The 144,179-nt window shown below is 34.4% G+C and overlaps 4 protein-coding genes and 8 pseudogenes across 7 annotated transcripts; 6 read left to right on the plus strand and 6 right to left on the minus strand.

Moving 5' to 3' along the window:
- The first annotated feature begins 5,425 nt into the window (after positions 1-5,425).
- On the plus strand, positions 5,426-9,915 carry LOC148190675 (putative glucan endo-1,3-beta-glucosidase A6; annotated as a pseudogene). Its single transcript, XR_015782990.1, has 4 exons — positions 5,426-5,497; positions 5,637-5,956; positions 7,518-8,488; positions 9,798-9,915. The product of XR_015782990.1 is annotated as a putative glucan endo-1,3-beta-glucosidase A6 (transcript).
- Positions 9,916-20,614: 10,699 nt separating this feature from the next.
- On the plus strand, positions 20,615-25,154 carry LOC124830443 (phosphoserine aminotransferase, putative (DUF760)). The gene is made up of 2 exons (XM_047304146.2): positions 20,615-21,098; positions 24,115-25,154. Exons 1-2 carry the CDS (start codon positions 20,710-20,712, stop codon positions 24,896-24,898), a joined length of 1,173 nt encoding a protein of 390 aa, XP_047160102.1. The 5' UTR covers positions 20,615-20,709; the 3' UTR covers positions 24,899-25,154.
- Positions 25,155-34,842: 9,688 nt separating this feature from the next.
- Positions 34,843-42,702, plus strand: LOC148190676 (serine/threonine-protein kinase MHK-like). The gene is made up of 18 exons (XM_088102444.1): positions 34,843-35,048; positions 36,129-36,461; positions 36,561-36,639; positions 37,175-37,243; positions 37,374-37,463; positions 37,615-37,753; positions 37,879-37,981; positions 38,158-38,210; positions 38,815-38,881; positions 39,607-39,718; positions 39,815-39,880; positions 39,988-40,056; positions 40,124-40,184; positions 40,315-40,419; positions 41,235-41,269; positions 41,381-41,426; positions 42,003-42,078; positions 42,266-42,702. The coding sequence occupies exons 2-18, from the start codon at positions 36,454-36,456 to the stop codon at positions 42,393-42,395; spliced, it is 1,308 nt and encodes a 435-aa protein (XP_087958570.1). The 5' UTR covers positions 34,843-35,048; positions 36,129-36,453; the 3' UTR covers positions 42,396-42,702.
- A 4,721-nt stretch (positions 42,703-47,423) lies between these two features.
- On the minus strand, positions 47,424-72,056 carry LOC148190677 (disease resistance protein RPV1-like). 2 transcript variants are annotated; one of them, XM_088101648.1, is made up of 5 exons: positions 71,572-72,056; positions 70,456-71,480; positions 70,119-70,321; positions 69,276-70,001; positions 47,424-47,873 (listed from the first exon to the last, which is right to left on the minus strand). In XM_088101648.1, exons 1-5 carry the CDS (start codon positions 72,054-72,056, stop codon positions 47,424-47,426), a joined length of 2,889 nt encoding a protein of 962 aa, XP_087957774.1. The 2 variants fall into 2 exon arrangements, with proteins under 2 accessions (XP_087957774.1, XP_087957775.1); XM_088101649.1 differs by having other exon boundaries at positions 70,119-70,349; positions 70,445-71,480.
- On the plus strand, positions 61,804-65,720 carry LOC148190678 (uncharacterized; annotated as a pseudogene).
- An 8,050-nt stretch (positions 72,057-80,106) lies between the features above and the next one.
- Positions 80,107-81,044, minus strand: LOC148190679 (uncharacterized; annotated as a pseudogene).
- A 5,508-nt stretch (positions 81,045-86,552) lies between these two features.
- LOC148190680 (farnesyl pyrophosphate synthase 1-like) lies at positions 86,553-88,776 on the minus strand (annotated as a pseudogene).
- Positions 88,777-88,778: 2 nt separating this feature from the next.
- On the minus strand, positions 88,779-89,205 carry LOC148190681 (uncharacterized; annotated as a pseudogene).
- Positions 89,206-92,215: 3,010 nt separating this feature from the next.
- LOC148190682 (disease resistance protein RPV1-like) lies at positions 92,216-96,454 on the minus strand (annotated as a pseudogene). The gene is made up of 5 exons (XR_015782887.1): positions 95,935-96,454; positions 94,784-95,843; positions 94,480-94,686; positions 93,632-94,357; positions 92,216-92,679 (listed from the first exon to the last, which is right to left on the minus strand). The product of XR_015782887.1 is annotated as a disease resistance protein RPV1-like (transcript).
- Positions 96,455-112,932: 16,478 nt separating this feature from the next.
- Positions 112,933-116,403, minus strand: LOC148190683 (uncharacterized; annotated as a pseudogene).
- A 14,819-nt stretch (positions 116,404-131,222) lies between these two features.
- LOC148190684 (uncharacterized) lies at positions 131,223-133,624 on the plus strand (annotated as a pseudogene).
- A 4,562-nt stretch (positions 133,625-138,186) lies between these two features.
- On the plus strand, positions 138,187-139,438 carry LOC148190685 (uncharacterized). The gene has a single exon (XM_088101888.1). The coding sequence runs from the start codon at positions 138,200-138,202 to the stop codon at positions 139,436-139,438; it is 1,239 nt and encodes a 412-aa protein (XP_087958014.1). The 5' UTR covers positions 138,187-138,199.
- The last annotated feature ends 4,741 nt before the right edge of the window (positions 139,439-144,179 follow it).

A 144,179-nucleotide genomic window follows, 5' to 3' on the forward strand; every position in this document is an offset into this window, starting at 1 on the left:
AAAATAATAAGATTAAGTTTAACATTGAAAATTTGGTTTATATTTATTTTTGGTGAGTATATTATCTAGAAGTCTATATTAATGCCCCCATTTACTTCTCCACCAAGCTGCAAGTAGACCAAGTTGACGCATTGCCATTATCTTTATTCAAACGTCTGCTTCAACTTTACTTTATGCATCAGTATCATTTCTTTCTAAGGAACAATCTTCCACAACCCACCGACACTTCGTGTTTCGTGTTTTCGTGTCATGTTCGCACTGATGGGAAAATTCACAATTTTGCATTTTTATTTTTAGATGTTTTAGCTTCAAGTTTGTTAGAGTATTATTGTTTGTGTTTATCATCTATACAAGTTGTCCACTTATATTTCTCACAATTTCTTTTACCAGCATCTTAAAGGATCAAAGAAGTACAAATATATATTTATATTGCACTTGATTTCGGTTTTTAGATTATGTGAAACTATTAAATATATTAAATTATATTTCTCACTAAAATTTTACTTTGTTCGATTGTATTTTTGTCAGGAGTCTTTTCTTTTTAAAATATATTTCAAAAGATTATAAGAGTATTGAAGATGTATTTCGGTTTTTAAATTATGTGAAACTATTAAATATATTAAATTATATTTCTCACTGAAATTGTACTTTGTTCAATTGTATTTTGGTCAGGAGTCTTTTCTTTTTAAAATATATTTCAAAAGATTACAAGAGGATTGAAGATGTATTTAACTTCAACTTTTAACATATGACACTATTAAACATCTTATACCTAAGTAAGTTAGGTGGACTATTAAACATATTAGTGAGACTATTAAACTTATAAGATTATGTTTCTCTCTAAAATTAATTTCTCGAATTTGAAAAAATTATCCATATTTTACTCTTTTATTTCCATCAATTAGCTATTAAATTTATAGATATGGAGAAAAGTTATAGAATAAAATATACATATGTTATTTGTAAAACCCTTAAAAATTAAGTAGTAGATGTAATAGAGTATCAAGGAGTTTCATTATCTAAAAAGTTTTATTTCTCTAAAATTCTTTCTTAAGTTTTTTTTTTACTTTCTCTCTAAAAATTTTAATCCCTTACTCATTTATCTAAAGATGAGAGATCATTGAAAGGAGATCTTCAATTTTAGCCGATAAATTTCAGCTAAAAAGTAAGTTGATTTCTATTATTTTCATTAAATCTGGGGGCATGTTATCAAATTTGCGAGTTAACTCGTTAACTCGGTCGAGTTTACAACTTCACTCAATGCTTCCGAGCTCGGAAGCAAACTCAAAAATGGTGTAGAATCAATAAGCTCGCTGGTGGACTAGGTAGACTCGCTTGAAATTGCGATCTTGCTTCCGATTTGGTGAGTTTGTAAAGAAATTTTTAAAATGTAAAACGAAGTCGTTTTTTGCACACCAGATTAGGTTTTCTGATCTAGGGTCAGTGACGAAGCTCATCTTCTTCGTTCCTCTCTTGCGATTCAACAGACACTGCTCTCGTTCTTTCGATTCATCTTCTTCGTTCCTTCTTGCGGTCTCACTTGCACCCTAACTGGAGTTGTCGTGAGCACGCTTATTCGCCATCGTGAGTGCCTCGCTTGCCATCGCCCACCATGTCCTTATCAGTAGTGGTCGCACACCTCCTTCGTGTGCCTCTGTTTCGCACTCAGTGGTGCTTATCATCTCACAATTCTTATGTTTTTAAGCTCAACTCTACACTGTTTTCAAAGTGGTTTATGCACTGTTTGGTTGTTCGTGTGCCTCTGTTAAGTATAATGTTGTTGTGTTTAAGTTCTAAAGAAAGCCATCTACCACACCGCATGGTTTTTATGTCTAGTAGTGAAAAAACATATTTTATGTTTGGAAGAACATCAAATTCATTATTAGAGGATCACATGATTACACTTTTTTTTACATTTCAATTTATATTTCAATTTATGTTTTAATCTATGTTTTATAATATTTATATGAACAATATTTTTATGATTTTATTTATTTGAAATTATATAATTGTGTGGATTTATTTGAATTAGAATAATATTTATATAATTTTTTTCATGTAAAGTAAGCTCTTACGAGTTTACAAATCGAGTTTACGTAAACTCTCGAGTTTAACAACCTTGTTTGGTGGTTTGCATGTGGGTGGTTTCTTTGTTAATATGAGGTTTGAGTATTCTCTAAAACTTTTTGTTGATAAGTTGTACTGTCCTGATCAAATTGTTGTGGTTTGTGGGAACAAATAGAGACTTAGAAGCTGTGAGAGATGTTTTAGAGCCGGTAGTATCTTTCGAACGTCAAACAAGTAAGGGAAGCTAGTTTATTTAATTTTAATTGATAGACATGTTATATTTGATGTTGGTATGATGATATGGTGGTTGATTGGTGAAATATAATTGAATTGTGAGATTTAGTATGTTGAGTTACTTGTAAAAGTGGTGTGTTGAACTGAAAACTTATGAATACTTTTGTGTAGTTGGTTTGACGATGTGAAAGTTGTTTCTTAATGAATTGTTGTAGAACTTTGATTGGGAATAAGTTAGAAGAATTGTGAGCTTTGGGTATAAAATGGAGGTTTTGACAGGTCAAATTCTAGGTTTTGGAAAAATTCTGCAGTTTTAGAAACTATCTTTAGGCCATTTAGGACTTAGTTGGCCTCTTATTTTGAAAAAAAAAACTAATTTTTATGCATTGAATTCATATCTAATTGAGTAAATTTGTATCTAATCTAAGTTCTAAACATGTTTACTGATAAAATATAGTGTTAAGAATACTAATCTGGTATTGTGAATGGGTTTAGAGTGCATTTAAATCAAGTTTAGGAGTTGATGTCATCTGTGAGCAATCCTAGAAGGCATTGAGCATTATAAAACCCAAAAACTACTAAGTTCCAGTACGCTTTTAGACACTTAGCTATAAAATAAAACATACAATACTTATATTTTTAATAATTTATATCAGTTAAAAGACATAATGTTTCTATATACTATTATTATAAATAAGATAAAAGTAGAAAATTTTAATATTATTTTTAAATAATAAATAATATGTATTAATTACGCTGGTATTTTGAAAATTATAATTAAATTATTTTAGTTTATTTCAAGTTAGTTTAAATATAAAAGTTAAAAAAATTGAACATCCATCTAACACCAACAAAATAATATTTATAAAATAATTTAAAATGAATGAACTTACAAACTAGAAAAAGATATTTTTTTATTAGATATGAAACAGGGGTATGAAGATTAAAAGGATTACAAGAAACTTTTTCCTTCTCCAAAATATTCATAAAGAAATCTTTATGGTATTTAAGAACTACTCTAAATCCACCTTGATTTATGTCTCTAACCCTACCAAGAAATCTTCAATATATTTTCAATTATCTCGTAATTGGTATGCACATTTAATCGATTATACAGTGTAAGGATTAATGAAGTGCTTTCAATTGTGTTTCTAAATATAACGAACCCGATTATCATTTTCAAAATTATTTTCTATATTTTTTTCAGTATTCTCTTATATAAAATAATTGCAGTTGATATTACACGTGTTACATACTCAAAAAAAAGTTCCAAAACGTAACTTAGAAGCATTGGTTTTTGCATCTTTTGATATCATTTTTTTGCTTGTTAAAGCATTTGGTTACTTTGACTACTTTATTCTTTGATCTTAATTTGTTGTGTATTTGTCAATTTAAGATATCTTAATTGTAAATATGCGGAAGGCTGCTTATATTAAATGCAAATACAACAACTAACTCATTACACATGTTACATAATTAATATGACATTAAATATCGATAAATATATTTAATTTAGGTATGATTGACATTTGGTGATTATTTGTTTGATGAACAATATTTTCGTGTGGTTTTGTTGCTTCAATATAAAGTTTACTGTCATAAAAAATATAAGACATATAGGTATGTTTTAATTACAAAAAAATCTTTTTTTGTATTAATCCAAATTGTGGTTAATTACTGATGACTTTCTTTTTATTAGTGTTATTAATGTGTCAATGTTTTATATGGTAAATTCACTTAGCTATTATCACACACACTCTATATTTGATTTATCCTAAGGTTAATTATTTTTTGAAATGATCACAATCATGCTCATTAGTTTACAATGGGTTAATAACTTAGATAAAATTCATATATACCAATAAACAATAAGGAAGGTGTATTCAAAATTCTTAGAAATAGCTAATATGACATTTATAAATATTCTACAAATAATAAAAATAATATAATTATATAATATTTGTCACGACACGCCAAAATGTATTAAAAAAACATTTACCACAATTTAACTTGTTAAAAATAAATAATAAATATAACAACTTGAAAATGTATCTAGATAACTATTGTATGGTCTAAAAACTTGCTAATCTCTTTATAGAATTTTACCCAAAAAAAGAACTCTAACTGGTACTCTATGAACCTTTTTGTCAAATATTAATCCATTAAAGTATGAAATATATTCCACAATATTACACCATCATGAGTTTTAGGGAATCATATATATATATATATATATATATATATATATATATAGGTTATCAACTAAACAATTCACAATTTTCCAAAGTAGCATTAAATTCACCAATTAAAATACACAATTTATTTGAACAATCATGTAAAATAAACCTTATCAACTAATTTAGCCCAATGAACATCCCTTTAATGAGCATTATAGAAAAAATCGATTCATATTTAAGCTAAAAATAGTTTTAATTTATATTTTTTTAGTACGTGAAAATCAATATTTCCGTAATACTTAAATACTAAAAGGTTGAACTTACATTATTAAACTATAATGAGTAATTTAAAAAAATAATAATTGATAGGGTAAAATGTCTTTGTTTTCAAAAGCAGATAGAACAGTATCTCAAGGTCTAGTCAACTACTCTGATTATTCCCTTACAGAAGAAGGTCCATAATAACTCTAATCTGGCACGAAGGGACCTTCGTAAGTCCTTTTCATTCACAATATTCCAAACCCACCAATATACTATTCTCAATCTCTCAATAAACATTCATTTTTTAGTAATATATATTTTTCCCTACAACAAGGCAACGACAAATTAAATCACAAATTTTATTCATAATCAACAAATTTTTTATTTAAAAGAAATACATTGTAGCACAATATTATTTTATCACATCAACACATTTAAATTTATATTATCCTGTCAATATTATTATTGGATATATTCAACATGGAATTATGAAAAATATTAAAATTATTCCTTAAAAAGTTTAAAAAAAATCACAAAAACGTTAACTAGAATTTAAAATTAACTAAAAAAATCTCTAAACTTAAAAAAATAAAAATTAAACCTACTGTACAAAAAGAACTATTGAACTCTAATTAAAATATAAACAATTCAAAATCCAATAATCTTAAAGCTGAAAAAATAAAGATATCTTGAACTTCATGCAATGGCCGTAGCAGTGATTTCTCTGTTCATCTTGTTTTTCTCATTCTCCATATCCAGTAAGTCATTTTCCTACCAAAACTTACAAATATATTTGAATCAAGTATGTGTTTGGTTTTGCATTTTGAATCTATAATCGCGTTTCACATGGGAAAAAAAAGAAGGTTATGGATTCTGAAATTTTGGATCGTGAAACAGGAGGTGATATTTCAGGGGAAGTGGGAGTGAACTATGGGCGATTGGGGACAAACCTTCCTCCGCCGAGAATCTCGGTGCGTCTGATACAGTCGCTTCTGAAAGCCAAGCGCGTGAAAATCTACGACGCAAACGCGGAAATTCTGGAAGCGCTTCGGAACACGGAATTCAGGTGTCGATCATGCTACCGAACGAGCTTGTGGTGAACGCCTCCACCAACCAGACATTCTCGAACCAATGGGTTAGATCCAACATCTTACCCTTCTACCCAGAAACGCTCATCCGCTACCTCCTCGTCGGCAACGAACTCATTAGCAGCACAGGTGCGTTTCGAACCAGCTTTTTGCCACTTTTAAGCAGATTCCGTTAGTTCTTCAAATTAACTTCTTATAATTTTTCAATCATTAAAATGATAGTATTCAACGCTCAAACTATTATAATATCAGACAATGCAAGGTAAATTGTCTTGATGAGTTAATTGTTCTTAATTAATTAATCTATTTCTTTGTAATTGGATTATATCCTTATTTATTTTTTTATAATATTTATTTCAATTAAAAAATATATTAAAATAATCTTATAAGACTAATATTTAATTAATATTTTGTTCAATTATTGAATTTTATAAAGTTTACATTCTAATTAATTTTTAAAATGGAAAATAATTTTTCTTTTATATAGGATCTTATTTAAACTTCGGAATTTTATATTATATTAATATAGTAAAAAAAGGTTTTATAGGTTTAAACTGATGTTTTGGAGTATGTGAGGCGGATATTGTTGATAATATATTTTTGGTGGTAAAATATGTTTCTTACTTAATACCCTTTTATTCTTTTAAGAAGCAAATTAATTTTATCCACTTACACAATAGGTATTTAAAAAAAAATCATTTAAAAACACTTATTTTAAGTTCAGAAAAACCAATCCAAAATACACATACGAACATCTTATATATAATTTTTCAAATCTGGTCTTTAAACTAAATAATATATATATATATGTATATAATTAAATTATATATAATCGAGTATTTGATTTATACTTGTTAACGGAATTTTGTTAAATAGATTTATTATTTTAGATGTGTTATTATAAATAGAGTCAAGCTAAATTTTACATAGATAATTCACTTACAAACTTAGTCTTACGGGTCTTAGACTTTGAAAACAACGAGTTTAACCAAGTTCTTTAATTCTGTGTAAAATATAGAATTAAATGTTTTTAAATGTTTTTTTTTGTAACTTAAGACTAATGGTGTAATATGTTTCAATCTTTGACTTTTCAAAACATATGTCTTTTTTCTATTTTGCAGAATAGTGTAAAATATCCGCCATCTTAATTTTCAATTCTATCTATAACGTAGACGAAAAGGAACAAATAGTTTTTGGTAATATTTTATTTTGTAGTTTAGATTTAAAGATTAAAATAATTAAGTCACAGATTTTCAGGATTTGGGTGCAGATTTATATATTTATTTGTTTCAACTTGCATACGTCAATCTAAGCAAATACAAGAGCTTTTAATTGATGTACACACATTTTGACTTTTTTTTTTTCCTCAATAAACTCCTTTCGAAAAGTAATTATGTCAACACTCTTTACTACATACTAAAGTTACTTTTTCATGTTGACAATTGGATATTTGAAAAGTCGATTTTACAATATGAGATAACTCATTAATGCTAGAAAACTATTTAGAATTTGATCTTGGTGAGAGGATTTTGGTCCCTTCTTTCTCTAAATTCTTTATCTTATCCATGATTTTTTGAAAAATAAAAATTAAAAAATTTCATTAAAATTGACGTTCCTAAATTATAAGTATATAGATAAATTTGATTAATTCATTTAATTTTGGTATTGACTCTCTCTCATCACATCACAGGCAACGAAACATGGGCCCACATTGTTCCCGCGATGCACCGAATCTCACACTCTCTGAAAGTTTTCCGTTTGCATAAGGTAAAAATCGGAACTCCACACGCCATGGACGTTTTGCAATCGTCGTTTCCACCCTCAAACGGCACTTTCAGAAACGACATAGCACTTCCCATAATCAAGCCAATGTTACACTTCCTCCACAAAACACGCTCCTTCTTCTTCCTAGACGTGTACCCGTTTTTCGCGTGGGCCTCCGACCCGACCAACATTAACCTCCCTTACACTATCTTCGAGTCCAGAAACATCACGGTAACGGACTCGTTAACTGGGTTAATCTACACTAACCTGTTCGACCAGATGGTTGACGCCGTTTATTTCGCCATGAAACGTCTCGGGTACCCGGGTATTCGGATCTTCATCGCCGAAACGGGTTGGCCCAATGGGGGAGACTTGGACCAAGTTGGCGCCAACGTCCACAATGCTGCCACGTATAACAGAAACGTAGTGAAGAGGCTTACCCAAAAACCGGTTTTGGGAACCCCGGCTCGACCGGGTTTGGTTCTTCCGGCTTTCATATTTTCGCTTATAATGAGAACTTAAAGCCGGGTTTAGGTTCGGAGCGTCATTTTGGGTTGTTGTACCCGAACGAGTCGAGGGTTTACGACATTGATCTCTCCGGCAGGACTCCGGAGTCGGAGCTTGCGCCAGTACCGCCGGCGATGGATTATAAAGGGAAGGCGTGGTGTGTAGTGGCAGAGGGGGCGAATGTGACGGAGGTGGCGGCGGCGTTATCTTATGCTTGCTCGCAGGGAAATGGAACGTGTGACCCGATTCAACCTGGGAACCCGTGTTATAAACCCGATTCGGTGACGGGTCATGCCGATTACGCGTTCAGTGCTTATTGGGCGCAGTTTAGGCGCGTGGGAGGAACGTGCTTTTTCAATGGGCTTGCAACCCAAACAGCAAAGGATCCAAGTAAGTTTTGTTTTGCAGAATTAGTAAATTTGCAAAGTGGTTTCGTAATAGGCCTATTTCTTATAATTTCTTTAAAATAAGTCACTTTTAAGTTTTCAAATTATTCGTATATTTTAAACCAACTAAAAGAATATAAAATATATTCTAAAAAGTGAACTTTATGACTAATCAGAAATAAATTAGCTTTTTTCTTTTAAAAAAAATTCTAAAATAGTTATTAGATTATTTATATCATAATCAGTTTTTATTCATTAAAAACTGATACAATATATGCACAGATTGTCCAAATATTTTTTTTATACTATCATCTAATCACAAACTTTCATATGTTATAATTTATTTATTTTACAGTAAATATTTAAAATATGATATCAAGAATGATTTTAATTAGTTGATAGTAAAAATTTGTGAAATCCTTTGCGGAAAAGAAATAAAAAAACTTTATTTTTTAAATAAAAAATTAACTGGTTTTGTTTTAAAGCTACAAACATGAAAACAAGGACTAAGTTAAGCACAATTAATGTTTTTTGAAGACTAACTATATCATGAAAACACAAATAATGTTATAAGACAAAAAATATCCACGTTCATGATATTGACGGACAAAATAGTCATTTCCTTAGGGATTAATTTTTTAGTACTACAGTTTTTAAAATTTCTTAGTTTATGGATTGCATATTAGGTTTATAATTAGAGATTTTTTTCTGTAATATTTTATGTATCCATATACTTCTTTTTCTGATAGAAATTCTTTTAGATTTCAACATTTTTTTTGGAAACTAATAAAGTAGGTTTAATTAGTATTTAAACATTATATTTATTTTAAAACCAATTAATTCAAGAAGAGTAAACTGGAGCTTCGTATTAAATTAAATTCAAAATCCAAATTTAAAAATAGAAGATAGAAGATTGGTTTGTACTGATTTGAAGAGAAACCAATCAAAAAGAGAAATAGTTAATTCAGTGGAAAATAATGAATTTGAATAAAAAGTTTATTAGTACATATCATAGATTTAATTGAATCAATGAAAGTTGGCAAGTTAGTTTTTAGTATAATGTTAAAATTCTTCTTAGATATATATATTTTAAATATAAATATTTTTTGTTATTAAAAAGTTAATGGAGAAAATAAAAAAAATTATTTTTTAAAATAATAGTTATTTGAAAATATTAATAAATAAATTACTCCTACTAAACAAAGTTCTCAAACATGTTTCGAATTGGTGAATCCATTTAGTATTACTTATTATCCATCATTTCTATATTTTATTTTATCTAATATAATTTCTTTTTTTTGGTCATTTTATAGGTTATGCTTCTTGCAAGTTCCCGAGTGTGACGCTTTGAATACCTGTCTGTAAATCAAACGAACTGTCGCCAAAAGTTGTCCTGTCATATTTATTAATCTATTTATAATTGCATTTCTTTCCTAGCATGTTTCACACAAATAAAAGAAATGGAATACATAAAAATAAGTTGGTAGAATAAAATTAATTAAAAATTATTTGGTTAAAATAAATAAAAATTGTAAAAATAAATAAATAAGGATAGGTAAAACATAAATAAATAAAATACTTAAAAATTAATATAGTCAACTTTATATATATATTTTTATTTTATCTAACAAACATCTCATTTTATTTCTATTCATACTTATCCTGTAAGTCAAATTGTTGTTTATATATGATATTATAAATAATATTTAAACAACGGGATAACTAAAATAACATAAGTAAAATTGTTGGAATTAAATTTTACAAGTTTAATTTCTAATGTATTACTTTAAATAGTTTATATATATATATATATAATATATATATATATATATATATATATATATATATATATATATATATATATATATAAACTATTTATTTATTTTATTACTCACAAAAACACGTTAACTTATGAAATGGAGATATTTAAACAGAGTTTTAAAATCATTTTGGAAAATCTTTTCATCGAACAACCTATCAAACCTTATATATAAGGTTCATCTAATGCTTTTATAAACCACCGTCGTAAAACTATGTTAAAAGCTTTATGGAAAGATAGCCAAAAGGTAATGCAAACATATCAGAAGATAACGACAATAACATTGATTTTATATTATATTGTTCATCCTAAACAACGTCTTAATATCTCATTTAATAATATAAAGTTATTAAATAAAATATTATAAAATATAAATTAAAACAGATAACTAGAAATATATATAATATTAATACAATTATACAAAAATAATATAATAAAAAAATATACAAACTAATTATAGAGTATGTGAGTTTATTTAAAAGGAAAGAACTCATATATAAAACAATTAAAAAAACAACATTTTCGTTTTCCATTAGAGACATATCATTACTTAACTTTCTGTAAAACATAAAGAATATAAAACATAAGCTAGTGCACACAAAAGAATTATCATAAATTATATTAATTATAAATTAAACAAGCATAAAGTATAATAACTCATAATAAATTGCACAAACAATTAACATCGGACACAATCCGGTTACATGCTTTTGACATTGGACTTCACTGTAAGTGTGCATTTTAAGTATTTATACTCTACACATTCATGGACAAAGGAATTATCACCCTACTACTCACAAGGTTCACTAGTGCAACAAAGAGAAACAACAACAGTTGTTTTTGACAATACGCTTCGATTTTCGAACTGAGGCCTATACTGGTGAGGTAAAAAGGTGGGGACTTTTGGCCTCGGTTCCAACCGAGGTAATATGCCTAAGGTTTCTGCTTCAATTCTTCTACACCCAGGTAATAACATGGGTCTATGGCACCGGTTGAGGCTAGAACCGATGCCAAAACCCTTTATTTTTTTAAATCACGTGCTCTTATATAGAATTTTTTTTTTTAAAAAAAACCCAACTCGAACAGAAATTTCCAAAACCAGAACAATTAAAACCCTAATTACAAATATCAAATTGCAAGAAAATTTTGCAAGCACAGACCCTAGCCCCAAAAGGCATGAATCATATTAAAAAATAAATAAAATCCCAAATCGGTACAAGGTTAGAAACCCTAAACTTCATGCCATCAATTTGTATAAAAGAAACAAAGGAAACCACCCAAAGCTCGAGTTAGACGCGACGTCCCTTCGCCGCCAAGACACCAGAACACGAACCCTCGCGGAGGCGCCACTGCTACCACATCGCGACAAAGAAAGATGCGCCTAAGCTGTCAAAGTCGCCTACATTCCAGCAAAAACGAACCAACACCGAGAAGCGAAAGGGAGGGAATGTGAAACATGAACTAGTGTTGGAGAAGAGGAAAAGGAGGTTCGCACCTCCCTCACTACGAGGCGAAACGAAACAAGAAGAAAAGAAAAAGATGAAGATTGGTGCTTCCCGCTTCTTGTGAAGTCATGACAAAGGAGTGAAGAAGAGAACAAAACATTGGTGGAGAGACCCCAAGGGCGAGAGCAACGTCGCAATTTAAACCTAAAAGAAGGTCTTCTGTCTAAAAATGTCTCTGTTCGTGAAATTTAAACCTTTATTGCCTCAGTTATTTTTTTAATCGAGGCAGTAAGCTTCTACTGCCTCGGTTCTATAAAGAATCACTGTCTAAAGTCTATAAAAAAAATTCAGTTATGTTATTACCTCGATTTTTTTTTACCCGAGGTAATAAGTATCTACCGCCTCGGTTTTACAAAGAACCGCTAAATCAATTATTTTATGCCTCGGTTCTCTAAGCCAAGGCATATATTTGTGATAATTACAAAAATGTCACCACGTCATTTTATGCTTCGGTTGTGATGAAACCGATGTCAACTGGGTGAGTTAAAATCCTTATTTTTTACTAGTGGTTGTCCCCTTCACGTTTATGACCAAATAGTCCAATGCTTAGGACCTTTTGCGATTCTCACCACATAACTCATTCTACTCTAGTTGAGTGTAAGAAAGTTGTTAGAGTTCATGATACCTCTTTACTATACTTCCATATGTCATGCATACACCATAGATCATCACCACAAACAATTTCTCTTTGAAATTCTTTCAACTATCATAATAGTCCACAACCATATAACTCACTTTTAATCAAACACAATATTAGTCATAAACATATATAAAATCTATTATAAAATATATCTTAAATAGTCAAGATGAAAACATATCCAACATACAAAGTGACGCTCAACGTAGCGCTTACGCTAAACATTTTGCAAAAAGTTTGTGCTCAACGATAACTATGCGTTTAGTATCATTTTCTCACAAAATGTTGTGCTTAACGACACTTCTAGCGTTCAGCATCTTGAAACTAAATTACTTCAAACTATAGTGCAAAGATGACACTCAACAGTTTTGTCGCTCAACGTCCTAGAGCTAAAGGATCCTAGAACTGTAATATAAATTGGCGCTCAAATGCCACTCTAACGTTGTATCAATTGACAAACAATTGATAATTCTGTGATTGTAAGTGAACTTTGACTTGATCAATTACTCAAGTTGGTACTCTTTCTTGATGCATTGGTTCAAAAAAATTTTAATCATGAAAACTCATACCAATTTTTTCAATTGCTCAGATTCTAAATTCTCTCAGTCACACAAAATCAAGCACAAATAAGCAAAATTTCATGAATCAAACATTCAAACCATACAAGTGAAATAAATCATGCTCACAATGAATCCAATTCATCAAATAACTAAAGTTCATTTCCAACATGAAGTTAATCACCAACATGCATTTATCAATTTAATAGTAATACTTCAAAAGAATCAAAGACTAGCTTCCCTGACTTGGACAAAGTTGTTCAACAACTCAAAAAGATAAATGTCTCCTAACTCGCAAGGTACCCCCTTTCTACACCTAGAGGCAACATCAAAATGATATGACCATGCCAATAAGGACATTGATCAACAGAGATTGAAGAAACACAACACAATGACACATGTGAGCAAGAACGCATGCAACCAAATGAAACAAAGAAGATGATGAAAAAGAGTTGAAAACTAACTTACCTCTAAAGAAGAAATTGATATGTTGATCTTAACAAACTTGCTGCAAGAGAAATCCTACAATCTTCGATCTTCAAAAGAATGAATAGATTGTAAAATACCTTAGAGAGAAAGAAGAAAGCTCTTAGAGAAGATTTATAGAGAGTAAAGTGTTTTTAAGTAATGAAACTCTTTTATGAGTTCTCTAATATATAAAAGTGTTTTATCATTAAAATAATCGAGTGTTAGTATCTTAAAACACTATCACTCCTAAAATACACTTTTCTATGTTCTCACATTCTCCCTGTTCAATATAGTAAAAACTATGTAGGATTAATCTCCCTTGTGTTGAATATAGATAGAGGGTACTATATTTATACTAGAAGAAATATGTGTTAAACCTAAAATATAAATAAGGAATAATAACAAATTAACTAAAGATAAAATATAAAAATAAGATATCTAATAATCTAATATATTTAACACTCCCCCTCAAGCTATACATAAAAATAATATGTATCAAGCTTGTTACAAATATAATTAATTCTCTCCCTCGTTTCCCCCTCAAGCTATGCATACAAATAATATGTACCAAAGTTGTTACAAATATAATTAATTATCTCCCCCATAAAGACTTAGTCAAAATATCTGCTAACTAATCATTTGAATTAATGAACTCAGTCTTGATATCTCCCGATATAATATTCTCTCGAATGAAATGATAGTCAATCTCAATGTGTTTCATCCTCCCATAAGAAACATTATAAGAACTAATATGAAGAGCAACCTGATTTTCACATATAAGTTTCATTTGAGTGACATCTTCAAATTATAACTCTTTAAGTAATTGCTTAAGCCAAACAAGCTCATAAGTGACTAAGGTCATAGCTCTATATTATGCTTCTACACTATATCTTAACACTTCTCTTCTTGCTTTCTTAAGAGATCAAGTTACCACCGATGGAGACACAATATCCGGATGTAGACCTTTTATAAGTAGGAGATCCTACTCAATCAACATCTGAATAGCAAACCACTCTTGTATGGTTATTTGAACCATATAACAACCCTTTCTAGGAGATCCTTTAATGTACTTTAATATACAGATAACTGCATGCCAATGATCTTCACACTGTGAATTAAGAAATTGACTTACCACACTAATTGCAAAGGAAATGTCAAGATGGGTAACTATATTGCTCGAGGTTTGACATAAGCTCTCCCTGTTTTGATAGAAGTTTAGTATTATGATCGATGGCTGTGTCAACAAATTTTGAATTCATCAACCTAGTTTTCTCTAAAATATCCAATGCATACCTAAGAAATGGGACAACATATTTTGAATTCATCAACCTAGTTTCCACCTGTAACTAACAACAATTTTTTTAGACAGTAATGGGACAAGCTCCCAAGTTCCATTATTCTAAAGATCACTTAGTTCATCTAGCATGGCTTGAAGAAAATAAGGATGGGTTAAGGCATCACTGATCGATTTTGGGATGGTGACAAAAGAAATAGACATAAGGCAAGTATAAAAAGGTGATGACAATCTATGATAACTTAAAGCAATATAATGTGAAAAATATTAGGGTAGAACATATACCTTTTCGGAGGATAATTGGAAGTGTAAACTCGGTTGTCAAAGCCAGAGGAGACAAAGTAATTGAAACTTGAATTAAGTCACTTGGTGGTTGTTAAGAAACACCTGGTGGATTAGGCACAATTGAAGGAGGATAAATAATAGGAATACTAACTATATTAGAGTAAGGCATATCAAAATAAGATTGATAGTTAAAATAAAAGGAAGACTCATTGAAAGTGACATCTGCAGAAACAAAAGAAAAACACTTGTATCCTTTTTGTGATCTAGTAAAGCCTATAAAAATAAAGTTATGTGATCGAAGAGATAATTTATCAAAACCAAGACTAAAGTTAGAAACAAAACAAATAGACCCAAAAGCTTTTGGAGGTAAGGGATGAAAGGGTTCATGAGAAAATAAAATAGAATTAGGTATTTTATTATCTAAAATCAAAGAGAACATGTGATTAAATAGATAACATAAAGTAAGAATAACATCATCCCAAAAATATTGAGGAATGTTACCATGAATTTAAAGAGTGCAAGTTGTTTCAATAAGATGACTATTTTTGCGCTCAGTCACCCAATTTTTTTGTGGTGTATAAGCATATGAAGTTTGATGGAGAATATCATGAGAAGCCATAAAGTATTTGAAAAATTGGCAAAGATATTCACAGCTATTATCACTTCGCAAAGTTTGAATAGAAACATCAAACTGAGTTTTAATTTATTATAAAAGGTTAGGTTTGGAAGATATAAAATAAATTAGAACGATTTTTTCATTAAAAATAACCAATTACATATGGAATAATCATCAATAAAAGTAACAAAATATTGAAAACCTAAATTAGATTTAACACGACTAGGGTCCCCAAATGTTAGAATGAACTAAGGCAAAAAGAGACGAATCACATTGTGAGACATTATGAGGAAATGAACTACAAATATGTTTTCCTAATTGACACGACTCATAGACCAAATTAGACAACTTAGATAAGCTAGAAACAAACTGATACAATTTGGCAAGACTAAGATGATCTAACTAAGCATGAAGAAGAGACGGAGACTCCATAACCATACCAACATGTGTAGAAGGGCAGAGAGGATAAAGACCATGAGACTCACATATGGTGTCAATCACTTGTCTCTAGCTCCGACCCTATAAATAAAAAAATATTTGTTAAAAGAAATAACACAATCAAGAAAATAACTAAGATGACTAATGGATAATAAGTTACAAGGAGATCCAGAGACATAAATAACATTATAAATGGATAAAAAAGGAAAAAGATTAATAGTCCCAACCTTCTAGATCCATCTGCAATGGTAATAAAAGGTAAAGGATCCGAAGAGGATAAAAAGGAAAACAAATGTTTGTTACTAGTAATGTGATCTACGACTCCTAAATCAAGAACCCAAGGGCCAAGAGAAGAAGATGGAGTCAGAACAAAAAAAGATGTACTTGTGCATGTTATAGATGCAATGGAACTATAAGGTTGTTGATTCTTATACCATTTGAGAAATTTGTTAAAAATAACAGAGTTGTTGGTACTATCCGATGAAGGAGGATCCCTAAGTGATTATGAGGGAGGAGCAATTTGAACAACAATAACAGAGCTAGGACAATGATCATGTAATGCATAACACTTGTCAATCTTGTGACCTAGTGATATGGAATCACCTACCTAGATGGAAAGGAAACTAAGAACTAAACAAGCACAAACATAAATGGAATTAAAAGGCAAAAAATGAAGAGAGAAAAGGAAAGGAAACTTTAAATTTGAAAAGTAACATCCAAAACAGGTTTTAGGTCCCACATCTCTTAATTCTACATCATCCTAAAAGTATATAAGCTACCTAACTAACTTAAAGATCAAAACTAAAGTTATGCAAGAGATAACTTGCGTTACAAGCAACTAAGTGAAGAATTATCAAATCTTTTTTTCCTTTTAAATATAAACTATGTGAAATCCCACATTGCTTGCTCTTTAAAGGGAAGAATGATGTATAATCTTCTTAAAAAAGATAAAACAAAAATAAAGAAACAACGTATACTACTAAAGGCCAAAATATAAGCCATGAAACCTATTCTACTTTTTTGTATCTCTTCATGTTTTCTTTAGGTCTTGACCCATCTATGATCACATCGCCTAGCCCACCATAGTGGTTACACTTGTGATGTCCTTTTCTTGGCTTGCAAGAGTGATTCTGACCATCACCATGAGATGCCTATGTAGAGGAATCTTCAATCAAAACATGTTTATCATTGATGGGTTTACTAGGTACATGTAAAAGAGTGAAAGAAGTAGAAGTCAAAATGGGTACAACAGGTGAACTCAAAATCTGATAACAGAAATGAGAATATTTATTAGCAAGGCCATGTAATGCCAATATCATGAAGAACTTTTATCGTTGCTATATTTCTTAGGCATGAGTAGAGGCAAGGGGTAACAACTCATTAAATTCATGATAAAGAGCATGAGTTTTACCCATATATCTAACACTCTCCAATAACAAAAAAATTTGAGCTTGAAAATTTGACTTACTTGATAACAAATATGGGTACGATGGCTTCATATCCTCCTAACTCCCAAGTAGAGTCACTTGTTTTCATATCCTAGACTATTTTAGTTGAACTGATGGACTTTCCTCTAAGCTGCTTTGTTTGACGATCCTCTAAGGAGACAAACTACACCTCCATTGAGAGATCCTCTCTTACTTGCATGTCTTTTACCTCCAATATATGATAATGATCAACACATATTTCTTCAATTAAGGACGTCGAAAATAACGAATGAAGGTTTACTAATTAAAGAGACAAAACGATCTTATGAACTACTAGTCCAACTCTTCTCAAGATGACCAATGAACTTAAGAAAAAATTTTCTCAGATAAATAATCCTTCCTACACAAGTGCATTTCAAATTGTTACAAGTATTATTATTTCTTTTCTTAAGAATAAAAGAATCTTAGTATTTCTTTAAGAGTTTTCTTACTAAAGAAAAAAGAAGCATGAAACAACACATGGACAAAATATTTTATTTATAAGTATTTAACTCATAAGGCGATTCAATTTGTTATGAAAAAAAATCTCATTCAATAATATATGATAACATTAAGTACAAAGATAAAATTACTAACAAATTAGAAGTGAATTATACTTATATTAACAAAATATAGTGAATTATAATTAGATTAACAAATATAATACATGGAATTTAAACAACTATATGTAATCTAAAAAAAAAGAAGAGAAGAAGAAGAGAGTTTAGATACAGAGTGATATAGAAACAAATTGACAGAAACTCCATTAGATGTATCTTAGTAAAGCTTTCCTTTTTTTTTCCCGTTAATTCTTCCCCAAATCTAATACTAAAAATATTTGATAAATAAGAACTTCACTTTCTACTCTTAAAAGTCTATTTATTTCCTCTAACCTATTACAAAAAAAATTATTAATATGTAACATATTCAACGTATAAAATCAATAATAAAATAATATTTTATACAATAATTTTTGAGTCATTTTTTAATGTGTAAAATGATGTATTATTTTCCCGAAAATGTACCAAATTTCCATTCCTCCATCATGAATCATATCCCATTGTTACAACTATGGTATAAATTATTCTTACTTGCACATATATTTATTTACTAATATATTTGATGTCAACTATACAAACATTTTCTTTATCATTTTCATTTTTTGCTAAATAATTAATAAAATCACCCATTCCTTTCCTTTGTTTTTTATTCTCTTTCTTTGGGACCCGAACATAAAAAAAGGTTTGATGACAGAAATTAGGTTTAAAGCACCTCTTTCCAAAATCTGTTTGTACTTATTTTTTATTCAGAAATTGACTCTTTCTTTGCCCTAGTTATGGACAATGGTCGTATATTCCACTCACACTCTGTAGTCATATTGGAGTCACTCATATGACTTTGTTTTTGTGGACAAAATAGAGAACCATCACTTAACATCGATAGGGCAAAAAAAAAAAAAAAAAAAAATAAATAAAATATCACTAAAACTTTTTTCCATATTCTTTTCCAAAATATGTCAGTCAAAATTTATATAATTGCAACATACTTGAAAATTTTAAATTATATAAGTGTATAATATGTGTTTTTCAAAGTGTATTGTGTTATACAAGTATAATTAAATTATATCAAATGAGATTAGTGTATGTTTTGACTTCAAACATGTTAAAATAGTATCATTTAAAAAAATAAAATGTTTATAATTTTTTAGTATACAAAAAAATATCCATTTGATTGATTTATTTTCAAATATATTACCACATTTGAGGCTGTTCTTAGTTTATGGAGTGACGAACAAAGAAATAGATTTTTTGCATCAATATTTTATATGTAATGAATATCTTTTATGTTTAGATTTGGTTTTTGTATAATTACCTTTTTAAAAAGATACTTGTAATAGTTGAGATAGAATTAAAAAATATGTATCGTAATAAAATTTCAAATTAATAGACAGTTTATATCTAACTAATTAAAAATATAAAAACATTTATAGTAAAAATTAATGAAAATTAACAAATACTGCAAAACATATCCTATTAGTTACCTTTCGTCCCTTTCATAGAGACACCACTTATTGGTTGCAGTGTTATCTTCTTTAGAATCGGCGTGGTATTATTTTATTTTCTTTAATGTATTTTCTTTATAAATTTGTATACGAAAACATATATTTTTTGTTTGCTTTTTTTTTTTAAATTGCTATCAATTTTTCTATATTGTTTTAATTCTAGATTTCATGGTGTAGAATAAGAATTAAGAGATGCATGTATTATTTTGATTTTATGTCATAGTTTCCTAATATTTGATTAGGAAGGGAAAATCCATTTGAAAAGGAAAAAGAATCTGACAATAACTTTTTATGGAAAAAATACAAAACCAAAAGGGACCAAAATTAAATTATATATTTATTACTTTTTATTTACACAATGAATAAATAAGTAGTAGTTGTTGTATTATTTTACAAGCAATGATCAGCACCTTGTTTTGGGACCACATCCATGACAAAACAACTGTCCACTAGAAAACGCACTTATCACTTATCAACAACAAACTCTGACCCTTCCTTACCTCAAAAGTCTCATAACCCTATCCGTTGCATAAACTATAAGATATTTTAATACAATGAACACATATAGTTGCTACTCAACTTTCTCAAATACTACACAATTTTATCTTTTAAATATTATAAAAATTTAATCTCAAATCATACTTTAGAAAAATTCATTGTGAAACAATAAAAAGTCCTTAAATATTAAAGTTTTATCAATTTGAGTCATGGTCATTTTTTTTCTTAAATTAAAATTACCTCATAAGTTGAAAAAAATAATCAAATTGGCATTTTAACAAAAAAAGAAGAAAAAGATATCTAAGATATTTTATCAGAAAAAGAAAAAGAAAAAGAAAAAGAAAAAGAAAAAAGAAACCTAAGATATTTTAGTTTACTTCTCTTCTGTTGTGAATTGAAGAATCCTATCTCAACCTGATATTACAGTACACACACAGACAATACATAACCAAACCAACTTTGTTTTAACACAGTGACACCAACCACTCTCTTTCTCTCTCTCGCTCTCTCACGCACAAACACAAATTCTCTCTAATCTTGTTGATTCATTCATCAATTCAACTCCTTTCTTGTTTGTTTGATGGAAAACTGTCTCATCCACCACCACCATCACACACTCCTCACTCTACCATCATCGTCTCATAAACCCCACTTCAGATTCTTCACAAGGCCTGATTTTGGTGGCGGTGGTGGTGCTTTTTCTGTTTCTTCCTCGTGTTTGTTACACCACAGGCGTAGACCCTTCATCAGAGCAAGTGCTGGAGCCAGCCCATGTGAGTTTAGCAGCCTCAACTCTCCTCTGGAGCCTCGTTCCATGGTGGGGAAGTTCCTCAGTGGCGTCCTTCAAAACCACCCTCAGATGTTCCATGTTGCTGTTGGGGAAGAGCTCAAGCTCTTGGCTGAGGATCGTGATGCGGCACATGCTCGCATGGTGCTTGGTTCTGTCACTGATGAGGCCTTGCTGCACAGGTTGGTTGGCGGATTATGAGTTTTTTTTTATACCCTTTATTTTTTTTTCTTTTTGAAGTTGTTTTGTTGTGATTTATGAGGTTTGAATTTCATGTAGCTTTTTGGGACGATTTTGGCGTGTTGAAATATTTGTCAAACTGTATTTAAGGATTCTATTCTATCATGAGTTTACTTGAAAATCTGATCTGTGCTAAGGTTTTAAATTGTGGTTGCGGCGGTTTCATCCTTGATTTTGTGAGAAAGTGCTGATAAAAGTGGCTGATGTGGGGCTCAAAAACCTTGACGCCATACTTGAGATATTGGGAGAAATTGTTGATAAATGTGGCCGATGTGGCGGAAACTGCAAAAATCCTTGTTTTGCCTCCATAATTGCTGTTCTGGACCACTCTTTACAACCTTAACATGTTACTTTATGATATGTGTGACTTCAATGCGGAAATTTTGGTGATTCAATGTGTAAACCTTGCATCTGGGTTTTGTTAATAGATGTATGTATATGCGGAAGTGCGATAAACATATTGTGGTTTTCCTGATTTATTAGGGTGGGTTAATCTTTTTTTTTTTTTATCGTAAAGGGAAAGAACTTTGAACTCAATTTTCTAGACTTGCAGAGGTCAGAGGTTTGTTTGTGTGTTTGTACAGTGAGTGTAAGGAGCGAGACCTTACCATGCTGTGTACCTTAACAAGCTTCATTTGGTTTTTTTGTGGTTTACAAGTTTTACTTTTGTAGATAAGATACTTTTTTTGGAGCGTAAGGGAAACTGTAACTGAAGGGGATATAAGATGTTTTAAGAAACAGAGAAAACAGGAAAGATTGGTTGGAAAAGAAAGAATCAGGAAGGAGCTTACTTGAGAAGCAAAATCTTAAAACATTCATAAATAGAATACTAAAGAAGCCTCCAAAAATGAAGACCTTATCCTGTTAAAATATTCCATGACCAAGTGATGCCCTTGAAGATGCTAGCATGACACTCCAAATCTCCGATCATATAGGTCTTAGCTTGTACTGCAGTTTCGTAACAAAGTTTTGGCTTGCAGATTTTACCTTTGTATCTGAGCATTTGAGCCAGTTCAAGATAACAAGAATGCATTTATTAGTCTTCAAGAACTACTAAAAATTGTTCTATGGGAAACTAAAAGGTTTAGACATAAGTGTCTTGCTGCTACTGAGCTAGCATGGTAAATGATACTTACCAGGGAATGCTATGCTAGAGACAGAATCACTGGAATGGGTCTAATATGGATCAAGAGTTTATGTTTATAGGAAAATTCAGATAGCATTCACTGTTTTTATGATTCTAATAATTCCTAAAGCATTGGTAATCATTCAATCGTGAATAGCTTTTGGGTCCAGGGTAGAGTCAGAGGAACAATAATAAGAACTGTCATTTCAGGTAACCTAAGTTTGGCATAAAATTGTCTCTTCACGAGGTTCATAGAGAGGCCTGTATCAGGTCTTTTCTTTTGCAAGATAACACAGGAGATTGTCGGAAAAATACAATCACAATGTTTTGTAGCTGTCTTAACTCCGTAGCCATTATCAATTCAGGGACAAGTATAATAGTGTTATCTACTTTTATTGAATCAGAGATTGTGTTTTTGCAGCTTATATAGGACGTGGAAGGTACTGCAAATAGTTCAATGAACATGTGATTGTCTTCTTTTAACTTAGCATTTCTTCTCCTTCCACCAAATGAAGTATGTATTTTGCAAAACAAGCTTTTACGGAACCATGGAACATTTGTATTATAGAACTGTCACATTTTACGTGGGTTGTCAACAGGTTATTTTGGTTAACATTTTCTAAGCGCATGTAAACATATCGGAAGAGTTTGCCAACTATATATTGATATCTGCCATGCATGTTTACCTGCCATATTATTTTCTTATGTATTAATATAAAATATTAAAAACTTCAGAGATTATTCACTCTATTGGAAATTGGGCTGCATCCACCATTTGTTTGATATTGTGTTGGTAGCATAATTGGACATTTCCTTTCTCACTTTCTTTTATTGTCTTATGATTGTCTTCAAATCCCCGAATTGTGACCAGCATTCTGTTTGTCAATCTTATAATCCGAGCATAGTTTTGCGGCAAGGATTAATTTTAGGTCCATATCTCAACGCCTTGGCTCTGGACATTCTTAAACGGAACATCCAAGAATAGAGAGCCGTTGTGTCATTGCGTTAATTTTACAAATGATATAATGATAGTTGATGAATCAAGCAAAGTACTAAATTTGAACTTCATTCTAGAGTGGACAAGCTTTGGTATCAAGTTTCTTTTGATCAAGTAGGAGTAAGACAAAGCCTAAGGAATGTAAGATCAGTAAGATGTGGATTCATGATCGTTTGGAGAGGTGAAAACTATGGAGTGTATCATACCACAACTTGCACGGTTTGGTCATCATTCCTGGTCTAAAGCTAAACCAAACTTTCTCGGATCCTTCTTGATTGTTTTGCAGTCCCTAAAATTAGTGGCCATTTTCCTGGTACACGTAGGCTGACAAATCAATGGTTACATGATTTTAAGGTGGAGAATTTAAATCTTCTTCTCTGGATTGTACCTTAAAACTTAGAGCATGAACAATCACCATTTGTTGTTGTCTCTTCTTATATGTTGACAATAAAACTTCTCACTTCTTAATGGGAGCAGAGGATAGCTGACAACTTTTGGTTCCCTCTGAAACCTTCTAATACAATGTACTAGCTTTTGTGAGATTTGAGATACTTGAACTTTTGCTGACGGCCATTTCCTTTCACCACTTTGACCTGAATTGTCCTGTAATGTCTTTTACATTGTTTTAATTGGAGTTAAATATTGATGGTCTTTTCAGATATGAAGCAGTATCTGCATGATTAAATGAATCCAGGAATTGCCTGGCATCAAGTCATGCCCTGGAATGAAATAAACAGAACAGTTAAACCTAAGTCTTAAATTCCTCAGTAATTGCATAACAAACTTGTAGATATCCATTGAAAAGATGTTGACTTGAACCTTTTCTGAATGCCAGGAGGATTGCACAACTAAAAGAGAATCAATGTCAAGTTGCTGTAGAAGATGTTATGTACTTGCTGATTTTTTACAAGTTTTCTGAGATCAGGGTCCCTTTGGTACCAAAACTTTCTAGTTGCCTTTACAATGGCAGGCTAGAGATATTGCCTTCTAAGGACTGGGAACTAGAGTCTATTCATAGCTTGGAAGTTTTGGATATGATAAGGGAACACGTAACTACTGTAACTGGCTTGAAAGCAAAATCTAGTGTAACTGAGTGTTGGGCGACAACCAAAGTTAGACAATTCTTACTTGCCCGGGTTTATGTTGCCTCCATATTATATGGTTACTTTTTGAAGTCAGTTTCATTGAGGTACCACCTAGAACGAAATCTATCGTTGGCTGACCATGATATTCACCTTGGTCATAGGACTTCCCTTATGTGTTCTTACGGATTCAAAGAGGCCATCTTTGGCCACTTGAGTAACATGCCATCCTTAGGGCAAGGGTTAATCAGGCCAGAAGAGGAAGTTGAGGACTTAAAATGTTATGTTATGAGCTTTCATCCTGGATCATTGCAAAGATGTGCCAGATTGAGATCTAAGGAGGCTGTGAATTTGGTGGGTAGTTATAGTTGTGCACTCTTTAACAACAAGGATTCGGGTTCGTTTGAGAATGATGATGTTATTTTGACTTCATTTTCTAGCTTGAAGAGACTAGTATTGGAAGCTGTTGCTTTTGGATCTTTCCTGTGGGAGACAGAAGATTACATTGACAATGTCTATAAGCTTAAGGAAGACTAAATAGTGTAAGGGCACTAGTAGCCAAAAAAATTGAGTTGTGAAGCGAATTCTCCTTGTATATAGAGTGAGTTTTGGTTTTAGATTTTAAATGTTGGGGTTAAGTGTTGGAGTTATGTTTATATTGTATATATAGTACACCTTTACTCTATATAATGTAAAGCTCTAGTACTTGGACTTTCTAAGTTGATAGATATTTTGAACAGTACAAAGTTGTTTGGATCAATATCTTTTGAATATTTACCAGGTTTTTACATTATCACAGTAGAGAAAAGAATTTTGCAATTCCTCGTTTGCACAGAATTGGAATTAGTTTCCTTAAGTTCTTTTTGTATTATTCTTCAATCAAATTGGAATTTCATTCGATGCAAATGTTTATTATGCAGATTGCTGAGGTGAAACTTCAGTTTTGATTAGATAATGATACCAAAAACACTTCAGGAAATGAGTACCAGTTTTTTCAGGATGGAAACCAAAAATTTACATGAATGACACAGGTTGCATATAATACTGGCTAAGTTATGCATCTTCATGTTTAGAATTGTTTATGTTTGCATTCCTCTAATGTGTACCTCAAGAGATGAGTTACAGAAGCTTAAGAGTTCAACAATCCTTATATTGTCCTTAAAAATATAGTGTCGACATCTTCCCTTTATCCTTTCCTTTTGCATGTCATGGTGAAACTTATCGTATTTCCATCACTTCAAATAATATGGACTTGTTTGATGAGAAGATGATTCAATTTTTTCTTTTACTTCTATTAATAATCACATATATTTCACTCTATTTTTACCATGGTTTTCCTTGTTTACAGATTTTTCTGTTAAAAAATTGATTGAGGACTAACTGAAGGTCTATTACAGTCTCAAACTCAAGGTCTAAACTGAACAGAATTAGTGAGTAAACACTGATTTTCACAGGAATTACATGTAAGGTGGAATTGCTTCAAAATCTTTACTATAGAGTGATTAATCAAAAGTTTAGTATGTATTTGATTTTTCATTGTTTTCCTTTTTAATTATTCCTTGCAAATATTCCAAGAAGATGTACTTAACAACTAATCCATGAACTTCTTGTTGGTAACATATTTTGTAACCAAATGGCCAAAGCAGTAGTGTATTTCTCATATTAATAGAATTGTAACTTCTACATTCTTGAAAAATCCAATATTATGTTATAGTAAACCTTTTAGATGCTTTTGTTTTTCTTGGTCAAATCTTCGCCATCAGGCTTTTGATGCAGTGTTGGTTTCTCTAAGGGCCTTATTGTTGAAGATGATAATGGAAGTAATAAATTTGGTAGGCCTTGTAGTGTTTGGATCTTCTTAAAGATGGCATCACAGGATCAATATTTGTTACTGGATATGTGGTTGGTGTTCTTGCAGGAATTAAAGATCTCACTTGAAGATGGTTTGAAAGATCAATTTGACAGAGCATTTGAGAGAGTTCACCAAATTTTGTAATATATGTAATATATAACGCATTCTAAATCAAAAGAATATTTTTCAATATTGATTTTATTAAGATTGTAGAATTAACGTAATATGATCTCATTAAAATCATAAGATGTTTGCTGTATATATATGTTGTAACTTTATTTTATTTTTAATCGATATTAAATCTTCAATATTTTTATTAAAATTAGTTTTGAAAAATCGATATTAACAAAATCTTTTACTAAATTTGTTTAAAAAACTCATAAATTAGAGAGAAGTATAATTATAATTTTGATTACTAACTTCTCCGACTATAAAATAGACATGGAGTAAGGGATGTCTCCATTTCTTCTATATTTGTTGTGTTTCTTTCGTTGGTGGAGGATCTTTTAAACATTCTTCCCACAAAAATATTTGTGAATGTTCACTCAGAGTCCCGTGGACATGTGAATAATTTTAGGGTTTTGTTTTGAATAAATGATTTTATTTAGAGTTTTATTTTGTAATTAATTGAAATTATGTTTTTTTTAATTATAAAGACTTGTTGAATTTGAATTTTTGTAAGGATATTATCCTTTAAAATTTTAAATTTTTACTTGTACCGTAACATCAAATTGTTGTACTAATGCAAAATGTATTTATTAATACTAAAACTATCAAAACTAAAACTAGTAAGAGAAAACTCAAACTTTCATAATATAAGCCTACTCCTAGATAATTTTCAAATAAAGTAACTAATGTTATAGTGGATCCTAATTCCATGGTTCCAATAGATATACTATTCACTCTTGTTTTATCATCCTTATTGCATTATATGTTATGGGTGATAGATTTTTGAACCATTGAAAAGATAACACAACTTCATTATCTATGAATACTAATGTTTAAATTTTGATGTGATTTATAATATGTTAAAGTTATATAATATTACCTAAGTTCAATTTTTTAATTCTGTTCGAATGACAATTTTTATCTAAGACATGACATAATAGGCAAGCACCACACCATCTTAGGTGGACCGTATTTGTCTTCATCCAACTATTTTCATTGATTTTCTTTTTAAACTACGAAACAATATGTTGGACACGCCTTCAGTGAAGTAAAATTGTCTCCGTACAATACACAATCACTGAGACATGCATGCATCTTTTTGTATTTCAATCTCGTTGGACATATAATTTTTTTCGCCTTGTAATTATCGATAGGTAACACATTATTTTCTGAAAGCATCTTCTTCAACAACTTCAACAATTTTGTGAAACTTTTATTAGTTCATCAATTCCTTGATTTTAAATTAAACAATTTCAAAATTGTCAACAGTCGTGTAAAGTTAGCACATTCTAGGTGTAACTCTTCCTCTGAATCATACATAAGAGAATCATATAATTGAGTTTTACCAAATGTTTTTCACCAACATCACATATCATGCCCTCTAAATGACCACTCATCCATTTGTCTACATAATTTGTTCCTCATGCGTTGTAGGCTTGTGTAATACTTCTTCATGTCAAGGTCCAAACTGTATAAATCCTCATTATACCGAATATGAATATATGATCACACATTGTGCCTAAGTGTCGACGTATTTAATTAAGACAACGAACACAAGAAAAAAATGTCTCTTCACAAAGATTGCGTGTTCTTAAGCATATTGTAAGAACTCAAAATTCGTCGTTTCATAATTTTCACTGATGCGACATCCATTCATTCAACTTCGATCCATACTATGTCTGAAGAAAACTCCATCAATATCAAATTTTTAACTTTCACATGGTGAGACCCTACCCATGCAAATAAAATATTTTTTAATAATTTGTTAACACATATACAAAGAAGTTTAACATCATAAATTTGGTAAAATTTTGGCAGCATTTTACATTAGTTCCGAAGTACATGAAATGAAAGTTATCACTCATAACCACAATCAAGTCTGCATCCTGAGAACAACAAAAAATGGTCTCAACCAAAATTTTATCAAACTTATGCATAAACTTCATTATATATGTTGTAATAAATTATTAAAAAAAGAATCAATCTGTTTGATAAGAAAATTCAAGATTATACAAATGATTAAAAGTTTAATTATTTATGCCAAATGGTTCTCTCAATGGTTAACTAAAATTATAATAAATCTTAATATAAATAAAAATATACCAAATAATAATAAAAAATCTAATAAATCTAAAATTATATAAACATACAACATCCAATCAGACATCTAAAATTGTCAAAAAAAACAACATAATAATAAATGTAAAATTACTTAAACAAACAATAATAAATCTAAATTTGATATTAAAAATACTCTAAATATTTAAATAAAACAAAACATGCCTTAAAAAACCTAAAAAAAGTTGTCTAAGATAAAAAAGAAGGAAAGATTAACCTTATAATGAAATCAAAGCTCAAAATGAAGTTGGATGGAGGGAGTGATCCTCATCATCTTGTTAAGGTTTGCTTTTAATCCTTGAAAATGCAAAGTAATGAGCACGAAATTGGTAAAACAAAAGGAATTTCCATAAACAAAAGCAAAAAAAGGTTGAAAGTGAGTGAAACGAGGAAAACTTACCTTAGAACTTCTTCGTCACCATTGTTGATGAACGCTAAGTAGCTTAAGAAGAAAGCATGAAGCAATAATGCAACAAAATAAGGTTTGCGCTGCTTCTTAAATTTTTTAAGAAACCTATGACATCAGACATGCTAGAGGTTGACATCATTTAGGCCTTTGACGTCGAAAACTGTTTGGGGTTGACATCAATTAATGACGTATCTAAGGTAGGCCGACGTCATTTAGGCATTTGACATCATAGGAACAAGGTGTCATCATCAATTTTATTCCAAAAATTCAAAAATGTCACCGATCATTTTGACATTGACATTTTGCTTGCGTGACGTCAAATGATTGACATGGAAAGTGTTCTTTTGTGTGTTAGTATATAGTTAGAGGATTTGTTGGGGGAAGATAGTTTGAGTTATGTAAGGAAAATAAATTTTTATAGCAAAAACTTGATGAGTTTACTACCATATTGTTTTCTCCCATCCATCACATTTACAGATGAAGGAATATTTTCAAATATTTTTTTGTATTATTGTATTGGTTACATTCCCATCTTAATCTACAATTAGTATTTTCAAGCCTTGTTTAGTTTTCACTCTAAACACTACTACATAGAGTTGTCCATGTGTGAACACCGGTCGGGGAAGATAAAGTCCAACATTTGACAAAGTTTGTCCTTGACTTTTGTTCATTCTTTGAAACTCGAAAGGAATGCTTGAATCAAAAGGAGTTTATATGCGAAAAAAAGAGAGTAGAATTTCTGGTGGGCTGAGCTTAAGTTGTATATAGGCCAAGCTTATCTCTATGTTTGTCTTGCCAAAGTTGTCTCGTGCCAAGCTTGCTAAAGTTGTCTTCTATCGAGCTTGTCAAGCTTGCTGAGACTGTCTCCTGCCAAGCTTGTTGATATTGTCTCATGCTAAGCTTGTGTCCATATTTCTCCCTTCGAACTTGTTGTTGTCTTCTGTCGAACTTATATGGATGTTTTCTTCTCAAGCTAGTATCTATTGCTAGCATTTGGGTTAAACTGAAAAACTTAATCGAACAGGAACCAATACCTCATTTACATTGTTGGCCACGTGTCCAAGTTATACTCTTCTTTAGTTAAGTTTTAACATTTTAGTTATTTGTTTTTGGTTGACTTGTAGATTTTCTTTAAGATTCTAATTATATTATATATATATATATATATATATATTTATATATATTATAGATTATTTAGTACACTAAATTAAAAACTGAGAATTGGATTTTGTTTATCTTAAAAAGTAATTGAAAATATGTATAATATATTTTAACACAATTTAATGAAATCCAAAATCTAATTATATATATATATATACGTATGTACTTTTATACAATATTCTTTTATATTTTAAATTTTCAAAAATGTTTTTATACGTATTATTCTTATGTTTTTATACAATAACCTATGAACAAGAACGAACAGGAGAGAACTCCCAATATGAGAATATGACCAAATGGTCATTTTGAGAATAAGACTTAAGTAGGAGTCGAACATTTGAACTTATATCAAGCACTTATGATTTGGAACGAATAATATCGGCTTAGATCGAACATAGTTAACTTAGTACAATTTACGATATTGAGCACTAGTACAGGACCGAGCGTTATCACTAGCCTAACAGCTAGTTCAAGACCGAGCGCTATCACTAGCCTAAGAGCTAGTACAAGACTGAGCGTTATCACTAGCCTAACTGCAAATACAAGACCGAGCGCTATTACTAGCCTAACGACTAATACTATATCGAGCGCTCTTTAAGAAACCGAGTATCAGACTAAGACCGAACACTCTTTATCTTAGACTAATCATTATAGGCTTAGGTCGAACACTTAGGGCTCATGTCGAACACTAAGAGCTTCGACCGGAAATCAATACCAACAAAGTACCAATACAAGACCAATCGCTACTGAGACCGAGCGGTAGTACAAAATAAGCACTACCGAGACCGAGCGCTACTAAGGATGAACGGTCATGAACTGAGAGGACTTCAAACACACCAAACCCAATTAATAACCGAACACAGGAGAAGGCCGAACGGCCAAATCAGAGCATGACCGAGCGGTCGACCCTGAACCCTTAGTGAACTACATAATTATGCAGAATAATGATCGACACCAAACATTACCAATTTCACTATACTCGTCCAACCTCTAATCCTCCAAACATATATCAAACACTTCTTTATACTGGACTAAGATTGCTTAAACTTTTCTAACATTGCTAAGAGAGTTTCATCACAGATTTAAGAATCAATTCTGCAGAATCATAAACTCAATGACCGGGAATCAGATTTCTTATACAGACTAAACTCAAACAATTTCCCCATTTCAATACCACACTACCTTTCAATTTCACTCGGCCACTGAACCATAATCATGCAGATACAAAATTATCATAATCACATCATCAACATTCCACACCAACAGCACCGAACATCCAATCCATCCAATTTTATACTCATACAGCTTTATCCAGATCAGTTTCATACACATGCATAATTATCAAACAACATTTTCATACATAAAAATCAAGTAATTAAATTATCTAGCTTCCCTTACCTCTTGACCGGACCGAACAATGATTATTCTTTTCCAGACTTTGCTTCCTTCCCAGGATTATACCAAGAACACCTATACTTCACTGAACGGTGAAGAAATACCAACCCAAATTACCAGAAAAATAGTCAGAACTAAGAAGAAGGAGCTGATGAACACATGCAACCAGGAACTTGGTTTGCATGTGCTAGGAAGTAGAATTTCTAAGAAGAGAATGAACTTACTTGACTCTAAACTTGATTTTGATCGGTGTAGATTGAAGATCTTGACTCCCAAATTGCTTAGACGGTGGCTGTTTGAGGAAAAAGTGAAAGGAGATGGAGTATTTCTAGAGAGAAGGAGGAGAAAAGGTAGAGGTTTGAGTTTTAGAGAGATGTAAATTCTAAGAAATGGGATGAGTTGTGTTTTGGGAAAGCCATATAAAATACTCAAGCTCATCTTTTTGAGACATCTGCCCCTTTCTTTCGCATGTCATTTTCAGGGATTTGACATATAAAATGTTTTTTTATTATTAATTAAAAAATATTTATAAGTTTTAAAAGAAATTTTATAAAAATAATTATTAAATAAATAATTCTATAATTTTTTTATGTAAATGAAATTTTATTATGAATAATTATTTGAATTAAAAAGGATAGTTATTAAAAGATTAATATTGAAAAAGATCTCTTTATTATGATTAATTATTTTAATTTTAAAAAACAGTTACTAAAAAGATAAAATTGAAAAATTATGTATTATTAAATAATATAACATAATGAAAGAAACTTCTACCTTAAAATAATAGAAATTGGAAAAAAATCCTTAAAATATTGTGATTCAGATTTGACCACTAACTCAAACTATTATATCCGTCTAATTGTTTATAAAAAAATAAATTTATAAAAAATAAATTTAATTCTAATTTAGAGAAGATCAACACTACTTCATTTAAAAAATTGATATTAAATTGAATAAAAAATAATAATATTTGATGTTTTTATTGACACGTGAGATTCTAACACATTGACAAAACACTTAAAACAAACTAAAATTAAAATCTAAAAGAAAATACTACAAATTAACACATCACTTAGTTTTAACACAGTTTATAACACATTAAATAAATTCAACAGAAAATATTTTAGCTTAAAAAATGATAGAGCGATATATTTGCAACACGTTATGATAACATAGAGTCAATTGAACTTTGCCAGAATAAGTTATAAAAGTAAAAAGAAAAGTAAATTTATAAAATTATTAAAAATGGAAAATAAAAATCGTAAAAGAAAAGTAATTTATATACCTTGTTTTATTTATTTTTCACATTTAAGGTTACCAGCTGAGTGTATAAAAGAAAATGTTCGAACAATAAGGTTCTCTGCTGTTTGATTGTGTTTTATTTTTTTATAAATTATCCTAAAAAATAATTTGAAATTTAAAAATAGCTACAAAGGTTTTTAATTAAATTTGTTTATATTATAAAAATAATTTATACTATCATCTAAACATAATAAATAATCACATATGACAAATTTAATAATTTCACATTATTTACTTTAAAGTCACGCATAATTTAATCATTTATTAACTGAAAATATGAAATTTATACTGATAATATGTAGCTTTCAAAATTATTCAAAATTTATTGTGAAAATGTGTTTCTCTTTTTCCTTTCCAAATGTTACCTGTTTTCTTTAATTGCAAAATTAAGATAGCAAAGGGAAAACAAAACAATCTATAATTGTTTTTATTTTTCAGTTTTAAAACTAATTATTCAAATCACTACCACTTTTTAAATATCAGAGAAAAGAATAAAAACTCAAAAATGCTTTCAAAAGAGTTTTCAAAAATAGTTCTAGCAAAAACTGCAGATATGCTTTGCCAACAGCAGTGAGCGAAATCAGCATATAATTCGTTAATTTAAAAAAAAAATTGTAACAGAAGAAACTATAAATACTATTGTTTCGCGAAAGAGAAAAGTTGAAATTTCTATTATATTTCCTTATATTCCGAAAAGATATTAGTATCTATAAATAAATATTAAAATACAAAATTTCATTAATTGAAAATGTAAATACTTTATAATTTCAATTAATAAAAAAATAATTTATAAGATGTCATCAACATTCTAGAAAGAAACTATTCTTCGCCCAAATCCAGCCCTCGGATCTGAAACAGCATATGCTAAGGAATAATTCTATGAAATGACGATAAAACCAGAAAACTATTGCTAATGACTTTGTCATCCCTTATCCTTATCCATCCAACACAACAAGGGGTAAAACTGTCTCATGATTGGATATTAAGGGTATACTCGTCTTTTCGTGGCTAAAGTGAGGGGTAAAATCGACAACGAGGTTTTTCTGTAATAATGGAAGTCGTTGGAGGGTAAAAGCGTAATATCAAAGAAACATTTTCATATCAATGTGGGGACCACAGCCCCCACCCCACTAACAGCCAAGCAATCTCTATTTAAATCTTTTAAAGGAATAAAATAATGAAATAAATGCTTAGAATATTTCTTCCCTCCCATATTTTAATTACGCTTTAATGTATTTTTTTTCGGAACTATATTTTTCCTCTATTTATCATGGTTATTTTGTAAATTTAACTTTCTATTTTTCATCAATTTTAATATATATTATTATATTATTTTGATCATTTGATTAATAGAAATATTTATAATTATTATTATAGTCTAAGTTTATTCTATCTTGTAATTTAAGATTTAATTTTTTTCTCATAATCATGTTATTAACTTTTTTATAAATAATAAATGGAGTATTGACAGTATTTTAATTGAGATTTTATCTTTCAATTACTTATTTGGATAAATTTAAAAATCTCTTTGTAAAAAGAAGTTATAATTTATTTTTTGAAAATATTGAAATAAAATGAAAAGGACCATCAACCTTTTTCACTCTATAATTTTATCCATTAATTAGTTTTTTTTAATTAAGATAAATGATTGTATAGGTTTGTCAAATTCGATTCTAAAATAATGAAAATTAATTTAATATTTGAGTATGTAAAAAGTAAAATAAATAGGTGGTTTGAAAAGTTTCATCGTATTATTCTATTATTAAATTTAATTTAAAAAATAAATTTGCATTAACATACCATTTTAGGATTAATTCGATATTAAATTATAAAATGTGTGGACCAAGTCCGATTACTTTATATCTATTTATTTTGGGAGACTAAATCAAATTATATTTCAAAAAACTTAAATTATTTTTATTTTTCAAACACTTTCGCGACCTACTTTACATTTATGTCCAATATTTTACAAATGTTATTTGTCAACTTACAATTAAATTTATATTTTTAAATTTTAACAAAAGTAAAAAATATTATATTTATTTATTTCTTTGGTTTCTTCTCCTTCCTTTTTCATCTATGGAATCCTTCCCCTCTCTCTCATATGGCTTCTTCTCAAATCCGATTTTTCTCTCTCTAAAACTTTTCTCTCTCCTCTTCTCTCTCTTTCTCCCTACGAATTCATATTTCTCGTTTCTTTTCCGAGAAAGTTCATTCGCATTGCCGATCTGTGCTTGCGTATCTCTTGATTCCACACTTATTCTTTCGAATTCTCACAAGCGGTGAGTTCTTCGTCTTTTCATTTTTTTTTTCAAATTTTCTTCGTGCGTTACGTCAATTTTCGATTCTTTGTGTTGCTTTCGTTTCCTCTGGTTTGTAGCTGCCACGTAAACTCAAATGCAGCTTGAATTGTAGTCTCTTTTTCCTTTGCGATCGGTTTATTTCATAAGAGAATGAGGAATGAAAAAGAAAGCCGAGTTCTTTTTCACTTGCTCTGAGTTCAAACAATACTTTATGGATTCATCACAATGGAAAATACCCGAAATTGTGTTTTCTGAATTGTTTCGGACCAGGTTGTATGAGCGCGCGTATTCTTTGTGCAAAACTGTTATAATTTTGAGAAATACTTTTTATGGTTAGATTGTGAAGAAAACTTCTTCTTCGTCTTTTTTACATATGCATACATATCTTGTGTTTATGTTCATAGCCCTTGTTTGGATTCGCTTATTTGGGTACATAAATATATTTATATTTTTTTCTTTGGCTTCTTTATATAACTTTTGAAAACAATCGTTTTCCATGCTTTAAGCTAAACAAAGCACGTTAAATTTACATTTTCTTTCTTTCTTTTTTTGTTTAATTTCTTTGTTGTCTGATATGGATTCTTTGGTCTGATTTACTTGCTGATTGTGGCTCTGGATTGTCGACCAATAGATTTTGGTTTTTGTGCGTAGATTAAAGAGAGTGATATGAGTTGAATTGTTGGTTATAATATTGTACCGACGTAGAGGGTAGGCATCCGTTAGAATTCTTATACAACAAGGCATGGTTGCTGTTGTGTTGCTAGGATCCGACTGTTCGTGGGAAGCTTTGTTTTCTGGTCAATGTTATATTTTATTGCTGGGTAGATTAGTGGAGTAAATTCCACGAATTCTTTGGGCTTAGGCCCCCCCTTCCCCCTTCAGAGGATTGAAAGACAAACCTGTCATTTGTCTGACTATTGAGCGATATTATCACTGTTGAGTTTGCACAGTGAAATAATATAATACTGCATTTTCCTATTAATTCACTATTTAGGTGCACATATTGTTCGGTAATTTGTGTAGTTTTCAAACCACTGACATTTATATTTTGTACTGCAGGTTATCACTTGTTCTCCAATGTATGGGATCAGTTTGAAGTCGGTTTAGTCAAACTGAACATGGATATTCATCTAAAATGATAAAGACATCACCCGAACACTGGGTTTTCTGAAGGTTGCAACATGTTGATGGACCTCTCCGTTTTTGTAGATAACTTCTACAATGAAAAGTGGATTGTTGATGATACTAAATGCTTCATGCTATATTTTAACTCTAACCCATGTCTGCAAACTAAGTGCCGACACTGTGTTGACAGTTAGCCAGCTCTTCATGGAATCTGTTCCAGTCTCTCTAAAGTTTTATTTATAGTGTTGTAATTCTAACAATGGAAAGGTTAGTTTCTTCTTATCCACTGACTTGTGCATTGTTTCTGGTCCTTCAATTCCCTCATTAAATTAAATTTTTTCTTGTCTGCTATTTTCTTCCTTTCAGATATAAAATTTTGAGAGAGCTCGGGGATGGTTCTTGCGGTCATGTATATAAAGCCCATGATATGCGAACATATGAGATTGTAAGAAAATCTTGCTAGCTAGAACAATTCTTTTCAACTTCAGCGTATTTATATACTCATATTCTTTTAATATTCTTGTGCAGTTATCCTTTATTGTTGTTAGATTCGTCCTATATAGTAAACGGCCTTTTCAAGTTCCTTGTCCATTTAATATTCTTTTCGAGTATTAACTTTGTTGTGGATGTTTTTCCCTCCAAGCTTTCATGCTTTTATCTCTTTGATTCTCTGATAAAATTAAAAAAAAAGGTGATCTACAATTTCTATTTTTTGTAAGACATTCTTTTAAGGATAACAACTTTTTCTGTAAGACTAATGTGATAACAATGTTAACATTCATCATGTTTACATTGTATATTGAAATGGATACACTTCTTTTTTGCTTTAATTATAAACGTTCCTTTTGTTTTCTGGGATGCTCCTTTGAGAGGTACACTTACCGCACTGATTTAGGCAGTGGCTTCTTTCATTGTTGTTTAAACTGCACTTTCTACTTTTTAGTATCTTCTGATGTTATGCTCGTGATTTTGTCTATCAGGTTGCTGTCAAAAAGTTGAAAAGAAAGTTTTGTTTCTGGGAAGAATACACAAATTTAAGAGAAGTTAAGGTATATTCTACAGTACTTATTTCTTTATGGAGTTATAGATGGCTTTGCCCTTGCTTGAACTGTAATAAGATTTTGTTTAAATTATAGATGGCTTTTCCCTTCATTAATGTGTATTGTGCTCCTTGTGCAGGCCCTCCGTAAAATGAATCACCCAAATATCATAAAGTTGAAAGAGGTTGTTAGAGAAAATAATGAACTATTTTTCATTTTTGAATACATGGTAAAGAAACTCATCGTCTTATTTTTTTATTGGTCGGTTATGTTTTATCACTACCATGCAGTTTATCCAAAACTCTTTAATCTCTATAATTAAGGTTGAATGTTCTGTGTTGACACTTGCTTGGCAGTGACACTAGATTTCATCTGTTCAGGATTGTAATCTTTATCAATTAATAAAGGAGAGAGAAAAACCCTTTTCAGAGGAAGAGATACGGTGCTTTGTGAGGCAAATGTTGGAAGGACTTAGTCATATGCACAAGAAAGGATTCTTTCATCGGGATTTAAAACCTGGTAAGGCATATGATTTCGTTTAACAAATTTTGGACAGCATAATTTTTTGTTTTAACTTTTCAGTTCAATCTTTCTAAAAGGTGATATGGCTCTTTATCTAATGAAAAATGATTTCTGCTATGCAGAGAATTTGTTGGTAACAAATGATATTTTGAAAATTGCTGATTTTGGACTGGCTAGAGAAGTATCATCAATGCCTCCATATACTCAATATGTTTCCACACGGTGGTAAGTCGTATTCTTTTGTGGCACATTTATAATGTCAGTATACATTTTTCAATGTACAATTTCAGATGTCACCTCAAAAGTCTTTATCCACTGTCTGTGTACATTTTATCTCGAGGTTTCTTTTTTATTCTCATCATCATTATTAAATTTATTCTATTTTTATCTTTGTAATTAAGGTATCGAGCTCCAGAAGTTTTGATGCAAGCCCCTTCTTATACTCCTGCTGTTGGTAGGCATAAATCTCCTTTTAACTTCAATTTTTCTGTTTGTATTTGTTATATAGTGGGCTGGTGCTTGGTTTTGGGAACTATGATGGAATGGCTTTGGAGGAAACATTTTAGATTTGTAGTTTCTTCTGCCTCAATCTGTTTTTCCATGGGATCTCCCAAAAGCAAATCCAGACATTTAACCTGGGATGATTAGTTTGTCTGTAGAGTATTGTCAAAGATGGCTTATTTGTGGATAAATTACCTTGTTCCCGTACTTTATTGTACTGTTTATTGAAGTTTAAGCTAATGCTCACTAGACATTTATTCCTTCAGTTAAATTGATTTGTGGTGTCTCATGGGGGTAGGGAGACAATTCTAGTTGGGGATTAGCTATTGTAGGATTACCATTCTCTTTTGTTTAGTCTTGTCTGAATTTATCATCCGAACATACTGATAAACATATATTTGCATCAATACTGATTTAACATGGAACTTGAACAATAAAATTTAATGAGAAAGGGATTTTACATGAATGTGAACATTCTCTGTGGCCAAACTTGTTTACCATTATTTATTCTGTAACTCTAAGATGATGATATGCTTGCTTTCTTAAATTATTTGCAGACATGTGGGCAGTTGGTGCTATATTAGCTGAGCTTTTTACTTTGACCCCTTTATTTCCTGGTGAAAGGTATATTTTTATCCTGTATTTTATGCTTTTGGTATTTAATTGTAAAAATACTAATAATTGTCTTTTGTTAGTTATACATTTAGCTTTCATCCGTTGAATGTATTTTTTTGAGCCCTTTGTGCATTTACTGACCAATTTTCCATCAACAAAATGTCAATTTGCTATGCTCTCTGCATTTGCATGTGGATGGCATTAAAATTTTTTGCTACCAAAGGTAAAACCTGAGATATTATAATAAAGGGCAGTCATGTTCAAAGGAAATTGAAAGTAACCACTAGATCAAGATGCATTGGCATGTTTTCACTTTCTGTAATTTGAAACATTTTGTCGGTTCATAATGATGAAATGTTTAATGATTTTGATTTCAATGACTAATATACTTGTGGAACAGATTGTTTTTAAGGCTTCATTATACATATCTAAGTTTTGAAGTCATATTTGAAATGTACAAAAAATTTATTCTATGGATCAAGGCATTTGTGTACTGATGTTTTTCTTCATATGAAATAATTTTTTTTTGTTTGCTAAAAGCAAAATGTTTATACCTCTCTTAAATACACTTCATTTTGGTGTGTTTGATATTTTCCTTTTTCTTTACATATCACACATGTATAAAACTTTTGTCCAATGTAAATTGTATTTGGTATTGATTCAGATGGTATATGTATATTCATAAGATTGGATTATTGTGCTTTTCATTGCATCTTATAAAATTACTTTGACAGTGAAATAGATCAACTGTACAAAATATATGGCATTCTTGGGATGCCAGATTCCTCTGCTTTCACCATCAGGGAAAACAACTCTCAATTATTGGATTTGGTTTCTCATGAAATTGTAAGTGTTCATGTAGCTGGAGTTCAGTCATGTACCAGTCGTTTTGTTGTCCTTTTTTTTTTCTTTATTCTATTTAATCCCCTGATTCTTGTGCAGGTTCCACCTGTGAAACTTTCTAACATCATTCCAAATGCTAGTTCGGAAGCTGTAGACTTGATGACAGTATGTTTTAGTTAATTGAATCTCTTTTTTTCTCTGTGCATGCATGCACACACTGACCTTGTAAATACTACTATCCTCTAATATTCACTGCATTATAAAATCCGTAGCAACTGCTACATTGGGACCCATCAAGAAGGCCAGATGCTGATCAGTCATTACAACATCCATTTTTCCATGTAAGTTTCTCATGAAGCTTATTCTTCTTCACTTAATTTCTTCAACTTACTAATATATTCTATATAGGTGAATGCATGGGTTCCTTATCCACTCAGTGATCCACTTGAGCTGAAGCTGAGTAGCAAGAGTAGGGAATTTTGTCTTTTATCGTCGTATTATACTTACACATTTCATTTTGTCTCATCTTAAAATGCTAATTGCATTGTGATAGGTATTTGACTCTATTGTTTATTGTTTTCTTCTTTCACTACTTACAGGGGCAAAGCCAAATCTCGAGCTGAAACTGCAGGATTTTGGCCCCGATCCCGATGATTGTTTTCTTGGCTTGACCTTAGCTGTAAAGCCCAGTGTTTCAAACATAGGTAAATACAACCTTAACTAATTATTTAACCATAGTAAAAGTAACATTGAATAAAGGCTGATAAGGAGGAAAAAGAGAATAAAGACTTTGAATTATATGATATTGTCTACATTGATCTGTTTTTCTTTTTGAATGTCATTGATGTGTCATGATGTGATGCAAAGGTATTAAATAGCAAACGAAATACTGTAATATAAATATGGACCTATTTCCAATGTATCATTTATTATAATCTAAATTATTATGGGATATAATAATGTCTTCTAAACATTGTATAATGGATAAAATTAAAAAAGGGTAATGCTTCCTTACAAAGATGTTTAATAGTGTATGATGAGAAAATAGTGGTCATCAGTAATTTGAATGTTTATTTATGCAAATATATGTTAGATTGTTTATTTATCCAAATGTATGTCCGTTAAAGCTGTCATATGCGGCAATATTCATTAGTAAAGTAGTTGTTACTTTGATTGTTTGAATTGATATGGCCCTAATTTCTTTTTTTTTCGGGAGTTTTGAAATTCACAAGTTTTGTATTCTCTCCGGAGAAAATATTCTGATTTCCTGGAAACCCTTGGCCTGCATCTGTTGTTAGTTACAATTTGATGAAAATGGTTTTCAATTTGATATGTTGAGTAAGTTTTTTCTCCTGAATGATGTTGGTAGTTCTTTGAGTTGTTTAAACCTTTACAGTTATTATTTTTCACTTAGTAATTGTGCAACCCTTTGGCCTTTTACATTTTAAAACTTTTTTTATTTTCCTTGTTTTATTAATAATGCTCTTTGCTGACCATTTAATTTGTCTTTTTGCTGCAGATGTGGTCCAAAATGTATCGCAGGGTGTAAGAGAGGTTGGTGTATGGTGCTGTTAATCCTGTAGCTTGTTATATTTAATGTTTTGTAATCATAATACAACCGTTGTTTACCTCTATTTTGACTTAATCGACCATATGAACATGCAGAACATGCTATTTTGCTCAGATTTTAATGATCATTCGGACCAGTCAGGTGATAATTAGTATCTTACCTTCTAGTTGCATTATAATCTTTTACTAAGTTTTTGTTTTTGTTTACAAAGAAGATAATTAAAAAGGTTATATTCAGGCCTGATTTATTTTTTGGGAAATATTCATTCTACTTTCTCTGCTTTGTTCCAATATATGAACTATGGTAATGGTGAAAGAATAATCTTCTAGTATAAAGAAGAAATCATTCTATTTTCACAAGCAAGTTTACATGGGGATGAGAATAACTCCTAACCATGCTTTGGTTCACTAATGAGAACTCAAACTTGTAGGATTTATGATGGGAAAACAAAGCGTAGGTGTGTAACATAAAGATGATACATTTAAACAATTGAAACCTCTTATTTGAAAATAGAAAAGAAAAGGACTGCATGACCATATATATTTGAACACCGTTCACAGAATCTTTAGCGAGGACCAAATTAACTGATAATAATTATGACGCCTAAGTAAGACAATCCGATGCCACATATGAAATGGTTTATTAATCTTTTGATGACATGAGTTTCTTGTTTAAAACTCGACGATGTTGACGAGTTATATTTATTTGGTGATATAGTATTCTGGACATTATTATCTCCTGATCGAAATGGTGTTGCTAACTCAGCAGAGACTTCACTGTCACTGTCATTCAGGTAAAATGCCTTTTGCCTTTTCTCATATTGTTCATTGTCCATTGATATTTTGTTCTTTTCTTATCTCTTATTTTAGCACCAAGTTAAATTTAGGAAAAAGGAAAATGCTGTATTAGATTAAATTTGAATTATAATTTGTTTTCTAACCTGAATATAGATACATGACGTATTTTTTTACTCTTTCCAGTTCAATGCAACATCAGCCAATTGGAGTTCCACAGTCTACGGGATTTTCTTTTCAGCCTTTGCAGCCTAACATCTTAACTACACCATTTTTGGCACTGTCTTCTCCCTTCCAGCGCGGCCACTGCCTTTGAATGACTCAACTTTGAACTGCAGCAGTACGATATGGAATCTTGATCATATGCATATAATACTTTTTATTTATTGAAAATTAATATTTTGTACAGTTCTGTTTTCACTCAAAATAGTTTCTTCACTCCTCGCCATGAAATATAATGTAATTACCGAGCAAATTCTATAATGATACTTGATTCCATTCCTTAACTGTAACATCGAAATTGAGACCGTGTATTTCCAGAACTGAAATAGAGAGCATGAAAGAAACATGTCAAAGTCCTTGTTTCTTTAATATTCTAAAAGGATTCTTTTTCTTTTTCTGAACCTTGTTTGTCTTATTAGAAAGTGCTTGCTTCTTGAGGACATCATTATTTCTCAAAATGCTAACTTATGAATGAATGCATAAATAGAGTACTTCAGTTTTAAGTTTCTTTAATATGAATGAAAACTGACACATGGTCCTACTTAAAAGTTAAGCAACCGGGCTTATCGAGGTACAACTGCAAAGGTGGTTTGGTTCTTATTGGTTATTTATGAGGAAAAAGGTGTTAAGTATTTCCAGAAATATGTAGAATTTTAAAAAGGGTGTTAAGTATTTCATGTTCTCTCCTGATTTTTGTTTTCCTTCATTATTTTTTTACCAAAACACTCCTGTCTTATTTTCTGTCTGCATTAGTTAATCTGTAAAGTTTCTTCATTTGAATTTTCTTAAGTCACCGTGGACAAGTTTCTCGATTCCTAATCATCACAATTATAGGGAGTAGCATTCTTGGTAATTTACCTTGAAAATGTGAATACAAGTTTTTAAGCTGTAAATATCCAACCTGTTGGGTGGTGTATTTTGCTTTAATATTCTCAATCTTTCTCTTACTTGAATCTTACAATGGCATTGGAATGAGTTTTGCCCAAGCATGGTTGTGGTTTGTCCTCCTTCCTCTTTCTCATGCACAAATCTTTGTTACATCTTTTTCAGCAATTGTTCATGTTCATGTCATGTTGCTACCTAAAAGTTAAGGTCATAGACGAAAATGATATGTAAAATTTTATATGATATAATTTGTAATTTTTTAATTTTCATTAATAAAATATCAACATTTTACAAATGAATATTTGTACTATTTTCCGTAGTTAATGTTGAATAAGATCTAGGTAAATTTATAATTAAGACTTGAGCAATTTAAGTTGAATATTGTCAATAATAAATGATAAGTAACTATATATTTAAAAATTGTAGCCAAAACTTTTCTGTAAGAACCTAGACAATAGAGTATTAGAGTAGATAGATGTATTAAAATAATGAGACCGAATATTTTGTTATAAAATAATTTTATAATATAAATATAACTTTCTAAAGCTTGGTTCATTTTTAAAATGCTTTTATATATATCTAAAAATACTATTCTCTTCTCTTTCTCTCACATCTCTTTAACTTTTCTCACGCTTGGATCTTCTGTTCGACGATCAGGAAGTGTCTAGGCGATCCTGGTGTCGAGGGCTACAATTCCTACCGATCAATTTTTTGATTTGAGCTGGTAAGATTCGCTCCTTTCCTCTTTTCTAGGTTTCCTCTTAAATCTTTGATTTTGGAGATGTTTTGTCTTGCATGAGAATTTTATCTCTCTTTCTTGACTCTTAGCTCAATTTAGGTTCTAAGATTAGTTTCCTATCACCAATCGGTGATTTGTAGGGTTTTCTAGAGTTTCCTTGCAGTGCAAGCATTGGTCGGGGTTTCTTTGAACTGTGCGTTTTGATCTAAGGTAAGGGAAGCTAGTTAATTGCTTTTAAATTTTATGAATGTTGTGTAAAGGAATGGTAGGTGAATATTAGACTGTTGAAATGTGAATGTTAAATTGGTGTTCTTGATAAATTTGAGATTTTGATAAATTTGATGAAGTTTATGATAATGAGAAGTTGAGATAAAAGTAGAATTTGTTTGGTGTATGTTTGTGATGCTGAAATTTGATATTGATTAAGTATTGTGTTAATTGGACTCTTGAAAGAAAAGAGTAATACTAGTTGAAGATGATTTGGTCGAAATTGGGGTTAAGGGTGGGTGAACTGTTTTGATGTATTGGAGGTTAGTTATGAACTGGTTGATGTAGGTTTAGCACCTTGGAAGTGGTAGAGATTTGAATTATAGGTAGGTAATGAGGATGGAGTAGAGTTCTGCTTGTGTTAGAACTCAATTTGGAGGAAGTGAGGTAGTGAAAACTTAAGTTTGAAGTTTTGTGTGCAAATAGTCAGTTTAGCCAATCTTGGTAAGTCATTTGGGACTTGTTAGAGCCCTTAAGTTACTTGAAATTGTGTCACAAATGGTAAAATTCAATTTGGGTCCTTAAGTTGAGTTTTTGGGTGAGATTTTGAGTTTCTTTATTTAGATTTAGGTTAGAAATATTTAGACAATCTTGGTGAAGTATAATTACGTATATAACACAATCTAGGAGGGTTAGAAGTTGAGAAAAATAGTTGGAATTGGTAAACTTGGTGTAGGTCGCGTAATTCTGTAGACTTTTGGTTCTGCAGATTTGTGGTGCTGCAGATTATGCAGATTCGCTGAGCGAATGGTTGTAGAGGTAGGTCCCTTGTCTGAGGACTTTCACTCAGTGAGAGGGTGCGTTGAGCAAGTGGTTGGGTCTGGGAACACTGTCAATTTTATTCGGATAGCGAATGTGTGCGCTGAGCGAGTGAGTTGAGGGTTTGGTCCACTGTCTAGGGGGTTTCGCTTAGCGAGAGTATGTGTTGAGCGACTGGTCCAGGTTTTAGTTCTCTCTTTATTTTCCTTGTTCTAATTTGAATTAAATTAATTTTTAGGATTCATTGTGAAGTATGCATGAATGTGTATTAAGGTATATGATTGATCATGTCATGAGTTATGTTCCAAAGTGAAAGTATGGTTTCAAAGTGGTGAAAGTAAGTTCCAAAGTGAGATCTCTTGGTAAGACTCAAGTATGTTTAGAATGAATACATGGAGCTCAGTATTGGGGGTTATCCTAACACTTTAATGATCTTTCATTTTCACATAGAGAGGATTGATTCATGTGGTGAAAGTAGTAGGAGGTCCTAGTGTAGGCGCTACTTGGAGGCCTATTGCGCGGTAACGGAGGGTGAAACCCATGACAATGACTTTGCAAAGCAGTACAGGCCACCACAAATGCACAACTCGCCATAGCTCGATATTCATTCTAAGTCCGGACAGTCAAGTCTAAGTTATGACATGTTTAAGATGTTTGAAATTAATTATATCATATGAATAAGTTAAGTTTTGATTGTACATTATACTAAAGTATGAATCTTTTATATCTACCTTACCCTTCTGTCTGTGTTTGTCTTTGTATGTGGCTATATTTCTTTGTTTGACTATGATCATCCGTTGGGTGTGAGCAGAGGGAGATGAGATCTCTGTGGTGAAGGTGCATGATGGGAAAAATTCCGCGGTTTAGTTAGCTTAGACTAGCTTTGTACATAGTTTTGATTTATCTAGTCTGTATATATAAAGTTTTAAATTTATAGTTGTTTTTGGATAACTGTAAGTTAAAACTTTATATTATAATTATAACTGTTCTATCATATCATATTTGTGATGACTCTATATTTTTGGGATGTTACACTTAGTCATGGAATATCTTATCGAATTATCTATACCTATTAAATTGTCTATATCTATTAATAAAAAATATTGAACTTTGTAATACTTTTATAATTATTTTCGGTATACACATTTTGTTAGAAATTTTATTTTTATTAACTATTTACTATAAAAACTACTTATAATAAATTCATAAAAATAATTTACTTTATATCTCACTCTTAAATAATTATGATACAAAATAATTCTTTATAAGCTTAAGTTTTTTTTTATTAGGGACTTAAGCTTGAAGTAACAGCTTGAACTGCCTTTCAGTTGCCACATTCTTGGATATATAATAACATCTCATGGTTAGCTTAGAACATATTCTACAAATGATGTATACTGTTTATGGAGTAAAAGTTAGAATACTTTGTTGTGACACCTCACGTTTACATTAATTATTGATTTATTTAAGGAAGTTGTAATACACTAAGTATCATTTGGTGCATGTGAATGAGAGAAAATAAAAGAAAAATACAAACACGAGGGAATTAGATCAAAATTCGATTTTGGAAAGAAAAGAATAGATTCACCTCTCTTTATGTTTTCAAGAGAATCAATTATTCTCTCATGTCTCATCCATAATCAATTCTTATTGGTGTTCTTACATCCATGCAATAAATCCTTCTCTACCCATAACTGATTTAGTTGGATTTTGTGTTCGCTATTACTTTTTCATTTGTGATTTTGTTTGTGAACTAGTGCTTGTTGATGAGGTTGAAATAAATTGCATGGAAGACAAAAAATAAAAAAAATAAAATAATAATAATAATAAATAATAATAATAATAATAATTAACTTTTACAAACTTTTCTCTTATTTTCGTACATTTCTAACCATATTTATTTGAAGGCATAATTCACTTTGACCTTTGTTTTTTCTTAAATTTACTTTCTCAAATCCATCTTCAACTGTTGCCATATGAAAATCATTGATTTTCCGGTCTATTTGTAACCACAGAATAGAAGTATATGAACTTTTAAATATTTTTAATTTGAATTAACGAATTAGAATTGATACACTGAATTCAATTCAATTCAAACCAGCATCATTAAATAAACTTAAGAATACAACCATAAATATCTAAATTCAATTCAGGGTGTAATTGAAAATGCTTTACCAAACAAATTCAGTTATATTTAAATAATATTGAAGTACGAATGTTTATAATCATAGAAAAATCAAATCTCAATCACTAAGTAAAAGATGCAATCGAAAAATTAACTCTAAATTTAGGAATCCATAAAAGAGTAATGAAGTAGAAAATTAAATTATATTCTAGAAATGTAAAGAGAAATAATAAAGAAGGAAGCTAATGAAAGAACTCGTGTTGAAATTAATTGAAGTTGTATAAGACTGTGAAAATAGTTGAAAGTGATCATGCTGTTCTTAAATAACAAAAATGACTTATCAGAAGTCACATTACAACTTTTTTTATGAATCTAATGAGAGAATGTTTCTTTGACCCAGACGCTTTTTCCATGTTCTTTGATTCACCACATATCAGATACACCATTGTGTTCTTGACCACCAATCCATTAGCGAAATTCACAAAAATCTCCACATTGTCTCCAGATTCTAAATTTGACATTATGCCATGCCAATCTTCTTCATTAAAGAAAATTACTGTGCCATGTTTGTATATGTGAAATGTACACTTTGTGTAATTAACAATGACGACTATAGTAAATTCAGGTTCAATGATCTTAGGAGTTGATAAATAAACAACACCCAAAATCATTCCTTTCATGTCACGATCTTGAGGCACAATGAAAGATACAGAGTGTCCCTCACCCATATGGGCCAAACAATAAGGATCATTCACAGCTGGGAGACAAACATCACCACACTCACTGCTTGCCAATACCTACATCATAAGATAAAAGGGTTGGTCATTTATCTAATTTTTCTATTCAAATTGTCTTCTATAATCATTATTTTAACATTAATAATTACAAAGTGGGCATTTATAATCAAACACGCAACAATTCACTAGATAATCAAAACAGACCAATGGTAATTCATCTAAACTAATCTGATTAATAGTTTTATTTTGTATGTATCATCATTACGTCGTTAATGATTTACAAAGCATTTATGTTTTTGCCTCTTCTGTTACATTTCTACGACGATTGGAAATATAACAATCGTGAAGCAAGTAAAGTAAGAAAGTATAACAATTGTGAAGCCAACTAGCCGGTCGATCATGTATCAGCCCAGAGTGTAATCTAGAGAGTATAGCCGAATAACAAACACGCCGATTGATCATACACCAGTTCGGATGAACGTTCCAATGTTTGGAGTTTATGTCTCATATATCGGAGCACAAATCCTCGAGACTAGTCGATTATCAAAAAGGTCGGCCGACCGTGTACTAGACCAAATTGCTAATCACCATCTCAGTGAGTAGGACAACGAGCTCGACCGACCACCAAACAAACTAGTCAATCATGAATTGGACTGATCTGGATGAACAATCACATAGTAGATTAACCTTAAAGCTAATAAACTTAAGAGTAAAGTAAAATTATTCACAATTAGTGCTGTCAAAATGGATTGTAACTCATGAGCCAACCCGACCCACCACGGGTTTGAGCTGGGTTCGGTTTCAAAAAAATGTAATTTTTTTTATGCGGGTTAGTTTTCAACCCGGCTCACTTAGAACCCGGTTCACTCGAATTAAACCCGTGGTGAGCTAGGCTGTCTCACAACCCACCTAATTTAATTTAATTATTTATTATTTTGTGTTTCAATATTATTAGTTAGCATTTTTTATTATATTGCAAATGAGGATAAAAAAAAGGATGTTTCAAGAGAGAAATATATTATAGATTTATCTATTCAAGACTCTAATATTATAAATGGACAAATGATAAAAAATGATCAATATAAAAAACTTATTTGTTAACGTTTTGTGTTTGTTTTTGGATTTGGATTGTATGATATTTTTTTTATATTTTGAATTGTCTTTGAGGTTTAACATCATTTTAGAGTGAAGTTTATTTAGATTTGAATTAAAGTGAGCCAATGAGCCAACCCGTTTAACCCACCAAACTATGGTGGGTTGAGCTGGGTTCAAATTTTTTCAGCTCGCTAATAAATGAGTCGGGTTGGATTGACTCACTAAATGACCAACCCATGGTGAGTCGGGCTGGGTCGAACCGGGTTACCCGTTTTGACAACTCTACTCACAATTGGGTCGTAATTATGGTTGTAATTATGTTAGGAAAATGATGAAGATGAACTTTTGATGATGTCCAAATCAAGTTAAGAGAAATCAAGTCAAGAGAAATCAAGATTCAAGAAGATCTTATGAAGACTTTTATTGCAATGGAAAGCGTTTGTAATAATTGTAGATTAGTGTCTAGGACTTAGATTTTCAGTGGTTTTGATTCCATGTACTTTCATATTATGTAATTGATGTTCAGAGTCAAAATCGCACTATTTTAATCGATTAAAACTAATATTAATCGATTAAACAAAATAAAAGCTGAAAACTTAAACTATCTTTGGATTAATAGATTAAAATACCTTTTAATCGATTAACTAATCGATTAAATAGTGGATTAATCAATTAAAGGTAACTGTTGGAGTTTTCTAGCCGTTGAACTAGTTATTGTACTCATTTTAATCGATTAACAAGAATATTAATCGATTAAAAGCGTTAAATGGCTGAAAATTAAGAACGGAAGAGTATTTGCTTGAGTCTATAAATAGACTCTCATTTTCCTTCAACAAAAACTCTTCCCTTGTGCTCTAGAACTCAGAAATCATTGAGAATTGTATGATCTTGTTTAGCTAAAGAAACTCTTGTCTGTGGAGCTCTTGAAGTGCTACTGCGATGACAGAGGAATAGTTGGTTCATCCTTGGTGCATCTGAGGAAGGGTTCAGAAGAGAAAGTCATCCTTCGTGAAGTATTCGAAAGAAGTGTTTCATCCTTTTTGAAGACTCAAAGGAGGTGTAGGTTCATCTCTTGTGGTATCAAGGGAGATGTTTTCTAAACTATTACAAATTGTATATGTGTGATTGTAGCTTGTAATTGTTTTGTGATTAGTGAATTGTTTATCTTGTTTTGAGATAGGCGACTGGACGTAGGATTGGTAAGATCCGAAACAAGATAAAATCATGTGTGCAAATTTCTCGAACCATACTCTCTTTATTTGTTATTATTATTTGCTTAGTAAGTTTAATTGAGTAGAAACTTAAAAGGCACACATTTTTATTATAGACCAATTCAAACCTTCTTGGTTTGTTATCCCACGCTAACCTGATACGACTGTCGCGGTCATACAAATTTGATACAACAAAAATAATGCAGTATAACTAGGAAGTGACTCCTAGGTCGTCTCACAAGGACCAATATTGTGGTTCAGTCTCAGATCACACACGAAGGGGGGGTTGAAATGGTTGTTTTTGCGATGAAAATTAAATGCGACTGAATTTAAAAACGTTGAAATAAATACGATGAAGTAAAACGCAGTACAGTAAAACAAAATTAAAACGGTAAAAACGAAATTACTACAGTAAAAACGAAATTGCAGTGAACAGTAAATCATTAAAAACAGTTCTGAAACAGAAAACTAAAATACAGAAAATAAAAATACAGAAAACGAAAATACAGTAAACAGTAAAAACAGAAAACAGTAAAAACAGAAAATTTTAGAAAATAGTAAAAACGAAAATACAGTAACATGAAACAGTAAAAATTAAATCTGGAACAGTAAAAACGAAAATATAGTAAAACATAAAATACAGAAAACAGTAAATACAGAAAATGGTCAATTGGGAAAACAGTAAAAACATACTCAAAATTACTGCAGTAAAAAAAAAATAAAATTACATTAAATGATCAACATGCAAAAATAAAGAAGAGGAGAAATTAAATTGCAGAAAACAACAACTGAAATTAAATTACAACAGAAATTAAATTACAGCAATTAAATTACAGCAGTAAAAAAAACAGTAAAATCTGGAAATTTAAAAACAGAATTTGAAATGCTTCTAAAAATTATCTCATGTGCCGTGACAAATTTGCTTGGTTTCATTGAAAGGATAATTGCAAATGGACATCCAAAACCGTAAACATCCAACATCCATACCAATTCAATTTTACAAAGAAAACATTTACTTCAACTTCAATTACATTTCTAAATGAAAAGCAAATTAAATTGTATTCTCCACATCACCTACGTACACAACATTCCAGCCATGACACCAAGACTTTCTTTCATCACTGATTAAATTAAAATCAAAGAGGTACTAAAAGAGAAAGAGCCTAGAACATCTATGCATAAACACTAAAACGATTCAACCAAATTGCATTAAAGAAAACAAAATGAAAGAAGGAGAATAACTCTTAAACAAACCGAGACCTTGCACCATAAATTAAAAAAAAAGAAAAACACTTCCCAAAATGAAATTACAAAGCTTCTAAAATTACAACAACAACTTGCACAAACAAAATACAAATTACAATTTATAGAATACTAAGATGAATATAACAACAAATGAACAAAAACTTAAATGGAAAGATGTACAACACCAATTTAGAAGACAACAAGAATCCAAGCATCATCCTCCATCCCAGCAGTGATTTGTTTTCTTCATCCTCCCACCATGAGCTCACGGCCTCTCCTCTCCATCCACCAACTAACCCCTTCAAAATTTTTCTTTTCTCCTTATATCCGTGACATTCTTCTTAAGTCTTCTCCTAGTGCAGCATTTTTTTTTTCTTAGATGATGATGATGTTGTCCCTTTGGTGGTTGAAGCACTTAAGATTAATGACCCACCTCCACTCCTGACTTAGCTGCTGGACCAAGGAGTGGTGTAGCTGGAACGTATCAAGTTGCTGCTGGATGAAGCTCTTTTTGCATGTGCTTCTTCCTTTGGCTTCCATGTCCATGTGAAGGTATGAATGGCTGAATATTTTTATGCTGCACCAAGGTCGTGAGTTTCCAATAAGTGGTGGCCCCTCCTTCTTCTCTACTTCTCGGCACAACAACCTTCTTCCACAACTCTTCTTCATATTAAATTTGATTGTTAAATGGAAGTGGATGTAAGTTGTGGCATGTGAAGCTTGTGAGTCTCGGTGATTCTCTTGTGAATGCATGCATGGTGGACCAATTTCAGCATTTGTGATTCCAAGTCATCATCCACCAAATGGATTCAAGACTCCATTTGCCGAGAGTGTGCACTCCCTTGGTGCTCCACTTCACTTAAGCCTTTCCATGAGCATGTGCCTTTTAAAATAATGGAAAACAAGATTCCCATTTGAGTTGGCTACCGAGAATGTGTGTGTGTTGGTTGTAGGAAAAATAATTAAGAATTGGATGGCTTGCTGAAATTCTGAATGGTGGGGAGCATGCTTCACGTGAAGATGTGTTCTTCCATGTGCTAACAAATTGTCAAAAGTGGTTGGACACAAGTTACCGAGAATGTGCATTTCCAACATTTTCTTTTGCTTCCTTTGCCTTGGGTTTACTTGTCACATGCTCTCCTTGGCTGGATGCTTCATGTGACACACCAAAGATGTTCCAAAAATAATTCTTTATGTGCTTCATGTATGAATTGGAAGAGTGTGACAAATTCAGATAATTTGTGGCAGCACCTTCATGCTTAATTCCATCATCCATGTACATTGTTTGTGCAACAATATTCACGTAAAACTTTGTGTGCTTATGTGCTTGGTTTCCAATTCATTTCAACTGTGAGATGCATCTCTAAGCCAATACCTTGATATTCCAGCCACCACAAATACCAAACAACAATCAAACAATGCAAAGAGATTAGACATTACCCAAACAGTAAACACTGGACTGACATAGGCGAGTAAAATAAATACTGGGAACAGCACAGAACGAATTTGAACAAAAGAAAAACTATACACGAAACTAGACATCCATACGAAACTATGAAAAAAAATTGCATGGGAAACGGATAAGAATTGAACTCGAACGAAGAAATACAAGTTGACACAAAATTCAAACAGCAACCAGCGAAAATTGAAATGGTTAAGATGAAATTGACTCAATTGCCTTTTCTCATTTAACCTTCAAATGTCCCAAATTGTTATCCAAAATTTTCCCGTAAGTAATAATACAAAATAATAAGCTCAGATAATTCAAATTAATTAAAATAAGAATTTCCGATCAAATTACGCACAATTAGCAAAAACGGAAAAATACTGGACAATTAAGCGCAATTTCTTGATTAAAACCGGTGTAATAAACTAAGTGCAATGAGTAAAATATTGATTCATCATAACCATTTCGCTGCAGCTGCTCTGACAATTGGTATCAGAGCTTGATTTGATAATTATTCAAATGGCAAGATCATATCAAAGTTTTGCAGAGGGAGCTTCTATCAATAGACCACCCCTATTCACAGGTGAAAATTATGCATTCTGGAAGGAAGATTTAGATATGAAAAGAGAGAAACCAAGGATCTTCCTCAATCTACAGATGCTACGGTTGCAGAGAAAAGGGATACTTAAAAGCTGACTGCCCAAATCAAAAGAAGGGTGAAGAAAAGAAGTTCTTCAAGAAAAAGAAAGCCTGCATCGCATGGGACGATGAGAACGAAACAATTTTTGACTTGAGAAATTCTGATGAAGAAGCAAACATCTGTTTAATTGTGAATGACAACACTGCTGGAAGCCAAGTAAGTATATCTAGCGATTCTGATAATTATAGTCAATATAGTGAAGATGAATTGCATGAAACTTATGCTGCTTTAATAGTAGAATCTGAAAAATTACATAAAGCTCATAAGAAATTGAAAAAGGATTTCAAAGAATTAAAATTAAATTTTGAAAATATTCTTGAAGAGAATAAAAATTTAAAATTAAATTTTGAAAATATTTTTGAAGAAAATAAAAATTTAAAATTAAATTTTGAAAATATTTTTGAAGAAAAAAAAGATTTAAAAAATAAAATTTGGTTTAAGAAAAGGGTAAATTTACTAGTAGTGATGAATGTGCATCTTGTGAAAATTTTAAGAAACTACTAGAACACACAACCTTAAGAATGTAGTAAAAATAATAAAAACAAGGTTGTTAAAAATAGGTATGTTCCTAAATTTAAAAATAAACATAACAATAGAACCCGTAGAATGTGGACAGAAAAAGGAACAACTTATAGGAACACAAATGTTGTATCATGCTTTAATTGTATGATAAAGGGTCATACTTCAAATAAGTGTAAAATTAAGCATTATGGTGTTCCAAGTGGTAAATATATTTGGGTTGTAAAATGATTTCAATTTCTTTCAATCTAACCCAAAGGACCCATACAAAGTAGTTTGGTACCTAATGTTTAACATTTAAGATTTTTTTTTTAAATAATGAAAAACAAAATTTAAGAAAATTTTATTCCAGGGCCGATGAATCTATTTTTTCTTGGATATTCTCTAACAAACAATGCATATAGAGTTTTTCAATCGGAAAGCATTTGAAATAGAAGAATCTGTGCATGTTGTCTTTGATGAAATTGTAGACCTTCAGGCAAAACCTCTTGAGTCAGATGAATTAGATGCAGGTGAAAATGAAGACTTGCAGAAGACAACAAATGAACCAAGGAATAATAACAATCCTCAAAATGAAGAACTAAACAAAATGTGATAACAACCTAGAGGATTATCATTACACAATGAAATTGGAGACATATCTAAAGGGGTAAACATTAGAAGAGATCTAAGAATTTTAGAAATCTCTTAGGATTGCATTTTGATCCATTTTGTGCAATTTTAAGCGTTTTATGAAAAATAGTGCTTTTAATCGATTATTCTTTAAAATAATCGATTAAAGCTAATCGATTAAACCTATCTTTAATCGATTAAATGTGTTCCAGTTTCGCATATTTGAAAATCTAGCCATATTTTTGTATGCTTTAAAATTGCTATCTTGTATGGTTGAATGTATGTTTAAACAATGATTTTTAAGTTCTTTATCCTAAAATTATATGCTTTAAATCTCCTATTGTGTATGTTTGAATGAATCTTTAAATTTGAAATATATTTAGCTCATATGCATACATACTTTTATTAAGGGAGAGTATTATCTTAGGGGGAGAACAATTAAACACATCTTTTTAATTATGATAAAAAAGGGGGAGAAAATGTTTAAAGCTAATTTATTTGTGTTTATTCACTAATGCTTTTTTCTTTCATAAGTTCTGTTTTTATCCAGATTATTACTAAAAACTTTAAATCAAAAGGACTTTTTGATCATCATCAAAAAGGGGGAGAATGTTAGCAAAATGATGAAGATGAAGTTTTGATGATGTCCAAATCAAGTCAAGAGAAATCAAGATTCAAGAAGATCTTATGAAGACCTGTATTGCAATGGAAAGCTTTTGTAGTAATTGTAGTTTAGTGTCTAAGACTTATATTTTTAGTGGTTTTGATTCCATGTACTTTCATATTATGTAATTGATGTTCAGAGTCAAAATTGCACTATTTTAATCGATTAAAACTAGTATTAATCGATTAAATAGAGTAAAAGCTGGAAACTCAAGCTGTCTCTGGATTAATAGATTAAAATACCTTTTAATCGATTAACTAACCGATTAAACATTGGATTAATCGATTAAAGGTGACTGTTGGAGTTTTCTAGACATTAAACTAGCCGTTGTACTCATTTTAATCATTAACAAGAATATTAATCGATTAAAAGCATTAAATGGTTGGAAATGAAGAACGAAAGAGTAATTGCTTGAGTCTATAAATAGGCTCTCATTTTCCTTCAACAAAAACTCTTCCCTTGTTCTATAGAACTCATAAATCATTGAGAATTGTGTGATCTTGTTCAGCTAAAGAAACTCTTGTCTGTGGAGCTCTTGAAGTGCTACTGCGATGACAGAGGAATAGCTGGTTCATCCTTGGTGCATTTGAGGAAGTGTTCGGAAGAGAAAGTCATCCTTCGTGAAGTATTCGAAGGAAGTGTTTTATGCTTTGTGAAGACTCAAAGGAGGTGTAGGTTCATCTCTTGTGGTATCAAGGTAGGTGTTATCTAAACTATTACAAATTGTATCTGTGTGATTGTAGTTTGTAATTGTTTTGTGATTAGTGAACAATTTATCTTGTTTTGAGATACACGATTGGACGTTGGATTGGTAAGATCCGAACTAGGATAAAATCATCTGTGCAAATTTCTCTCAACCTTACTCTCTTTATTTGTTATTATTATTTGCTTAGTAAGTTTAATTGAGTAAAAATTTAAAAGGCACACATTTTTATTAAAGACCAATTCAAACCCTCTTGGTTTGTTATCCCATGCTAACCATTTCGCTGTAGCCGCTCTGACAATTAGACCAACGTCAATGAAAAGCCCATCATGAAACCTATAAAGAATGTTTTGGGGTAAGGAGATAAGTTACGTGTAGTAATTTTTGCATTAATTGTTATTTGTCAAAAGTTGAGCTAACTTTGACATCATATTACCTTCTACAAGTACCCTCTGACTAGTTTGAACGTATAGGAGATTGCTTTTTGGACAACATTTGAACTTCGGAAAACACAACGCAATTAGTACGGTTGACCTTGACCCCATACCCAAAACATTTTGGTGCCCACGTGGGATCGAGTGATCAACATAGCAGCGGAGAAGTCAGAGAACCAACCCTGACCAACTTGAGATGCTCGAAAGTATGCAACGACAATGCAACACAAATATGAAGAGGAGCTGACGATCCTTCGGGCTGAGAACACAACTATGCATGAGGAACAAAGTGTCAAACATTCAATGCCTCTTTAACATACCTATCTTGCCTCAATCAGGCCACGTGAGGACCCTTGCAAAATTATCCATGAATGCAACATGGGAGCTAGGAGGGATAACTCGTCCATGCTCATTGTGAACACGATCAGGTTACTTCCTTTCATGTCGAGCATAATGTAGATCCCCTTTTCGGGTTGGTGGACCCTCTTGGTTTTTGAGAAATTTGATGGCTCCACCGACCCTGACGAACATCTTAGGATGTGCATGAACCAAATGACACTCTAAACTTCAAGTGATCCCTTATGGTTTAGGGCTTTCTCCATATCTCTCAAAGGAGAAGTGTTGACATGGTTCAATTCCCTACCACCCAACTCCATCTACAAATTTGCCGTCATCCGCTCACGGTTTGAGGCTCAATTTGCCACGAACTAGCCACATCATCTCACATATCTTGCTTTGGTGAATATAAGGCAGGAGAAGGAATAATCACTATATGCATTAATGGAGGGGTTTGAGAAGACGGTAAGGCAGATCATGAACCTTAGTCACGAGGTGACCTTGCCCCTCAAGATCATGACCTTATGGTTTGGACTCTTCACCGAGAGCCTTTGTATGAAGCTGGTGGAGAACATGGATGAGTTAAGAGTTGTAATGTTCATGCAAGTTGAAGATATGCAAGATTTTCAATAACAAATGAGGCAGAAAGCTTCAATGAGTGAAAAGAAGAGGGAAAATAAATTGAACGGTAAAAGAAGCGACTCTCACCCGAAGGAGCTGCCTAGGGGGGCACTATTTCACTAGTACACCTTAATCCTTATTTAACAAAATAAACTTTTCTCTAGCTTATAACCTTCTTAATCCTTAATTTTATCTTGCTTTCATAAATAATTACATTTTGGACTACATTAATAAAATAATATCACTAATCCCTAGCTTTTGTATCTAATTTAGTGACAAGAAGGCTTTATATCAAATCAAAGAGCTTGACAACCCAAAGAAGCAGGAAAAACAATAAAAATGGGAGTTTTTTAGGTGCTGAGCTCCACCTCCTGGCTACTAACCGAGTGATTTACAAAGGCCACACTATTGAGCACCCTTTTACCATCACTGAGCACTAGTTTGACAGAGAGTAGCCCTTGGCAATCCAACATCTAGTATTGAGCGTTAAGGTTAGGGCATTGAACAAAACTTATGCCGATATGGCAAGTTATGCTCTATTTCTCCTTGTGGCTTGAAGAAAACTAGGTCTTTGGTTGTTGAAGGCACTAAAACACATTTTGGAGCGTAATGAGGTCTACTAGGGATTTCAAGAATAAACCTTCCTTCTTTTGTGTATCTCCTTCTTCTTCCATCTTCCATTTTGTAAGCTTGGTCTCTCCATGACAATGGAAAGCTAAACCCATCTTGTTGGGGATAAATGTAGTCAGTAAAGTCGCTTGTATCTTATAAATGCTTTGAATATATATATATATATATATATATATATATATATATATATATATATGCCTTTTCCACTAAATGCTAGTACTCTTGATTATGATCTTAATGTTTGTTGTAATGTGGCCATTCATAGCTTGATACGTGGTTGATTAGGTATTGGGAAATATCTTTTGAAACATAGACTTGGAACAAGATACCTAATGGAGGTTGTATTTAGAGATAGAGCTTGACCCATTAGTTATCTTAAACCCTAGTTATTAAAGCGGGTTTGTTTGTTAAAGGTTCAAGGGATTGACTCTTAACAAGGAAACCTAGGCTCATTTTTCTAGGGGAAGGGTTTGGATCTTCTTGTGGGTTGGTTGACATTAGTATTTTGATGGAGAGGTGGTGAGTTCTTGTATGAATGAGAGTGAAGTTGATGAAGTCTAACCCCAATAATGCCAATCCATAGCATTTCTAACCTTTTTCCCTTCCTAAGTGTCTTTAACTTTCAAAGTCCAATTTTATTATTTATGCACCGATTTATTTACTTGCACATAATATCAAATTCATGAACTATTCTTTAGTCTAGAAAAATAATTTAGTTTATTATCTTTATAACTACATGAATTTAGTCTTTTTGATCAAATTTTGTTAATTTTATTTGAGGTTTTAAACACATCTCTCAACTAACCAGGTCTCAAACAATGTAAACAACTGAAATGGTATCATGAAATATGTTTGAAACGTCAAATAAACTTAACAAAATTTGGTTAGAAGGATTAAATCCACACATTTCTAAAGTTGTGGGACCTAATTGGGTCAAAGTTTCAAAGAGGGACTAATTCCAATTATCACTAAAAGCTAAGGAAGAAAAAACATATTTAACCCTTAATTGTATCATTTTTTAGTGTTACACAAGTCTCTTAAAAAACGGTACTTTGTCTTAATATCTTTATTACTTGGACAATTTGGTATGCTTGTCAATGAGTTAACACAAATCTAAGCGAGAGGAGAGAAGCCCGTAGTTCAATAGTGCTAAAAGAAGTACTCACCATATCAACATAATCTTAGAGGAATTCGTAGGAGGTGAATAATTAGCATCTGTGCAGAAAAGACATATCCGAGCATTAAAGACCATCCACCTCATTGACAGGAAACTGAGGACTACGCCTTTGTCACCTTTATGGACAAAGACTTTAAAGCTCCAGAGCTTGACCAGGTTGCCAATTATGGGGTGAGCAAAGTGTTGAACGCCAAGGGAGCTCGATCAACATCTTGTACTAGAAGACGTTCTTGAAGATGTACTTGTCTAAGGACCTGATTGTCCCATACAATGAGAAAATTATTGGGTTCTCAAGAAAAATGGTGGACACCTGAGGTTATTTAGATCTTTGGATGAGATTTGGGATTAGACGGAACAATCACGAGATCCGCGTGAAGTACATGTTAGTTGAGACCAACACTTCCTGTAATGTGTTGGTTAGGCAGTCCTGCCTTAACGCCTTTGGTGTCATATCTCCACACCTTATTTGTCGATGAAGTTCCTTTCCGATAGGGAAAGATTTGCATGATACACACAAATCAAAAGACCGTGTGCGAATGCTATGCTACAGGACTCAGGGTGACGACTTACGTTCTGCCACACAAAGCCTGACCATCTGAAGTGGCCATGGAAAACTTGGATCTCTATACCAACACAAAAGACATAATGGAGCTGCAAGGTAAAGTTAATTCGTTGGACCTACGGAAATAGGATGACTAAACAACCAATATGGGCAACAACCTAAGTTTTAAGCAGGAACAAGCCGTGCGAGAGTGCCACGAGCCAACAACGACCTGTTCACATGGACAACCATTGATATGCCGAACTTTTAGCCTATTGTGATATCCCACAAGCTGGCCTTATACAAAGAAGTCCAACTGGTTGTCTAGAAGAAGCGCTGCCAGGGTGAGGAAAGAAGAATTTAAAGGCCTTTAAGCGAGGTCAAGAAGTTATAAGAGGTTGACTTCATTCGGGAATTTAGATACACCACATGCTTCGTGAATGTGGTCATGGTCAAGAAATTCGGTGGTTAGTGGAGGATGTGCACTGACTTCACTAACCTGAACAAAGCTTGCTCAAAGGAAGCCTATCCTCCCTTTACTACTTTTTAAAATATCAACAACCACTAAATCTTTTAAAATCCATGAAATCTCTCTTACTATTCATATTTTATTTTTATTCTTTTTCCTTCTACACGCCTCCTACTTAATTTCTACACCATTTACTAAAAGCAAAAAGACCTTTTTACCCTTGGGCCTAAAATTCAAATAAAACAAAAGTTTACTTTAACTCTCTTTCTCTCTAGAATTAAGCCCACACCTATTCAATCCTAATTCACTCTTCTATCAACAAGCCAACACAACACATTGGTACCATCACACACACACAATCACCAAAAATAACAACATACTAATAATGTGTTCCAATTAATCAACCATAACATTAAATAATTAACATAGCAATAAAAAATAGTTTTTGGAGTTTGGTGTCAAAAGAAAGCTTTTGGAGTCTAGTTTTCAATAAAAAAAGGAATAAACTCATTTGGAGTTATGTATAAAGAGTTATGAGCAAAATAGTAAGCAAACACTAGTACAATTTTTGCTTTTAAACTCGCACAATATACCTCACTTTACACCAAACCGCTGTCTATCACATGGCGGTGGCAGTTTTGTAATAAACCGGAACTTATAGGCCTCGGTTGCATGCAGAACCGGTGCAAAACAGAGATGCAACCTCGGTTGCAAGCAGAACAGGTGCCTAAAAGGTGGCACCTTTACGAAAAAGTGATACGAGCTCAGGCTTTTTGGCTGACAACTTTATGAAAATGTGATACTACCTCGGTTTCTCGCAGAACCGAGGCATAGAGCCTGAGCTGCCACCTCGGTGAACTTAGACCCGGTGCCAAAACATTCATCGGCTCCGATTCCTTTCTGACCGAAGCATATAGGCTTCAGATTTTTCATTTTAAGCATCGTTTCGTTCATAACCGGTGTTGTAGAGCTTAAAAATTCTCAGAGTTTGTTCATTTCTTCTTGCGTTGCTGCTGCTTCTTCTTCTTTCTCTTCGCGCCGCTGCTGTTCATTGGTTGTGTTCACTGCTTCTTCGTTCTTCTTTGTGTTCATTGCTTCTTCTTTCACTTTAAGCTTCCTTGTGTTCATTGCTTCTTCGGTTCTTCTTCTTCACGCTGCTGCTTCGTCATTGCTTCATTGCTTCTTCTTCGCGAATCCACTGTTCCACTTCTCCCTCTCACGGTTGAACGTCCTCTCTTCTCACCTTCACTGCCTCCAGCGTCGTTGTCCAACGCCGCCGTCGTCTCTGCCATTTGTCGACATCGCCACCACCTACTATTCTCACTGCCACCGTCTCCCTCTTCATCAATCATAAACGAAAGCCCTAATCCCCAATTTTCTTTCACTCTTTTTCTCTCTCAACGATTCATCTCTTTTGAATCCAATCCATGGCACCTATGGGTCCCGGTTTCCGATTCCACCGCATCGACGAAGAGCTGGTGGTGTTCTACCTGAACCTGAAGCGCAAGATCACCGAAAAGCTCTAATCCCCAATTTTCTTTCACTCTTTTTCTATCTCAGCGATTCATCTCTCTTGAATCCAATCCATGGCACCTATGGGTCCCGGCTTCCGATTCCACCGCACTGACGAAGAGTTGGTGGTGTTCTACCTGAATCTAAAGCGCAAGATCACTGGAAACCTGTCCCGATACGACACACCGCAGTGGTTGATGTCTACAAGCTCGAGCCTTGGGACCTTTCCCGTTAGCATTTTGCCCTTTTTTGTAGTGTCGAATTGTTAGCAATAGGGTTAGGTTCAAAGGATTTAAAGTGTTTTTTAACTTATTTTTGCTTTTCGGCTCTGTCGAAGCTGAAGACGAAGGACTTAGAATGGTACTTCTTCAGCGTGATGGACCGCAAGTATGGAAATGGCTTCAGGACCAACCGCGCCACCAAGAAGGGCTACTGGAAGACCACTGGAAAGGACCGCCTTGTGGCCCATGGCGACCACACCGCGGGGATGAAGAAGACCCTCGTGTACCACGCCCCTGTTCTTTCTATCACCGATTCCCACCTCTGCCAAGTTCAACTACCACTGATTCCCACCTCTCCTCGGGTACCCCTTATAGGCCTAAGATGGTTGTGAGAGCTTATATTTTTGCTTTGTTTAACGAGAATTTGAAGCCTGGTCCAACGTCTGAGAGAAACTTTGGATTGTTCAAACCAGATGGTAGCATTGCTTATGATATAGGTTTCACAGGACTTACTTCATCAGCAACCTCCTCCTTTCTTTCCTTCAAGGTGTGCTTGCTATTACACTTTGTATTATTCATGAATTTTACCTATAATTTGTAGAAAGTGATGGTGATGATGGAGAAATTATGCATTTGCAGGGTGTTGGATCTTTGTATGTGATGGTTTCTGCAAGTTGTGCAACTTTTCTTCTTGTAGCATTATAAGCAATCTCATAATTTGTTTGGTTTAATAAAACAAAGGTTTATGAGTTTCAAGAACCAGAATTACATGTAAGTGTCAGATTGAACATTTTTTCATGTTCTCAAGATATTGTCTCTTGTTGTTTGGTCTGGTTGGCCATTGAAGGGTGATTAAGCTTCTATAATTGGAGGTTCTATTAACTTTGTCAAGGAGCTTGAGCAGAGGCATAAGACCGAGGCATATAATTAGAGGAAAAAAAATAAATAAACCCTTTTACTACCTCGGTTCAACAATAAACCGAGGCCAAAAGTCTAGCAGAATAAAAAAAGTAAAAACGAAACACCCTCTACTGCCTCGGTTGTATTTTAACCGAAGCAAAAACATATATCTTTATGTCTCGGTTCAAAACTGAGGCAAAAAAGGTAGACTTTTTACCTCGGCAGTATATACCTCGGTTACGGAACCGCTGTCTATGAGCGAAAATAACTGTTGTCGTTTCTCTAAACTGCACTAGTGAAATGTCAGTTTTGACAACATCCTATTTTACTAGAGTACTTAGGTTTTGATGCTAAAGATGAGGGTTTCTCTTCCTTTTAGTGGAAGAGAATGATGAATGAGTAAGAGACCAAAAGCTAAGAGAAGGAAGGAGAAATGTTTTAAGGTGAATGAGTTTGGTTTTAAGTAAGGTGTGATGTTGATCTTAAAAATATAAGAGAAGAGAAAAGTAGAAAAATAAGTTAAGTAGAGGGTTAGTTGTTTGTATGTACATAAAAGTGAGAATGAGTATATGAAAGTGGTAAGTTGAAAATAAAGAAGAATGATTTTATGAATTAGGTTTGATAAATAAGAATGGACGTAAGTGAAGAAGTGTGCATGTGGGTCAGATGGATTTTCTTAAGGTGGATGTACCCTGTAGAGAGATACATGAAGATCTTAAAGGGATATATCAAAAAATAGTATCGACCAAAAGCTTCAATCATAAAGCGGTACGTTGCAGAAGAAGCCATTGAATTTTGTTCAAGTTATATGTCGAGTTGTGAACCAGTGGGACTTCCTAAGAGCAAACATGAAGGAAAATTCGAAGGTAAAGGTGTTCGAGGTGTGAAAATTGATGATCAAGATCATTTGTACATTTTAAACAACATTATTGATGTAATTCCTTACATTTTTTAAAACGTTAATGAAATAAAGTCAGCACACCCAAGAATGAGTGAAAAATGGACTCTTAATGAACATATCAAAACCTGCTTACAATGGTTTAAGAAAAAGATTTATGGGACTCCAAATGTTTTAGAAAGTCTATTGAAGCTAGCTCGTGGGCCGAACACAAATGTGATTACATATGGTGGGTACTATATAAACAATATTTCTTTTCAGACAAAGGTAGAAGATGACAAAAGTAGAGTTCAAAATAGTGGGGTTACACTACAAACTGAGGTTGTACACTTTGCTAGTTCTAAAGACAAAAATCCAATCACAACATCCATGAGTTATTTTGGAATAATACAAGAAATATGAGAAGTTAATTATGTTAGTTTTAGAGTCTCAGTTTTCAAGTGTAAATGGGTTGATATAAATTTCGGTGTTATGACACATGACTTTGGTTTCAAATTGATGGACCTTAATAAGATGAATTACACTGATGAACCATTTATTATGACTAGTCTAGCAAGACAGATATTTTATGTAAATGATCCAGCAAATAAAAAATGGTCAGTGGTATTGGAAGGAAAAAAGATGCACGGATATGATGATGAAGATTCTCTTGATATATTTGAGACTTCTTTATCATGACCCATTGAAGCAAGGTGGATGACGAAGCCGATGACATCCACCCAATTCGGAGTGATCACAATGAAGGGATATGGGAGAAAACATATCTTAATAGGTTTTGTGTTATTCTTTTTTATATCCTTTAAATGTTGTTGTATTTATCATATTTGATGTAGTACTAACCTTGTAATTTTCAGGTATGTCGAGCTTGGGATTAGGATCAAGAAAGAGCGTACGTGGTCGATCTGTGACACAATTGCCCGATGTGACATCCCGACCCGTTTTGACGGAGAGGATACGTGTTGAGATTGACCAGAGATCAGGTATGCCTTCAGGGCCACATGTTGATAAGTTTAGGAGTTATCTGGGTATGTTAGCAAAAACCCATGTTTCGATCGTTCTTGCATCTTGGGATGACGTCCCAAAGGTCGACAAGAACCTTTTAAGGCAAGACATTTAGGTATGTTTACTTAAAAGAAATTTGATATATTGTTTACTTTGTTCTTATTATGTCATTAACATGTTCTTTGTTTTAAAAACCAACATTTTGATATTCCAAAAACTGGTCAATTAGAAAGAGAATGTTATCCCATGTAGCGATCAAATGGAGGGATTTCAAGACAAAGCTGACACGTCTATATGTCTTTGGAGACAAACAACACGAGTCTCCTTGCGACAAGTACAAAATAACTAAGGAGGAGTGAATGCAGTTTCGTGCATCTAGAGAGTCTAGGGACCGACATGTTTGTTTCTTAACATATTTCTTTAGTTAGTTAATGCATTAATTGTGATTTTACACTTATGAATATACATGGTTTGACAGGGTAAACGGTTAGCTGCCCAAGAAAGAAAAAGGCTAAATGATGCACCACACGTGTTATCACGAGGTGCTTATGCATTAGTTGAGAGGAAGATGAAAAAGAGTTGAGCAAAGGCCTTAGGACTTGAGTCCCCCGACCTAGCACCTATACCCGCTAGGTACGAGATGTGAAAGGCTGCTCGGACTAAGTCTGATGGAAACATGACATCCTCCTCAGTTGCCTTGATCTCACAAAGAATTGTAAGTTCAAATTCTAAACATTGTTTGGTTGTGTATTCATCATCCCATGTGTTTTATGTAACAAAGTTTGTTTTTTATATGCAAGATAAGTTGGTTGAGCAGCAGACTCAGGGAACATTGTTTGGCCAAGGTAGGGATGACATTCTAACAATGACCATTGGAAAGCTCGAGCACCTAGAACGTGTACGTGGTGTTGGTGGGGCGATTGGTCTTCGTGACTACTTTGACCCTACACAAAAAAAACTGAATCCATGAGTCAGGAGACAGTAAGGAAGATGGATCTTCAGTGGGAGGAAAGGCTCAACCAAAGCATGAGATATATGGAGCAACGATTCATGGAGCAGCTACAAGAACAAAAAGAAATCCAAAGAGCGCTTGAAGAGAAGCTGCATTCCATGACCCAGGGCATCATGGGGTTCCACTTAAGCTCCAACAACACATGAGGTCAGCACAAGAGGATCATGCTCTGTTGTAGAACCTACTGAGTATAATGGTGAGTATGAGCTGTTGGTTGATGGAGATCCCCCATGCATTATGGTTGTCGAATGAGTACTTGAGGGAGGACAAACTATTCATGGTGCTCCCTTATTATCCCACTACGTATGTGTGACGATTGACGAAGTTCGGGATCCCTAGGCTCAAGTACCGGTACCCACTTCAGAAATTCATTTTGTGGGGGAAGCCATAGAAACATTTATAGCCTGGCCTAAAGCATTGATCATGTTACACATTGCTACATCACATGTATAATATATTTCTTATTAGTATTTCTATGTTATATTTATAAATATTGATTGATAACTTTAAAATTTTTAATTTCAGTTACGTCGTCAGAAGCAGTTGATGCATGAGCCATTGAACCTTTTGGTAACATAGTTGAGACCAAACAAAATTATTTGCAAACATGGATGGCTGAGTCAAATAAAGACATATACCTTGTGCCATACATTGATGGGTATGGATTGTTCAATGTAAAATTTCATTAAAGTTTACTCAATTAGTTTACTAACTATTTTTGATACATGATAGGTCTCACTGGCAGCTGATGGTCATCATTCCCAGACAATGCAAAATTCTATGGTTTTGTTTGCTGCACAGGAGGATGAAAAATGACTTGAAAAACATGCTTCAAGGGTCAATGTTTCTCTTTTTATGTTTCAAATTCATGTTGACCTTTAATTTTTATGATAAATATAGTATATTAATATTACCTTGTATTTTCAATGTAAATAGAGTTATGGGTAAACCCCGAGGTCAGCTAGTTCAATTCCTGTATCCAAAGGTTATAAGTCATTTATAGTTCTTATTAAATTTCTATCTTATTGAATGATCTAAATGTTTGACGATTTAGTTTGTCATTTTAGTGTAACAAGAAGCTAGATTCATGGGAATGTGGTTACTCTGTCATGTTTCGGATTAAAACCATCATTCGAGCTGCCATTACAGATGACTGGATTGAGGTAATGATGCTTACCTTCAATACATTACAAATCAAATTCATCTTTGAACATATGCAAACATAATGAAATTTTTCTTCATTTTGGCAACGCTTCAAGAATATATATCGTATACCTGAGGACGCAATTAAAAAGATAAGATAAGAGTGGACAACTTATGTTCTCTAGAGATGGACTAAGAGGAAGACTTCTATTGTTGTTGAACATTAATTACCTATAGTTTAAGTTTAATTTTTGATAGTTTAGGTTTTGGATTGTTTTTTAGATTATTTAATTAGTATTTTGTTAACTTGAAACCCATAAAATATATTATATTATGTTGTGATGGACAATTTTCTGTTTTTCAGGTTTTATTGGTTTTATTATAAAAATAAATTAATTTAAAAAAGAAACACCCAATAGACGTCGGTTAGTGTATATAAAGATGTCAAATGGCTTCTAGTGCCAATTCCAGGGTTTTTTGCGCTCAGTACGAGCAACCGTTGCTCAGCACCCGTAGACGTCGGATATGATGGGAGTCGACGTCTCGTATGGCGTCTGCTGGGGGGATCCGACGTCTCTATAGACCTCCGATTGGGGGGACCCGACATCTTTTAAAGTCCCTTGTAGGATTCGACGTCCCATTGACATCACCCAATAAGACATCAGAGATGGATCAGCCAAAAACCCAAAATAATAGACGATAAAAGCCTTTTCTACACTAGTGGTCAATGAAAAACTCGCTCGTTCCCTTTGCAAACATGTAAGGTGATCATGTCAGCACTCATATCAATGTATGACTACTCAACACAATCAATCAACTTTTGGCCCCAACAAAAGCGAGTCACATACCCGAAAACTTCGCGGGATGCCCAATCGTAATTAGGAATGATTGAGAGGTTTAGTTCACCCCCTTTTTGATAATGTCAAAATGCATTTCATCGATGGATTCAACATTGTTGCAGCGATCGACTCAATTCTCTATATTTACAGTTATAGATGCACTGCCAACCGAGCCTAGAAGACGAAACATCATCCACGTACCCTCTGCCACTTTCTCCAGAAGACTCCTCAGATGAAAAAAGGCGAACACTTAACATTATTATCTTAGTACGATGAACGATCAATTTTGATTATTAGTACATGATGAGAGGTGAAAATAATAGACTAGGTCCACCCCTATTTATAGCCTGAGGACCTTTCCTATCATTCATCCTCTACTATCAAATCAAGTTGCATCCAATGGCCCAAAGAATCCTAACGTTGCATACACTAACAAACACAGGATTCGAAGCATCACACTCTTCTCCCAATGGTAACAATTTCAAACAAACAAGTTCCAAGGGTAGGTAGCACAAAAGTCGAATGGCTAGGCATAACCCTTTGTGTTTCTTAAATGCCTATGCTTAGTCAAACGTCAGTCTTTCTTCACCATGTTGACCAACGAATCAGCTGCAAGTCTTAGCTAGCGACCATTAGTGACTCTAGCACGTGCACCAATCATTCACGGTCGCACAATCTTGGTCAATCATAACAACAATCACCTCCTCAATGATCGAAGCCCTTCTAACTAGCGAGCAAGACGACACACAAGAATGGATTCCAATTAGGGAAACCCTCCTATTCAGGTTACAATTGCAGCACGAGAAAAACATGAACCAAATGGCCAAATTCAAACCCCTTCATCAATCATTTACGAGTCAAAACACAAGTCATTGAGCCCAACCGATCACCAAATAAGCTAACCAGCTGTGCACCATCCTAGATAGCCCATCACCAACTTGATGAGCAGGACAACGAGCCTAGCCGACCACCAAATAGATCAGTCGGCCATGAATTAGAGTGATCGGGATGAATAATCCTAGAGCATATTAACCTTAAAGCTGATAAACTAAAAAGTAAAGTATAATTACTTGGGTCATAATTAGGCCAACGTTAATAAAAAGCCCACCATGAAATCTATAATAAAGGTTTGAGTTAAGGAGGTAGGTTGAGTGCATTATTTGTTGCATTAATTGTTATCTATCAAATGTTGAGCTAACTTTGACATCATAGTGTCTTCTGCAGGTACTCTTCAACTGATTGAACACACAAAAGATCACTTTCTAGACAACATATGGACTTCGGACAACACAACGTAACCTGAACCGTTGACCTTGACCTCATGCTCGAAAAATAAAGCAAAATCACTTTATTAGTGGATTACCAAAATCAGAAACTTCTAGATGAGGTTCTATGGCAATATAAATTAAGCGTGCTAAAATTGATTATTGTAATTTCAGTCAGATATTTCATTTGGATTATTTTATGTTCTCTTCATTAATAGCTAAAATGATAGTGAAGGTATGAAACAAAGAAAAAGTTAGAGAAGAACCTCATATATGTTATCGCTGACAGCATTGAAGAATTGATGGTATGCTCCAACACCATTCAAAGAACACCTGAAGTGCTTCTTTGAAATTCCTGATTCTGTAATATTCGTAAAATATTCAACCAAAATATTTGTCACTTCCTTAGATAATTGAAATTCGGTGTCACATGCTAACAAAACACTTCGAACATTTGCAAGGGTGCTAAGCAATGGTGCAATATCAATCGTATTATCCATCATATCCATGCAAAACGAATGAATATAAGAAATGGGATTCATTGTTGGTGACATCCAAGACCGAATGATAGAAGGAAAAGGATTATGAGATAATCCCTCAAATCCTCGTAGGGACATATACCCAATGCCTTTTGAGCTTAGAATTGAAAAAGGCACATGTTTGACAGCTGTATTTTCAGCAATTACAGTTATCAAGGATTTCAACTTTGCTATATCTTTATCCATTATGTGAATCTCCGAACAACCAGAGAGAATGAGAGTTGTTAAAGATTTCAACTCATATATCTCTTTTGGAAGATTGTTTAGACTTGTACAGTCTTTCAAATTTAGCAGTATAAGACTGTTGAGTGATCCAATAGATCGGTGTACTTTGAGCAATCTTGAACAATATTTGAAAATGAGGTGTTCAAGACTTGGTAATCCGGTAAAGTCAGGGGTTATAGTTAAATACTTGGAATGACTGAGGTTAAGGACTTTTAGCGATCTCAAAACCTGCACCATGATAGTTTTTCATTTTAGAAATATTAGAGTAGAAATAAAAAATGAAATAAAAGCAAGCTACTAATTTATTTTAATTGTGTTTTAACGAGAAGTGGCTCGTAATAAAACCTGGGGTGTTTTCCAGAGAAATCGAAGAAGACTGCGTTTTAAATCAATCGCTGTTGCATCATCCCAATAAAAGTTCTTAGGTAGATATTCTGAAGAAAGCCCATACGAACTGATCCATCTTAGTTTCTTAAGAAGGTACTCAGAATTTACAGTCGCTTGTACACAACTGAGTGAAGGCAGTTTCACAGGCAACCACTGCAGGGCTTCTGTCCCCTGTGAAGAAAAGAGCAAGTTAAAACAAATGTACTGCATAGGAGAAAGAAAACACTTTCAAAAAAGAAGTTTCAAACCACATGTAAAGAATGTTCTTACATAATTTGCATCATTATCAAACAACAGTCGCCTGTTCTTCCCAAGATCTTTTCACGAATAATTCTTATTCCGATTTCTTGTAGCAAAGGATGCATTCCAAATTTGTTGTTCTTGTTAATTTTGATGAGGTTACGCTCCATGAGAACTCTTATTGCAATATCAGCGTCTACTCCACAGCCATTTAGGATCTTCCTTACATAGGTTCTGCTCTTACCAATAAAGAAACAACATACATCAAGGAATATATCTTTTTCCATTTCATTCAGTGAACTTTCGATGCTTACTTTTATTATCTCTGGAACATGAAACATGCCAACTATCGCAAATTTAAACAATAAACTGTGCCATTCTTCTTTCGTCTTTTTAAATAAAGTACTTCCAACGACTTCAAGAGCTAGTGGTAGTCCTTCACAATAACTAACTACTCTTCTTGCAAGGTCTTTGTATTCTTCTTTTGGTTTTGGTTCTCTAAATGCGTGCCAACTAAGAAGCTCAAGGGACTCCTTTTCGTTCATTTGCTCTACCCAAAAGACAGAATTACCTTCTCTCAGCGGTTCTTTATATGTTGATGTAAGGATTATAACAGTTCCTTCAACGAACCATTTATGACAATCCAATCTGTCTAATAAACTAAAGTTAGAAACATTGTCAAGTACAATGAGCATCCTTTTCCCAGAAAGTCTTTCCCGAATCATACTTCTTCCCACATCAATGCTAGGAATCTCCACCTTTTGTTTTAGGACATCTAAAAGAAGTTTTTCTACTAAACGAAGATCTTGTCTTATTCCGCAAACTGTTGAAACACTTTCAATGAAAATTTTCTCCTTGAATGTCCAATTAATTTGATTGTAGATGGCTTTGGCAAGAGTGGTTTTACCTGATCCTTCCTCTCCACATATCTCTATCATACAAACTTCAGTGGATTTATTTTTGATAGTTCGAATAAGATCTTCCACGTGGGATTGTAATCCAACTGGAAATTTAGTAGCAGACAAGACTGGTAAATTAAGAACGCTCTGAACAATTTTCTCCACTAGTTCAGCATCACTCCTTCAAGTTCAAGAGCAATTATAGATGAAGTCATGTATTAACAAAATTAAATCCCAGGCTTAAGAGATGGTTGATTGAGTGAGTGATGTACCTGTGATTGCTCTCATCCCATCCAAAGAAATTTGCAGCTTTGGTGAGTGCATGGCTCCACCTGGACATGCCATGCTCCAGTTCTTGTCTTGAAAATGTTCGTTTTGCAGTTGCCTTCAATTCTTTTCCAAAGTAACCGTTCTGAAGACGTACATCAGATGGTTGGATTTCATAATATACGGGCAGAACATGTCGACAATAAGTTTCGTGCCATTTGATGATTTGTTGAAGCTGATTAAGACACCAAGCAGATTGAGAATAGGTTTGGGTGAAAACAACAATTGCTACCCGACAGTGGCTGAGAATAGGTTCTTGGATGTGAGTTGACTTCACTGCATTGTTGTGGTGAAGGAAAGTGGTGAGACCAACAGTAGAGAGGGCATAATTGAGATGAGAAACAAATTTTCTGTGGATGTCTTCTCCATAGAAGTTGATGAGCACATCATACCTCCGTGGGAGTTTGTAGGATGAGGAGGCGTTATCCATGGAAAGGAATTGATGAGAGGTCAGGAAGAGTTAGAAAGAGAAACTAATACTGCTAGACAGTGAAGGAGTGAATACATCTTATAACAGTTATATAACAGTTAAGTCACATTTGAATTTTTATCTAACTATTGTAATACTGTTAAGTTAACGTATATAACTGTTTGTTTTCCTTTAATAACTTCAAAGAGTGTTGGTCACATTTTTGAGAAACAAATTTCCTGTGGATGTCGTCTCCAATAAAATTGATGAGCACATCGCACTTCTGTGAACATTTGGGTTGAAGAGGCGAATTCCATGGAAGAAGTTGATTAGGTCAGTTAGAAGAGAAAGCAATAATGCAAACTGAAAGAGACTATGTTGGTGACCTGTACATTGGGAGGTACTCTTTGTTTGTAATGTCTTACTAAGTGTCCCTACAAAAAGACAATTCCACACAAAGTTAGCGGTGTACCGGTGAAAATAATAAATGTACAATCAATTAATCTTATATTTGAAAAATGTCAATCTATTTATTTACAAGGTGTTGTGGATGTTTTATCTCAAAGGATTAGGTTATCTGATCTAAATGTCTTAGTAACATATTATAATAATTGATTTTTTGGCTATCAATGTAATCTTGTTTAACGCAATTAATCTTATTATTATCGCTTCAGTTGATTGGTATTTATTCAATTTCGAGGCCATCTGAGCCCTAAATAATACACTTTTCGTCCCACTTTTACATATTTCTTATGTTTTCTCCTATTTATGTTCTTTTATTAAAGTTTCTAAATTGGCCCTATACGACAAGAAAAAAATGTTTTATGGAATTTGGGAAATTGTGTGAGAATGAAGTTGTAAATGATATCTAAAAGAAAAGAAATTAAGAAAGAAAAAAAGCATTTTAATTAGAATCATTCTATCCTTTCTTTGAACTACCCTATTTAATGTATTTATTTATGAGAAAAAGACCGAAGACTTAAGATTTAAGACCCAACAGCGGTTGAGAATAGGTTCTTGGATGTGGGTTGACTTCACTACATTGTGATGGTGAAGCATAAGTGGTGACAGGGCGATGAGAAACAAATTGTCTTGAGGATGTATTCTCCCATGAATCCCTCCCAATGGAGTTTCACTTTTCATGAAGAGATAATCGGATGGCTAAATCCAAACCCCATTGCAAATTATTGAATGTTCGAGTTTGGAGAACTTATGTAGTGTATGATCATTCAGTCACTCATAATCTGAACAGTCAATCATAGTTTTGATAGTCAACTCTTAGTTTGGAAAAGCAAACTAACAATCTCGGCCAACCACAAAGCAGCTTGATCGACCAGTAAATAGCTCGGTTAGCCAATACACTAGTTTGGATGGTCAACCCCCAACTCAAAAAGTAAACAATCAAGTATGACCATTCACCAAACAAGTTGCTTGGGTGTACACCAGATCGGATGGTTAACTCCTAGCTTAGAAAAGCATAACAACACGTCTAGTCGACCATTAAAATAGCCCGATTGTCCAGTCTAGCTAGTCTTACTGGCCACCAAACTAACTGACCGGCCATGCAACAACTTTAACAGTCTAGCATTGAATTAGACTGATTGGGATAAACGAATCCAAAGTAGATTAACCTTAAAATTGATTAACTTAGGAAAAAAGTAAGATTACTCACAATTGGGCCATCATTAAATTACTGTTAATCAAAAGCCAACCATGAAACACATAAATAAAGGCTTGAGATAAGAAGTAGGTTACATGCATTAACTATCACATTATAATTGCTATATGTCAAATGTTAAACTAACTTTGACATCGAAATACCTTTTGTAGGTACCATTCAATCGATTTGGATGTACAAAAGACCGCCTACTAGACAACAATTGGATTTCGAACAACACAGGAGAACTAGAACAATTGACCTTGATCCCACATTCGAAACATTTTGGCACATAATGTGGGGATGAGTGATTAACATTAAACCGTATGGTGATCATGAGAAATATGATGAGTAACGTATCAGGGGAGGAATCAAAGAACCGGCCCAACCAGCTTGAGATGCTCAGTCTCCACCACTGCTCGCACCTCCCTCGTCGCGTCTCCACCGCCACTTTCGTCGCGCCTCCGTCGCCGTGGTCGCCCCTTCTCCGTTGCGCCCCGTCACCTGCTCGCATTCTCCTTCTGCCTCATGGGGATCCTCAGCACGTTAGAAGCAATGGAGGAGATGAGTGTGAGTGGAACTTCAGAGCTTGGGACCCTTCCATGGCGGAGGCTCCGCCCTCGGCGTCGACACCAAAAAAGTCAAGGTTCCCCTCTTCACTGCAGATTGGTTTATTTAAATAAAAGTTTTTGACTTTAACAATTGCGTGGTGGTGAGGCGCTGTCCGACGACATTTGGCATGGTGAAGGTACTGCCTTGGGGTTTCAGTGTTTTCGATGATGGCGCTCCTACTGACCCCGGCGGTGGCCATGGAGATCTCTCCCACCCATCAGTCGTCGTTGTCAAAGACGTTGACTTACTGGCAGGGCGTGAAGGAGAAAGTAGCGATGAAACGCGGCGCGTCGGCTCCTAATAGAGGAGATCGAGGAGCTATCATTCTCTCCGGCGAGATTGGGCGGCAGGTGTCCTACTACAACAACACCATCTCTAAGGTCGCCAGCGAGGGACTCCGGCGTTATCAGCGCCTACACAAGCAAGATACTTCATTGACGCGACGACCTTCAACAACATCCTTGGCGGCGATTTCAGTTAGGAGCTGTCATGCTGATGGCAATACTCGCCGACGACGTAGGTAAGGTAATAGGTTTGGGGGTTTGTTAGGTTTCTCTGTTCTACATGTTTCGATTCACGCACAATCCTCATCTTCTTCTAGAATATCAATTTAGGGTTTCCTGAATTTGGGGTCTCTCTTTGTCCATGAGAACATCCTTCGTTAATAAGAAATATGCCATGTCTGGTGTGAGTGGTTTTTGGCTTTTACTGCAGGTGGTTGGATGATTGATGGAGACATTGCGTGAGGAGGATGATGAACTGAGTTCTTGGCTAGGTGTTTTTGCAGGTTTGGAAATTTTTGATGATGGACGAAGAAGATGGTGGTTCGCAAATTGGGTGACAGCGAAGGACGAATGTGGTCTACGGTGGTGTTTTGGGTGGTCCGATGCAAGAAAGACAAACCTGCAATGGTAGATCATGGTGGAACATGATCGTGTTGGCGGCGTGTAGAGTGGAAGATAATTCAAACTAAACGAATGTGCAAATATGACGATCTCGTGGTGGTCAGCGGCGTCCTGATGGAAAAATCAAAAGGAAGACCATACTACCTCGGTTTAGAGGGAACTGAGGCATAAAAGGGTAGACTTTTTGCCTCGCCTATATATGCCTCGGTTTAGGAACCGTTGCCTCTGGGCGAAAATAACCGCTATCGTTTCCCCTGACTGCACTAGTGATGTTTGCTTAAACTATGAAAAGTGTGATCCAGTGTTTGTGTAACTTGTGCTTTGATCACTAGTACAATAAGAAGAAAAGACACCGGTTATTTTTTATTATTGGCATCGGTTTTGCAACCGAGGTATATGTGGGCAAGGTAAAAAGGACAGACTTTATGCCTCGGTCATGGATTGAGATAAAACCAGATAGGAATATGCCTCGGTTCTTACATAACCGAGGCAGTATCCTATTTTTTTTTTCAGATGCAACTTGTTTTTTAGTACGCAACCAGAAATTGTTTCAGTACGCAACCAGAAACAGAGTGGTGCAAGTCATTTTTTTTCACACAACTGGAAAATCCCAATCCCAATCCGAGATCAAAATAGACCTAACATTTCCCAATTTCAGAAACCCAAAGTGCTTGTGATTGTGAGACTTCACTGGCCTGGCCTCAAAAGCAGAAGAACAAGAGTAGATGAACACCTTCTACAACGAACCAAGAAGCTCCCTTAGGGTTTCCAAACACACAGGGCTTCGACGGCTGGAGGAAGATTGGCAAACGCGAGAACTTTCACTAGAAGTGTGATTGAGTGTTATTATTGTTGCTAAGTGAAGCCTGTCATCCTTTGTGAAGATTCAAAGCAAGTATTCATCCTTCGTGAAACATTTGTAGGAGGTGTTCATCTCTTGTGGCCTTTAGGGGAAGTGAGTTTCTTCTCTTGTGGTAACAAGAGAGTGTTTCTAAACCTTTAAACTTGTCTTTCTATGTGATTGTAGTAGTTTATTGGTTTTATGATAGTGGATAATTAATCTTTGTTTGGGATTAACAAGTGGACATAGGATCCTTGTGATCTAAACCAGTATAAAATCATCCGTGAAATTTTCTTTCTTTCCTTACTCTTTATAATTAATTTATTTATCTGCTAAGTAAGTTTTATTTGTGAGGATATTATAAAAGGCACAAGTTTGCAATTCACCCCCTCTTGGTTTATTTGTTCACACTAATCGTTCCGTTGCACCACTTTGACAAAACTAAAACTAGCCCTAATCCCTAACTTTGCATCGCTCAAATTCAAGACCCATCCTAACCCTTATTTTCGCTACAACTCCAATCTCCATGAACCATGGTCTAACATTTGTGGTTTAGCTCAAATGTTGGTGTTGTTAGGGTTCCAATAGCAACCAAAAGATATCAAGCCCATATTCAGCCGTTGTGCAACCTGATGATGTTTAATGGTGCAATAGTCAACAAGGGTCCAGGAGCTTCTTTGCAAGAAAAACAAAAGAAGGAATTTAGAGAAAGGGTCAAAGTACAAAATGTAGAAACATAAAACCTATATACGAAAAAAATTATATTTTTATTTTTCTAAAAGGAACAAAAATTATTATTCCAAGAAAACACTTGTTAAAAATAACTTTTTAAGGGAAGTTATATTGAAGTAAAGCGTAGAACATTTGGTTATAACTCTTTGTTTTGGGTTGGAGGTCTTGTATTCGATTCTTTCTGTGTGTATTAGATGTAATTTATATCTTCATTCTATTTTTTGACGTGTTTATGTTTTGTAATGGTTATTTGTATTATTTGCTGCGTATGTGAATGACAAGATAAATGTGATCGTTTGTTTCGTTTGGAGTGTTAGTTTGGAACTTAGAGGGAATAAATTAGAATCTTAGTTAGAGCAAAAGTATTTTAGTTCTTTTAGTGTTTCTATGTTTTTATGGAAGGTGAAGAGTTGAGGGCAGATTTTGAAGTCACAGAAAAATACTAGAAATGAAGGGGTTTTGATGGAAGTGGTGCGAGGTGATAACAACGGTAGAATGGGAAAACAACTTCTCATGGCTTCCTGAAACTCTTCGAAGGATTGACGTAGAGGTAAGACCTAATCTAGAAGTATGGGGATAGGTCTAAAGTTGTGGTGGAGGATGAGTTGAATCGCCTTGTTTCGGTAAACAGGTTTTGTGCGGTTAAGCATGGGAGATGACATATGGTTATGGAGATTGTTGGGATTGACATGGTTTGATAAAAGATGTCATATGGTTGTAGAGATTGTTTGGTGTTAGCATGGTTTGTTTCTGAGGGGTAGGATGGTTTTAATTTAGTTGACTAGTATAATTTGTCTTTGAGTTGACTTTGGTTGGTCTGATAAGATCATAGTATTGACTTGATGATTGAGATAAATATGTCATACATAAATTTTGATGTTTAATATGTTAGTTAACTCTTGCTTGTTGTCTTTGTGCGATGATCGTATAACTCGTGTTGTTATACACGAGCAAATGATCTTACATATTGTTTTAGTGGAGGAGTAAAGCGACAAGATTTAGAGAGTGGTTGGGAAGTTTTTTGGTTATTTTAAACGAAGTTTTTAATCTTATGTCACAATTTAGTTTATTACTTGGAAGTTTTAGACTTTTGTTTATGTTTTTATTTCATTGAAGTTTAATAAATTAAGATTTTTATTGCGCTAATTCTCGATATGTATATTCGATTTTACATTTCCGTAATTAAGAACAATTTATATCTTAGTCATGACATCCTAAATCGAGGTGTTACATATACCAAAGAGAGTTAATACAAATCCTCTAAATAAAAAACTTCTAAAAGTTAAAGCATTTTTTGGAATATGAGAGATTGACCAATGATAAACTTTTTAATATGATGAGGAATTTACTTGTTTCCTTAAATATGGAGCTCAATAAGTATGGAATGATTTTCGTGAAGGAAATCATGAGTTTTTTTTTTCATAATAGGTATTGTTTTTGGCTATGTGTGCGATATAAATTTATCATAGGTTTGGTGTGATGTCTCACTTTTTTATTTTTTTCTTTTTAATAAAATCTTCATGTAATGTCAATGGTGTCTAACATGAACTTATTTGAAATAGATGAGCACTACAAGAAAATCATTAAATAACAACTAAGATACAAAAAATAATTAGTCTCTATATTGATTAATTTAGATATCATTTTATAGACTAAAAACTATTGGTGTATAAAATAATCTCTTTTATACAAAATTAGAATTAGTTTTTGAATTAGAATTTAGATTGGTCTCTAAGTTAGTTACCAAGATTTTAACTACTAATGCGCTATTAAAATATAAATTTCTTTAAATGGAAAAAAGATAATATAAAAATATCAAACTTTACTTATTTTTTTAATACATTTAATCAGTTCTTTTATTATATTTAATTTTATGTTTTATTATTTATTATAAAATAAATTGGAAATTTTCTTTATTCACTAGTGCAGAATTGGTCTTTAACGTCACCCAATAGACATCGGTCCACCAAAACCCCAACGTAAATAATTGACTGGTGGCATAAATGTAAATAATTGAGTGTGGAGACGTCCGGTCTCGAGGGGGACGGGCGTCTATAATATTATAGACGTCCGATCCCCTCTAACGGACGTTCAAAAGGTTAACGGGAGAGTTGAAGAGTTGATTGCTTCAGCCTTTTGAACGTCCGTTAGAGGGGGCTGGACGTCTATAATATTGTAGACGTCCGGCCCCCTCCAGAACGGACGTTCAAAAGGCTGACGGGGGGAGTTGAAGAGTTGATTGCTTCATCCTTTTGAACGACCGATCTGGAGGGGGCCAGACGTCTACAATATTATAGACGTTCGGCCCCCTCCAGAACGGACGTTCAAAAGACGTTTAAAAGAAGGACATATATTCCAAAACACGAACCCGCGAGGAGTTACGCGAACCCGAGAGTTTCCTCTGCGCCTTGCATTTCCAGGTTGGTTTTTATCTGTTTTGGACCATTTAATCTTACTTTTATTCCGATTAAATTGTTCAGTGATGAAATATCTTTCATTTGGACCAATTAAAAATCGTTTTCGGTGCGTTTTGGTGCAGTTTGTTGCATGTTCTTGAGCGGCGTTTTTTGGCCTACGTTTTAGGTCGTGCACTCCTCCATTTCCCTCCATTTTCATTTCGAATCTACTCTTCAGACGTTTGGCAGTGCACAAACAGACGTCCAAACCCCGTAATCCTAAATAACCGGTTCAGCCATATAGACGTCCGTTCCGACACAAACGGACGTCTATATAGACGTCTGTTTGTGCCATAACGGACGTCTATATAGACGTCCGACCTGGCACAACAGACGTCTGGTTAACGTCACCCACAAAGACGTCGGGTGCATGTCGGACGTCAAAAGGCTAAAATAACAGACGTCTAAAGTTCTTTCTGCACTAGTGATTTAATTCGCAGTACGTAAAATATTCTAAAAGTTTCCTCCACTTGAGTTATCATCATCGAAGAACAATGAGTTATAAAAGATTTGAACATGCTGGTGGACTTGATTTTGTTTTCTAAATAACTTGTATATTTTTGTTTCAGTTTTGTTTATGATAGATTGAATTTTTCTGTAATTTTATTTGTTATAGCTTATACATTGATTTTGAATTTTAGGATCTCTTATTGTTAAATTGTTTATGTATTTGCATATTGTTTATACCTTTCCCAAAATGATGTGGATGTTGAAAAAAGAATTTTCTTGGGAATTGTGTTTGCTATAATTGGAGAATTATAAATTGTTATGTAGGGAGACAAATCACCGAAAAAAGCAGGTGAATACTACAGAATGAAGACAAACAAGGACACCAGGATTTATTCCATAACTAAAGAAGATAAAAGAGTCACATTACAAGTTTCTCTATAAATCTAACGAGAGAATTTTTCTTTGGCGCAGGCTCTCTTTCCAAGTCTTCTGATTCACCATAAATCAAATAGACAAATGTATTCTTGACCACCAATCCATGACCAAAACTTACAAAAATCTCCACCTTGTCTCCACATCCTAAATTTGGTATTATGCCATGCCAATCTTCTTCATTAAAGGAAATTACTGTACCATGGTTGTGTATCTGGAATGTACACTTTGTGTAATTAACAATTAAGACAGTAACAAATTCAGGTTCAATGATTTTAGGGGTTGATAAATAAACAACACACAAAGTCATTCCCTTAATGTCACTATCTTGACGCACAGTGAAAGAAACAGAATGTCCCTCACCCATATGGCATAACCAATAAGGATCATTGTTAGCTGGGAGAGAACATCACAAGACTCCTGTTCCGTAAGATAAAAAACTTAATCATTTCTCAATTGATTATTAAAATAAAAAACTTTTAGATGAGGTTTGTGTGGCAATAGAAGCGAATGGTGGTAAAATTTATTATTGTATAGTTTCAGTCAGACACTTCAATAGGATTCTTTTATGTTATCTTAATTTATAGATAAAATGATAAGGCAATGAACAAAAGGAAAAGCAAGAGAAGAACCTTATATATCTTATAGTTGTCAGTATTGAGGAATTCATGGTATCTTCCGACATCAATTAAAGAAATCCTGAAGTGATGCTTAGAAATTCCTGATGGTTCTGTAGTATTTACAAAATATTCAGTCAGAATATTTTTTACTTGAACACATAGTTGAAACTGTGTCACATTGCACTAAAACACTTCGAAGACTTCTAAGGGTGCTAAGAAATGGCGCAATATCATCCCAACTATTATCCTCCATATTCATGCAAAACGAATGAATATAAAATATGAGATTCATTGTTGGCCACATCCAAGACCGAATGATAGAAGGAAAAAAATTACGTGACAATCCCTCAAATCGATGTAGGTTTATATATCCAATGTGTTTTGAGCTTACAATTGAAAAAGACACTTGTTTCACAGTTGTTTTTTCAGCAATTAGAGTTATCAAGGATTCCATCTGCACTATATCGTTTTCCATTAGGTCAATCTTTGAACAACCAGACAGAACGAGAGTTTTTAAAGATTTCAACTCATATATCTCTTTCGGGAGATTGCTTAGACTTGTACAATTCTTCAAATTTAGCAGTAAAAGATGTTGAAAGTCCCACATCGACTAGAGATAAGGCCAAATGATAATATATAAATGAGGTGCAAACCTCACCTTACAAGCCAGTTTTGTGGGGATGAGTTAGGCATAAACTCACTTTCTAATAAAAGATTGCAGTAACATCCAATAGATTGGTCTGTTTTGTGCAATCTTGGACAACATTTCAGAATGAGTTGTTCAAGACTTGGTAGTCCGGTAAAGTCAGGGGTTGTTGTTAAATACTTGGAGTGACTGGGGTTAAGCACTTTTAGAAACTTCAAAACCTACACCAAGATACATTTTTGGACAAACATTGGAGACGAAATATAATTAAATAGGAAGTAATTTATTTTAATTAAGCTTTGAATTTTAATAATTGAGATGAGAAACAAATTGAGATGAGACCAACAGTAGAGAGGGCACAATTGAGATGAGAAACAAATTTTTTGCGGATGTCTTTTCCAGTGAAGTTGATGAGCACATCGTACCTCTGTTGGAGTTTGTAGGATGAGGAGGCGTTATCCATGGAAAGGAATTGATGAGAGGAAAAAATCAATACTGCAATATAGAGAAGGAGATGAATGCATCTTATAACAATTATATAGTTTTAATTTTTTATTAATAAATGTTAAATACAATGTTAACACATATATAATCACATTTTAATTTTTATCTAGTTATTGTAATACTGTTAAGTCAACATATATAACTGTTTGGTTTGGTTTAATAACTTGTTGGACTTTTGCACTACGTGATACCCCCATGGGTTGGTCATCAATGGACCTTTAGCGTGTCGTATCGGTCACTATGTTGACTTTAACGTGTAGTATAATTATAATCGATTTCACTTTAAATTTTGAAGTAATTTGTCATTTGAACAACACTATGATAAAAAAAAGGATGTTAATATGGAATTGTTTTCAAACATTTATAAAAATCATTGATGAGCACATCGTACTTATGTGGGAGTTTGGATGATGAAGAGGCGAATTCCATGGAAGATGTTGATGAGGTGAGTTAGAAGAGAAAGCAATAAAGCAACACAGTCAAAGAGACTAATGCTCTTAACGTGTGTCCCTACAAAATGACAATTCCACACCAAGTTAGCGATGTATCGGTGAAAATAATAAATGTACAATCAAGTAATCTTATGTTTCAGAAATGTCAATCTATTTACAAGGTGTTGATGGATATTTGATCTTAATGGATTTAAGTTAGGTTAATCTGATGAAAATGTCATGTATTTGATTTTTTGGCTATCAATAATCTTTGAACGCAATTAATCTTGTTATTATAACTTCAGTTGATTGGTATTTATTCAATTTCGAGCCATCTGAGCCCCAAATAATACACACTTTTCATCCCACTTTTACGTATTTCTTATGTTCTTTCTCCACTTTTCTAATTGGTCTTATATAGAAAATGTTTTTATGAAATTTGGGAAATTATGTGAGAATGAATATGCAAATGATACCTAAAATAGAAGAAATTAGGAAAAGAAAGCGTTTGAATTAGAATACTTCTATTCTTTGTTTGAAGTACCCTATTTAATGTATAGATTATGAGAAAAAGACATATAGTATAAAATAACTCGATATTAAAAATAATCCACATAATTAGCAGCCAAAGTTTAACGTCAATTAAAACAAGCACTAATAGAGTCGACTAGACTGACTCCAATGCAATACTTAAATAATTAATAAAATTAGACTGGACTAAATCGACTGTAGCTGTACACTAGCATTTATTAAAATAAAAAATAAATTTAAATAAAATTTAGAGTGGGTTAGACCTACTCTAACACAAAACTAAATTAAATTTAAACTGAGCCAAATACAGATTTTTTTTTCAGCATTAGCACGTCCTTTTCTATATTACCAATATAGCATATTGTACCAAATATTAACGAACATAGCACACTTTTACTATAGCTCGATTTATTAATTAGTTTTCTTATTTATTTTACAAAAAAAAAAAGGAACAGACTAAAAAGGGAAATTATATATAAAATTATAATATTTAATTTGTGTATTATTAAATTCTAATCCTAAAAAGAGTTATATCTTTATTAAATTAATTACATAAAGACCTTCTTCAGATACATATCTGACTTGGGCGTCGGAGTGACTTCTGTGGAGTGGATTGCGTTTTCGGAGAGAATTGAAGATTAAAAGAGAACAGACTAAGAAAGAATGATTGACACTTGGACCAATTCAACCGAAATAGAATTTTTAAATTGTATAATTATTTTTTTTAAATATTAAACAAAATGAGATGAAAAAAAAATTAATTAAGAAATACAAAACATTTAAGTGTAATTGAATGTATTGATTTCTAGTTTTATTCAAAATTATCAAAATTAAATTCAATGTATAGGTTATTAAAAATTATAATTAAAAATGAAGGTGCAAAATATTTAGTGAAAATTTACTATAAAAGAAAAAAAAATTCAATTATAATTTCATTAATCTTACTTAAATCATTAGAAGCTTAACTAGGAAAGATTAACCCTATGCTGGGTTGGATAGGTGTGAATCTAGCTTTTAAGAGCTAAAACAGAGGTTGACGAGTGCTCCCATGTTGGTTATTCCTGGCACAAGTAGACCTTTTGAGGTTTATTGTGATGCTTCTTACAGGGGTTAGATTGTGTGTTGATGCAGGAAAAGAAGGTAGTTACTTATGCTTCAATGTAACTTAAGGTATATGAGAAGAATTATCCTACTCATGACTTGGAGTTGGCAATGGTTGTGTTTGTCTTCAAGATTTGGAGGCACTATCTATATGGTGCACAGTTCCGGGTGTTCAGTTATCATAAGAGTTTGAAGTATCTTTTTTATCAGAAGGAACTAAACATGAGACATAGGAGATGGATGGAGTTATTGAAGGATTATGAGTTTGATCTTCTTTACCATCCAAGGAAGGCAAATATGGTAGCAGTCGCGTTGAGTAGGAAGACGGTTGTTTCTGCTTCGATGGTCAAAGAGTTGGAGTTAGTAGAGAAGTTCAGGGATATGAGATTGCATGTGGAATTAGAGTAAGATTGTATAAGGTGCAGTAACATGGTGGTTTCAAGTGATCTGTTGGGTTGTATCAGAGAGAAACAATTATCAGATGCTGAGCTATAGAGGTTAGTGAGTTTGTTGGGTACAAAGTAGGGTTAAGAGTATGCTTTAGGGACTAATGGTATATTGAGATTTAGAGGCAGAGTTTGTGTTCTTGATGATGTGAAGTTGAAGAGATTGATCATTGAGGAAGGACACCAGAGTCATTTTAGCATGCATTCTAGCATGAATAAAATGTATCAAGACCTGAAGAAGTCTTTCTGGTGGTTTGGGATGAGAGGAGATGTAACATGGTTTATTTCTTCTTGTTTGACCTATTAAAGAGCTAAGGTGGACCATCAACGACCTGGTGGTTTGTTACAATAATTGGAGGTTCTTGAGTTGAAATGGGATAGTATAGCCATGAACTTTGTTACCCATTTACCACAAACAGTTAGAGGTCATAATGTCATTTGGGTTATAGTGGGCAGGTTAACAAAGAGTGCTCATTTCTTGGCGGTGAATATGAGAATGATTATGGTGCAGCTTGCACAGTTGTACATCAGAGAGATCGTAAGGCTACATGGGGTACCGTCGAGTATAGTGTCAGATCGATATCCACGGTTTACATCTAGGTTTTGACAGTCTCTATAGAGTGAGCTGGGTAGCAGATTACAAATGAGTTATGCATATCATCCTTAGATGGATGGTCAATCTGAGAGAACGATCCAATCACTAGAGGATTTGTTGAGGACATGTTTAACACTATTGGAGCGATCAACTCTATTCTATGTATTTACACTTGTAGTTAAGTTGTCAATCGAGCTTAGACTTTATCCGGTTGATTTTTGAATTGGAGAGGCCATTGACAATGACACTGATGAAGACAAGCCTTATTTACGCATCCTTTGCCACTTTCCCCAAAAGACTCCTGAAACGAAAAACGAACACTACAAAAATTTACAATTTTACCGGGGGTTATTTTTTTCGTTTCCGGCGGTTTTAACCCCCGGAAAGTATGTTACCCGCGGTTAGCAAAACCCAGGGGAAAAGCAGCGTCGCTAAATAATTACCGGCGGTTTTCCAAAAAACCGCCGGAATTAACGGGGGTTTTCGAAAACTGCCGGTATTAACGGAGATTTTTCGAAAACCGCCGGTATTAGCGGAGGTTTTTCGAAAACCGCCGGTATTAGCGGAGGTTTTTCGAAAACCGCCGGTATTAGCGGGGGTTTTGTTGAAACCGCCGGAACTAACCGATGTTAAGCAAAACCGCTGGTAATTGTGAGGGTTTCCTAAAACCGCCGGTAATTACTGAGTTTACATAGTTGGGTTTCCAAAACCGCCGGAAATATAAATAATTTTTTATTATTATTCAAATTATTTGATTATCATAAATAAACTAAAATTAAATAATATGAAACCAAAAGAAAATGTAAACATTAAATATATACCAAAATATTATTATATAAATTATAAACATTAGAAATACAATTAATGTTTCCTAAAAATTAAAATAAACATGTTATGAATAATAATAATCAGTTTTGTACTTCTTCATCGTCTTCATCATTTGATACTTCTTCATCGTCTTCATCATTTGATACTTCTTTATCGTCTTTATTTGAAACACTTCTTTTTCAAATACCTATAATATAAAACAATAATTATTGATAATATATTAAAAAAATTATTAAATTATTGATATTTGAAAAATATTGAAATATGATATATTAGAAACTACGTAACCAACTTAGAAAACATGTCATAACACTTTCAATATTAATTCAAATTAAGATACATTCATTAATAATAATAGGAAGTGAAGTGTCAACATTTAATACGTGCATAATTAAATGTGAATCACACTTTTAAAGACTGAACGAACAATTTAATCAAACAAAAACTAAAAGAAGTCTGTTATGGCATATTGTAGTTTGATGATTTAGAATTGTGAGAAATAATATTGTTTATGGCTCATAAAACTAACCGAAGATCAAAGAAAGATTGTAGCTATCATATTGTTCTTAATTACAACAAAACAGTGATTATCATTCTCTGTTGTTCTATCATACATTAAAACAGGTTGCATAGTAAAGAAGATTCAAGGTTTTATTTACTATCCAAGAATGAGGAATTTTCAAAATCAAACAGATTATAATTTTGCAGACTATGAGACTAGGTGATATAATTAATAAGTAAAGCATTTGTAAAATAATACAGTAGGAAGTAAAAGCTTCTCATAGCTCTTGCTCTCATACTCCTCAAATTATTAATGAGGTAGATGTAGATGAAGTTCAAACCTTAAGATTAAGCTCGTTATACAGGGCCTTTACTTTAGCAACATTTTCAGGATCTGCACTCCCATAGTTGTCCTGCAAACCGCAACACTTTCTTTTGTTGCTCATTGCTAAGCTTCAAAGCTTTCGCAACTAACCAAGAGCATTTAAAATCTTCAATATCTGTACCTATCTGGTCCCATAGATAACTAGAATGAGGAGATTAAAGAGAACTTGATGTTTCCAGTATCCATTAATTATCCAGGATTCTCACCTTTCCAATAGTATCAGGATCCCCAAAGCAATCCAAATAATCATCCTAAAATTAGAGGGGGAAGGGGAAGGGAAAAGATACGTCAAAATACGGTTTTTTATGAAATATTTTAAGCTGATAGTGAAAGTATACACTAGACAGACATCATTCTAGAGTCTAAATGGTCTTAAGAGAAGCGATCAAAACTATACTAGCAAAGTATTACCGGTACTTGAAAGTAGGTTCCCATCTCAACAAGAATGTTCTTCACATCAACATGGTTTTCCAGATTCTCACCCGCCATGAGCAATGCACATGTAACCTGTGTAAGAAGGAACTAGGAAAAGGCAGCAGTTATCTCTCTTCTGGTGTCAGCTTCCAGTCAGGTTTTACGGAATACACTTGATTGCACTCTATAGAAAGGACGTGATTTACTCTCTGGTAGAAGAATTTATACTTTTTTTTCTTATAGTTGTTTTAGTCACATTTACATATGATACAGGATTTCATGTTTGTCAAAAAAGTGGTTAAGCAATGATAATTTCTCTCCAATTGTTCTCCTTGTTTTCACGTACTCACAGAGTTAATGTGTATTTTGGACAGGTCTTTTCTTCCTTGCAGTGTGGTAATTAGATATATCATCTGTCCTGAAGCAGTCTGGAACTCAACCTAAAGGAAAAAAGCAAGATGGTCACATTTTAGTATATTGATTAGAATAGTCCCATATAATTTAAACTTTGACATTTGTACTACCTCATTAAACAAATCAAGAAGATCTACTTAATATGGCTTTCCCCTGAAATGGTTCTTAAGAATGCGTGGAATATGGTTTCTTAGTAAACCTCCATCATTTGCTGCAATTATCCCAATCTACACGATGCAATAACTAGAGATTAATAAATTATCACAACATACTATTTTAAGACCCCTAAATGCCATCATCACAGTAAACTCTGAAACCATTAGAAGTTGTTTAATCATTTAAACAAGAAAAGCAAAAGCTTTCAACTGTCATATTGTAAAGTGGAAATTACAGGCTTCACCACATTGTTAAGTCTCACTATTTTGTTGAAAGAACTGAAGGTCTTTCATTTGTATTTCAACAGCTTCTTTTGATAGAGGCTTGAGTTTTGAAATAAAATCATCATCAACACCAGCTGCTACTTTCTCTGACTTGTCTTTCACAAGGCGCTTGATCACATCACAATGAACTGTTGGAAATTCATATGAACGTAAATGATTTACAACAAACAAAATGAGAAACATTAACAAATAATTTCTTAATGATTTGCATTAAACATCATCATCTTAAATCAAGTAAAATACTAATTCTGATTCCGTAGGGCCTCTGCATGATGAACCATAATGAAGGTACTCGTGCTTATTAGTTATACTAAACAGAATGGGAAAAATCATAGCCGTAAACATCTTGAACCTACCTCTTCAGTAAGAGCCAAGTTAGCATCATAAAAGGATTTTATTGTTCCAATGTCTTCCCAATAATCCCTGAAAATATACGACTGCAAAAACAACAAACATATAACTCTTTTAGTTCCATCATAGTTGTAATTAGAACTCTAATGTACAAGATCATTTGAAAGGAGATATATTAATGGAATTTTCTCTTACTTGGCAAGCAGAGTTTATGCACGAAAAGAATTTACAACTATTTTCTCAATATGTTGCCACGAAGTTACATTTACAAGCAACAATACATTTGGTATAGAGTATAAATCATCAATCAACACTGGAAATAAGACATCTGAAGAGATTAGCAACGAATATGTTTGAAGTTAAACGAAATTAACCATAAGATAACTAATATGATTCAATATATATGGTACGGAAGAAGCTCATAGACATTAGATCCCTACAATACCCATCTTTATATCATGGGAAAGAGGGTTTGAGAAAGAAAAAAGTGAAGAGATTCATTGTGGTGGTTAATGGGAGTTCCCTGATTGTAGTTGAAGAACAGGGCATGAAGAAGTTGTTCTTGGATTTGCCACAAACCTGGAAGAGAAAGTGTAGAACTTGTAGTAATCTTCATCCATTAAGCTGCCACATCCAGTGGAATCAAAGTTCAAGGAATAACTCAACGGATCATAGCGGCATTGGAATGAACCTTGTCGACTCACACTTTTCGGTCGTAGTGTGCGCCCACGTCGCTTCAGTTTCCTCATCAGTTTCATCACCAAACAACAACAGTGGCATGCTGACACCATGGATTTCGTTGCCATGGTAGTGTTGGTGGTGGCGCTTGTGGTGCTTCCAGATTCATTTTGCAACGGCGGTAGTTCTGGAGACGACATCCGTGTAGATGACGCCGAAGCGGAGGTTTGTTTGGAGGAGTGTGTGCATCATGATGCAGTAGGGGAACTCGAAGATCTGCAAGGGGGGGATGGCGCCGAGGAAGAGCACCAGAGGGAGAGGGAAGAGAGGAAGCTCGACGACGTCATCGGAGTTGGGGGAGTTTGTGTGGTGCTTCTCGGAGAAGGAAGAGGAGCAGCGGAGAATGGAATTAAGCTTCAGGCAGCGGTGGCGGAGAGGTGCAGCGAAATGAAAATTGTGATTTGGGAGAAAATGAAGGCATCAGGCAAAAGAAGATAGTGGTTTGGGAAAAAAAAAGCAGAAAGAATGAAGGCGCAAAAACATTATTTTAAAAATTAAAAATTATAAATGTTACGGGCGATTTCTTTTAAATCGTCAGAAATTTTCCGAGGTTCTAAAAACCGCCGGAAAAAAACCTCTACTAAAATTAATAATTTTTGTAGTGAAGAACGTTAACATTATTACTTTGATGCAATGAATGATTGGTTTCACCTATTAGCCTATGATAAGAGGCGAAAATAACAAACCAGGTCCATCGCTATTGGTAACAACAACGCTATTCATAACAACAGTTATTAAAATTTGTGTATAATTAATTTCTAATCCTAAAAAGAGTTATATGTTTATTAAATTAATTATATTAGAATTTTTAAAATGTATAATTAATTATTTTTAAATATTAACCAAAATGAGATGAAAGTTAAATTAATTAAGAAATACAAAACATTTAAGTGTAATTTAATGTATTAATTTCTAGTTTTATTCAAAATTGGAAAAATTAAATTCAATGTATAGGTTAAAAATTACAATTAAAAATTAAGGTGCACTAGATTTAGTAAAAATTTATTATAAAAGAAAAAAATTATACAATTAGAATTACATTAATCTTACAAATTCTATTACCGTAACTTAAACCATTAAAAGGGTGATATAAAAAAAATTCATAAAGAAAATTGAGTTACTTACAAAACATCAAAGACTAACATAAGTCACTCCACCATCATCAACGAATGATGAAACACAACACACATTGTTGGGAATCCAAGTGTGAGTCCAAGTCACACATTGGATAAAATTGAGAAAGTAGAGCAGTATATAAAGATGAAATACTCATTAACCCATTGTCTTAATGTTTTAGGTAAAAAGTGGTGTCGATCCCTTATATAGTTGGCTCAGATGTTATTGGTGTTTGTGTAACCCACGGGTAACTTCCTCCTCGATAGACCCAATAGTGGTAAGTGTGAGTCCAAGTCCCACATTAGATAGAATTGAGAAAGTATGATGTCGATTTCTTATATAGTTGATTGAGATGTTATCCCATGATAATGAATGACATGTTGAACATCTTCATTATTAACTAAAACAAACTCAAAGATATCATTGTTCAACAATTTAAAGAAGAATATGGTACCCAAAATGACTTAACTTTGGTTCTCATTATCTAAAAAATGACTTCATATCACAATAAAAAAAATTGATATAAGCGACGGCTAAATAAACTTAAGAAAATAACTATACATATCTAAATACAATTTAGGATGTAATTGAAATTTTTTTACCAAACAAATTTAATTATATTTAAATAATTGAATTCAATTATATTTATAACAATGATTTCTTATATAATTGACTGATATGTTATCCCATGGTAATGAATGATATGTTGAACATCTTCATTATTAACTAAAACAAACTCAAAGATATCATTGTTCAACAATTTAAAAAAGAATATGGTACCCAAAATGACTTAATTTTGGTTCTCATTATCTAAAAAATGACTTCATATCACAATAAAAAAAATTGATATAAGCGACGGCTAAATAAACTTAAGAAAATAACTATACATATCTAAATACAATTTAGGATGTAATTGAAATTTTTTTACCAAACAAATTCAATTATATTTAAATAATATTACAATATGAATGCTTAGAATAATATTTAAATAATAGAAAAATCAAATCTCAATGAATAAATAAGAGATGAAATCGAAAAATCAACTCTAAAATTTAGAAATCCATAAAAGAGTAATGAAGTAGAAAATTAAATTATATTCTAGAAATGTAAAGAGAAATAATAAAAGACGGAAGCTAATGAAATAACTTGTATTGAAATTAACTGAAGTTGTATAAGAATGTGAAAATAGTTGAAAGTAAAAATATTAAAGAAGCTTCGTAAAAGTAGACATTATATATATATATATATATATATATATATTATTCTCAATAATAAAAAAATAGATATATAATTTAATGTAATTATAAATATAAAAAAAATCATTCGTATTTAAAGGATAGTTATTTGCTCCTTCAAATTCATGAATTCAACGATAATGACATTAGAATTATAGAATTTTGAGAAACATATATATAAAAGAAAGCCTATGAAAAATAAGTCACACTTAAAAACTGATTATAAAAAATATAATAATTAAGATCTCATTTTAGGTTCCTAAAAAAGATTTTCGTACAAAAATATTTTTAAAAAATTTAAAACATTTAAATTAGTTAGAGGATAAGAGTTAAAAGAAAACAAAATATAACTATTTGAATTCTTATATTTCAAACATTTTTCGAAAATATAAAAAGGATTTTTTTTTATGTGAAAAACAATAAAAACTGGTAATAAAAGTTAGTATACTATCAAACTAATATTTCACTCTCAAGAATTTATCTATAATATTTTTACTTTCTTTGTATAGGAATGGAAGGAAAGATGTGTGAAATAAAAAGAAAGTTCAACTTTTTACTCTTTAAATGAAGATGGACACGATTATAATTACATGATATTATAATCGTTTTCATGTTTTGCATTCTTTATTATAATTTTTTTACTTTAATATCTATTGATATTAGATGATGTAGGTTATAAAAGAAATTGAAAATCCTTCAAATTTATTTTTTATTATTATGTAAAAAAATAAAACTAGTTCGAAACTGAAATTTGAAAAATTATAATTGAAAACTATAATGAAACTTATATACAAACATAAATGACTTATGGAAGTTACATTACAACTTTATTTATGAATCTAATGAGAGAATGTTTTTTTGGCTCAGACGCTTTTCCATGTTCTCTGCTTCACCCCATATCAGATACACCGTTGTGTTCTTCACCACCAATCCATTACCAATGTTCACAAATATCTCCACATTGTCTCCACATTCTAAATTTGACATTATGCCATCCCAATCTTCATCTTTAAAGGAAATTACTGTGCCATGGTGGTGTATATGGAATGTACACTTTGTGTAATTAACAATTACGACAGTAGTAAATTCAGGTTCAATGATCTTAGGAGTTGATAAATAAACAACACACAAAATGATTCCTTTCATATCACCATCTTCAGGCACAACGAAAGAAACAGAGTGTCCCTCACCCATATGGGCCAAACAATAAGGATCATTCACAGCTGGGAGACAAACATCACCACACTCACTGCTTGACAATACCTGCACCATAACATAAAAGCCTTGTTCATTTATCTAATTTTTCTATTCAAATTCTCTTCTATAATCATTATTTTAACATTAATAATTACAGAGTCGGCATTTATAATCAAACAAACAACAATTCAGTACATAATCAAACCATACCGATGGTAATTAATCTAAACAAATCTAATTGATAGTTTTGTTCTATATGTATCATCATTACGTCGTTAGTGATTTACAAAGCATTTATGTTTTTGTTTGTTTTAGTGTATTTCTTCGACGAATGGAAATATAACAATCGTGAAGCCAGTAAAATAAAGTAAGAAAGTATTGAAATAAAACAAAAATCACTTGATTACCAAAATCAGAAACTTCTAGACGAGGTTCTATGGTAATAGGAATTAAGCATGTTGTTCTTACCCGCTCTAATAATCATATTAAAGAACGTCACTCAATAAGATTTTTTAAATCTTTTCGTAGAACACTCAATCTACATTTATTTGAATCATATTTACGTATTATAATTAAATATCTATAAATTGATATGTTAGTCATTGTTTTACTATTTATTAAACTTTCCGGATAAATATTATTTTAATAAGAATATGAATTTATAATCTAGATCCTATAAATATAACTACTATTTATGAAAAATATTTGATAAACAATTACTATCACTTTATTCTAAAATATCTTAACTCCCTTAGCATCAAATAATCTTTTGAGATGGATCTTACATCTCAAAAGCAAGAAGACTCTTTTCAAACAAAAGAAACAATAAAAATACTACCTTTAGATCTTGCCATTTGTCCGTGAGTCCAAATTCAAGATCCCGCTAATAACAAGTGCTAAAATTGATTATTGTAGTTTGACTCATATATTTCATTAGGATTGTTTTATTATGTTCTCTTGATTATTAACTAAAATGATATAGTGACTGTAAGAAACAGAGACAAAGCTAGAGAAGAACCTCAGATATGTTATCGCTCACAGCAGTGAAGAATTGATGGTATGCTCCAACACCAATCAAAGAACACCTGAAGTGCTGCTTTGAAATTCCTGATTCTGTGATATTCGCGAAATATTCAACTAAAATATTTTTCACTTGCTTAGATAATTGAAATTCGGTGTCACATGCTACCAAAACACTTCGAATATTTGCAAGTGTGCTAAGCAATGGTGCAATATCAATCGTATTATCCTCCATATCCATGCAAAACGAATGAATATAAGAGATGGGATTCATTATTGGGGACATCCAAGACCGAATGATAGAAGGAAAAATATTATGAGACAATCCCTCAAATCCACGTAGGGATATATATCCAATGCTTTTTGAGCTTACAATTGAAAAAGGAACTTCTTTCACAGCTGTATTTTCAGAAATTAGAGTTATCAAGGATTCCAACTTTGCTATATCTTTATCCATTATGTCAATCTTGGAACAACCAGAGAGAATGAAGGTTCTTAAAGATTTCAAGTCATATATCTCTGTTGGAAGATTGTTTAGACTTGTACAGTCTTTCAAATTTAGCAGTATAAGACTGTTGAGTGATCCAATAGATGGGTGTACTTTGCTCAATCTCGAACAATATTTGAAAATAAGGTGTTCAAGACTTGGTAATCCGGTAAAGTCAGGGGTTGTAGTTAAATGCTGGGAGTGACTGAGGTTAAGGACTTTTAGCGATGTCATAACCTGCACCAAGATAGTTTTTCATTTTAGACATATTAGAGTACAAATTAAAAATGAAGTAATAGGAAGCTACTAATTTATTTTAATTAAGTTGTATTTTAACGAGAAGTGGATCGAAATAAAACCTGGGGTGTTTTCCAGAGAAATCGAAGAAGACTGCGTTTTAAATCAATAGCTATTGCATCATGCTGATAAAAGTTGTTAGGTAGACGTTCTGAAGAAAGCCCATGCGAACTGATCCATCTTAGTTTCTTAAGAAGGTACTCAGAATTTGCAGTCGGTGGTACATTAAAGAAGTAATTGATAGGCAACCACTGCGTGGCTCTTTTCTCCTGTGATGAAAATTCCACATATAAACAAATGTACTGCACAAGAGAAAGAAAACGCTTTCAAAAGAAGTTTCAAACCACATGTAAAGAATGTTCTTACATATTTCGTATTAAACCACAGTCGGCTGTTCTTCCCAAGATCCTTTCCTGAATTTTCATAAATAATTTTTATTCCGATTTCTTGTAGAAAATGATGCATTCCAAATTTGTTCTTGTTAATTTTGATGAGGTTACGCTCGATAAGAACTCTTATTCCAATATCAGCGTCTACTCCACAGCCATTTAGGATCTTCCTTACATAGGCTCTGCCCTTACCAACAAAGAAACAACATACATCAAGGAATATATCTTTTTCCATTTCATTCAGTGAACCTTCTATGCTTACTTGTATTATCTCTCGAGTAGCATGCATGCTAAGCATCGCGATCGGAAATTTAAACAATAAACTTTTCCATTCTTTTTTGGTCTTTTGATATAAAGTACTTCCAACGACTTCAAGAGCTAGTGGTAGACCTCCACAATAACTAACTACTCTTCTTGCAAGTTCTTTGTATTCTTCTTTTGGTTTTGGTTCTCTAAATGCGTGCCAACTAAGAAGCTCAAGGGACTCCTCTTCGTTCATTAGGTTTATCCGAAATACAGAATTATCTTGATCTCTCAGCCGTATTCCATATGTTGATGTAACGATTATAACAGTTCCTTCAACTAACAATTTAAGACAATCCCTTAGGTCGAATAAATTAGAGTAAAAAACATCGTCAAGTACAATCAGAACCCTTTTTCCTAAAAGTCTTTCCCGAATCATACTTCTTCCCACATCAACGCTAGGAATCTCCACCTTTTGTTTTAGGACATCTAAAAGAAGTTGTTCTAGTAAACGAAGAAGCCCTCTTATTCCGCTAACATGTGAAATATTTTCAATGAAACTTTTATGCTTGAATGTCCAATGAATTTGATTGTAGATCGCTTTGGCAAGAGTTGTTTTACCAGATCCGTGCTCTCCTAATATCTCTATCATACAAACTTCAGTGGATTTATTTTTGATAGTTCGAATCAGATCTTCCACGTGGGATTGTAATCCAACAGGAAATTTAGTAGCAGACAAGACTGGTAAATTAACAACGCTCTTAACAATTTTCTCCACTAATTGAGCATCACTCCTTCAAGTTCAAGAGCAATAATAGAAGTAGTCATGTATTAAGAAAATGAAATCCGAGGCTTAAAAGATGGTTGATTGAGTGAGTGATGTACCTGTGATTGCTCTCATCCCATCCAAAGAAATTTGCAGCTTTGGTGAGTGCATGACTCCACCTGGACATTCCATCCTCCAGTTCTTGTCCTGAAAATGTTTCTTGTGCTGTTGCGTTCAAAGCTTTTCCAAAGTCACCCTTCTGAAGACGTACATCAGATGGCTGGATTTCATAATATACAGGCAGAACATGTCGGCAATAAGTTTGGTGCCATTTGATGATTTGTTGAAGCTGATGAAGACACCAAGCAGATTGAGAATAGGTTTGGGTGAAAACAACAATTGCTACCCGACAGTGGCTGAGAATAGGTTCTTGGATGTGAGATGACTTCACTGCATTGGGGTGATGAAGGAAAGTGGTGAGACCAACAGTAGAGAGGGCAGAATTGAGATGAGAAACAAATTTTCTGTGGATGTCTTCTCCAGTGAAGTTGATGAGCACATCGTACTTCCGTGGGAGTTTGTATGATGAGGAGGCGTTATCCATGGAAAGGAATTTATGAGATGTCATCAATAGTTAGAAAGAAAGCAATACTGCAAATGAAGAAGATGAATGCATCTTAGAACAATTATATAGTTTTAATCTTTTATTCATAAATGTTAAATACAATGTATAGAATACAAAGTTATAAAATGCATAAAATGAAAAGGACAAGTAGAAAATGATATAATCGAAATGAGAAAGGAAAGGAGAAAGGGAGAATATAAAATAAGAAAACGATGAAAAAAAGGACTCAATTAAAAACTGAAAGCAACAAGGGTGTACGAAAAATAAATTAAAATCAGAATAAAGAGGATTAATTAAAGTAAAAAGGATAAAATGTAATAGAATAAAATAAAATCAGAACAAAATGGGAAAAATGAAAGACAAACAAACAAAATAAATCGAGATGGAAAAGAGATTAAAATAAAATAAATAAAAATAAGAAAAACATAAAGAAAGAGAATAAAATAGCCTTACTTGATCCCTCACAAATTTAATTATTTAGGAATTCACACAATTAATACTGCAAGACAGAGAAGGAGACGTTAAATACAATGTAATTTTAATCTTTTATTCATAAATGTAGAATACAATGTTAACACATATATCATCACATTTGAATTTTTATCACATTTTTGTTGGACTTTTGCAGTTGGTCACCCATGGACCTTGAGCGTGTCGTATCGGTCGTTAAGTTGAGTTTAACGTGTAGTATAATTATAATCGATTTCACTTTAAATTTTGAAGTAATTTGTCATTTGAACAACACTATGATAGACAAAAGGATGCTAATATGTAATTGTTTTTAAACATTTCTAAAAATCTCGTAAATTGTCCATCTTGTTCATATTTTATCCTATTACGATAGAAAAGAATAACTGTCAATAAGAATATTCTTTTCCAGTAACGAATATTCTTTTTCCCCTTGTATTCTTTCGCTTCATAACAATAAATAAATAGTTAGAGAAAAGGAAAGATGGAAGAGAATACGAAAAAGTTATAAAATGCATAAAGTGAAAACAAAGTAGAAAATGTTTATACCCAATTAAGCTCGTTTGCTGAAAAGCTATGAAATTAGGCTTTTATTTCATGCACCCACAATTTCTTTCTTTTTTCCTGAATCCCTAACAATTTATTTTTAAAATAATCGTTAGGTTAGATATGTTTTTAGTTGTTCAATTTTATTTTTGTTTTCATTCCTCTTTCAAACTTTAGTACAATTTTATCATTGTTTTTAAGAAAATTATAATTTTTTTTCTCTAAAATTAACTAACCGAGATAAAAACATGCTCTGGCTAATGTTTGACCATGTAATTTTTTTTTCTCTAACATTAAGTCAATCTTTCCCTGAGCTTCTCTCTCCGTCTTCTTCCTCCTTCCTTGTATTTTCGAGCTTCTCTCCCTCCTCTCTCTCTCCGTCTCTGAGTGTTAAAGTGTATACACTCACCAGACATTTCTCTTTTTGGGAAGCACAATGCAATTAACTCAAAAAAATAAAGTAAAATGACGGTCTTCCACCCTGGGATCATGTTCCATTTGGTCGACCTGAGCATACTTATAAAGCTTCTCATTAACAGTACATGGAGATCCTTCTCAATCAAAGCCCCGTTCTCGTCACAGGCATTCTTCAAGAACAAAGCCCAATTCATCTCAGTCCCGGTCAAGTAAAACGCTCTGGTTGCAAGTTGCAAGTGGTGGTGATTAAAGAAGCACACGTCAGCAATGGCAAAAGCAGTGTAGTTGAGGTGACGGATATGGTGGTTACTATAGTTAACTTTTTGTTTTCTGAGGCTACGATTTCATCTAATCTGCTTCCAATGTGCCTATCACGTTATGCTCATGAAACAAAAAGGGAAATGAGTAAATTCTAGCAAAGACTAGGATATTCAACCATGGTTTCTTTTTCATTTTAGTGCATAATTTTGTCTTGCGTAAAAGATAATTTTGTTGTTATATCGAACGAAATTAATTATTTTGAAATTACTTTCCATAAACATATCTGCACATACAAAATTATTATTACTAGTAATTTATAGTCAATGTTTTTATCTATTAAAGAAAATGAAAATGAGAATTTAATAATTTAATGTTAAAGGTACAGTTGAAAGTTTTGATTTCATTAGCAAGAAGCAAAGCAACGGAAATCTCAGCCTGCACAGTCTCTTGGCATTTCCCTCCGGCCTGCATCTCCATCGTTGACACATGTTCCAAGCAGTTACTCACCTCCTTCCTCATCCCTCCTCCGCCTTCATCCATCGCTCCCTTCGTCACCGCCCTCCGCTGGTCACCCCTCCTTCTCAACCGCCACCTTCTCTCCTCTAAGCCCTCCTCCAACCACCTCCTCCTCGCCGCCAGAGACCGGCAGGGCCGCATTGCGCTCCTCGATTTCCGCCTCCAGTCCGCCATGATTTCGTATATGTTTTTATTTTTTACTATTTTTGAATAGTTTTTTGTTTATTTGAGCAATCTAAGTAAGAGTTTTAGTAAAAGTCAATATAAATTATCCAAACTAATCAGAGAAGAATTACAAAACTTATAAAAATGCATCTCACATTTGTATAAGTTTAATAATCACACACTACAGAACTTCTAATAAGTATGCTTCGTCAAACTAAACTCCTTCTTGAACTCCACAAGGTCATGAATGGATGCCCTCAGTGAAGCCGAGTCAAGATTTACTGTCGGGTGGCGTTGGAGGAAGCGGGAGACCTTACGGCCGCTAGGGAGAGCAGAGGAAGAAGGAGGGAGAGAAGCTCGAAGATGCAAGGAAGGAGACGGAGAGAGAGAAAAGGGAGAGAAGCTCGATGCAAGGAAAGAGACGGAAGGAGAGAAGCATAGGAAAGATTGACTTCAGAGAAAGAAAAAATGATGTGGCTACACGTTAGGCAATTCAGCCTAATTATATTTTCCTTAAGGACAAGGATTAAAGTGTATCAAAATTTGAAAGAGGGAAGAAAACTAAAATCACTTGATAGTCGAGGGATTAAAAACATCTTTAACCCATAATCATTTTATCCTCTGGAAAATTGACTTTCAAATTATAAATTTCAAAAGTTTTCCGAAACAAAGATTTTGGAATTTTCGAAATAAAATTTCTGAAATAAAACTTGACAAATATTATTTTTTGATATTTACTAACATATAATAAAATAATTATTTAAAAATATCAAATAAAATATATTAAGATATATTTTTCCCAAATTATATTTTATTATAAATATTTATTAATTATTAAAGCTTTTTTTTGTAGAAAAAATAGAGAAAATTACAAGATTTAATTTTTGTTGATTGTTTGCTCTTCCTAGTTTAGCCAAATTTCCTCACTTTTTTCCATGCTTTTCTTGCCTTCTTACAATGCTTAACTGGACTTCACTTCTTGTGATTTTGATTATTTTATATTCTTGGATTTATCTTTAAGATTCATGAATCTTTAACCAATTTATTTCCACACCTCAATAAGCTTAATTAACTTAAATGCAGTTCCACTAACACACATCAAAATATCCATAGAATATTTATGCAACTAAAAAGTTAATTTTATTATGTTTTTGTATCTCATGTTTAATAAACCCAATTATAACAAATCCTAATTAAAATATTCTTTTAAAGTATAAAAACCAATTAAGAATCCAATATTTAAGGCTAAATAAGGGCATAAATATGCACTCATCACATAGCCATGTTCATTGTGGTAAGATCTTTGGATTTAGATATTATACCGTGACTTTAGGTTTCCATTTTCTATTTCAAGTCTTCAAGATTTTGTTATTCAGTTCTTTCTCGTCAAAGATCTTTCCAAGAGCCAACAAATGATTCACTATGTGGGTAAATCTTTTTTGGACATCATAGATGTTTTCTCCATTCTAAAAAGAAAAAGAATGGTGTAGAGGTGACATACCTTTATAGCTTTCAGTACTCTCCTCTTTCTTCTTTGATGATTGTCGTTGACAGAACCCTTATGGGTGAGAACCTATTTTTTTTTCTATACTCTCTTTCTATTATTTCTGCATGCTTCTCTCTGTTTTTTTCGTTTTCCTTTTTTCTATGACAGAATGCGTATTTATACACACCCATTATAATATTATGGAAATGTTGCCTTAATTGTGAAAAAACAAAATAGGGAAAGAAATGGTCATGGTTGCCAGAAAACAAATTAAATAATATTCAAAACATTGATTATCATTATTGTCAGAAAATCATATTTTCCTCTTTAAAAGCAACTGATGCAACAAATTATATTAATATACTATTTTAATTATTGTTTATAATTATTAGCATAATATTAATTCAAATTATTACCATATTAAACTAACATTTCAAAAATATTGTGTTTGGTATTAAAGTTATTATTTTATCCCTTTTTAACCACCATTAATTATTATTCTCTTATTTTTTTTTTATTGATTTACTTACCCAGACGAAATTGGGTGTTGACAGCTGCCCCTCTTTATTTGGATTTTTCTAGATAACATGAACCTTAGAGTTTTTGTGTTATCATACTAAGAGCTAAATAAAGATAATGACACTAATTTCATTTGCGTCCAAAGAAAAGATTACCTCGAAGCGTACCTGGTAGAGCATGTAGCAATCTTGTGGATCTTGCTGAAGAGCCGTGACACCTCGTATAACTTGATGGTGAGGCGCACGAACCTCGTAAAATTTGATGGTGAGGTGCACGACCCTCGTAAAATTAAATGGAGAGGCGCACAAACCTCATATAACTTGATGGTGAGGCGCACGAACCTCGTAAAATTAAATGAAGAGGCGCACGAACCCCGTAACTTGATGGTGAGGCGCACGAACCTCGTAAAATTAAATGGAGAGGCGCACGAACCTCGTAACTTGATGGTAAGGCGCACGAACATCGTAAAATTAAATGGAGAGGCACACGAACCACGTAACTTGACGGTGAGGCGCACGAACCTCGTAAAATTAAATGGAGAGGCACACGAACCTCGTAACTTGATGGTGAGGTGCACGAACCTCGTAAAATTAAATGGAGAGGCGCACGAACCTCGTAACTTGATGGTGAGGCACACGAACCTCGTAACTTGATGGTGAGGCGCACGAACCTCGTCAAATTAAATGGAGAGGCGCACGTAACTTGATGGTGAGGCGCACGAACCTCGTAAAATTAAATGGAGAGGCACACGAACCACGTAACTTGACGGTGAGGCGCACGAACCTCGTAAAATTAAATGGAGAGGCACACGAACCTCGTAACTTGACGGTGAGGTGCACGAACCTCGTAAAATTAAATGGAGAGGCGCACGAACCTCGTAACTTGATGGTGAGGCACACGAACCTCGTAACTTGATGGTGAGGCGCACAAACCTCGTCAAATTAAATGGAGAGGCGCACGAACCTCGTAACTTGATGGTGAGGCGCACGAACCTCGTAAAATTAAATGGAGAGGCGCACGAACCTCGTAAAATTTGATGGTGAGGCGCACGAACCTCGTATAACTAGATGATGAGGCGCACGAACCTCGTGGAGGGGGTACCACCTTTGATTTCGCTTGAGAGGTGTACTTGCCCTATGAATCTCGCTGTGGAGGGGGTATCACCTTTGATTTCGCTTAAGAGGTGTACTTGCCCTATGAATCTCGCTGTGGAGGGGGTATCACCTTTGATTTCGCTTAAGAGGTGTACTTGCCCTATGAATCTCGCTGTTGAGGGGTATCACCTTTGATTTCGCTTAAGAGGTGTACTTGCCCTATGAATCTCGCTGTGGAGGGGGTATCACCTTTGATTTCGCTTAAGAGGTGTACTTGCCCTATGAATCTCGCTGTGGAGGGGGTACCACCTTTGATTTCGCTTGAGAGGTGTACTTGCCCTATGAATCTCGTTGTGGAGGGGGTATCACCTTTGATTTCGCTTAAGAGGTGTACTTGCCCTATGAATCTCGCTGTGGAGGGGGTATCAACTTTGATTTCGCTTAAGAGGTGTACTTGCCGTATGAATCTCGCTGTGGAGGGGTATCACCTTTGATTTCGCTTAAGAGGTGTACTTGCCCTATGAATCTCGCTGTGGAGGGGGTATCACCTTTGATTTCGCTTAAGAGGTGTACTTGCCCTATGAATCTCGCTGTGAAGGGGGTATCACCTTTGATTTCGCTTAAGAGGTGTACTTGCCCTATGAATCTCGTTGTGAAGGGGTTATCACCTTTGATTTCGCTTAAGAGGTGTACTTGCCCTATGAATCTTACTGTGGAGGGGTATCACCTTTGATTTCGCTTAAGAGGTGTACTTGCCCTATGAATCTCGCTGTGGAGGGGGTATCACCTTTGATTTCGCTTAAGAGGTTTATTTGCCCTATGAATCTCGCTATGGAGGGGTTTCACCTTTGATTTCGCTTAAGATGTGTACTTGCCCTATGAATCTCGCTGTGGAGGGGGTATCACCTTTGCTTTCACTTAAGAGTTGTACACTCTCTATGAATCTCGCTGTGGAGGGGGTATCACCTTTGATTTCGCTTAAGAGGTGTACTTACCCTATGAATTTCGCTGGAGAGATGTATAAACCTTGTTTTTTTTTAAGAAAAATGAGATTTGGTGTCAGGATGAAAACTGGGCTTGAGTGCTAGGATGAAAACTAGGCTTTGGTGCTAGGATGAAAACTAGGCTTGTGTGCCAGGATGAAAGCTGGGTTTTTTTTTTGTGCCAGAATGAAAACTGGGCTTCGGTGCCGGGATGAAAACTGGGCTTTTTTTTTTGAATTCTTTGGTGCTAGGATGAAAACTAGGTTCTTTTTTTTTGTGTGCCAGAATGAAAACTAGGCTTCGGTGCCAGGATGAAAACTGGGCTTTGGTGATAGTTATGAGTGGGGGCATGACCTCCCCATATGGGTATTGCTGATGTTGCATGCACTCCCCTTTCCTTCTCTTTTTCAGGTTTAAAACAAATTTTTTGGAATAGTGGCCGAAGATTTAATTTTCCCATTCTTCAGCCCAATCTCGATTCTTTCGGTTATGGTGATAATACCAACGAAATTGGGAGTCACACTTTCGATCATATGCTCATGAAAAGGTGGTTGTAGTGTGCTCACAAACATTGCAACCATTTTCTTGTTGTATAGAGGTGACTCCACCTGTGCTGCCAATTCTCTCTATCGTTGCGCATACTCCTTAAAAGACTCCTCCTCTTTCTTTGCCATGTGGTGTAATTGTAACCTATTTGGCGCGATGTGCATATTGTATTTGTACTGCCTTACAAAGGCGTCTGCCAAATCTGCCCAAGAACGGATATGAGAGGATTCCAGATGTGTATACCAACGCTGCTTCGGTCAAGCTGTCTTGAAAGAAATGGATAAGTAATTTTTCGTCATAGCGTAAGCAACCATTTTCCGGCAATACATGGTCAAGTAGTTCTTGAGGCATGTGTTACCCTTGTACTTCTCGAATTCTGTCACCTTGAACTTGTGTTGAATTGTCACTCCTGGGGCCAAACTCAACTTCGCCATGTCACCAAATCCGTAACTTTCAAACCCCTCTATGGCCTTTAGCCTGACTTCCAACACTTTAAGTTTACTTTTCACTTTCTCTATGTCTTTATGCATGGTGGCCTTAGTTGAAACATCATGTGCAACAACTGTGTGAGGAGACTTGGATATTTCATTCACCTTCGTCTGTGTCATGTGGATAGGCCCTTGAGCGCTAGTACGCTATTGGTTATGGGAAATGCCAAAGAAGTGTGTTCCTCCATTGAGTGATCTCCAATGGATGGTGTGTAACCTGGTGGCAAACCATACATTGGAAACGTGAATTGTGTGTCCACAACGTTATGTGCCGGAGGATGAGCCTTATCCTCAGCCTTTACAAATGAAGTCTTTCTTTTAACCTTCATGGCTTTCAAAGCTTCCAAGATTTGACCGATTTGATCCTTTAGTTGGTTAATATTAGCCTTTACATCTTCACGTTCCTCTTCCTCAAACTTTCATAACTTCAGAATTTGCTCGAGTCCTATAAGGATGTCGTGGAAGTCCCGTCGTTTTTTTTTACTTTTGTTACCTTTTGGCCTTTAGTACTTCCCTACATTCTACACCATGGTAATGCGTGCTTGATGTATTGATATATGGGTGGAAATTCGCGTGAGATCCTCATTCACCCCGCCCCCCCCCCTTTCTTTTAATTCTGAACTTTTTCACTGATGTACTTTTTGAAATGATTTTCATCGAATTCATGAATTCTCGTCGGAGTTGGCGATGCATTGTGCGTTATGTTTTTTCTTCTCTTTTCTTTGAACCCCTACGATGATGCATGCATGATGCTGAATGTATGAATGCATGGACCTATAATGAAAAACCTGGTTTCGACCAATGCTTAGTAGAAGACCTGGCTAACCCTAATATGTGAGAGAAAACCTGACTAACTTGAAAGAGGAAACCTAGATGTATGCTAAGCTTTTTGTATTTTTGAATGAAAGAGATTTGATAACCACATAAAAAAAGTTCCAAATAAAGTTTCTCAATGACGAAGATATATACATGATAGTTATTTATGCAGATAAATGGTTATGACTTTTTTCATGATGCAATACTGTGCAAGTATTTTTTTTTTAAAAAAAGTAATGTCTTACCTTTGATTGATTTTTTTTTGTAATATTATTTTATTTTTGCGGAGTTAATTTGAAAACAATGAATGTCAAAAATTTTGAAGTCGGATATTCAAAACAGTGCTTGGCATTTTCTTTTGACATTGATATGTGCATGCTTGGATCCACAGAAACGTTGAAAGTGGTAAGGATTTAAAAGGATTTAAAGGATGTCGGCATGTAATATGTGAATATGAGATACAACACACCAAAAAGATGTTGGTGTTTGGTAAAATAAGTATGGAGATATGGATCCATGAATGTCAAAGCTGCCCTAGTTTTTAGGCATGGATTTTGTTCAGGATAGGGAACGGGTATGGAAAGGATTTACTGAAAAAGGATTGTCCCAAATGGTTTGATTTTGCATGGCTAGTTAGGGAGTTCTCAAATAACACAAGCGAGAATAACTTTGGCAAGACAAATATGCTCTAGTATATGGTAGCCTTAGTGTTTGTTAGAGTCAATCTCTTTTCTTTTGGGGAAGGCTGAAAAATGAAGTGTTTTCAAGCAATGCGCACACACATGTCTCAACAGAAAATGCTATTGGTTATTTAAAATATTTGGTCACAAAAACATATGATAATAAATTACTCAAAATGTAATGATTTCCCTTTCTATGTTTTTTTTTGGCAAAATGAAAATGATAAAACTTTTTTTTGAGAAATATCTTTTTTATATTTTCCTCTTATCGCATTCGTTTGTTTTTTCAAGAAATTGAATTTGAAGAAAACTATCACCTAGGCCCAATGGGCTTACCGTGAATGAAAATTAAGTTTGTCATTTTCATTTTTTCCTTATGTTTTAAAATTTTGATTCTTTTTTTTTCAAAAAACAATTCTTTCTTAAATAACATGATGTCAACTTGACTTGTTCAAAAACGTTTTTTTTATTTTTAAGACTCAAAATAGGTTACAAAAAATGATAATTTTTTTTTATGAACAAACATATCTTCCTATTAAATTATGATCGTCTTATTTTCGAAAATCTTAACTTAGATAAGTTGTCCCTGTTTTTTTTTTCATTTTCAATTTTTTATTTTTTTATTTTTTGCTAAAAAGATTGCTTGCGATCACTTTGAGATAGTGTCCCTTATAAACTGATTTTTTTTATGGATAAATGGATGATAGAAAATGATGAAGAAGAAAACTATTTTCACGATTTTATGTTAATAAATGCTTGAAAAAAAAGTGAAAGTTTTATTAATTCATTTGACTAAAAAGTGTTTATTTTTCCTTATTAATTTATTCATTAAAGCATGATATTTTTGTTCTTGTTTTTTTATTTAAATAAAAACATGACACATTTATTGTTATGTATAAAGAAAATGAAGGAAAAAAGATGAAAATGCTGCTAACGCATATGATGTATGAAAATGTCTATGCCAAAAAATAATTAAAAGACAACATGTTTTTTTTTATGCTTTTAATGTAGGTCCAATGTCTTAAGGTCTAAGCATTGTGTATGAAATCTCACAAGGAAAGCTTCCTAAACCTATAATTAAGGCCACCAGAGCTATATTGTCCTCTTCACATCATTTTTCACAACAGTTGAGATGCAACTAGGTGTGAAATTACATGTCAAGATAACAGACACTCGCTGGGATTCTCACGATAGCCAAACTGGAAGTAGTCCAGACGTGACACCGCTACGCAACCCCTCTAATTCTATGTTGCACTCAGACCCGGGTATAGGGTCCCACTCATGATATGCACAATAATAATAATAATAGAAAAGAATATAAATAAATTACAAAAAATAAATAAAGACAAACATATATAAATAAAGGGAAAAATTGAAATAAAATAAAATAAAGAAAAACCACATCAATTTTGCACATTTAATTAAGAAGGCATGATTCTCTAATGTCCCCAATGGAGTCGCCATCTGTCGCAACCGGGATCGCGACGAGACGGCGAGTCGAAAAACAAACGAGTTTGAGAAAAAGGTTTTGGAGTCGCCACCATAATTTATTATGGAAAAAACTATGGAAAACCATAAAATAAGACATGGTCTACGAAAAGAGATTTTCAAGTTCGGGAATCGGTTACGCGTAAGGAAGGTATTATCACCCTATCACGCCTGTCCAAAGGCAGTACCTTTAATTAAATGTATAAAGTTGACGTGGTTTTTCAAAATGTTTAAATTTTCCTAAAGAAGTAAAAAAAATTAATAAAAAAAGCTATTAAGAAACAAAAAAATATTTTTTGTTTTATGAACCCGACAAGAATTGACCTTGGTCCTACGTACATGCATTTATAATGGACAATCAGGGATCACGTAGTTCTTTATCTAGACAAAGGTTTGTGAGTTTTTTTAAAAATTATTATTGATTGATTTAGGCTTTTGAAAAGTGAATCCGAAAAAAGATTTAGTTTAACAAGATTGACATCTTTTTTGGTTTTGAAGATTTGTATTTTTTATTTATTTAAGAATGGTGGGAAAAAGAAAGATACCGGCCATAGGCCCCGACACATACTTATAAAAAAATTATGATTTAAAAAAAACATTATTTGTGTGTAGGAAAAAAAATACCTTAAGAAAAAATTTCAGAGTACAATAAAAAGAGAAAAAGAATGGTGTAGAGGTGACATACCTTTTTAGCTTTCAATACTTTCATCTTTCTTCTTTGATGATTGTCGTTGACAGAACCCTTATGGGTGAGAACTTTTTTTTTTTTCTATACTCTCTTTCTATTATTTCTGCATGCTTCTCTATGTTTTTTTCATTTTCCTTTTTTCTATGACAGAATGTGTATTTATATACACACATTATAATATTATGGAAATCTTGCCTTAATTGTGAAAAAACAAAATAGGGAAAGAAATGGTCATGGTTGCCAGAAAACAAATTAAATAATATTCAAAACATTGATTACCATTATTGTAAGAAAATCATATTTTCCTCTTTAAAAGCAACTGATGCAACAAATTATATTAATATACTATTTTAATTATTGTTTATAATTATTAGCATAATATTAATTCAAATTATTACCATATTAAACTAACATTTCAAAAATATTGTGTTTGGTATTAAAGTTATTATTTTATCCCTTTTTATCCACCATTAATTATTATTCTCTTATTTTTTTATTTTTATTGATTTACTTACCCGGACGAAATTGGGTGTTGACAGCATGTAAATTGGAAAAACAGGGGAACATATATAAACCAAAAAGCAAGCAACCAAAGAGAAGATGGCTTCATTTTTTTGTGAGCAATTTATGGAGATTCTTCAATGATGGTACTTCTATTCTTTCATAGATTTATTTATAGAGGTTAGTAAATAAGATGGGATAGGAAAAGCAACTCTTGCTCTAGAAGTAAAGCTAATAACCAATAGTAAAATATGAGTGGACATTTTGTTTTGTAGCACCCGATGTTACACACCGATATGTGGATAGTTAATTTTTTTCTCATAGGCAGAAGGTAATATGGTGTGTTCATTTGTAGATCATGTGCCTATTTTATCCATTCATAAGCTAATAAAGATTATTACAAAGCTTAATGATTAACTTAACCATGGTTTGGTTTAGGGTTAACTGAATGTGTATATATAAATGACCATTTCATAGGCTAAGGCTGCCACTTTCTTCATCTCATAATTTCTCCTACACTTTGTTAGATCTAGGGGTGGACAAATAAAACTGAACTGCACTGTACTACTGAAATCTGTACTGAGCTAAAAACTAATTTGTGTAAACTGAACTAAACTGTAAAACAGTTTAGACAAACTGAACTGAACTGGTTTTTGTTTTATCAAACTGAACTGAACTATACTAAATTGTACTAAACTACAATATAAACTGAACTGAACTATTAACTATACTAATTATAAACTGAATTGTACTAATTTTAACCTGAATTGTACTAGTTTTTAAACTGAATAGTATAACAATACATGTTCTTTTTAATTGATTTTTTTTAATATTTATTTTATTTTATTATAAGTGTCTTACAAATTAACTTTTTAATTATTTGATATTATTATTTTCTATTTTATTTATATTTCTTTTATTATTATATGTGTATGGAAATTATTTTATTTTATTTTATTTTATTTTATTTATATTTATTTTGTCATGAATATTATTTACTTTTATTTTTATTTTTTAAAATTTTTATTTTTATTTTTTTGTTTTATTTGTGTATATAATTTATTTTATCTTTTTATCTATTCATTTTATTTTAAAATAATTTTTTATTTATATTTATTTTGTTGCCTCATAACATTGTTTTATTAATCAATTATTTATTATTTATATTTTATTATGTAAAAATTAAAATAATATTTATTAATTATTATAATATAATAAAAGATGATACTAGAAAAGTTGTAACATCCCAATATATAGTGTAAACTATAATAAAGAGAAGCAACATGCATGATAAAGTAGTACAATTATCCATCTAAAACATAAAGTGATATATTTACAGTCATCCAAAAACAACTATATATTTAAAACTTTATATACAGACTGAAAACTATTCCAAAACTAAACACAAGTCTCTAAAGAACAAAAGCAACTACTCAGCAGCAACATCACCTCCATCCAATGCTTGCTCCAAAGAGACCTCTTCTTCTGCTGCTCACATCCAAAGGATGGTCATTGCAGAAGAAGAAAAGCAGAACATACAAAACATAAGCACAGGACAGGGTAAGCTAGTTTAAACAAAGATTAATCATACAACAATTTATTTAACTTCATTCAAGCATATTATACATTCCCATCATTTAAACTCTTCAAACATAACACACACTGACTCAGACTGTCCAGACTTAGAATGATTGCCGAGCTATGGCAGGTCGTGCACTCGTGGTGGCTTCTACTGCTTTGCAAAGCCATTGCCAATGGGTTTCACCCTACCACACTCACGAGGTTAGTCCGTTATCACTCACCTTGGGCCATACTAGAAGCACCCAAGACTAGGACCTCCTGCTACTCCTCACGACATGGATCAATCCTCTCTACCTGAGAATGAAAGACCATTGGAGTTTCAGGATAACCCCCAAGACTAAGCTCCTGCATCCATTCTGAACTTACTTGAATCTCAACTAGAGATTTCACTTTGAATCACAACATAGGGCACCACCATGTCTCCTCTCCTTGAGGATCATGGAATTATGTCCATAAACCACACTTGAACTTTACACTTTTGATTACAACATACCACAATCACAATAGATATTACATGATACCACTTCAACTTACTTCATACAACACTTATTGATGCATATCAAACAACATAAGAATACACAAGACTTGAACTAGAACGAATCTCTCGCACAACGCACACCTTCGCATAGCGAGACCATAAGCTTCTCGCACAGCGACCTAACTCGCCTTGCGAAAGCCCTATAAAGAGACCAACTACTCTCGATCTCTCGCATAGCGACTAAACTTGCTATGCGAATAAAATTGTGAAATACAACAGACCCCAACCCCTCGCATAGCGACCCAATTCGCTACGCAAGAACCTCATCCCGAGGCTTGACCGCCCAAACACTCGCAGAGCGAGACCCACTCGCTGATCGAATAAAATGAACAATGGTTCCAGACCCCAACCAGTCGCATAGCGATTAGACTCGTTATGCGGATTGACAAACAGAGAGCAACACTTTCAATTCACTCGCACAACGCACTCATTCGCTATGCGGGTACATTGGCAGAGAGCACCTCGCCAAGATAACTCGCTATGCGAATCGATTGGCACAGCGAGTCTGCATAATCTGCAGAATTATACAACTCAACCACTCCTTACCAATTCTACTCAACTTGGCCAGCTTCTAACACTCCTAATTTGATGTATATACTAAATTAGACTTGACTAAAGGATTCTAAACATGCTAACACCAATCTAAAGTGTTTATGCATCAAACTCTACTATAAAACCTCCAATTCATCAACTTAGAAACCCAAAACCAATTCTACTACTTTGAACCTGTTTTTGACCATTTTGATGACTCAAACTAGTCACATATGACCTATCTACACTACCCCAACAGTCACTAATAGCCCTTGACCACTAATCCTCAATTCCACTACCTCACTTCCTCTAAAATACACTAAACCAGCCCAATTCACTTCACACTTTACTTCATCACCACTACAACATATTACAGCCAATAACAATCACTAATTTGCACACATTACAGCATTTAGATTAATCCAAAACGGCTCATCAATCACATTTTATAGTTTCCACCATTTTAACATTTAAGAACATACATTCACAAGCTGAATTTCTAACTGCACAGCACTTTAATCACAGAATTCATCACATACAACACCAATTGATAATTAAAACACAACCTAGCATCCCTTACCTCAGAGATACACAGCCCCAAACACAGAAACGCACCAGCCGTACCTTGCACAGCAAGGAAACTCAACAGAAACCTACAACTCACCAATTAGTGATAGAGAACCACACTTAGAACCTAAATTGAACTAGAAATGGAAGAAATAACTACTAACCACATGCAACCCGAAATCATTGCATGCTCACAGTCCAGAGAAGAACGGATAGAAAAGTGAGACAACTTACCAGCTAAAGAACGAGAAATTGATCGGTCAAGATTGAAGCTCTCAACGTTAGGACCGCCTAGGCACTTCTTGATCGTCGAACACAAAACTCAGTAGAGAGAATTTGTACAGAGAATTCAGAGAACTCTGAGGAATAGAGTTATAGAGAGATGAAATGTTCTTAGAATAATAAGAAGTGTTATAAAAATTATTTTTTTATTATAAGATTATTTTAAAGTAAAATAATCTATCTCATTATTCTAATACACCAATCTGCTCTATAACATTCTATTTTTCAGGTTTTTACATTCTCCCCAACAACAAGAATTTTCGCCCTAAAAAATTAGACTTACCAGAGAACAGGTGAGGATAGGATTCTCTCATAACTCCCTCTAACTCCCAAGTGGAATCACATATTCTACTATCCCAGACAACCTTGACTAGACTGATGGTCTTTCCCCTAAGCTGTTTGGTCTGGCTCTCCACAATCCTGACAGGATACACCTCAACAGACAAATCTTCTCTGACTTGCACATCTTCAGTTTCTAACACGTGGGAAGGATCAGACACATACTTCCTAAGTTGTGATACGTGAAACAATGAATGAAGATTCGCTAATTGGGGAGGCATGGCTATCTCATACGCCACTGGTCCTACATGCTTCAGGATCTGATAAGGACCAATAAGCCTAGGAGATAACTTCCTTGCACGAATGAGTCTTCCTACACCAGTAGTAGGAGTCACTCTAAGGAATACATGATCCCCAACAGTAAACTCCAAAGGTCTCCGTCTCTGATCAGCATAGGACTTCTGCCTACTCTAAGACGCCTGCATCCTTTCCTTAATCAACTTCACCTTATCGGTTGTCTGCTGAATCAACTCCGGCCCAGTCAAAACTGATTCACCCTCCTGAAACCAACACAGAGGTGTCCTACACCTTCTCCCATACAATGCCTCAAACGGTGCCATACCAATGCTGGTCTGATAATTGTTGTTGTAGGTGAACTCCACCAATGACAACACTTCATCCCAAACTCCCAAATGATCCAAGACACACGTCCTCAATAAATCCTCCAGTGTCTGGATCGTCCTTTCTGACTGGCCGTCAATCTGTGGATGATAAGCTGAACTCATCTAAAGTCGACTACCCAACTCACTCTGAAGAGTTTGCCAAAAACAAGAAGTAAACCTTGGATCTCTATCTGATACTATGCTGGAAGGCACCCCATGCAGTCTCACCACTTCTCTGATATACAACTGAGCAAGCTTAATCATAGACATCCTCAAATTGACTGCCAAGAAATGAGCGCTCTTGGTCAGCCTGTCAACAATCACCTAGATAGCATCATGACCTTTTACCGTTCGTGACAAATGGGTAATAAAGTCCATAGCTATGCTATCCTATTTCCACTCTGGAATCTCTAGCTGCTGCAACAAACCTCCAGGTCGTTGATGCTTCACTTTAACTTTCTGACAAGTCAAACAAGAGGCCACAAACCGTGCAACGTCACCCTTCATTCTAGACCACCAAAAAGAATCCTTGAGGTCTTGATACATTTTAGTCATGCCAGGATGCATGCTAAAACGACTCTGGTGACCCTCCTCAAGAATTAATCTCTTCAGCTCAGAATCTTTAGGAACACAAACTCTGCTTCTGAATCGCAGTATACCATCCGTCCCCACACTGAAATCTCTACCCTACTCGGTACCGATCAACCCGGTTGATTTCTGAAACTCTTCATCCAATAACTGTTTCTCTCTGATACGGTCCAACAACCCACTAGACACCACCAAACTGCTGCATCTGATAAAATATGATTCTAACTCCACCTACAGTCTCAAGTTCCTGAAGCTCTCCACCAACTCCAATTCTCTAACCATCAATGCTGATACATGAACCGTCTTCCTACTCAACGCATCAGCAACCACATTCGCTTTCCTCGGATGGTAGAGAAGATCAAACTCAAAGTCTTTCAAAAACTCCATCCATCACCTCTGCCTCATGTTTAGCTCCTTCTGATCAAAGAGATACTTCAAACTCTTATGATCACTGAACACTTGAAACTGTGCACCATACAAATAATGCCTCCAGATCTTCAAGGCAAATACAACTGTTGCCAACTCCAAGTCATGAGTAGGATAATTCTTCTCATGAACCTTAAGTTGCCTTGAAGCATAGGCGACCACCTTTCTCTCTTGCATCAACACACAACCAAGTCCCTGATAGGAAGCATCACAGAAAACCTCAAAAGGTTTTCCTGTGTCAAGGATTATCAACACCGGAGCACTAGTCAACCTCTGCTTTAACTCTTGAAAACTAGACTCACACCGGTCCGTCCAAGCAAAAGGTTTATCTTTCCTCGTCAACTGAGTCAACGGCGCTACCATTCTAGAGAAACCTTCTATGAAACGATGATAGTAGCCCGCTAAACCAACAAAACTCCTGATCTCAGTGGCAAACTTCGGTCTCTCCCACTGAAGCACGGCTTGAACCTTAGCTGGATCCACAACAATTCCACCCGCTGATATAACATGCCCTAGAAACTGCACTTCTTCGAACCAGAACTCACACTTAGACAATTTAGCGTACAACTTTTTCTCTCTCAAAATCCCAAGCACTGTCCTAAGGTGATTCTCATGCTCCTCCCAAGTCTTAGAATAAATAAGTATGTCATCTATAAAGACAACAACAAACTTATCTAAGAACGGCCTGAAGATTCTGTTCATATAGTCCATGAATATGGCTGGAGCATTAGTCACACCAAACGGCATAACTACATACTCGTAATGACCATATCTGGACCTAAAGGCAGTCTTCTGCACATCAACTGCCTTGACTAGAATTTGATGATACCCTGACCTCAGGTCTATCTTGGAGAAAATAGTAGCCCCATACAACTGATCCATCAAGTCATCGATCCTGGGCAACAGATACTTGTTCTTGATGGTTAACTTGTTCAATTGCATGTAGTCTATACATAGTCTGGAGCTACCATCCTCTTTCTTCACAAGCAACACAGGCGCACCCCACGGAGAATTACTTGGTCTGATGAATTGTTTCTCAAGCAAATCTTCAATTTGCTTCTTTAGTTCAGCTAACTCAATTGGAGCCATTCTATATGGCGATATTGATACTGGTCCTGCGCCAGGCACCAAATCAATAGAAAACTCGACATCCCTCTGAGGAGGCAACCTCGGCACTTCCTTAGGAAACACATCCAAGAAATCGCTCACAACTGAGTGATTTAAACCCTGTCCACTCTGCTCAACTGATAGATGCGAAAGCACGAGAAAACAACAAGCACCTTCTACCAAATCTTGCTTCAGCTGCCCTAAAGACAACAACACTGCCCCTTCCTCTTCAAGAAAAACTAACTTCTTCTCACCACAGTCTATGAGAATGCGATTGGCAGATAGTCAATCCATTCCCAAGATCACATATAATCCTTGCAAAGGTAAACAAATGAGGTTTACCTTGAACGGACGCCGTTCTACAACCACAAAACATCTAGCACACAAGGCAGATGTCTTAACCAACCCCAAAGTGGGAGTAGCTACAGCGAAGTCATACTGTAACTCCCTCACTACCAAACCCAAATCAGCCACACAATCTTTTGACACAAAGGAGTGTGTCGCTCCAGAATCAAACAACACACAACACACTTTATCATTCAACACACAACGCCCAACAATAAGAGTACCTGAGCTGGCTGCCTCTGACCTTGATAAGGCATACACCCTGCTTGAAGCCTGCGGTCTGACATCGCCCCTCGGATGAACTCTCCCGACCTGAGAAGTCTACTGACCTGTCCTCCTGACAATAGGATAGTCCCTGGCGAAATGTCCCTCAACCCGACATATGTTACATCTTCTGAAACCCACAATCTGAGGACAAACTGATTGCAAATGAGGCCCTCCACACGAATAACACTTCACTCCCCCGGAATGACTGGATTGCCCCGATGGCACTAAAGACTGGGAGAAGGAACCCCTAGACCCATGAGAAGGAGGCCTAGAGTAGGGAGTCCTTCTAGAACTGGAACCACCTCTGGACATCACCGGTCTTCCTACTCTCAAAGGCTGACTCCTCTGGCTGTCCACTTCCAACTTGGTCTTCTCCATGACCCTTGCCATCTCCACCAAAGCTGGAAATTCTTTAATAGAAAGCTCCTTCACCAACAACTTGATCTCCCCTCTCAGACCATTATCAAATTTCCGACACTGCCAAACTTTACTCATCGACACTGTATGAAACCTGATCAGATGCTTGAACTGGTCTGCATACTCAAAGACTGACATATTTTCCTGAACCAGCTGTAGAAATTCAATCTCTTTAGCAAATCTGACGCTGTCAGGAAAATATTCAGCATAAAATCTCTCCTTGAACAACTCCCAAGTGATAGGAGTGTTACTGCCCTCCAAAATGGTCCTCATACTACTCCACCAGTGACTAGCTTCCCCGGATAATAAATATTCCGTGAAAGCCAGTCTATTCTCATCTAAACACCTCTTGGCATTAAAAATGCGCTCCATATCTCTAAACCATCTATCTTCCTCATCTGGTCTAACTTGTCCACTAAACTTGGCTGGACGGTGCTGCAAGAAGTTCTCAAGACTCCACTCTTGAGGTTGTGTGGAAGAAGAAGAAGAGGGTCCAGCTACAGCCCTTCCACCGGTCCACAATTCCAAATACTGCCTTTGAGAGGCCTCAACTGAAAGTCGAGCAGATTCCAACTGCTGCATTGCCGCAGAATTCTGCTGTACCAAAGCAGTATTCTGCTGCCGCATCTCACTGATCACTAATTCCAGCATCCTAATCATATTTGGTGCATCAAGATTTGTGGGTGGAGGAGGAGGAGGCCTAGGTGCCATATTCTGCTTACGCAGAGAGAAAAGACATCAGTCCAACTCAAAGAGACAAGGATTACTACTAGACATGACTAAAAGAACACAAGCACAAGCAAGGCACATTCATAACCTAAAGGATTCCTAAGGAAAGAACTACTCTGATACCATTAATGTAACATCCCAATATATAGTGTAAACTATAATAAAGAGAAGCAACAAGCATGATAAAGTAGTACAATTATCCATCTAAAACATAAAGTGATATATTTACAGTCATCCAAAAACAACTATAAATTTAAAACTTTATATACAGACTGAAAACTATTCCAAAACTAAACACAAGTCTCTAAAGAACAAAAGCAACTACTCAGCAGCAGCATCACCTCCATCCAATGCTTGCTCCAAAGAGACCTCTTCTTCTGCTGCTCACATCCAAAGGATGGTCATCGCAGAAGAAGAACAGCAGAACATACAAAACATAAGCACATAACAGGGTAAGCTAGTTTAAACAAAGTTTAATCATACAACAATTTATTTAACTTCATACAAGCATATTATACATTCCCATCATTTAAACTCTTCAAGCATAACACACACTGACTCAGACTGTCCGGACTTAGAATAATTGTCGAGCTATGGCAGGTCGTGCACTCGTGGTGGCTTCTACTACTTTGCAAAGCCATTGCCAATGGGTTTCACCCTACCACACTCACGAGGTTAGTCCGTTATCACTCACCTTGGCCCATACTAGAAGCACCAAAGACTAGGACCTCCTGCTACTCCTCATGACATGGATCAATCCTCTCTACCTAAGAATGAAAGACCATTAGAGTTTTAGGATAACCCCCAAGACTAAGCTCCTGCATCCATTCTAAACTTACTTGAATCTCAACTAGAGATTTCACTTTAAATCACAACATAGGGCACCACCATGTCTCCTCTCCTTGAGGATCATGGAATTATGTCCATAAACCACACTTGAACCTTACACTTTTGATTACAACACACCACAATCACCACAGATATTACATGATACCACTTCAACTTACTTCATACAACACTTATTGATGCATATCAAACAACATAAGAATACACAAGACTTGAACTAGAACGAATCTCTCGCACAGCGCGCACCTTCGCATAGCGAGACCATAAGCTTCTCGCACATCGACCTAACTCGCCTTGCGAAAGCCCTATACAGAGACCAACTACTCTCGGTCTCTCGCATACCGACTAAACTTGCTATGTGAATAAAATTGTGAAATACAACAGACCCCAACCCCTCGCATAGCGACCCAATTCGCTATGCAAGAACCTCATCCCGAGGCTTGAACCCCCAAACACTCGTAGAGCGAGACCCACTCGCTGATCGAAAAAAATTAATAATGGTTTCAGACCCCAACCAGTCGCATAACGATTAGACTCGCTATGCGGATTGACAAACAGAGAGCAACACTCTCAATTCACTCGCACAGCGAACCCATTCGCTATGCGGGTACCTTGGCAGAGAGCACCTCGCTAAGATATCTCGCTATGTGAATCCATTCGCACAGCGAGTCTGCATAATTTGTAGAACGAAATTCTGCAGAACGAAATTCTGCAGAATTATACAACTCAACCACTCCTTACCAATTCTACTCAACTTGGCCAACTTCTAACACTCCTAATTTGATGTATATACTAAATTAGACTTGACTAAAGGATTCTAAACATTCCTAACACCAATCTAAAGTGTTTATGCACCAAACTCTACTATAAAACCTCTAATTCATCAACTTAGAGACTCAAAACCAATTCTACTACTTTGAACCTGTTTTTGACCATTTTGATGACTCAAACCAGTCACATATGACCTATCTACACTACCCCAGCAGTCACTAATAGCCCTTGACCACTAATCCTCAATTCCACTACCTCATTTCCTCTAAAATACACTAAACCAACCCAATTCACTTCACACTTTACTTCATCACCACTACAACATATTACAGCCAATAACAATCACTAATTTGCGTACATTACAGCATTTAGATTAATCCAAAACGGCTCATCAATCACATTTTACAGTTTCCACCATTTTAACAGTTAAGAACATACATTCACAAGCTGAAATTCTAACTGCACAACACTTTAATCACAGAATTCATCACATACAACACCAATTGATAATTAAAACACAACCTAGCTTCCCTTACCTCAGAGATACACAGCCCCAAACACAAAAACGCTCCAGTTGTACCTTGCACAACAAGTAAACTCAACAGAAACTTACAACTCACCAATTGGTGATAGAGAACCACACTTTGAACCTAAATTGAACTAAAAAATGGATGAAATAACTACTAACCACATGCAACCCGGAATCATTGCATGCTCACAGTTCAGAGAAGAACGAACAGAAAAGTGAGACAACTTACCAGCTGAAGAACAAGAAATTGATCGGTCAAGATTGAAGCTCTCAACGCCAAGATCGCCTAGACACTTCCTGATCGTCGAACACAAAACTCAGCAGAGAGAATTTGTAGAGAGAATTCAGAGAACTCTGAGGAATAGAGTTCTAGAGAGATTAAATGTTCTTAGAATAATGAGAAGTGTTATAAAAATTCTTTTTATATTATAAGATTATTTTAAAGTAAAATAATCTATCTCATTATTCTAATACACCAATCTGCTCTATAACACTCTATTTTTCAGGTGTTTACAAAAGTTACTCTTAATAAACGTTTGTTAAGTTTTTGTCATTTGATATTTCTATAATCTTAATTATTTTTGCTATATTACTATTTTTTTATGATATTTTATTATATAGCCATTTAATAAAATTTAACGTTAAAAAATATATTTTAGTTTTAGTCTGTAAAATACTATCATTTAAAAATAATAATATTGATATTTATTTTAAAGTAGGTTGATTTTTAAAATAAATAGTTATTTTAGTGTGTGCACTTACACGCATTTTAATATCATTAAAAGTTTTTTTAACATGTTTTTACATATTTATTAATATGTTAAAGAATATAATGTATTTAAAGTATTATTTTTTTATATAGTCTTTTTTTTCTTTTATGATTTCTATTACTTAATCATTTAATAAAATTAAATTTTAAAATATATATTTTACTTTTATTACTTAAAATAATATTATTTAAAAAGTAATATATTTTTATTCATAAAAAAATATAAAAATTTGTGATAAAAAATTTTTGTCTTAAAACATTCATTATTAATTTTTTATGTGAACGGTTTCTTTTATTAACATTTTATTATTAAATAACTTTTTCTTGGCAAGACGAAGCAGTTGAATGGGAAATAGAGAAGAGAAAAAAGTAGATACAATTCTCACAGTTAACTGAATCGAAACTGTTATAATTTGGGGGTTTGATCTTGTAATTTAGGGGTTTGATTTTAGGGTTTCTGTATTTGGGAATTTTTCCTTTAAAGTTTTGTTCTTGATTTTCTTGATTTTTTGATGTTGCGATTGAAGGAGTTGTGAATTTTATTTTCAATTTGGATTATGGGGTTTTCCTGTCATTGCTTTCTCATTTTGGAGTTAGGCTTCCTGCATTTAGGGTTTCTAATTCTCATGTTTTTGGGTTCTGGTTGACGGTGGTGATGCAAGTTTGCGGCAATGGTGGAGCTCATGGGTGTGGCCAATGGGTGTCGCGATGGCTCCGGCAAGGTTGGACTGTGGTTGATACAAAATTTGGACCCTAAATCACATTTTCCCCAAATTAATTAACTCTATCCTAATAAAACACCATATCTTCTCTAGGTCAGTTACACGCCAGCACGCAAAAAATAATATATTGACATGTTGCCAATAATTGGTGCCAGATCATCAACCTACTAACTCCGTTTGGTTATACTTAACGGAAGGGACAAATTAGACGCAAATTTTACTAACTTTGGACTTATTCCAAACACTTTTAAAAATGAGGATTGAATTGATATTATCCAACGAAAATGGGGACCAAAGAGCGTATTAAGCCAATAAAAAATTAGTTGATTTGGATAAAAAAAAAATTCTTCTATACGAATTTTCATTTACAATTAGATATATAGGATTACGTAGTTCTTCTAAAAAAACTTTAAAAAAAATACTTTTTGAAAATTTTATAATTTTTTAAAAGCAAATTTGAGAAGAACTAAGTTTTTATTTCCATTCATAATGAGAAATATGCGGATACCTATTTGGAAAATGATTTTTAAATTTTTTTAATTTTTCTGAAAATGTATCAAACAAAGATGAACCTTGTTTTCATTCTCAATGAAAAATCAGATAGTTTTAAAAATTCATTTGAAAAAGAGTATAAATTTTAAAATTTTGAAAATGTTTTATTATTTAGTATTTTTTATTTATTTGAAAATAGGTGTCACGATGCGGCCAAAAAAAAGCATATTTGTTATGATTTTTAGGAAAAATAGTTGTTCCTTTTTTATATTAAAATCCATGCTATAATTAAGAAATAGTAAATGTATAAAAATATATATACATATGACCATAAAATTATTATAATGAAAATTGATAATAGTATAAATAATGGCCATAAAAGAAATGTCCAAGCGTAAAAAAAAAGTGTAGAATATTCAAACTAAAAATGCAATGACATATTAAGAATACATAAACCAAAAAAAATTGACAGTGACATACCTCTCTAACTCAACATTCATGCCACTTATACAATTTATCTTATTACATGAAACGAAATTTAGGTAAAAAATAATATGAAGAAAAAGAATGGTCAATGTTGTCATATAAATAAATAAAAGGGTTAAAAGCGGCAACAAATCTAATACCAATGGTTGCTCCACTATCTTATTTTTCTTATGCAAATCGAACAAACAAGTAACCAAGTACAATCATTATTCCCATAACAAAGGTCTTTTCGCATATAAAAAATGAAAAGCAGATACCCATAATTTTCAAATGAATAAGAAACTAATTGATCCCTTAATTTTCAAACTATTGTATGTGTATATAGTCGTGAAAAATACCACAAACAATAAATGGATAAATAATTTTACTAGTATAAACTTCTGTATTTTCTTATCTATTTTGTTCCGTATAGATAAGAATAAGAGGTTTAGAGTTTTAAAGATGATCATGGGTCTCTAAAAATCTGATTCAAATACTTAGTTAGATTTTTTTTATTTGTCTCTCTCTTTTTATTTTATATATATTTTTTATTCTTATTATTACTCTTATTATTGCAATTTAATTTAAATTGATTCAGAAATAACAGTTTAAGAGATAGTTTTTCATAATTCTAGCCACTGCACTTCTATCTCAGCTGAAAAATAGGTAATCCACTAAAGTTAATGAAATAGAACAAATTTGACTAATTCAAATTGAAACAAATATGAAAGACTACTAAATATATGTAACATCCAAAGGCACATTCTCAACATTCATGCTGACCTTGGTCGTTGCAAATTTATTGCTTCTTCCTTAACCTTAAGAATTCAAACCTACTGACTAGAAAAAAATTGGTGAACATGTCAGAAGATTGGTCTTTTCTGCAGTAAGACAGTAAACCAAATTTGTGTAGCCAATTTTCTTTAACTTCTTTTAAATGAAACAATTTCAGATTAAAAAGCTTGATCTTCCCATGAAACAGGATTATGTTTAATTGAAATTGGTGTTTGGTTATCAACAATAACTTATGTCTTGATGCAAATTCCATTATGTTAAAATATTCCTCAACCAACCAAACAACTTGAATCACATTTGCTACAACTGCAATAAACTCAGCTTGTGTACTTAATTGAACAACAACCTTTTACATCTTTGAAATCCAAGAAAAAACACATCCCGTACTAAAGTTCACATTAGAAAAAAAAAATTAAGTTGTTCTTCTCTTAAATTTGTCAAGTAATATTCTCAAATCAATAACCATACATATATAAGGTATTATATATTCTGAAATGTAAAATTTCGTTACGATTTTATCCTAAAAAATAGATAAGAAAATAAAAGAATGGAAGAAGTATTTAATTGCAAACCCTTAAACGATGTGATACTATTGTATTAGGTGTAATAGGAACAGAAGTGAACCTTTTGTATATCAGAACTTATCTATGTATGTGTTTTGATTAGAGTTGTCAAAACGGACTACTCGGCTCGATCCGGTCTGGTCCACCACGGGTTGATCACTTAGTGAGCTAACCCAATTCAGCTCATTTATTAGCAAGCTAGAAAAATTTGAACCCGATCCGATCCACCACAAGTTGGTGGGTAAACGGGTGAGCTCACTAGCTCACTTAATTAAAATTTTTTAAAAATAAAAACAAATTACAAACTTTCTATAATTCAAATCTAACCAAAATTTCACTCCCAACATGGATGTTTAATTAATTTTGAAAATAAGGAACTTAAATAATTTTTTCAAGCAAAAAATAATAATAAATATTGTTTTATAAAATTAAAATTAAATTAATAAAATAAAATTAGATAGGTAGGTTGGTGGGCCAATCCGGCCCATTATGAGTTCAACCTGCATGAACCGAGTTAAAATACGATCCACATAAAAAAACACAATTTTTTCTAACTCAACCCAATTTAAACCAACGGTAGCCTGTGTGATTCATTTTCCCAGCTTTAGTTTTGATAAGAGATTATATTATCTCCTTTGATCTATTGGAATCTTTATTATTTTGCATTTATCTATGACGTTACCTTGATATAACAAACATGACGTTACATTGATCCTTTTTTCTTACATCACATAAATATTTTAATCTCAAATATGCTATTATAATATTACTATAGTTACTCATTATATATTATCCATTAAAACTAAGTGACTGTTACAATGAGGAAAGAGAAAAAGGTATCCCATAAGTTAAAAATTCTTACGTTCCTTAATATCAACACTAAGAATAATTAATATACACGCTCCTTCCTTAGTCTAGTTTATCTTTTAAAGCAAAATCATACGCTCCTTCCTTAGTCTAGTTTATCTTTTAAAGCAAAATCATGAAGCGACAAAATAAGGAAAGGCACTTTGCTTGAAGTCTAATAATTAAGCTTTATAATGGTATATTGGAGGATTTAAGGTGGAACAGGTGGTATACCTATATGCATCTAAACTTTGAGGTTTAGAGTTTGTGTACATTATGTACATGCCAAATATTCTATTATTATCTTATAAATAGATTATTTTCTTTTATATTTATAGAGATAAAATCTAATAATTTAACTTATTATATTCTATATATATCTAATATCACTACTCAATTATCTTTTTGGATAAATAAATTTTTTTTTGAAAAAAATCAACTAAGTAAAACAGTATTAATTTAAAAAATATAGAAAATATTAAAAAACAATTTAAAAGAGATGAGATTAGAAAAGATGGAAAAGCAAGGGAGAAAAATAAAAAAGTAGATAAAGGGACGGTGGAAAAGATAAAAAGTAGATAAAGGGACCGTGGAAAAGATAAAAAGTAGATAAAGGGACAGTGGAAAAGATAAAAAAGAAAAGAAAAGGAGGGGCCGCTATAGAAAGACAGAAAAAGCAGATAGCAACTGAAAATGTGAAAGAGGCAGATAAAGAAGAAGAAAAAAAAACAGGGGAAAATAGGAGGGAAACTAGTTGAGGGAACAAAAAGGAAAAGTGGAAACTTTTTGCACCTTTTTGCTGTCATTTTGTATTTAGCATGGTGACATTCATTTGCAGGGAAATAATTTAATTACGAAAGAATTCTGATAATAGCGAGATGTGTTACAAGTCATATTGTTATATAAAGTTTGAAGGTTTTCACTGTTTTGTGATATGGGTAATAATAATATTTATATTATCATACAGCATGATAGTTGAAGTTTTGATGATCCAATTTCATGTTTCATTTTCCTAAAACATGAATGACAAGTTTTATTTAGTTGACTGCCCAAAAATGTTTGAGAAATGCATATTCAGACAGATGTTGTAGCAGAAAGTGGCCATTTGTTACAATAATTTTTTAATAAATTTATCATATATGTGGTTTTTTTTTTCTTTTGAAAAAAAAAATCTTTATATATAATTTTGAAAATTATTAATTATTATTCAGTTTACAATTTCTATCAGATATAGTGTATATTTAATTGATAACATTACAAATCGATAGGTTACCACTACAACAATGGTCAACTAGATCATCATTAACTGCATCAACTAAAGTCAACCGCATTAAATAGTGTTTGGCCATAATTGGGCCAACATTTAAGGTATTATTGGGCCAATAGTCCAGCAGAGAATAAAAGAATTAAGAACATCTGATTGAAGATCTGAAGATGTTGATAAGCGGTTAAGATATTGATAAAGCCGTTGATTAATAACTAACCGAATCTCCAAGTAAGTTTGTTATTATTTGGTCTATGAAACACTTATAAATACAATGACAGGGTCAAAAGCCAGGTACGTTCAACTGAGACTCCCCTACGTTCTACTTACGTCCGATCAGGACTTAAATACTAAATTGTGATAAATAGTTCATAAAACCGCTCCTAGCTTGAATGTCGGAGTGCCTTTTGCAGGTACCTCCCCACATCAAGAGCACAACCGAACGACATCCAAAGCCCAATCGAACGACATCCAAAGCCCAACCGAACGACATCCAGAGTCCAATCGAGCGGAGCACTCAATTCCAGCGTCGGAAAGTAGCAAAGCCACGTTAGAAAAGGTTAGTCTCTCGGTTCTACAAATCCCTACTGAAACATTTTGGCACCCACCGTGGGGCCGAGAGCAAGCTGAAGAAACCCAATGGTGACCACGAGAAACATGGAGGAGCAGCGAAGCACGTAGAGGAGATTGTGGCACTAAGGGCGGAGTGAGTACCTCCCGAGCGGTCCGCTTCAAACCGATAGAATTGCAATGAAGCAAGCCATAATTACACCAACCCAAACGGTCGAAATAGAACGGAATCTAACCCCTGCAAACCATTCGACTTACCAACCGGACAATTTCCATTCAATCACAGGTATTCGGCCATTCGGCCTTACAGGTATTCGCCCATTCGGTCATCAGGTATTCAGTCATTCGGCTTCAACCCCTCGGCCTTCCATGGCCTCAAGGTATAGCTCGAGCAGACCTTGATCTCTCTCTCCTGTTCGGTCACAAAGCATAAATCACCCACAACTCATTCAAGAAATCTTAATTCGTATTCCTTGTCGTTGACCATCAAACATTCAACAAAAGACCGAACAACCTTATTTGCTTGGCCGACCGGCCTTATAACAACCTATTTTGACATTAATGCATTGGTTTGTTAGGCTACTCTTTTTCTCACCATGTAAAATTCGAGTTATTATATTTCTTTAGTGCAGGTGATAAGATCTTGCAAATCACAATGTCAAGAGGTAAAGCCCTTTCACTACGAAGTTCTCTAGGAACTCCTAGTGCAAAGTCGAACGGTAAAGCCCGTTCCCTAGGAAGAACTCCTAGGTCAAAGTCTTAAAGTTGAGAGGTAAAACCCTCTCACAAGGATGTTCTCCAGGAACTCCTAGGTCAAAGATGAACGGTAAAGCCCGTTCACTACGAAGAACTCCTAGCTCAAAGCCTAGAGGTAAAACCCTCTCCCTAGGAAGTTCTCCAGGAACTCCTAAGTCAAAGACGAACGATAAAACTCATTCACTAGGAATAACTCCTAGCTCAAAGCAGAGAGGTAAAGCCCTCTCAAAGCAGAACGCTAAAGCCCGTTCACTAGGAAGAACTCGTAGGTCAAAGACCGACAGGTAAATCCCTCTTAGCCGAGAGGGAAATCCGTCTCGATGATTTTGAAGACCGAGGGGTAAATCCCTCTCGTCAACCAAAAGGCTCTGATGTCAAAGACCGAGAGGTAAATCCCCCTCGGCCGAGAGGTAAATCCCTCTCAATGATGTTGAAGATCGAGAGGTAAATCCCTCTCGTCCACCAAAAGGCTCTGATGTCAAAGACCGATAGGTAAATCCCTCTCGCCCGAGAGGTAAACCCCTCTCGTTAGCCAGAAAGTTGATGATGAAGACCGAGAGGTAAATCCCTCCATCAGCTAAAAAGTTGATGATAAAGACCGAGAGGTAAATCCCTCTCAGCCGACAGGTAAAACCCTCTTGTCAACTAGAAGGCTGAAGATAAAGACCGAGAGGTAAATCCCTCTCGGTCGAGAGGTAAACCCCTCTCGTCAGCCAGAAAGATGATGACCCAGACTAAGAGGTAAATCCCTTTCGGTCGAGAGGTAAATCCCTCTCATAAGACAGAAAGCTGATGATAAAGATTGAGAGGTAAATCCCTCTCGTCAGCCAGAAAGCTGATGACGAAGATCGAGAGATAAATTCCTCTCGGTCGAGAGGTAAATCCCTCTCATCAGCGAGAAACTGATAATAAAGACCAAGAGGTAAATCCCTCTCGTCAACCAGAAGGTTGAAGATAAAGATCGAGAGGTAAATCCCTCTTGGCCGAGAGTTAAATCCCTCTCGTCAGCTAGAAAGTTAATGCCGAAGACTGTTGACAGTATTTTTGATCTCTAGAAACAAAACCAAAAACTTGTTGATGGATTGACAAGTGTACCAAATCGCACAAGTAATATAAAATGGTATCGTATCCCTAAAGACTCTCGGCACTAAACAGTTGTGTGATAACCTAGTTAATTAAGACTTAAATAAAAAGAAATCATTGGTTTGTGATGCAAAGACATAAAATTAAATATGAATGCAATTGATAAATAACAGAGTAACACAGAGATGAATGAAGGTGTTTATAAAATGAGATGAATACGTTGTTGGGGTTAGAGTTCACAAGGTTACATCATTCCCCAACAAAAAATAGAGTTTAGTTTCCCATAGACATGGAGAAACTATATGAACCATGGAAAAGCACGAGATAAAAGAACTCTAAAAGTAGAGGAGGAAGCTCCCGCCACCAGATCTGCCTTCAGAGAGTAGAAAAGTGTGTTAGTGTGTTGCTCCAGCCAGAGATGTAAAACCTAGAGCGCCTGGGTCCTTTAAATAGAGTCGGAAAAGAGTAGAAACAGGGCCTGGTCCAAAAGAGTCGAAACAGAGCAAAAATTGGGCCAGATCAGTAGCGCGTGATGCTCGGGCAGCCAATTTGGCCGCCCGGGCGGTGGACGTCGAAATCTAGCAGGCCTAGGCCTCCAATCTCGCCCAAGCTTCGGGGTCTGGCCGCCCGGGTGGCGAGCGTCGATTTTTCCACGCTCAAGCCTCCTGCAGGTCGCCCAAGCTTCGTGTGGTTCCCTCTTCTGGTGCTTTTTTAGACCTTTCTGAGCTCTATCTCCTTAGCACTTCATCTCTGCTTTCTATATTAACTCATTTTCTATCAAAACAAGGGAAATTAGTCATAAAATCATTAAATTCAACCTCAACTCTCTTGTTCACACAAATTAATGAAAAAACATGATTTCAGGCAAGTTTCTAAGTGAAAAGGTTGCTTTTTGTATCAAAATTACATCTCAAATAACAATATTTTAAACCGTTATCAAAGATCGAGAGGTAAATCCATGTCGTCAAACTAAAAAGTTTATGACGAAGACTGAGAGGTAAATCCCGCTCGGCCGGGAGGTTAATCCCTCTCGTGAGCTGGGAAGTTCTGATGACAAAGACTGAGAGGTAAATCCCTCTCGGCCAGAGGTGAAGTCCTCTCACTAGGAAGTTCTCTAGGAACTTCTAGTGAAAAGTCGAACGGTAAAGCTTGTTCCCTAGGAAGAACTCCTAGGTCAAAGTCACAAAGCCGAAAGTTAAAGCCCTCTCAATAGGAAGTTCTCCAAGAACTCCTAGTGCAAAGTTGAACGGTAAAACCCGTTCCCTAAGAAATTCTCTAGTGAACTCCTAGGTCAAAGCCGAGAAGTAAATCATTTTCACTAAGAAGTTCTCCAGGAACTCCTAGGTCTAACACCAAGAGCTGAGGAACAGTCATTCTCAACCAAGCGTCTTCAATAAAGCACTCTCGCTTACTTGGCCATTCAACCTTATAAAATGGGTTAGTCTAATCATTTACATTCTTTTAACACTTCAAATTCGATCGTTATTTTTCTTCAGAAAAGGAAAACAAGTTCTAAAAAGAACTCCCGTCATAAGCCGCTCGACCTATTGAAAAGTTCAAAAGGGAAGTTATAAAGTCTACCATTTCGGCAGCAACAAGCAACGACTAAAAATAGCCTCCCTCAAACTCATATAAGTCCTATAGTTAACAACGGCTAAAGCCGAATGCTTAACTCGGACTATGGGGGGATGTATCGGATATAGTGTATACCGAACGGTTAACATCATAAGCCGATCGGTGACTACCACAATAATGGTCAACCAAGCCAAGCCACCACCACAACAATTTCTTTGATTGTTATTATTTTGTTCCTTCTCTTAATTCTTGTTATGAATTAGCTACGCAAAGCTTAATTATATATTTTCTTGATATTGCAAATCTGTCACATCAGCAAGGGTGATGCTCAACGGTGACGTTCTGGTGCTTAGTGCCCTACTCCCTAGAATGCACCGCTCAACCTTGACTTATCTGGATTCAGCATTAGGGGGAGGCTCTCTTCATTGGACTTTTAGCGCTAAATGTTGGCTTCTCTGGAATGCACCGCTCAATAATGGCCTCTCTATCTTCATCAGATTCCCCAAGTTGTGCAGATTTGTTTGTATCTTTGAATCCAGGGTTCTTCAATATTGCTTATGATCTTTAGAGCATCCATATAACTATCAAAAGAGGGAAATTTTATCATATTTTCACAAGTGTAACCAACAATATGAATAACCACAAGAACAATATAAAGAGAGGATATTAAGCAAGTACTAAGCTAAAACATAGCTGAATTTCCACTAAAAAGGTACTTAAATAATGGTAAGAATTAGTATTATCAAACTCCCCCAAACTTAGAACTTTCCTTGTCCTCAAGCAAAAGGTAACTTTGTATAGACAAGATAGCTCAACTATAATGGTTTAACAACTCAAGAACACAACTTCACTCAAGAGTATTAAATCAATCATGTTTGGTCATCAGCAAAACCCACTCAAGAGATAATGTGGCTTTCACAAATCAAGCTTTAATTATGGTGCTTATGCATTATAGATCACACGATAAATGAAAAGGTTTAATAAGGGATCAACAAAAATGGCAAAATGCTTTCATGAAATACATGGAACCATTGCTCACTAAAGAAGTGTTTCACTCAAGACTTTATTGTATAAGGATGTGTTTCGTTCACTCTACTACAAAAAACTTTGCCTTTCGTTTCAGTTAAACTAAACACATTCAAAAGCAAACATTGTTTTAGTAGTGCCTTTAACGCCGATGTATATTGATAACGGTAATTTTTACCATTATCTTTGAACCAATTCTTGTACCAAATCTACCCTTTTTAAGCTTGAAACATGTTTAATCCTCCATTATCTTCTATGTTTGCGAATAAGTCTAGCTTAAGCGTTACATACAAGTTTTCTTCATTAATTCCTCAAATTTGTAGGCGAATTGCAAGCGTTTAGAGAAGTACTGTATTTACCAAGAATGGGAGCAAGAAAAGGATTCAAAAGCAGGATCTGATGGAGCAGGAAAGGAAGTTCACGCCTAAGAGCCTAAGAAGAAGGAGGAAAAATGCTAATTTCTGCGCAAGCCTCGCGCCCGGGCGCGACCAAGAGGGCGCCCGGGCGCGCCCATCTGCGAAAGCTTCGCGCCTGGGCGCGACCAAGAGGGCGCCCGGGCGCGACCATCTGCGCAAGCTCCGCGCCTGGGCGCGAGAAAGAGGGCGCCCGGGCGCGACTTTCTGCGAGAGCTCCGCGCCTGGGCGCGACTGAGGAGGGGCGCCCGGGCGCGACTTTGCTGACCTGGAACCCTAGATCTATTTAAAGCATTCTGTAACTGAGGTGAGCATCTTCTTGACGGCTGAAGCTTGGAACACCATTTTCGGACCTAAGGGAGCTGGTTTTGGGCAGTGGAAACTCTCCATCCTTCCTCCTTGGATCCCCATTCTTCCATTTTTCTCCATTGTAAGCTCAAGTTCTCCATGACTATGGAGAACTAATTTCATTTTGTTGGGGAATGATGTAGTTACGAAACTTTCATGTAAATGCACTTGAGTTTAATGAATTTAAGCTTCCTTCAATTGATTGTGAGTGTTTAATTTCCTTCTCTTAAAGCTTGTTGTGACTTGATCAACCATAACATGATTCTAAGATTTGCTAGATATTGGAAAGTATTGTGTGGGTCTTGAACTGGAATTAACACCTAAAGGAGATTGTATCTAGGAATGGAGCTTGATGCTTTAGTTGTCTTAAACCTTTAATCGTAATGCAGATGAACTTTCTAGGTTACCAAGGAATTGGGATTCAAAGAAGTGAGTCTAGGCTTTTTCTACCAAGGAATTGGGTCTAAGTATAATTGGAAGGTTGACAAACGCAATTAATTGATGAAGTAGTGATGTGCATTTGCATGATAGCGTAGTAATTACAATCATTCTCCAACATCTCATCCATATTGTTTCATTATCCATTATCCATTTCCAATCTTTTAGCCTCTAAGACGTTCAGTTTATCACTTATATTTGAATTGAAATTTTATTATACTTGAATTATACCAAAATGATGTATTCTTAGTCTAAGTTAGTTAACTTATTATACGGTCTTAAGGTATTACACGAGTCTCTTGGGAAACGATATCCGGTCTTACCGGTTTTATTACTTTGAACGATTTGGTACACTTGCCAAAGAGTTAACAAGTTTTTGGCGCCGTTGCCGGGGACTCGGTGTTAGTACTTTACTGTTGTGTAATTCTTAACCAACTTAGGCTTTATTCTTTTTATTCTTTTTACTGTGAATAAATTTGTTTAGTGATCTTAAAGTTAATCTTGTGCTCTAGTGTTGTTATTTCTAGTGAATGCAGAGAAAAATTCGTACTAGAAGCACACCATCACTTGAACCTCTTCTATTGGATCCTGAAGTTGAAAAGACAGCAAGAAGAAACAATAGCCAAAGAAGGAGAGAAAACAGAACTTCGAGAAACATTCCTCCCGCACCTGTAATCTTTGAGCAACCAAACTCTTCCACAGCTCATCAGGAAATGGGGGATATGGGTGACGATATGAATGACAATGGTGATAGACAAGCAAGGCGCACCTTGGAAGACTACTCTACTTTTGCAGGACCGCTCCACTTTAATAGTATTGCTCGGCCACGGGTAAATGCTGTGAACATGGAAATGAAGCCTGCTCTCATCCATCTGGTGCAGAGTAATCAATTCAATGGTCTATCACACGAAAATCCTTATAATCATTTGGCAACTTTCTTGGAAATTTGCAACACTGTAAAGATCCATCAAGTGCCAGATGAGGCAATAAGGCTCAGCTTATTTCCATTCTCCTTGGGAGGCAATGCGAAGATGTGGCTAAACTCTTTCCCGGAAAATAGTTTCACTACTTGGGAGGATGTTGTGGCAAAATTCCTCAACAAATTCTTCCCACAGTCCAAGGTTAACAAAGGGAAACAGGAGATTTCATCTTTTCAGCAGGATGTCAATGAGACTCTGAGTCAAGCCTGGGACAGATTCAAAGGGCTACTGAGAAAGACACCCACTCATGGGTTTGATGAGCCTACTGTTCTCAACATGTTTTTGGGAGGATTGAGATCCCAAACCAAATTGATGTTAGATGCCTCAGCTGGAGGAAATATCCGTTGGAAGACACCAGAAGAAGCCCATGAGCTAATAGAAAACATGGCTGCAAATGACAGTGAATTGCAGAATGAAAGGGCTCAGCAAAAAGGCGTGTTTCAACTACAATCTCAGGATGCTCTACTTGCCCAAAACAAGATAATGACCCAACAGCTTGAAGCGCTCATGAACAAACTCTCTCAATTGCCAAAAGAACTCCAGAATGTTTCACAAGCCCAACATCAAGGGTGTGAGTTGTGTGGTGGAGAACATGCTAATGGTCATTGTGCTATGCAGGTCAATACCCAAGAAGACGTGAACTATATGGGTAATCAAAACCGTAACAATCAATATAATCAAGGATGGAGACCGCACCCAAGCATGGGCCAAGGACAAGCTGGACCTTCAAACAGACCACCTCAACAACAATACCAACCACACCCCTCTTTATCAGACAGGACCTCTAAATTGGAGGACACTCTTCAACAATTCATGCAAGTATCCATCTCCAACCACAAAAGCACGGAAGCATCCATAAGGAATTTGGAGATACAAGTTGGTCAACTGGCCAAGAAGCTAGAAGAAAAACCTGATAAGAGTTTTGGAGCTAATACTGAAACCAACCCAAAGGAGGAGTGCAAGGCAATCACTACAAGAAGTGGTAAGTTGTTAGTGAGTGGAGAGAAAAAGAACTCAGAAGAGAGTGATGAAAGAAAAGATGAAAATGAGACGAAGAGTGAGAATAGAAAAGAAGAAGAGAATGAGAGAAAAGAAAATGAGAATAGTGTTAGTGGAGAGAAAGAAAAAGAAGAAGAGGAGGAGAGAAGAAAAAGAAAAGAAAAAGAAGTTGAGAGGCCCCTTCCCTATCCACAAATATACACAAGAAAGGATAAAGAAAAGCAGTTTGGACGGTTCATGGAGATCTTCAAGCAATTGGAGATAAAAATACCGTTCTCAGAAGCACTACAACAAATGCCGGCCTATGCAAAATTCATGAAGGAACTCCTCACTAAAAAGAGGAAATACATTGAGGAAGAGACAATTGAAGTTCAAGGTAACTGCAGCGCCATTATCCAGAAGCTCCTCCCTCCTAAATTCAAGGATCCTGGTAGCTTCACCATTCCCTGCACTATAGGTAAGCTAGCTATTGGAAAAGCATTGATCGATTTGGGTGCAAGCATCAATTTGATGCCTTTCTCTTTATTTGAGAAAATTGGAGAGCTTGAACTCAAACCTACTCGGATGAGCCTACAATTGGCAGACAGATCCATCAAGTATCCACTTGGTGTAGTGGAGGATGTTCTTGTACGAGTAGATAAATTTGTGTTTCCAGTGGATTTCGTTATCATGGAAATGGAGGCGGATGTGGAGGTACCACTCATCCTTGGAAGGCCATTCATGAAGACAGCAAGAGTTCTCATCGATGTTGATGATGGTAAGCTCAAGGTGAGGGTGGAAGATGAAGAGGTGAATTTCAATGTTTTTGAAGCAATGTCTCATCCCACTGATGAGGGAGCTTGCTTTCAAGTTGATGTGCTTGACGAAGCCTGCGTAACGGTAGAAAGGGAGATACATGTGTCGTCCCCGCTGATAAAAACACTCATAGATGCACGTGAATCTCTCAATGAAGAAGAAGAGAAAATGATTGAAGAACGTTTAACATATTTGGATGTGCTGAAGGAGATCCCATCTAGTGAAGTACAGATCGAAGATATAAAGACTGATGTCATGATGGAAGAGAAGAAGCTTGAACTAAAAATTTTACCCTCTCACTTAAAGTATGTTTTTCTAGATGAGGGTAACAACAAGCCTGTGATTATCAGCAGCTCCTTATCATCTGCTGAAGAGAAAAAGTTGATCGAAGTGTTGAAAAGAAACAAAGGAGCTGTAGGATGGTCTATCTCTGATTTAAAGGGGATAAGTCCAACCTATTGCATGCACCGTATTTTTATGGAAGATGATTTTAAACCAGCAACTCAACCTCAAAGAAGGCTAAATCCAGTCATGAAAGAGGAGGTGAGAAAAGAGGTTCTCAAGCTTCTTGAGGCAGGGATCATTTATCCTATCTCTGATAGCACATGGGTAAGTCCTGTGCAAGTGGTCCCGAAGAAGGGAGGCATGACAGTTATATGTAATGAGAAAAATGAGCTTATACCTACACGAACTGTCACTGGTTGGAGAATGTGCATTGACTACCGGAAGTTGAATAAGGCAACAAGAAAAGACCATTTTCCACTCCCCTTTATGGATCAAATGCTGGAGAGATTAGCAGGGCAAGCTTTCTACTGCTTTTTGGACGGTTATTCTGGCTATAATCAAATAGCTGTAGATCCAAAAGATCAAGAAAAGACCGCATTCACGTGCCCCTTCGGTATATTCGCTTATAGAAAGATGCCTTTTGGGCTTTGCAATGCCCCTGCCACCTTTCAAAGATGCATGCAAGCTATATTCTCCGATCTTGTGGAGAAATGTATAGAAGTCTTCATGGACGACTTCTCAGTGTTTGGAAGCTCATTTGACTTATGTCTGGCAAATTTAGAAACGGTGTTGAAGAGATGCATCCAAACCAACCTCATTCTTAACTGGGAGAAATGTCACTTCATGGTAACAGAAGGGATTGTTTTGGGGCACAAAATTTCTTCCAAAGGAATTGAAGTGGACATAGCTAAAGTGGAAGTCATTGAAAAGCTTCCACCACCAACTAATGTGAAAGGAATTCGAAGCTTTCTTGGGCATGCTGGCTTTTATAGAAGATTCATTCAAGATTTCTCCAAGATTGCTAAGCCCTTAAGCAATCTCCTTGTAAAAGATACACCATTTGAACTGAATGAGGAATGCTTGAAGGCATTTGAAGCATTGAAATCCAAGCTAACTTCTGCTCCGGTGATCATATCTCCTGATTGGAACAAAGATTTTGAATTGATGTGTGATGCTAGTGACTATGCTATTGGTGCAGTGCTTGGACAGAGAAGAGAGAAAGTGTTCCACACAATCTACTATGCAAGCAAGGTCTTGAATGGAGCTCAACTAAAGTATGCAACCACTGAAAAGGAATTTCTTGCCATAGTGTATGCATTAGAGAAATTCAGACCCTATCTCATAGGTTCAAAGGTGATTATTTACACTGATCATGCTGCTATCAAGTATTTGCTTACCAAGCCTGATTCCAAACCAAGATTGATAAGATGGGTTCTTATGTTGCAAGAATTTGATTTGGAGATCAGAGATAAGAAAGGAAGCGAAAATGTCATTGCTGATCATCTCTCAAGACTTGTCAATAATGAAGTTACAACTAAAGAAAGAGAAATCCGTGAAGAGTTTTATGATGAGAACTTGATGATGGTCCAACAAAGGCCCTGGTTTGCTGATATAGCTAATTTCAAAGCTGCGGGAATCCTTCCAGATTATCTTTCATGGCAACAAAAGAAGAAATTCTTAAATGATGCTAAGCAGTTTGTTTGGGATGACCCCTATCTATTCAAACTAGGAGCTGACAATCTCTTGAGGCGGTGTGTTACTGAAGAAGAATCAGCAGAAATCTTGTGGCATTGCCATAATTCACCCTATGGAGGACACTTCAATGGTGAAAGAACAGCTGCCAAAGTCCTCCAATCTGGATTTTACTGGCCTACTATATTCAAGGATGCTTATGCCCAAGCCAAGCGTTGTGATAAATGTCAAAGAGTGGGCACTATCTCAAGAAGGCATGAAATGCCACTACAAAGCATCTTGGAAGTTGAAGTTTTTGATTGCTGGGGTATTGACTTTGTCGGTCCCCTACCTTCATCCTATACAAATGAGTATATTCTGGTTGCAGTAGACTATGTGAGCAAATGGGTGGAAGCAGTAGCATGTCAAAAGAATGATGCAACCACTGTGATTAAATTCTTGAGGAAAAACATATTTTCAAGATTTGGGGTGCCAAGAATTCTTATCAGCGACGGAGGATCACATTTCTGCAACTATCAGCTTGAAAAGGTACTAAAAAACTATGAGGTGAAGCATAAAGTTGCTTCCCCATATCATCCTCAAACCAATGGGCAAGCGGAAGTATCAAACAGAGAAATCAAAAGGATTCTAGAGAAAACTGTTTCTTCTTCCAGGAAGGATTGGTCATTAAAACTGGATGATGCTCTGTGGGCCTACAGGACTGCAATGAAAACACCTGTTGGGATGACTCCCTTTCAACTAGTCTATGGCAAATCTTGTCATCTACCGGTGGAGATGGAGCACAAAGCTTATTGGGCCCTGAAGTTCTTGAACTTTGATTCTACCTTGTCTGCGGAAAAGAGAAAGTTGCAATTACAGGAGTTGGAGGAAATGAGATTGACAGCTTACAATAACTCCAAGAATTACAAAGAGAAGGTTAAGTTGTATCATGACAAAAAGCTCTTAAAGAGAGAGTTTAAACCTGGCCAACAAGTTTTACTCTTTAATTCCAGATTCAAGATTCTTCAAGGCAAACTGAAATCAAAGTGGTCTGGACCGTTCATCATAAAGGAGGTAAAGCCCCATGGGGCTATTGAGTTGGTTAACCCTGCAGCAGATGATCCAAACAAAAGTTGGGTGGTAAATGGACAGAGGCTGAAACAGTACCTAGGCGGTGAGATTCAGCGTCTCACAACAATCATTCACCTCTCAGATCCATGAGCATCAGTGTGTCAAGCTAATGACGTTAAACAAGCGCTTACTGGGAGGCAACCCAGCTTTCTAACCTTCTTTCAGTGTTATTTTGTTATTTGTGTGTGATGTTGATTGTTTGTTTGTGTTTTAGAACTTGTTAAAATTTGTCTGTGAGGATGTATGTTAGTGTGTTGTGTAGCTTGAGATGTTTATTGTGTGATTCTGTTGTGTATGGAATTGGTTTAGCTTGTTTTGGAGAATGTTGAAAATTTGTGAAATTGAACACCTTCAAATTGATTCTTCAAGTGAATTTTCCCTATTGGAGATTTAAGCAAATGTGTTTGATAAAAATAAGGTGTTCTGGGGTGTTTTGAGAGCTAGAGAATGCAAAAATCAGAAAATGGTACTGTGAGTTGAGCCATTCTGCAGTCTGCTGAAATTCTGCAGAATTCACGCCCAAGCCCCCCTGACCAGGCGCGCCCAGGCGCGAGTCATCAGCGTGCTGGTCGCGCCCGGGCGCGAGAAAAGGGGCGCCCGGGCGCGACATGTGCAGGCCCAAATTGTTCTGATTTTAAGTGCACAGGTCAGATTTTCCCTCATTTTCAAACCCTAATTTCCAGCCTTCTCTCCCTCTCTCTCGTGCCTACTCTCTCCAAAACCCCAAAAACCACCATACCCTTCCATCTAAGCCACACAAACTACCACCAATCAACAACATTCCCACTCACCATTGTGAACTCTCTCACTTAGTAAACCTTTTCCCAACTCAACCCATCCACTCAACTTTATCACTTCCATTGTGAACTCTCACACCCACTTATTCTCATCACCAAACATCCGTTTTCTTTGGGTAATCACGGTCAAGCTCTCAACCCTCTCAAGATCCCCAAATGCAAATTCAAATTCAATTCTCCAAATCAAGTAGGTTTTGTTTTCTTTTGCTTGTTTTGGAAATCCTTTGCTTTCATATGTTGATTGTTGTTTGAATTAGACTAGGATTGTACAATTGAACCGCTTGAATGCTTGATTGATGATTGAAAAACTGGAAAAACCCACTGCCATTGAGTTCTGCACTCTGCAGAAACTCGCGCCCGGGCGCCCCTAGCAGGTCGCGCCCGGGCGCGACTGGTTCGGCCAAGATTGGCCCATGCATTGATCTTCTGATGTTTTTCCAATTTTCTCTGTTTCATCTCTGTTTAGACTGCTTTGATTTTGTCCTTGTTGTTCATTTGAATTGCTTGTATGTTGGTTTGCTATCTAAAAAGTCCAAAACTCACAAAATTAGGTATGGAATAAGGCAACATTCTGCAGAATTTTTCTGCAGAAGTCGCGCCCGAGCGCCCCTAGCAGGTCGCGCCTGGGCGCGACTGGTTCGGCCAGAAATTGCCAATTCTTGAGCTTTTCATGCATTTTGTTTATTTTTTGTCTTTTGATTTCCTTGTGATTGTTTGTGATTGAGTGTCTTAATTGTTTGTGTATGCTCTTGAGCCATGAATGCACACCCTTTGCACAAACGTTACATCTCAATGTGATTTTTCTATGTCTCCTCCTCACAATTACAATGCTTGCATGTTTGTGCAGAAATGGCCTCTGTTTCAGGATCCAAAAGAATCAAAACCATAGCAACAAAGAGGCAGAAGCAAAAGAAGCACTCAAAACCTCAAACTTTCCTCTCCCAAAGACATAAGAAAAATTTTGAGGAGTCTCAAAACAGACGACTCCTTATGGAAAGAGTAGTAGAACAGCTGCCTCGAGAGGAACCACAATTTGCCCAAGAGGTGTGGCGTCGTCACTGGAGCAATCTTATCTCCTTCCCTGAACCGGCTAATATTGATGTAGTCCGGGAATTCTATGCTAATGCTCGCAGCTATTTAGACGAACCACAACCTTTCACCAGTTATGTGCGAGGGAGACAAGTAGCTTTTGATGCAAATACAATCAACTCTTTCTTGAACACTCAGTGGCCAGGAGGCAATTCAACATGTCATTACTCAGACGCAAACGGAACAAATTTTGCAGGGATAGACTATGAGGAGGTTGAGAGGACCTTGTGCCTCCCCAGAGGACGCTTTCATAGAAACAGACAGGGACAACCACTGCATATCAAGCGTTCCTTTCTTACACCTCTCTCCAAATATTGGATGGCATTCATACATGCCAACATATCTCCCTGCTCCCATATGTCTGACCTCAATGTGAGTAGAGCACTCCTCCTTTTCTTTATATTGCAGGGTCAGCCAATAAATGTGGGCAACATTATTGCACATGAGATAAATGACTGTGCCAATACTGCACTGAGCAACACTCCACTAGGCCACCCATCTCTGATCACTCACCTATGTGAGATTGCTGGGGTTGATACTTCACTGCCTCCATTTGAGAAACCAAGGAAAACCATTGATCGGGCCTATTACCTGCAATACTGCTTAATTGATGAGGACGGTCAGAACATTCCTGCACCCCAGCCGCCAAGAAGGCATCGGAGAAATCAGCCTGACCCACCTGCACAGCCTGAAGAAGACGGCCCACAAAACCCCTTCAATATGGCTGACCTCAATGCTAAGCTGGAAGCACTCCACAGGATGGGCCTTGCTCACGCAGACATGATGCGTCAGGTCTACGCCTCCTCTCACCCAGGTTTCATGACTTCTGAGGAATATGCTGCAAGAGTAGCTTGGCCTGGGGACCAGACCTCTACTGATGGGGGAGCTGGAACTTCTTCTGGAGCTCAAGCAATGGAAGAGGATCAATCTGAAGAGGAAGAGGAGGAGGAGCAATCTGAAGAGGAAGAAGAAGTGGAGGACACTGAGAGTGATTCTTGAGGAGACAGATGAGACAATGAGACGGGCAACTTTCATCTCTTTCATAAACAATTACTGTTTTCATGCTTTAATTTCCTTAGTTAATTTTATTTCAGCACTCGTACTTTTGAACTTGGTTGAATGAACATGTTGATGAAAATGTTTCGAACTTGACTTGATTAGAAATCGTTTTTGTTTGCTTTTACTCTGTGAGACTTTGAAATTAGGCTCGAGTTGGGTAGTTTCTTTTCACTGTGGTTACGCTCGACTGAATGAATTTCATGCGCTGTTCTTCTTGTGATTAATATGCATGGCATGGTGTTTGAAAACAAATTTGGAACCCTAAGTAACCTAGTGAGATTTTGCGCTCCAGAATTATTGTTGAATGTTATCACCTTAGAAGCATAATTGAGTTTTGCCTGATTTTCTCTGAAGTGGATCATTTACTTGTTCAATACACATGATCAAGGTTGTCTTGTTCTCCCTTTGTTGTCTTAAGTTTTTGAACCCAAAACCTATTGTAACCTTATGTAGCCCATCCATGAACCTTAAAAAGCAATCAGAAAAATTTGTAATCCTTCTACCTTAAGCTAAGATGAGCATTTAAGTGGGGTACAGGAAAATGGTTCAAGTTTGGGGTATTTGAGGTGGCATATAAAAAAAAAAAAAAAAAAAAATTACTACAAAAAGGGAAAAAGAAGGAAGATTTGCTTACAATTGGTGGAAGTAGCCTAGAAAAACCAAAGCTCCTTCTTAACCTAACCCTTGTAGAGCCTTGAATGTTCTTGTACCTCAATTTTATAGGTAAGTGTGTTCATTGTAAGGGAAATGAAAGGCAAAGTTCAATTGTGTGATATCGTGATGTTTGAGTGAGAGACACACATCCCTATACACCTGTGAAAGTGAGTGAAACAGTTCTTTTCAGAGGAAGGGTTCCATGTTAGTTGAGAAAATACTTTTGCCATGTGTGTTGGTCCCTCATAGATCATAGCTGATGTTTAAATTCTGTAATTTTGTGAGTACCACCAGTGAAAGTTTCACCTCTTGTGACTAAACTCTAGTCAACATGATGAGCAAGCATGATTGAATTTTTCTCTTGTTGAGTGATGAAGCATTGAAGTTGAGTTGTTGTTCAAACCAGTTCATTTTGTTTGTTTTTCTGCTTGAGGACAAGCATGATTTCAAGTTTGGGGTTGTGATAACGGTAATTTTTACCATTATCTTTGAACCAATTCTTGTACCAAATCTACCCTTTTTAAGCTTGAAACATGTTTAATCCTCCATTATCTTCTATGTTTGCGAATAAGTCTAGCTTAAGCGTTACATACAAGTTTTCTTCATTAATTCCTCAAATTTGTAGGCGAATTGCAAGCGTTTAGAGAAGTACTGTATTTACCAAGAATGGGAGCAAGAAAAGGATTCAAAAGCAGGATCTGATGGAGCAGGAAAGGAAGTTCACGCCTAAGAGCCTAAGAAGAAGGAGGAAAAATGCTAATTTCTGCGCAAGCCTCGCGCCCGGGCGCGACCAAGAGGGCGCCCGGGCGCGCCCATCTGCGAAAGCTTCGCGCCTGGGCGCGACCAAGAGGGCGCTCGGGCGCGACCATCTGCGCAAGCTCCGCGCCTGGGCGCGAGAAAGAGGGCGCCCGGGCGCGACTTTCTGCGAGAGCTCCGCGCCTGGGCGCGACTGAGGAGGGGCGCCCGGGCGCGACTTTGCTGACCTGGAACCCTAGATCTATTTAAAGCATTCTGTAACTGAGGTGAGCATCTTCTTGACGGCTGAAGCTTGGAACACCATTTTCGGACCTAAGGGAGCTGGTTTTGGGCAGTGGAAACTCTCCATCCTTCCTCCTTGGATCCCCATTCTTCCATTTTTCTCCATTGTAAGCTCAAGTTCTCCATGACTATGGAGAACTAATTTCATTTTGTTGGGGAATGATGTAGTTACGAAACTTTCATGTAAATGCACTTGAGTTTAATGAATTTAAGCTTCCTTCAATTGATTGTGAGTGTTTAATTTCCTTCTCTTAAAGCTTGTTGTGACTTGATCAACCATAACATGATTCTAAGATTTGCTAGATATTGGAAAGTATTGTGTGGGTCTTGAACTGGAATTAACACCTAAAGGAGATTGTATCTAGGAATGGAGCTTGATGCTTTAGTTGTCTTAAACCTTTAATCGTAATGCAGATGAACTTTCTAGGTTACCAAGGAATTGGGATTCAAAGAAGTGAGTCTAGACTTTTTCTACCAAGGAATTGGGTCTAAGTATAATTGGAAGGTTGACAAACGCAATTAATTGATGAAGTAGTGATGTGCATTTGCATGATAGCGTAGTAATTACAATCATTCTCCAACATCTCATCCATATTGTTTCATTATCCATTATCCATTTCCAATCTTTTAGCCTCTAAGACGTTCAGTTTATCACTTATATTTGAATTGAAATTTTATTATACTTGAATTATACCAAAATGATGTATTCTTAGTCTAAGTTAGTTAACTTATTATACGGTCTTAAGGTATTACACGAGTCTCTTGGGAAACGATATCCGGTCTTACCGGTTTTATTACTTTGAACGATTTGGTACACTTGCCAAAGAGTTAACATATATACATCTTGTGAATGACTTTGATACCATATTAAGAAGTAGATTTTAAACCTAGCTCAATTCTACAAAATCGACTTGTAAGATAAGGTTTGCACCCCCCCATACACACATACATACATACATACACACACACACACACACATATATATATATACATATATATATATATATATATATATATATATATTCCAAATTGACCTTAACTCTTGATGGTAAATACCCTAGCCATGATCAAGTACTTTTAAGAAAGTGGAAGCCATCCATGAAGATGACATCAACTCTACCTTGTGGGCTACCTTTGGAGCCATCATGGAGCATGGATTGAAGAATCATGTAGGATATTTAGGCCATTGTATTTGGCAATGTAGTGTAGGTTTCTTTAAGGCCTGTATTAATACCTAAGTAGCATATGATTTTCCTTAAGTTAGACATCCAAACCAAGTGGAAAGTGTTTATCATGTGTCATGCTTCCATTGGAGAGGATTTGCTTTTTAGAAGTGGCCACATGACACCTAGGGGTGGAGATGATTTCTTTTTAGTAGTGGTCACAAGTACCTCTTGCTTTTAGTAGTGACCACATGACACTCTAGGAATAGAGAGGATTATAACTATATGAGTGGCCACATGTCCTCCCATCATTGGAGAGGATTTGTGGACACTTGTCCACTCCTTAGAAGGCCTCATTTTTTACCAATTAGAGCAAAGGTGGGAGATCATGCTTTTAGGGTTAGAAAGAGACACCCTTCGCCTATAAATAAAGGTGTCTCCACACCCTTTTGTTTCATCTTGGATTAATGTAATGTTATGCTACCAAATTATGGCCATACACTTCCTAGATCAAGACTAGAGCAAGCTTAGAGGCCCCTCTAGTCACCTTCCTCCTTGAAAATAAAATGCCATTATAGAAGTCGTTTAGAGGGGTCCCTAACGTCAAATAAGGTATAAACGTCGGCTCCCCTAGGGTCAGACGTCAAATGGCCTGCATACAGAACTGCAAAGTCATTGTCTTATTGCCTTTAGACGTCGGCTATAGGCTCCTGATGTCTAACTCAAATTACATCGGCTCCCCCCTTCCACGAACGCCAAAAAGGACCAAAAATACCTCATTTTAAGCGCCAATATTAATTTTTTTACGACATAAACATGAGTCGACGTCTAATATACATTAGACATCGAATCCCCTTACCCAGATGTCAATAAGCTACGAAAATGCGAGCTTCACTTTCTTTCGAGTTTTCGTTTTGTTCGTGTTTGTCATTGCTCTTACAAGGTATGTTTGATTGATTTTTTTCCAATTAATTTATTTGACACTGATTAACTTTGGTTTGCACCGATTAAATTTCGTTTGCACCGATTAAATTTCGTTTGCACAGATTAATTTTGGCTTATAATGCAGTTTTGTGCACAAGTTGATGGATCTCGACGGCGACATTGAGTTCTCAATCTCCATTTCTTTAAACTCATAGTATATACAATTTTGTGATGTGCTGGAATCGTTTTCTGTATTTCAGGTGTGGTATAATTGTAAAAACAAATTATTATTATTATTTTTTTAAAATGGACGTCGGTTTAGGAGGGGTCCAACGTCAAAATTGACATCCGGGAAAGAGGATTTGACATTAAAATTAACATCTTCAAATAAGACGTTGGATTTGGATTGGACGTTGAATGTCGAAAATAACAAATGTCAAAAGCTTTTTTTGCAGTAGTGATCCATCCAAGGAAACACTCCTTCATGCACATCTCGTAGTTTTGGTCCAACCTAACTAAGGAGGTTACTATCAACTCTAATCAACATCTCCTAATTTTGGTCCAACATAACTAAGGAGGTTACTATCAACTCTAATCAATGTGAAACTTTCAACGTACATAAAACAAAGCAAAGGATGAGAATACAAAAATATCTTTATTTAATTTCCAATTTTTTGTACGACTCTCATGCGTGACTAAATTTCTTCTTCGATTAAATGTAATTTATTCAAACTCAAATGTATTAAGATGAAATTTATACATAGTAATCTCATTTATAGGTAATCTCATTTTTGTTCGACTCTTTAATTAAGCTTCATTCTATTCGATCAATTAGTTTATAGCATCTAATGTAATATTGGATAATCTTGTAATGACGTTTTTGCTTCCAATCATTTGGACAT

This window comes from Vigna umbellata, chromosome 11 (assembly GCF_029865625.1).
Source record: "Vigna umbellata cultivar VRB3 chromosome 11, Vumbellata_1.0, whole genome shotgun sequence".
In the NCBI taxonomy this organism is placed as follows: domain Eukaryota; kingdom Viridiplantae; phylum Streptophyta; class Magnoliopsida; order Fabales; family Fabaceae; genus Vigna; species Vigna umbellata.

Coding starts and splice junctions, on each gene's coding strand:
- LOC124830443 (XM_047304146.2), top strand. CDS start 20,710: ATGGAAAACTGTCTCATCCACCACCACCATCACACACTCCTCACTCTA. Junction 21,099..24,114: donor GATGAGGCCTTGCTGCACAG/GTTGGTTGGCGG, acceptor TCTGAATGCCAG/GAGGATTGCACAACTAAAAG.
- LOC148190676 (XM_088102444.1), top strand. Junction 37,754..37,878: donor TCATCGGGATTTAAAACCTG/GTAAGGCATATG, acceptor TCTGCTATGCAG/AGAATTTGTTGGTAACAAAT. Junction 38,882..39,606: donor CCTTTATTTCCTGGTGAAAG/GTATATTTTTAT, acceptor TTACTTTGACAG/TGAAATAGATCAACTGTACA.
- LOC148190677 (XM_088101649.1), bottom strand. CDS start 72,056: ATGGATAACGCCTCCTCATCCTACAAACTCCCACGGAGGTATGATGTG. Junction 71,481..71,571: donor TGGGATGAGAGCAATCACAG/GTACATCACTCA, acceptor TTGAACTTGAAG/GAGTGATGCTGAACTAGTGG. Junction 47,874..69,275: donor TCAGCGATAACATATATGAG/GTTCTTCTCTAA, acceptor CTTATGATGTAG/GTATTGGCAAGCAGTGAGTG.
- LOC148190685 (XM_088101888.1), top strand. CDS start 138,200: ATGGCCTCTGTTTCAGGATCCAAAAGAATCAAAACCATAGCAACAAAG.